We start from the raw sequence: 144,179 nt of genomic DNA on the forward strand, positions 1-144,179 counted from the left end.
GCTGCTGAGCCTGCACGTCCAGAGCCTGTGCTCTGCAATGGGAGAGGCCACAACAGTGAGAGGCCCGTGTACTGCAAAAAAAAAAAAAACAAAAAAAAAACGGAGATAAGTTCGTTCTATGCTTTTGCTTTAAAATCTTCTTTATTTTACAAAATACCTTTTTGAGGTTTCTCCCTATTTCCCTCCTATTTTACTAGTAGGTAAAATCTCAAAGTCTCAAAATTGATGAGCTGATGATATAGAGACACTGGGCTCAACACAGATATGAGTCAGTGTTCCCATGAATTTTGCCTTTGTATGGAGTTATTCCTCTGTCTAGCAGTAGAGAGAGAGAGAGGGAGGGATCTTCAGATATAACATTTTTGGGTGAGTCCTTCTCAAAAACAGTGTTTTTGTCAATGGCAAAAAGCTGAAAACCTTCCCACTAAAATCTGAAACAAGACAAGGATGCCCACTCTTACCACTTCCATGCAACATAGTATTGGAAGTCCTAGCCACAGTGATCATACAACAAAAAGAAATAAAAGGTATCTAACTTGGAAGAGGTAAAATTGTCATTATATGCAGATGACATGATACTATATATGGAAAACTCTAAAGACTCCACACAAAAACTACTAGAATTGATAAAAAAATTGAGCAAGGTAGCAGGATACAAGATTAACATACAGAAATCTGTTGCATTTCTGAAATATCAGAAAAGGAAAGTAAAAAAAAAAAATCTCTTTTAAAATCATATAAAAAATGCTGAGGAATAAATCTGATCAAGGAGGTGAAAGATATATGCTGAGAACTATAAAACATTGATAAAGGAAATTGAAGATGATTCCACTGGACCACCAGGGAACTCCCTGAAGATGATTCAGATAAATGGAAAGATATCACATGCTCTTGGATTGGAAGAATTAATATTGTTAAAATGGCCATATTACCCAAAGCAATCTACAGATTTGATCCCTATCAAGCTACCCATGACATTTTTCACAGAACTAGAAAAAATAATCATAAAATTTATATGGAAGCATAAATGACCCAGAATTGTCAAAGCAACCCTGAGGAAAAAGAACAAAGCTGGAGGTATAACCCTCCCAGACTTCAGACAATACTACAAAGCTACAGTAATCAAAACAGTATGGTAAGGAATAAAGACACAGACGTAGAGAATGGACTTGAGGACACGGGGAGGGGGAAGGGTAAGCTGGGATGAAGTGAGAGAGTGGCATGGACATATATACAGTACCAAATGTAAAATAGATAGCTAGTGGGAATCACCTGCATAGCACAGGGATATCAGCTGGATGCTTTGTGACCACCTAGCAGGGTAGGACAGGGAGGATGGAAGGGAGACTCAAGAGGGAGGAGATATGGGGATATATGTATATGTATAGCTGATTCACTTTGTTATAAAGCAGAAACTAACACACCATTGTAAAGCAATTATACTCCAATAAAGATGTTAAATAAAAACAAACAAACAAACAAAAAAACCAGTATGGTATTGGCACAAAAACAGATGTATAGATCAATGGAACAGAATAGAAAGCCAGAAGTAAACCCACACACCTATAGTCAGGAGGCAAGAATATACAATAGAGAAAGGAGAGTCTCTTCAAAGAGTGGTATTGTGAAAGCTGGACAGCTGCATGTAAATCAATGAAGTTAGAACACACCCTCATGCCATACAAAAAAATAAACTCAAAATGGCTTAAAGACTTAAATATAAGACTGGACACCATAAAACTCCTAGAAGAGAACATAGGCAAAACATAAATCATAATCTCTGACATAAATCATACCAATGTTTTCTTAGGTCAGTCTCCCAAGGCAATAGAAATAAAAGCAAAAATAAACAAATGGGACCTGATCAAAACATAAGTTTTTGCACAGCAAAGGAAACCATAAACAAAACAGAAAGACAACCTAAGGACTGGGAGAAAATATTTGCAAATGATGTGACCGACAAAGGCTTAATTCCAACATATACAAACAGCTCTTACAACTCAACAGCAAAAAAACAAACAACCCAATCAAAACATGGGCAGAAGACCTAAATAGATGTTTCTCCAAAGAAGACATAGAGAAGGCCAAAAGTCACAAGAAGAGATGCTCAACATCACTAATCATTAGAGAAATGCAAATCAAAACTACAGTGAGAAAAAAAAAAACTACAGTGAGGTGTCACCTCACACTGGTCAGAATGTCCAGCATTAAAAAGTCTACAAATAGCAAATGTTGGAAAGACTGTGGAGAAAAAAGACCACTCCTATACTGTTGGTGGGAATATAAGTTGGTGCAGCCACTATGGAGAACAGTATGGAGGTTCCTCAGAAAACTAAGAATAGAGTTGCCATATGATCCAGTAATCCCACTGCTGGGCATATATCTGGACAAAACTATAATTTAAAAAGATACATAAACCCCCTATGTTCATAGTAGCACTATTCACAATAGCCAAGACTTGAGAACACCTAAATGTCCATCGACAGATGAATGGATAAAGAAGGTGTGGTACATATACAATGGAATACTACTCATCCATAAGAAAGAATGAAATAATGCCATTTGTAGCAACATGGATGTACCTAAAGATTATCATACTAAGTGAAGTAAATCAGAAACAGAAAGACAAATACCGTATGATATCACTTATATCTGGAATCTAAAATATGACACAAATGAACTTATCTATGAAACAGTCTCACAGACATAGAGAACAGACTTGTTGTTGCCAAGGGGGGTGGGGGAGGGAGGGATTGCAGTTTGGGATTAGCAGATGAAAATTATTTTAACATAGAATGGATAAACAACAAGGTCCTACTCTATAGCACAGGGAACTATATTCAGTATCCTGTGATAACTATAACAGAAAAGAATATGAAAAAGAATATATATATATATATATATATATTTGGTTTATATATATATATAAAACGAATCACTTTGCTGTATACCAGAAACTAACACATTATAAATCATTATATACTTCAGTTTCAAAAAAGAGTGTTTTGGGGGCTTTCCTGGTGGCGCAGTGGTTAAGAATCCACCTGTGGGCTGCCAGGGCTCAGCGGGCGCTCGGGCTCCAGGTGCGCAGGATGAAGATCGAGAAGGTGAACAGCACCACCAAGACACAGCGCCTCACCTCTCACAGCCACGTGAAGGGGCTGGAGCTGGTCGAGAGAGGCCTGGCCAAGGCGGTGGCCTCAGAGCTCGCGGGCCAGGAGAACGCGCGCAAGGCACGTAGTGTGATAGTGGAATTAATCAAAAGCAAGAAAATGGCTGGAAGTGCTGTCTTGTTGGCAGGGCCTCCTGGAACTGGCAAGAGAGGTCTAGCTCTGGCTATTGCTCAGGAACTGGGTAGTAAGGTCCCTTACTGCCGGATGGTGGGGAGTGAAGTTTACTCCATGGAGATCAAGGAGACAGAAGTGCTGATGGAGAACTTCCACAGGGCTATTGGGCTGCGGCTAAAGGAGACCAAGGAGGTATATGAAGGCGAGGTCACAGAGCTCACCCCATGTGAGACGGAGAACCCCATGGAGGGCTAGGGCAAGACCATCAGCCACATAAGCATAGGGCTCAAGACAGCCAAGCGGACCAAGCAGTTGAAACTGGACCCCAGCGTTTTTGAAAGTTTGCAGAAAGAGCGAGTAAAAGCTGGAGATGTGATTTACATCGAAGCCAACAGTGGGGCCGTGAAGAGGCAGGGCAGGTGTGATACCTACGCCACAGAATTCGACCTTGAAGCTGAAGAGTACGTCCCCTTGCCCAAGGGAGATGTGCACAACAAGAAGGAAATCATCCAAGACGTGACCTTGCATGACTTGGATGTGGCCAACGCATGGCCCCAGTGGGGACACAACATCCTGTCCCTGATGGGCCAGCTCATGAAGCCAAAGAAGATGGAGATCACAGACAAACTCTGAGGGGAGATTAACAAGGTGGTGAACAAGTACATCCACCAGGGCGTGGCAGAGCTGGTTCTGGGGGTTCTGTTCGTTGATGAGGTCCACATGCTGGACATCGAGTGCTTCACCTACCTGCACCAGGCGCTGGAGTCTTCCATCGCCCCCACTGTCATCTTTGCGTCCAACCGAGGCAACCGTGTCATCAGGGGCACGGAGGACATCACCTCTCCTCACGGCGTCCCTCTCGGCCTTCTGGACCGAGTGATGATCATCCAGACCATGCTGTACACCCTGCAGGAGTTGAAACAGATCATTAAAATCTGAGCTCAGACAGAGGGAATCAACATCAGTGAGAAGGCGCTGAACCACCTGGGGGAGATTGGTACCAAGACCACTCTGAGGTACACGGTGCAGCTGCTGACCCCGGCCAACCTGCTGGCCAAGATCAACGGGAAGGACGGCACTGAGAAGGAGCACATCAAGAAGATCAGTGAGCTCTGCTACGATGCCAAGTCCTCAGCCAAAAGCCTGGCTGACCAGCAGGACAAGAACAAGAAGTGAGATGGCCGAGGTCTTCTTCAAGGAGACTCTGGGTGGGCCCGGTCCCGGTCCAGCCTGTGGGTAGGATGCTTGCCCCCAGGTTGAGCTCTGTCTTCACTCAGGCGGGTGGCAGTGTTGTCAGTTTAGCATAGAAGGGTTTCTTTTTAAATTATTGTGACTCCTCCCGTGGTTGCATTGAAGAACCCTGCCTTATCTGGTGTGTTTTCTAATAAACCCTGATCGGTTATTTTGATGATTAAAAAAAAAAAAAAAAGAATCTGCCTGCCAATGCAGGGGACATGGGTTCAAGCCCTGGTCCGGGAAGATCCCACGTGCTGCAGAGCAACTAAGCCTGTGTGCCACAACTACTGAGCCTGTGCTCTAGAGCCCACGAGCCACAACTACTGAGCCCACATGCCACAACTACTGAAGCCCGCGCACCTAGAGCCCATGCTCCACAGCAAGAGAAGCCACTGCAATGAGAAGCCCGCGTACCACAATGAAGAGTAGCCCCTGCTCGCCACAACTAGAGAAAGCCCGCGTGCAGCAATGAAGACCCAATGCAGCCAAAAATAAATAAATAAAATAAAATTTTTTTAAAAAAGTGTTTTTGAACAGCTGCCTTAGAGATGTCATTAGTGCCTATAGAACCAAAGTGAATTGCTCCCAAGAGCATGGTGTGGCCTGATTAACACTGAACTTCTACAGTCAGCAACAGGCAATAGAATTGGGAGAGAGCCATGGGACTCCCTTATCCATATGTGTCTGGCCAGTGTCACAAAGCCAAATATGACTTTGAGTCCTGTGAGTCATTGGCATTTTCTGTCTCTTTTCTCCCCTATTCATGTTAATTGCTATAGGCTCATTTCCTAATTCACTTGAGAGACATTCACTGGGGTCCATTTTTTGTCAGGTATCAGGCTGAGTAGTTTACATACATTATTATCGCATTTAATTCATTCAACAGTTCAGTGAGGCAGGCATTATTTTCATCTTCAATTTTCACAGATGAGGAAATGGGCTCAGACGCCTATGTGCTGTACAAGGGCCACTGATCAAGAGTCATCTAACAGGGTTCAAGCTCAGGTGTCTCACATTCCGAAGGTCACAGCATGGGCCATGGAAAAACAGGTCCTTCTGTATCACAGGCAGACCTATGGTGGCAACATTATAAGCAAGGACTTGGAAATATGCAGACCTCAGTTGTTGCTGATATCGTTTTTAGTTTGTTTGGAAAATTACGAAAGTAATTGTCTAACATTGATGGTTGTTGTCATGACTAAATTAAATACTGTATATAAAATCCTAGAACATAATAAGCTTTTTTGAAATGGTGACTGTCAATAATAATGTTAACCATAGTAATTGGACTTTGATGTGGGTGGTATGACACTTTGTAGGAGGTAAGAAAATATATATAACAACGTGAAGTACAGCAGGAAGTTTGGGAGTTGGGTTGCAGGCTTGAGGAATTGTAATTAGAGATACAAAGATCATTGGAGGTGGGTTCCAGTGTGGTGAGGGCATCCTTGTTGAGTCCATCCTGGCCTGGTGGGCCCCGGCAGCCTAAGAGATGGAGTACAAGTTTGTGTGTGGCCACCGAGTTCACAGAGCTTTGTTCCACTCCTGCTGGGGAGGGACATGATCAGTGAGGGATGAGGTTCATGCAGCTGAGACCTTGCAAAAGGAGTCTGTATGGATGAGAAGCTGAGCCAGGCTCCCGAGGGGAAGCCCTCCACCCTGGCTGTCTGGTTTGTATTAAGTGGAGTCAGTCTCTGATTACCTTGGCCAAAAACCCTTTCCCCAATGGCCCAGGAACTGAAAGATTAGGATCCTTCTGGCAGCTGCTGGCATGTTCTGAACCACAATGTTTGAATTTACTCCAAGGCTGGGAACCAGCTGCCCCATGGAGTGAAAGACGAGGGAATTTCACATGTGCAAGAACCTGAAAGGGGGGAACTTGCTCTGGAAGGAAATGAACTCATAGCTCTTGCAAGCACAGCATTTCCTCCAGACTGGGGGATCACAGCCATGACTTAGACAGCTTGAGAAACTAAAATCCACTATTATAATGTATATTTAGAACGGGAAAAATTTAGGGAGTGTGGCATGTTTATTTATCATTTATTTGCACACATTTTCAGTGTAGATAAGGCACATCCTTCTCCAGAGGATGACTCATTTCTCTTGGTTTTTATCTTGGGCGTCGTCTGAGAGGATTGAGGAGAAGTGTGCTTAACGTTAATAAATTTTCTTGCATTTCCTATACATTTATACATATCTCCTCAAGAAATAGCTTAGTTAATAGTTACTGAGTGTCTGCCAACTGAATTGTCATAGATAAATATATATATTTATGGCAGTGTATTTATACTGCGATAGATAGGTAGATAGGAACATACATACATGCATTTAACTTATTTTGAAATAATTATAGATCTACAGGGAGTGGCAAAGATAGTATAGAGAGGTTCCTGTGTACACTTTCCCCAGTTTTCTCCAGTGATTATATCTTACCTAACAACAGTGCTATATCAAAACCAGGAAACTAATATTGGTACAAGGTATGCATAGGTCTATGTCATTTTGTTACATTTACAGGTTTGTGTAACCACTCCCTGACTCAAGATGAAGAACTATTATATCACCACAAAGGTCTTCCCCATGCTACCTCTTTACAGCCACACCCATTCCCTTGCCTCCACCATCCCTAACCCCCGGCAACCCAGTAATTTGTTCTCCATCTCTATAATTTTGACATTATGAGAATGTTGTATAAACGGAATCACATAGGGGACCTCATAAGATTGGTTCTTCTCAGTCAATGTAATGAACTTGAGATCCACCCAAGTTGCATGTATCAATAGTTCATTACCTTTTATTGCTGAGTAGCATTCTATGGTATGGTTGTACCGTAAATTTTTTAAGCAAATTGTCCTTTTGAATGGACATTTTGGTTATTTCAGTTTTTTGAAGTTACAAACAAAACGGCTATGAACAATAATGTATGGAATTCATTTGGATATAAGTTTTCGTTGCTCTGGAGTAAACGCCCAGGAGTGTGGTTGCTAGGTTGTATGGTATGTGAATGTATAGATTTCTTTTAAGAAAGTGGCAAATTATTTTCCAAGTGACTCTACTACTCTACATTCCTACCAGCAATAGCTGAGAGATCCAGTTTCTCCACAACCTTGCCACTATTTGGTATTGTCACTATTTTTTATTATATCTGTTTTAATAGGTTTGCAGTGACATCTTACCATAGTCTTGATTTGTAGTCCCATCAGTTGCATTGCTATATTTAAACAGCCTTATTGGAATATAATTCACATACCATATAATTCACACTTTTAAAGTGTACAATTCAATGGCTGTTAATTTATTCACAGAGTACTGTATCCATCCCCACAACAATTTTAGAATATTTTTTTCACCCCCCAAAGAGACTCCTTATCCCTTAGCCATTACCTTCAAACCTTCCACCTCCCCCCAGTGCTAGGACACTACTAATCTATTTACCATCTCAATAGATTTGCCTATTCTGGACTTTTTATATAAATGGAATCATATAATATGTGGTCCTTTGTGACTGGCATCTTTCACTTAGCACAATGTTTTCAAGGTCCATCCATGTTGTAGCATATATTAGTACATCATTATTGCCAAATCATGCTCCAATGTATGGTTATGCTACGTTTTCTTTATTAATTTATCAGTTGATGGATATTTGGGTTGTTCGACTTTTGGGCCATTATTAATAATGCTGCTATGAACATTTACGCACAAGTTTTTGGTGGACATGTTATCAGTTCTCTTGGGTATACACCAAGGGGTAGAATCTCTAGATCATGTGGTAACTGTATATTTAACCATTCGAGCAACTGCAACCTGTTTTCCAAAATGGCTGCACCACTTTAATTCCCACCAGCAGTTTATAAGGGTTACAATTTCTTCCTTGCCTAAAGTGATCATTATATTTCTTTTTGATTAGTGTCATCCTACTGTGATATCTCATTGTGATTTGCATTTCCCTGAAGTCTAATGATGGTAAGCATTTTTTCATGTCTTTATTAGCCATTTGTATATTTCCTTGAGTGAACTATTTTGATACTTTGGCCACTTTTTAATTGGCTATTTGCTTTTTACTACTGAGTTTGAAGATGTGTTTATATATTTTAGACACACGTCCCTTATCAGATATAAGATTTTCTGAATTTTCTCTTACTCTGTGGGTCATCTTTTTACTTGAGACTGTTTTTTGAAGCACAAAAGTTTTTAATTTTGATCATGTCCAGTTTCACTACTTTTTCTTTTGTTGCTTATGCTTTTGGTGTCATATCTAAGAAAACATTGCCTAATCCAAGAGCATGAAGATTTACGCCTTTCTTTTAAGAGTTTTATACTTTTAGCTCTTACATTTAGGACTATGATACATTTTGAGTTAATCTTTGTATATGGTGTGAGGTAGGAATCCAAATTCATTCTTTTACATGTAGAGACCAGTTGTCCCAGCACAATTTGTTAAAAAGACTATTTCTCCTCCATTTGATTGTCTTGGCATTCTTTTTCTTTCTTTCATTTTTTTTTTTTGGCCCTGCTGCTTGTGGGATCTTAGTTCCCTGACCAGGGATCAAATCAGGGCCCTTGGCACTGAAAGCACAGAGTCCTAACCACTGGACCACCAGGGAATTCCCTGTCTTGACATTTTAATCAGAATCAACTAATCAACTGACTACATGTCACACTTTTGAGAATTTTTTTTTTTCTATCCTCAAACTCCAGTTCCTGAGAACTAAGCAATTTAGCTTCCACAGGATTAACTAATGCTTGATCTAAAGCTTCAGGAGCAAGGATTTTAAAACTGTGAAGAGTCACTTGTCCCTTATGTTAAATGAGATCCAGATACTTTTTAGAGAGTAACTTTAGATCTGGATGAGAGGAAATACCCAGTGGCTTTGGATAACTATGGGGAGAAGGGGGCCAAGAATACATGACAATCCCAAAGATCAACTTTACTTTTTCAGTTTTTTCAGCTGTACCTTTAATTAGTCTTGGGTTTTGATTGTTTGGCCTCCCTCTAGTCTCCACAGTATATTATGGCCTCACTCTGGCTAAAAATGCAAGATTTTGCATCAGATAAACATGGGATCCAATTCCAGATCCTTTGTTGCTTCCTACCTGTTGATCTCTTCAAACTTCAGTTTCTTCTTTTGCAAATTTGGGATAACAATTATGTCTACGTCAGTGGATTGTTTGAGCACGAGGTAATACAGATAAATATGTAGCACTGCCATGGCATATTAAAAATATTATCCCTTATTATTTTCTCTATCCACAATAAAACCTTATCTGTCCTGTGTTCTATTCCCTTGGATCCTGCTTTGTAAGATGGGATAATCCGCTAATATGATTTTAAAAAATCCTACTAACCTCTTAGTAGGTTTGACATATTTTTCTTTAGGGGAGTAGAGAAGATTTCAATTTTCTTGTATGCTTTAATTTCCTGAGTGTATTACAAGCTGTATTAAATTACATTTACTATTTGGGGGTTTTAAGGGTCCTAACATGATACTAAGCTTCTATTAACATGTGATAGAAAGGGAAAAAGTCCAGGAATCTGTAAAACCCCATGGCCCCTTCTACCTACTCCCTATGACTGTAGGCAAGTTGCTCACCTGCTGTGAGCCTCACTGTCACCACTTGTAAAATGGGGATAAAATACCAGCCTGGACTGTTGCACAGAGTTGCTATGACATTCAAAGGAGGTAAAAACTGTGCAGAGCTTTAAAAACTGTAAAGTTTGCTGTATCTGTAAGATGGCTTTTATTATTTCATTGAAGTACACAACCAGTGAACTCTTTGACAAAATATCAATATTAAATTTTTTTGTTATTTTTCATTAATATTGTACTACTGTATCAGTGGCCTAAAGAGATATAAAAGAGGACAGTAAGGTCAAAAGCTTTAGCTATGAAACAAAGCAGGGAGTCAAATTCAGAAGGCACAGTTGTGGTTCAAGGCTGTAAGATGTTTTGAAAGGTTAATGCTCATTGTTTTTGCATTCTTTTCTGAAACCTTAGTGGGCTGGCTCTCTCAAGGCTTTCTTTCTTAGTGGTATGATCTTTGGTAACAGGAAATAGATGAACTCAACTTATAATTTTCAGAGCCTTAATTTTAGGGCCAAAGAAATGGTCCCACAGGCTTTTGTCTGGTCACTTAAGAAACCTGACACTCCATTGTGTGTGTGTGTGTGTGTGTGTGTGTGTGTGTGTGTGTGTGCGTGTGCGTGCATGCACGCATGGTCACAGCAAACGTATTTGAAATTCACTGATTCTTACAATTTAATATCAGGTTCTTTTGTTACATTCAAATACAGTTAAATTATTTTGTATTTAAAAATAGGATCTACCATAGAACTCCATTTCCCTAAAAGTAGCCTTAACCCCTCTCCTTCCACCTGAATATTTACAAAGAAAAATGTCTAAGATGAAGGTCACCTAACGATACTGAGGATTAATTCTGTATGGTATAATTTCGGGGGAAATTTTACTGTCACCTTTATATTTTCCTATATTTTGTGAGGGTTTTCCCCCTAACTTTTTATTTTAAAATAATTGTAAACACAAAGTTAGGAAAATAGGAGTCCCATGTAGCTTCTCCCTATGGCAACAACTTATGACTATAGTACAATGGCAAAGCCAGGAAATTGACTTTGGAACAATACAAACTACGGACTTGATTCCGATTTCACCAGTTTTGACATGCACTGATTTGTGGCGACACCCCATCTTAACTCTATTTACCCCTCAGTGAGCACTGCTATTATAGTGGTAGGGTGGGGTGTAGAGCACACTACACTTTAAAGGGATAAACACAAACCTACTTTCAAAAGGCACATTATTGCTCATATGGTAACCAATTGGCAGGAAGTTACCTCATCCTTTCAAAATGACTGGTCAGGATGTGCTTGAGCTTATAACAGTCCTGAAGGCCAGTTGTTAATATTCAGGAATCTTGTCATTGGTAGCTTGAAATCAGCCGTGGTGGAAGCATTTACCTCAGAGAAATCTGCCAAGCGTATAAACCAAGGCTCGCCCTCTCTTGCTTGAGCCGCTGACCAGCACATCGCTGTTTGCCTGGCCACTGACAGCTTGTCTCGGCTGATCCAATTTCCCCATATACGTCTCCTCAACTCGGTCTCGGTAAAACCTTATTCCCCAGCAGGATGTTTCCTTATCATTCATGATGCTTTTTTCCTCAGGGCTGTAGACTAGGCAGCTAGATAGTCTAAAAAAAAAAAAAAAAGAATTTTCTGTTAATGGATTCTAATACCTTCATTACGGCCTTTCTTGGTAACTCACTTTCATTTTGCCCAGGGACTTTCTGGAATATGTATTCGTTTTTAACTCCAAGAGAATGTTTGGGTGTGTGAGAGAGAGAGGCAGTAGAAGGAGCAATGGGGTCTTGAGTGCCCTCTCCATTCCCACCAAGCAGGCAGTGTTGAGTCATCCACACTCAGGGTCAGCCCTGCCTTGACTCCCCCGGTCTTTTTCTCTGTAGGCTGCGGGAAATCAGTGGTCCCTTCTGTTGAGGCAGAGGATGGGAAATGGGAAGAGAACCTTGCTTTCCAGTTGAAAAGGGGTCAAAAGGCAAAGGGATTCTTTGCAGATCACAGTGGATTCATAAGCTTTCATATAGTGAAGGGCCGTATCCTTTCATCGTTAGTCAACAGGTGTGCTGTGTTTCCTGGTACCCTTAGTACATTACTTGTAGACAGAAAAAGAGTAGAAACAAAAACAAAACTTTGCTATTCTGTCTTCTCCCCTTGTCTAAGTATGTTGCTCACTTAACAGACTTGTGTCGACTATTATATGTATACTTCCCCAGGCACTGTGGGGAAGTATTAAATGTTCTCTCACTCAAGGACCCACTAACTGGAGACAAAAAAGCACACTGGCAGCACAGTAGAGCGGAAAGAGTACAAGCTTTCAAGTGAGAGCTGAGTTCAAATCCTAGCTCGGCCACTTACTAGCTGAATAAACTTGGGCAAGTTACCAAACTTTTATGTGTTGGTTTCCTCATTAGTAAATGCAAAGTTGTTTAAAACACAAATGGTAAGAGCTGGAACCCTACCCTGTACCATGCATTTTATGTCTGCTTTTATACTGTTCATTTTACTTTATTTAAATTTAATCCTTACCATAACCCCGCCAGGTGCGTTATATTAGTTCCATTTTATGGATGGGAAAATTGAGCCTCGGAGACATTCATTAACTTGATTAAGGTCATAGAGCAAATGGGGAACAGGACTGGGATTCAAAAGACCACTCTGGAAGCCATACAGCCTATGAAAAAAACGTATTAAAAAATTCTGACACTTGGTAGGGGCTCAGCAATTGTTATGTTGTTATTCACTTAATATATAATTAATTATATGTTAGCTATATTGATAATTATATTAATTAATTATGTATCATAATATATAGGATTATATAATGTATTATACAATGCATTAATTACATGAATTAAGTGGAAAGTTGACTAAACTTGGAGTCGGATCATCTGACCCACATTTTGACTCTGCTCTTTATTAGTTCTGCCAATAGGCAAGTCACTTACACACCAGTAATTCTCCTTCATACACAGGCATGAGTGAGACATGGTAGCTGCTTAATAAAAATTTGTTGAAAACTGAAGAAATAAACGAAGGAATCAACGAATGAGTAAATGTTTGTCTCTTCCGGGTCTTAAAAAAATGACTGTCTTTGTGATGTACACAAATGAAAAATTAAATAGTTAATGCTCAAATGAAAACTTCACTGTCAGTAGTCTGAGTCAGAGGTATCCCAGACCACAGCGGTTCCTTATAGCGACCCCTGTGGTGCCAAGGGGGTACTGCAAGGGCTATTGCATAGGCTTCCCGGTAATGCCTGATGTTGGCATTTTGCCCAGGATTTGTTTGCGCCGCCCCTTGTTTGCTCCTCCTCTGCTGCCTATTAACCCTAGCCTGAGGAGTAAGATTTTTGCTTAGTCCTCTACATAAATGCCTGCCTATTCACGTAATATTGCAATGCTCTGGCAGAATACATATTGCTTGGCTTTGTTAGAGAGTGCCAGGAGTCAGGAAGGATTGTGAAGGCAGGAATGTCTGGGGTAAGATGCATATACTATTCTTTCATAGTTTATGGTTTTATATTGATCTTCTATACTACATCCTTTTATACTTATAAGTGAACTGAAGACTTTACAAATAATTAAAATGTGACTTATGAAGCCTACAGTTGATCGAGTCCGTATATCTCAGCCACACATTAAAACTTTTGGTATTAACCCTGCTACATATCTCATTTAACTCTCACAACAGCCTAACAAGGGAAATTATCTTAGTTATCCCATTTTACAAAAAAGGAAAGGAAGGCTTCAAATGTTTCAGTAACTCAGTGACACACACCTAGTGGCAAAGCTAGGGCTGGGACCCAGTCTGTCTTCCAAACACATGTTCCCTCTCATAACAGAGTAGAAAGAAAAATAGGCCAGAAAGAGAAAAGACCAACATAATTGGGATTCTGCTTTATGTCCATCAGTAATTAAAATAAAATGGAAGTACCTGGCTTGTGTGATCTTTCCCACAGCAGCCTCTATATAACTGGGGAGATGCCAGCACTAAGAAGCAGGGATCCTTTGTCAATTACAGAGTGATGTATAAAATGTCATTTACGGTTAAGAATGGCAGACTAATAGAATAAAAGCTTATCTAGTCAATGTTTTGTATAAACAATCAGAAATTATTGCTTTTTTTCATTCTTGTGCTTCTTGGGAGGTAAATATTTTTTAAGGACGAATCACTATTTTTTCTTTAAAAATTCATTTAGGAAACATAATATGTTTTGGCAAAGATATTTAAAACATAACACTGCCATTTAAAAGAATTCAAGTACATTCACACAGAGAAACTCTAGACACAATAACATACCTTCCCTTGTCTGTTCTCTGGGAAGGACTTGCTTTGGAGGGGGAGAATTCCGGAGTGAATCTGATGAACTGCCTTGACCCTTTTTGTCTGGCATCTTAGTGAGTCTGGAATATTTTGAGGCTGTAATTGGTCTCTAAGTTTCCCTGAGCCTTTGTGTTTGCAAATGAATTTGCAGCCTGGGTAAAGACAACAACCCAGCTTCCCTGAAGTAAGGAGAGACTGAAAAAACCAAGATGGTGAAAAACCATGCCAGAAAAGTGGACAAGACAGTGTTTATATTTAGATTATTGCTTTCATATGGACGTGCGGAAGAGAAACACAAAATCAAGAGACACAAAATGCCCCATAAAATCAACTTCGGATTTTCTTTGAGCTGACACTTTTTCCTGGACTTCTAGACAAATGCTCCCCTCCTGTGGTCAGAGGGTAGAATACAGGGGAATAGAGAACTTCAACCGGAAGGATAAGGGAAGCGAGTAGGGAATGTGTTAGTCTTTTTGCCTGTTTTCTGAAGAGCTTTTGGTTTATGGACCAAAATTATTGTTCAAAATATAAAATAAGGTAACAACAGGAAGAAATAGCAAAACCCTTATATAATAACAAAACCAACCAACAAAACCCCAGAAACAACAATAAAATAAATTTCCAAACAATGACCCAGTTTACCTATTTCCACATTCATGGAGCCTTCTTTTATCATCCAAATGAAAAGTGATACTTCTCTAAAAAATAAACAAATGAATATAACAAAACAGAAACAGCCTCACAGATATGGAGAACAAGCTAGTGGTGAGAAGAGGGGAGAGGGATGGGTGAGGGGCAAGAAAGGGGAAAGGGATTAGAGGTACAAATCACTAGGTATAAAATAAATAAGATACAAGGATGTAAGTACAGCACAGGGAATATAGCCAATATTTTCTAATAACTTTAAATGGAGTATGATCTATAAAAATATTGAATAGCTCTGTTGAACACCTGAAACATATTGTAAATCAAGTCTACTTCAATAAAAATATGGAAAAAGGACTCCCTCCACAGAGACTCTGCTACGTATTAGGAAATGTATTAGTTGCTGAAGATTGAAAACTGAAAAACGCATATTCTCTGCTCTCAAATAACTCAGATTTAATTGGGGGTACAAGTGGGGATGAACAGAACAAGTAATTTTAATTACCTGGTAAATGACAAGATGAGTACACATAGAATGCTTTGGGAGAACAAAGGATATTGTGTCCAACTCTTGAGGAAGACGATGGCTAAGCTGAATATTCAAGTTTTAGAAGAGGTATCCAGGACATAAATGGCCACGCTGAGAGTCTAAGCCTTATTTCCTATAGCTGGGTTAGACAAAATAACAGGCTTGTGTTGGCTGCAGTGTCTTACCCCAGCCCCAAATCCCATGTGTAGCTCCATAAGCGTTTGAGAGTCAACCCCAGGTAGGCATGGGAAAGCAAGGAGTAATTTTAAAGATGAGAACAAGCTGCTATGATCTGCACATTAAATCAAGCTGGAAACAACAAGTAGGGTAAAAATAAAGAGGACACAAGTGGAAGCAGTTAATTTAACTAAGAAGCTGCTGCAAGGGTTCAGGCGAGAAGCTCTTAACAGAAGTGATGGAGAATAGAAGACAGGTGGGAGAAGTAAAATCAGTAGAACTTGTGAAGGACTGGATATGGAGGGTGAGGGAAAAGCAGGAGAGAACTGAGCCCATGAATCTATCCTAATTCTATCTGACAGCTCTCACTGACTTGGGGGAACTAGGAGAGGGAACAGGTCTGGATTCAAAGATTAACTCAGGATACTTAGCAGATGGTGGCTTTTAACCCTCCTGTATTAATTTCTATTTCATTGTTTTGGGGACTTAAGTGCCTTATCTTACCAGAAGTTCATTGAGAGCAAGGAACATATCTTGTCTTATATCCCTTAGAATGCCTTTTGAAAAAGCACTCTTTTCAAATTGTTAAAAATGTCATTCTCATAAAAATTAATGAGCATGTGTCCAAGTTTTATGTACTCCATTAAATAAAGAAACCAGTAGAATAACTGACCTGATTCAAGAAAGATCTGAAGAATGAGGCAAAGTACGGTGAAAGAAGGCAGTATGCTAGAAACCAAAGTGGTTAATTGGCATATAGGACAAACGCCTCATCTTTGAGTTTTTCTTTTTTTATCATGCAAAAAAAAAAAAAGTCTCACCTTATCAACTTTCTGCAAGTTAGCTTCTAGCTTTACAGGGCTGTAAAACGACGGGGTTCTCATCACTTGCTGCATTTCCCCAGAGTCAAAAGACTTTTCATTTGACATATTAGAAACCACTCTGAAATGAAATTAGAAAGACAAATACTCATTTTGCTTTACTTCCATGTTTTGAATATTTTTCTACATATTGATACTTTCCTATAGTAGCTCTAAGAATATTTAATGTGCACTTTAAAAATATTGAATTTATACCCTGTGGCTGTACAAAAATACATCTGAGGTGATGTAAATTAAAGGCAAAACTAAAGTAAATTAAAGGCAAAAGAGTGAAATCAATAAAGTAAAAAGAAAATAGAAATAATTGACAAGATTCCATAATTAAATTTTAGATTTGTTCATGCATTTCTAGGCAGTCAGGGCAAAGTAATTTACATAATAAATTATTTATTTCTTATTATAAAGGAAGAAGAATCTAGTTCTTGAAGTGGCTGTTGTTTTGTTTTCTCCTTCTCCTTCTAAATTCTAAAAAAGAGTGTCATATGGAGCTTCATGAAGATGATATAGATGTAGTGGCCCTTGTTCTCAATATTTTTACAGTAATACAGGCACAGATTCCCAATGACTCTTTGTTATAGAGCCTATTGATCAAAACCAATGTTTTCACATTTATAAGTGCATCTGCATGCAAAAATGTATTTGTTAAACACATTTTTATTTGGAGCATTTTCAGTGAGCAAAAAAGCCTTCATCATTCACTCTGACATTTCGTATGTAAATACAAAGTAGCTTAAATAAAGTGAGCATTCTTTATCAGCCACTGGACACATACTTTACCCATGGGGTAGGTAAGCACTTGACTACACATTTGCACCCCTATGAAAGCTGCTCACCTGTAGGTCAGAGGCACAGCTGTATCATGAGGCCATAGGAGGAGTCCCTTTGTGTGGGCTTTGTATGAACCTAGTGGATGTTTACTTGTCCCACTGGCACTATGGTAGGAAGTGTTCCCTGCCCCCATTAATATCTCCAAAAGACACCAGGGTACTTTGTTTTGGAGCTAGAAGAAGTCAGTTGAGCTGTTGACATGATTAGCATATTTGAGTTATATACAGAACTGGAGTTCATCAAAACTTTTCATTTATAACATTAGACAGAATCCATAACAATAACTGCCTATTTCATGGCATGCTGATATGCTTGGTACCTTTCTCATAGAGACTCAGGCAATTGTAAGTCTTCATCAAATAATGTAGTCATGATGTCTTGAGGGCTGGGGTTATGTCTTACTCTCTGTTTTAGGGATCTGACGTGACACAGGAGATGGTTCCTATAAACGGGTAACAGAACTTTAACTTGATGAGCGACACTTTTTGCTAGTTAAAGATAAGAGGTTGCAACTTAAGAACCATTCTTAGCATGGATTTTTCAAGCCCACCCCCAAAGACTAATATTATTTTTAATTGTTCTCAATAGTGACCTATAAAATTATGCCTCACATTGTGCCATATTGGTTCTTTATTTGTTTCATGTATACATGGGTCGTTTCCCACATAAACTGTAAGCTCTTTGAGGGTCGACCCATTCATACCAGGCCATAGGGATGGACACATAATGGATGGTCATGTAACAGACGCTTGTTAACTTGTTACATCTACTGGGTCTACAAGGTAGAGAAAAAAGGTAGGTGGATAAAGCAAAAGAAGTAATAGCTAGAATAAGAATGGCAAATAGCTGGCAACATTCTTCCCCAAACTATATTCAGAGCAGGCGTGCTAATGACCATAGTTCCCTCCTCATGAGTGTAAATTGTGCCTTGGACTCCTCACCATAGTGCCCCTGGCAGGTACAATAAAAAATTCAGAGTGGATAGATGAGAAGAAACCTATATACCATCTTTGATGTAGAGTTTGTTCCCCAACATTATACGGATAACCCTGATTTCCCTCACCCTGCTTTTCTAAAGTAGATTAAGAGTTAAAACAAAACAAAAACCTATGGACAATGCAAGATAAAGTTTTTAAAAATGCAGTTTGTTTTATTTTTATATAAACTAAAACACCAGAGCTCATTGATTCCTGTATTAAATACATAAATTATAAAATAACCATTCATAAAACTTTACATACAATAAGTTGATTCCAATCTCTACGGTAATAACATACAGTACATGTACATGTTTGGTGTACTTCAGAGGATCATTCTGGTGAAACTCAGTGAATTTATATTTTTCTTCCATTGATAAACAAGCACTGAAGCAATATATGGAGTCATGCTAATGAGATGGAGAGAAAGAACCCCAACTGAAGCAGTTGACTGAATGAGAACTCTGAGAAATTGACCCCCTGGCTGCATTAAAACAGTAGACATCTGGGGAATTACGTATTCCCATGCACGGGCTTTGTACTTGAGTCCCCGCAGAATTGTATCGTGGAGGTTCAAGCAGGCATAAACCCTTTACGGAATGAGATTTTTAGATGATAAAAATATGTGACTTTGGGCCAATATTAATACTGTAGATTGTGCTGGACTCTGTTGCTCTTTCCAGAAAAACCACTGGCATCACCAGAAGGCTAGTTTATGGGCTTGGGTAATTGGAAAACCAATGAGTAGTTCTTTGCCTCAGTCAAAACCAGGGAATAGTAGTAATGGACAGAAGGTAGAGGAAAGGGAGAAGAGACAGGCAAGCAGGGGTAGAGCACAGATACCAGATGCTAAACAAAAACATGAGTAACCCAGCAGCATCAGAAAACCCCTTCCCAATTCCTCAGTCCTAGGACAGAAGTACACATGTAGTAAGCGCTCACAACCATCATACTATATACAGAATGTATATGTGTATATATCTACATCACATATTTATAAAAGTGTTTGGATTTTGATCTGCCTCATTGTGGGAAGTTATTATGGTTAATGGGGGGAAATAGGCACATTTTGTGACTTATCCATCAAATATAAGTGACTGCTGTTATCAAGGGATGCTGGGGATCTGCTTTTGGGAAACTGCATCATACACACTATAGTAAGTTTGTAGAGGCTTGACTGTAGGCAAAGTTGGACTCCAAGTTGTTTATCTACAGCACTCTCACCCTACAGAACTTTGATATCACAAGGATGGAAACATAAGCATGGGTTCAGAGACCTCAATGCACAAACACAAAGATAAAAACAGGGAACTTCACCCAATCAACCACCTGTACCTCTGAGTTTCATATATTAGCTTGAATATAGCAAATTATAGTCCGTTTATTTTTGCCACATTACCCCTTGAAGTATATCTTTAGTGATTATGATTAAACATGGGTCTTGTACTCTTAACGATAGAAGATTTATTTAGAAAGAACTAAACTGCCAAACTAAAGGCTGCAAAGGAATGTGAATCTGCTCTGCCTGGTACTGAAATGGGATCACAGAGGATCAACTCCAACTTCTGTTATGTCTGAATCCTCCTGCCACAATGCCTGAGGTTCAGTCTCAGGACAATATATTATATAGACATGACAAGGCAGTTGAACAGAATGGAAGCTTTTGGCCCTCAAGACCTTTTGACCTACTCTTTTCCCTTTAGAAAGTAGAAGTCCACTTAAGGAGAGGCTTGGGTCCACCCTGGAAGCATTAACTCATGACATAAACAGTCACCTAAGATTTGCTTTGATGACTATCTCTCAAGTTATATCGAACTTTTTCAATATAGCAGATAAATATATACATACACATTCATGTATATATGTATACATATATATACTGTACCATTCTTTGACAGATCAAAAATGCAATTAAATATTTAAAGAATGTCTATGCTGCCCATCTATTTTGACGTAATATAACACATATGATCAAGTTATTTAGCATCAACACAAAACTGATGAATACTATTTTTACAGTTTCCATGAAAACCTAGGCAGGTTAAAAAGACATGCTTCATTTTAAAACAATGAACTTATGAATTACATCAAAGACATTGAACACGTGAATTATACAATGGGTTTACAGAAAAAGTTGACAATAAATAGGCAAAAAGGAACAAATTTGCCAGAGATTTATTTTAAATGGAAAACCACAAAAGTAAGTTGAAATACTGTAGCAAAAATTTGTTTGGCAAAACTTTATTTCTTCTATTACTAGTGGAAAACGTATGTCCTCATTCTACTCCAGTGATGACCCATGAGCCTTCTACATCATCTCTATCCTTTAGAAGAACCATGCCACCTACGTGAGCAGTTTTTTTAATAAATGGAAAAAAAAATCAAAGCAAAATTTATTCTTCCACCCCTAAAAACCTTGCTATTGGCAAAAATTTCATTTATATGATGTAAGTTAAAAGGGATTTGATAGTTATTTTTAGCAAATTCTAGTGTTACCTAAAACAAAACTTGGGTGGCCATTAAAAAAAGTTAGACAATTTAGTAATAGATGCTTTCTAGTTTTATAGTCAAATACAGTCTTCTATTTCTTTTTCCTTTCTCATGAAACTTTTCCTGTCCTCAATAGCCGTGCTAAATTGGGACTTTCGTTTTATCTCAAACTATTTTTTTAAATATCTTCAGTTGTTTATTTTCCAAGAGATGAAGACTTTGTTAAGAAAAATTAAGTAAAATGAACTCTGAAGAATGCTGTTCTGATTGCTGCTAACCCACTGGCCAAATATGTCAGGATAGTTAAGATGTAGAAATTAAAGCAGATATTAAAGACCCAAGTGGGGATCATTTGATCTCTGTAAGAAGTGGAGTCACAATAAACCTCTCCATTATTGAGACACTCTTTTTACGCTTGCTGAACATAGTATGCAAGGGAAGCGTTCATTTAGATATGATCCATTTCTTTGGATCCATGAGTGACTGGAACACACATGTACAATTTTGCTGATGCTTTTTCTAATTGTGGAAATGGATAACAGAGAATGTGCCTATCAAAATAGTTAGCCCTACCCCAAGATATGTTAATTTTGAGGATCATGAGTAAGGTACGGTAAAAATATCACCTTTTAGCTTAAAATCTTAGAGAAATTTGCTAATCTCTTGGATCTTAAGCTAAATCCCCCCCTTGTTTTTTTTTTGCATTTTCCGTAAACACATCTAAAGCTGCTTAGATGGCCATTCTCATGAGCATCGCTCTTGTATGATTTTGTGTGTATGTGATACAATCAGATTTATAGCAGATAAGGTACATGATTAAACTACATTATTTTAATAAATATTTCTGATTGTTCAAACCCCAGTCAGTGCTTGGATATAAAATTTAGCCTACAAGTTTCTTGGTGGGGAAAGCAAGATGAAGAGGAAGAAAGTAGGTTTGGTGGAGCAGATGGGGTATGAATTTGCTCAGATACACGCTGGAATGGCCAATGGAAAAGTCGTCTAAGATATGGGAGAGTAATTTATCCTCTTCCATATGTTCTGACTGAGATTTGAAAGTGTTGGGTCACAAACTGTAGTAGCACCCTTTTTCATATTGCCTGCACAATGCATGTACTATTCATACTTAATATTGAACCTACCCAGTTGAACAAAGAACCCAGCAGAAGGATAGTTATATTGTATATTCCCAGTAGGACATCTCACAAGACCTCCCTCTCCAAATGAAAGGGATAATTAGACTAATTATGTGATATTCTCAGTTCACTTCAAACCTTAATTTCATGGCTGGCTCTCCTATGATAAAAGTGGAGTTTTGTATTATGGCATGCATATACAGTAAGGAGAGCTAGAAAATGCTTATCATTGAAATTACACATTCTTCTAACTTGTTCAATAGCATGAGAATGATCTATTTACTATAGGTGATTAGGGATCCCGGCTCTGGATCGCTCAATCTTTATTGCTAGTAATTGATGGGAAAGCTTCAGTGCTACCGTGCTTAGATTGAACCAAACTGAAGCACTATTTTATTACACAGGGGACTCTTTCTCAACAACACAAGAAAGTCAAATATAGCAGTCATTATAATTACAAAGCACTTTGTGCTACTTTAAGCACCTCTTGTTCCAGAATTGCAAAAAAACCTCAAAAAACAAAAAAGAAAAAACAAACAAACAAAAAACCTTTATGAAAAAGCATTTTAACCTCATTTTGCAGACGAGGAAGCTGAGGCACAGAGAGGTTAAGTGACTGGGCCAAAGATACCTGGGTCAGCAGTAAATATAAGAACAAAAAGTGGGATTCCCGCATTGTAGCTTTTCTTGTACATTCTTCAGTTATTGTTCTGGCTTTGAAAATGCCAGTGCTAAAACTGAAGAATAAGATACTGAACCCACGTATGGAAGAATTTGTGTAGCATTTCACAGAGTTTCTGGTTCCCTACACACATTCTTAATGCATGGGAATGCTAGCCCTGTAAATAAAACGTTGACAATTTGAAAAATTGAGGCTGTTTTTTTATCTACAGTAAATGAGGCTAAAATTAGTTTTTCAGGAACATTTATTTGCTCTCAGAGCTGAATCCAAGACTCAGTATTACATAACCTAGGAAAGTACCAGTCTTCTAATTGTCTCTGGTAGAAAATGACCTTATCAGTAACACAATGTTACTTTTATATAAAAAAGTAGAGCTACCTTGTTGCTGTCAGATCTCTGGGGAAAAAGAAAAACGTTATCAGTCTAAATGACAAGAGGTCAGAATGCTCTAAGCATATCAGGATACTTCTAAAAATAATCATAATTTCATTTAATAGTCACATCTCTGTGGTAAATTCAACTGTTGGTAGAAGTTTACTTATCGCCTCTATTTGTATCAAATCACATAACATGTTATTTGCAGGCAATTTTAAGCAGCCATTTGAGGACCAGTATTTGGGAAATGGAAGTATTCAGAGGTGCCTCTGGCCCTATAGTCGTTGACATTCTAAACAGAACTAAGTCAGGGAGCTTGTGATTTAGAGCATCATCTTCTTAATTTTCAATATGAATGAGATCAGTTTGTTGCTCGTGGAGGACCACAGATGTGACAGAAGGCCAAGGAAGCGTCAACATGTGCTGTTATTTCGTATGTTGCATTCGCCTGGGTCTTTCACTTTGGTTGCCAGTTTAGTCGGGGTCACTGTGATCCACTTCTCCTCTGTCATGTGTGGAATGCATTCCACAAGCTCCACCGTTTGCAGAAAAACAAACCAGACACTCACTGCTTTTCTTCTCACTCAAATTGCAGATGTCTCAGTTCCTGAGTTTTAAACAATAATAAAGACAGAAAAGCAAATCCCTGTAGTAAGAAACCAGACTTTTCAAATGAAATATTTTATTGTAAATAGCTCCTCATGGGTATTCCTCGTGCTTCAATCCCCACCCACCCTTATTTTTTTGTTTGATTTTTTAAAATGATGTTTATTTCAGGACTAGTGATTCCATGGGGTGTAGTGTTACATTAAAATGACATCCCCTGCACAGCAGGGGTAGAATGTTTCTTTGTAACTTTGGTTCCATGCCCAAGACGCATCTTTGCTTGATCTGTTGAAACTGTTTCCATTGCTGAATAAGTTTTCTTCTCGCAATCTATGTTTATAGTTCTTTCCTTCTGGTTTGACCTATACATGTTTCATTAAATGCAGCATATATTGTAGATTTTCAACAGGGTCATGTAGGAACTGTCAAGTAAGAAACCTTGAACAATGGCTTTAAAATACACAGTTGTAGTCCTGGCTACATTATAGTTCTAAGCTTTTGATCTCCCTTTCACTGCTGTAAACATTTCTGCCATCTTTGAAGGTTTAGAAGTATCTGCTTTTCTGCGGTCTTATCCGTGTTTTCGGTTACTCTGTAAAACAGACGGAGAAATTCTTTAATCATCACTTCTGTCAATAGCTGAAACAGAATAAAAGCACAAACTCTTTTTTTAAAAGAAAAAACCATCTTTTATTTTTTACCACCTCTTGGAACTGCATGATCTTGTGCATGTTATATAAAGAAAATCGCTAAGCTTAATTTCTTTAATTTAAAATGAGAGAACAGAAGTATCTATTTCAAGGGTTACTGCAACGTAAGGCATGTAAAGCAATTAACAGTTCTTGTCTCATATAAGTGACCTGAAATATTAGCTGTTATCCTTATTGCCTTCTTCTCTGGGACCTTCTAAGCCAATGCCTTGAGAAGCTCAATTAAAATATTATTTTCATTTTATTGTATTTTAAAAAATTTTATTGAAGTATAGTTGATTTACAATGTTGTGCTAATTTCTTCTGTACAGCAAAGTGACTCAGATATATATATATATATATATATATATATATACATATATATATATTCTTTTTCATATTCTTTTCCATTATGGTTTGTCACAGATATTAAATACTGTTCACTGTGCTATACAGTAGGACCTTGTTGTTTATCCATCCTGTATATAATAGTATGCCTCTGATAATCCCAAACTCACATTCATTTCCTCCCTTAAACCCCTCCCCCTTGGCAAACACAAGTCTGTTCTCTATATCTGTGAGTCCGTTTTTGTTTCATAGATATGTTTAGATTCCAAGTATAAGTGATACCATATGGTATTTGTCTTTCTCTTTCTGACTTACTTTGCTTAGTATGATAATCTCTAGGTCCATCCATGTTGCTGCAAATGGCATTATTTCATTCTTCTTTGATGGCTGAGTAATATTCCATTGTGTGTGTGTGTGTGTGTATATATATATATATATATATATATATATATATATATATATATATACATACACCACATCTTCTTTATCCATTCATTTGACAATGGACATTTAGGTTGCTTCCATGTCTTGGCTATTGTAAATAGTACTGCTATGAACATAGGGATGCATTTATATTTTTGAATTTGCTGGATCATACAGCAACTCTATTTTTATTTTTTTGAGGAACTTTCATACTGTTTTCCCTAGTGGTTGTACCAATTTAAATTCCCACTAATAGTGTAAGAGGGGTCCTTTTTCTCTACACCCTTTCCAGCATTTGTTATTTGTAGACTTTTTAATGATGGCCATTCTTACTGGTGTGAGGTGACACCTCATTGTAGTTTTGATATTCATTTCTCTAATAATTAGCGATGATGAGCATATTTTCATGTGCCTATTGGCCATCTGTATGTCTTCTTTGGAGAAAGGAGAAATGTCTATTTAGGTCTTCTGCCCGTTTTTTTGATTGGGTCGCTTTGTTTTTTTGTTGTTGAGTTGTATGAGCTGTACGTATATTTTGGAAATTAACCCCTTGTCAGTAGCATAAGATATTATTTTAAAAGCCGGTCTATCTATGTTTTTCAGTGACTTACTTTTATGTCACAACAATTGTATTTAACGGCAGATGGTCTCTACCCCAAGGTCCTGACCTGAGGATTCCTTGGGAATTTTGCCACACAGATTTCCTGTTTGGTCTCAGAGTATCTCTGAAAAGGTATTTCCCTGGGCTATGCCAGTCAAGTCTCCTAGCTCTGTTCCTCTTTAAGTCCATGTGTCTGGGTTTTTGCTTGGGTAGAAGTTTAGGACATAATATGCTATTCCAATAAAAGCCAGAAAATGGCACAGAGGACATGTTACCATGTGCTGCCTAAGGACATGGCCTTTAGAATGTGAATGGCATGGATGGAGAAAATGGGATTTCCATGGAAAAGTCATTTAAATTCTCCAAGGCTTAATTTCCCTGTCTATAAGGTAAAGGTACTAATTCTGTAGCACGATTTTACTGGCACTCCAGAAATAGTGACCAAGATCCAAAGTGGTGGAAAAGGGGGCATGTAGTACCTTAAGGATGCTTCCAGTCCACCATACAGAGGCAAATTAGAGATTTGCCAAAGAAGTTCCTGCCATAGGTGCCATAGGTGCAAGTTCGAAATATTTCGAACTTGTATTTGCAGAGCCACTTTGTCTACTTCCAAAGACTAGATTAGACTGAGATGAAAGAGTGACCGAGTCACAGAAGAGAACCAGTGGGAAGGAACTGCAGTGGTTGGGATGAAAGTACACTGTGGGAGGGAGGGGAGGGTGCTAAAAGGTGGTGCTGGCACAAAGGAGACTTGCATTCTATTGCTCAAACACAGAGCAATGCTCATCTATTTCTCATCCTCCTTTGTCTATCTAGGCAGAGAACTGGAGAGGAATGGCAAGGCGAGACGGGGCAGTAACTTCCTTCCCAACAAGAAGCTGAGGCCAGTACCACCAATGATGAGATCCAGAGTCTCAGTGGAAGGGCTTGGGCCCCAGCCAGGCAGGGGATAGTGCAATGAGCTTCTAAAGAATTCACACATATGACCCTCCAAATGGCCCCATCACCTCTCATAGAAAATACAACAAGAACTGGTCAGTAATAGCCAGAAAAACAGCTTCAACCACCAGGGAGGGGGCCATAACCACTGCCCATGGGTTGAGAGGCATGGATCATTTTCCCTCTTCCTCTTCCCTGCCCTCCAGAAGAGCTGAACCTTGCAGAGGGCAGAGGAAGAGACCTCTTAGAGCCAGCTCGTGCACCTCCTTCACCATGGGGATAAGGGAAGAAATGAGATGAAGCAGAGACTGAAGCTGAATTTTTAAATTAAGCTAGACTTTCAAGAACTGGAAATGACTGGAGAAAAAAAACTGGGGAACCAACCTAAGATTTAATTAAAGGATGAGAGAGGGAAATAAGTGAAAGCCTTGTTTTGATAAAAATAGATTGCAAGGCTTCCCTGGTGGCGCAGTGGTTAAGAATCCGCCTGCCGATGCAGGGGACACGGGTTTGAGCCCTGGTCCGGGAAGATCCCACATGCCGCGGAGCAACTAAGCCCGTGTGCCACAACTACTGAGCCTGCGCTCTAGAGGGTGAGAGCCACAACTACTGAGCCCGTGTGCTGCAACTACTGAAGCCCACGAGCCTAGGGCCCGTGCTTCGCAACAAAGAGAAGCCACCGTAGTGAGAAGCCCGTGCACCGCAACGAAGAGTAGCCCCCGCTCACTGCAACTAGAGAAAGCCCACACGCAGCAACGAAGACCCAACGCAGCCAAAAATAAATAAATACATTTATTTAAAAAAAAATAGATTGCATTCAGACTTACATCCCACTGAGATGAGAGCCCCAAACAGCTCGTTACAGCTATAAGATTCCCATAATCCCTGGTAAAGAAGAGAACTAATCTGAATGTGTATAAAAGATGCTTTAAGGTGTGTGTGTGTCTGTGTGCGCGTGCACACTCTCTCTCTAAATATATATGTATATACATACACACACACACAGTGTGTTTTTATATATAAAATAAATATGTAACATAAAAGTCTTTTACTTGCAAATTTTCAATTTATATAACCTCAGAGATAAATCCTAAATTCTGTTTCAAAGCACATATGCACCATTTCTCCCCATCACAACTGAAGTAAAGCCCATCATTTGAGTAAAACCATGTTGGTTTTAAAAAACAAATGGATTTATAGGCAGTCTCCCAGAATGTTAAATTTCTGCAAATTGAGTATCTATAAAAGGAACTATGATTTCTACAGCAAAGCCAGGTTTATTCAAACAGGCATTATGAATAAGTGAAGTAGTATCCAATGCGTCACCACACATGACCCATTTTCAATGACCTAAAGGTCAGTATGCTATAACTAAAACTGTATAAAATACAAATCCATATTTGATTCAGAAGGCCCTTCTGGATATTACAAAACCTCAGGGATTCTTTTGAATGTATTGCTCTACAGCGCTGAGCTTTAGTTTCCTCCTCTGTAAAACAGTGACTGCAGTCATCCCTTCTGAGAGTTTACAACACGCCACCAGACTCTAAGTTGATGACTACAGTGATGTCATTTCTGACTTCTGACTCTAGTATCCAAGTACCTGCCGCATTGCCCGGTTCACAGAAGAAACCTAGCAAATATGTGCCGAGATCAATTGATAGGCTACTTATGTTCACAGTTCTTTAGAGTTTTCTAACTGCTAGAAGTTGGTTCAGATCCTTTATGGACCATGTACTTAGAGGCACATTGATTAACAAACTGTAGCTAATTCCTGTTCTCTGGTTATGACAAATAGCCAAAAATCATGAACAGCAATCACGCCCTATTCCTGACTTCCACATATGCTTTTCATGGTAAAGCGTACCACCATCTAACCAGTTATACTGTACCATCTGGGACCCTAAGGGCCATTCCCAATACTTTTCAATCTATCAACCCTTATATACAACTTATCGTACAGTATTCAATAAATGGTAGCTGTTATTCTTACTTCCATTTTATAGATGAGGAAACTGATATGGAAGATTGTTAGATAATTGGTCCTTGAGAATCCTAGTAAAGAAGATAAAAATATTGAATGAAACTTAACTGAAGCTAGAGGATCAAGGAAGGCTTCCCTGAGTCCGTAATTTTACAATGAGATGGGAAGGACAAATGGACATTAACTAGTTGATGGTGCTGTTGGAAATGTGGTCCAGGTAGAGGGAAGCACGTCTCAGAATGCATGATCTAAAACAGAACGCTTGGTGTGTCCTAGGAACTTGGCTTTTAATGATCCTTTCTATGGGCTAGGTACTATATTGGTTACTTTACTTATATAATATTACTTAATTCTCAGAAAAATAGTAGATGCTATTACTTGCTAATTTTTAATTAGGAAATTAATGTTTAGAGGGGTATAATAGTATCTCTTTTCCAGAACTGTTGTAAGTATTACATAAAATAATGGACATGAAATGTACTTTTTCAACTGCAAAACAGGATGCCCTCTTCCTTATTATAGTATCATTACTATCATTAAAAATGCATTTACTGATTGTCAACTATGTGCTAGACACTGTCTAGGTATTTGAGATACAAGAGTAAAGAAAACATCTATGGTCTTTGCCCTCATGAACTTTATATGCAAGGAAGGCGAGAGGCAGTAATTAAAACAAAACAAAACAAAACCCAAAACTCCAAATGCATATAACATTTGACTGGGAGTGAAATCTAGGAAGGCTTCCCTGAGGGAATCACAAGTGAGCTGAGATCTGAAGGATGAGTGAGAAGGTGTTCACTAGATAAAGCAGCACAGAAAGTATAGTTGTTCCTCCGTGTCCATGAGGGTTTGGTTCCAGGACCCACCACCAAAATCCAAGGATGCTCAAGTCCCTTATATAAAGTGGTGTGGTATTTGCATATAACCTATGCACATTCTCCCATATACTTTAAATCACCTCGAGATTACTTACAATACCTAATACAATGGAAATGCTATGTAAATAGTTGCCTGCATGCAGCAAACTCAAGTTTTGCTTTTTTGGAACTTTCTGGAATTTTTTTTCCCGAATATTTTCCATCCACAGTTGGTTTAATCCAAGAATGTGGAACCTGTGGACATAGAGAACTGACTCTACTCTGCACACAAGGGCTGAATGGGCAGACCTCTGTGGTAGGCAGAAGGGAGTATAGCTCATCAAGGGAAATCCTGGAACAACACGAGGCCTCAGTTAGTCTGTAGTTAGAGCAGACAGGGCTTTTTTGGCCACATTAAGGAACCGTGATTTGACCCTAATGGTGATGTTTTCCCAGGAAGGGGGCATGATTAGATTGGTGTTTCCTAAAACTCATTTGGGCTGCTGTATGAAGAGTGAGTTATGAGAGTGTCTGAGGAGAATCACTGACTCCAATAAGTAAGATATCACCCCTGTGGAGCTGGGGGAGAATATATTTATGTATTCTTTCCTCTGTTCACTCATTCTTTAAGTTATTCTCCAAACGACATATAAAGAACAAACTGGATAGTTATCTTGGTGTTACATTACTATGCTATCCAGGGCCCTGATCTAACAGGTCACAAATCTGCTTTCACCTTCATTTACCCAGCTAGTTATTCATTCATACATCTGCCCTTCAGTCCATCTGTCAATTTAAAATTTATTCAGCACCTAAGTATATATAAGGCACTGTTGTAGACACTGAAGATACAAAGATGAATACAGCATAGGCCCTACCCTAGGCTTTACTAACAGTCTAATGTGTGAGACAGATAGGGAAACAATTTTAATACGACTAGATAAAGGCTAATGGATATGTTTACATAAAGGAAGGGCTGATTAGCTAGCATATAATGCTGCATCAAATGGACATCTTTTACCAATATAAAAGAACAAGGAGCAAAATTCTCCGATTTTAAACAACGCATATTGTAGATATTGGTCAATTGCCATTTGTTTTCCACATGTTACCTATAGGCATTAGTGGGAAGAGGGATTGAAAAAAATGTAAATATAACAAGAAATAAACATTCGTATATTTTAATGGAGAATTTGTAACTAATCAGCTGTGGCTGTTTTTATAATACAGCATTTATTGTTAAGTTTTTTTGGGATCAGAACAACAACACAATGTTATGTGCCTTTTAACATGGTTTATGTTACTAGACAGGAAGCGAAAATACTGAGCTATCAAGTTCAAAAATTCATGGTTGACACCAGAGAAGTATCATTAAAAATGAACTAGAATATGTGGATAAAGAATCACGATCACCTGTTCTCTGTCTGGTCTTCCCAACTTCAAAATGAACAAAGCTGGTTCTGTTTTGTTCTTCACTAATCCATCCCTCCTCAGAAGAGGAGGATTTTCAATGGTCATTGTAACATGGATGTAACAACTAACCTGGTGATAGCTATTTCTGCACTCCTCTCATTTTCTTGTTTCCTTTGCCTTCCTGTGTAAGTGTCTAACATGGAAGAATTAGTGGTACACTATTTATTAGAATAAAAATACAGAATACTTGGAGGAAAGAAATACATGAAGGAGATTAAGAGGTACAAACTTCCAGTTGCAACATAAACGAGTCTTGGGTATGAAATGCACAATGTGGGGAATATAGTCAATAAGTTGTAGTATCTTTGTATGGCAGCTTGTAACTAGACTTATTGTGATGGTCATTTTGAAATGTACAGAAATATCGAATCACTATGTTGTGTAACAGGAACTAACATAATGTTATAGGTCAATTATACTTCAAAAACCAGCAAAGAAACTCATAGAAAAAGGGATCAGATTTGTGATTACTAGGGGCGAGGGGTAGGGGGAAGAGGTACTGGATGCACAATCAAAAGGTACAAACTTCCAGGTATAAGATAAATAAGTTCTAGGGATATTATGTACAACATGATAAATATAATTAATGTGATTGTGTATTATATATAAAAGTTGTTGAGAGTAAATTCTAAGAGTTCTCATCACAAGAAAAAATTTTTTTTCTATTTCTTTAATTCTGTAGATGCTCACTAAATTTACTGTGATAATCATTTCACGATGTATGTAAGTCAAATCATTATGCTGTATACCTTAAACTTATACAGTGTTGTATGTCAACAATATCACAATAAAACTGGAAGGAAAAAATGAATGCATGAGCAGATGGTATCTCCCGAAACTACGTGGGGTTCCCCTACTTAAGGTAAAAGTCCCACGATAACGCGTGAACGGAGTTATTTAGTCAGCAGCCACTGAAAGCAGTAAGGAGTTAGGAGCCTTCAGCAGCTTCTAGATCATCACTGACAAAAATGACTTAGGTAATTGCTAAAAGGAAAGAAGCATAAGTCATTTCATTTTAAGGAGGCTATCTTTATATACAGTTTAAGTTAGTCTTAGGTTTAGAGCAGAATATAAATCTTTAATAGGAAAAATATTTTTGTGGTTATTTGCAGCATACTCTTACTACCCGCCAATAAGAAAGCACTTTTCTTCCTTACTTCTTCCTACCTCTCTCTTGCCTGCTTTGGACATATAAGTAGCATTAATCACTTTCCAGTAATGTCTTATTCCCTTGTATTACTGAAATCCAGATTATTCTCGGAAAAGAAGAGATGAAAAGGTAACTACTCCTTTTGGTTTAGGTAGTAAACTGCTCGGCAGTACTTAGAGGTTTTATTTTCAAACTAGTATATTTGCAAACTCAGTAAATGTGATAGCCACCTTTTTTTCTTCTTTTTTATAATAGCTAAGAGTTGCTGATTACTGAACCATGTGCCAGTCAATGTGGCAAATCCTTTATATGTATAGTCTTATTTAATTCTTTCAACATAATGCCATGCTGGAGTTAATATGATTATAACCATTTTATGGAATAGGAAACCTAACCTTGGTCTAAACCTACCATGACATGGCTAGTATATGGCAGGATTCAAAGTTAACAGTAGAGTTAACTTCAAAGCTGTACAGTCTACTCAGCCTTTTTCCTCTACATATTTTTACTACCCAGATTCACTGCCACATTAATTTGCTATATTATTATTATTGATTATAATTGCATTTTTTCATTTGACCATTCCTAAGTGTCAATCACGCACGCCTCTGGAGGAAAAGCAAATCAAATTTTGTATATCCCTCGAGGAGTTACAAAAAATTGGAAAAGGTATGGAGATGAGCACATTGCAATTTCAAAACCCAAGAGCTATGTAGTAGTACACAGATTGTAGACAGGACCCCTCTGATTGCTGATATATATGAACATAAATAGTGCTCAAAATGTGAGAGAAAGGCCCTCTTTCATTTGTGAGGCAGAATGGGGTTAAAAGTGGACTCTGGCGTGAGCCTGTCTGGGTACAAATCCTAGTCCTGCCCGCTGTAGCTATATGGTCTTGGGAAAATCACATGCTGTAGTTTCTCCAACTTTAAAAAAAAGGAGTAAAAGCAACACCTCCTTTCTAGGGGGTTTTGTGAGGATTAACGTATCTATTGCTTAGAACAGCACCTAGCATGTAATTGTTAGTCATTATTGATATTAATGTTCAAGCCTACTCATTTTCTAGCTAGTATTTATGTATTTATGAAGTCTGATTTTTCTTCCCTACACCACCATGTAGTACTTGTGTCTCAATGAACTTTATTTGCCTCATTGATTGATTGATTGATTGACTGACTGTTATTTGGGGTATGGGAGGGCTGTTTGTTTTCTCACGCTCTGGCCATTTTGATCCTTTCCTAGAGAATCTCACCTATTTCTCTTTAGATATTCTCATTCAGTTTAAGAAACTAAGTCCTCTTCTTTATGTGCTGCAAGGTTACTACCCTTCTTGTCAGACAGAGGATAATTTTCAGTCTGAAAAGAAAATCTTTTGGAGGAAGGAATAAAGCCAGGGAGTTGGGTATATGAGGATACAACTTTCTGGGGATATCTGCTTCACTCCTTCCTTGTATCAGGTCATGTTAAAGTACTTTTGCTTTTCTGTTTCACATCCAGGTAACAGAGTTGATACCCACAGAGAGAGAAAGTGTCTCTCTTCCATTTTTCAACTTGTTATAGAAAACGTTAAGTAACGTGAGGTCCAGGGAAGATCCCTGCATAATATAACTTAATAGGATAACCAAAGTGGACACACGCCATGGTAAACAGATTTAGAATAGCAGCTAGCCCTTGTTTATTTTTAAATAATGGTGTTAAGGTTTGTGGTTTCTGTACCTGGGTAGACATCAGAATCACCTGGTATGCTTGTTAAAAATATAGATCAATCTTTACTCTCCACCTCTCTCACCCTCTGTCTCATCCCCACGTCTAGTAATCTGCTTCATTAAATCAGAGGTAAGGATTTGGAATCTGTATTTTTAATAGCATTGGGAATCACTGTCTAAGATGATTTATACTTGTATTCATAAGAAATTGACTTGATAATATAATAATAGTGAGTCTTCATTTTTTTCTAAATTGACATTGAAAACTATCTTATTTTAAAACAAGATCCAATCTCCCTAAACAGTCTTTTTTCCTGAGTCCTGATGAAGAGGGACTGGGAGAAAGGGTTAAAAAATCAGTCATTTTTAACTTGTTAGATTTACAGAAGCAGAATTTTCAACCTGGAAGAGAGACTAAAAACATACTCATATTTTTTTACTTTGCAGATACAGAAACGACTCTTTCAGTGTAATGAGGGGCTACAATGAGAAGTCACAGATCCACAGACATGATGACTTCCCAAAGCAAGACAGTTAGCTAGAAAAAAATTCTTGATTTCCGTCATGCTTCATGGTTGCTTCATTTCTTTAATAATCACCCAAATGGATTGGATCTATTTCTCATTTTATGGCATTTAAATACCCAGTGTATTGTTTTAAAAAAAACATGGGCATAGTAACTATATGCAGCATCCTTCTTATCAAATACCTCTTAGAAGCACATTTTGAGAATTAAATGGAATCTTACCTGTAAGAGGCACCTTGACATCAAGGCCATAGAATAAAGGCAAGAGAGAAGAACAAGAATAGAAACAGAAACTGCAGAAGAAAAAGAAGAAGATTATGTAAATCTGAATTTCTGTACTGCCATTCAGGTCGTACAAAACTTCAGCTTTTCCACTTTGCTCAAATCTGACCATTTCTCATATATACACCAAACACCTTTTATTTCAAAAAACCATACCTTTTATTTATCCACTGGTAAAGCAATGCAATGAATAACTGGTGTTCAACTAACATCGACTGATACATTTTAGAACTCTGAGAGGGTCTTAACAGGTCATCGGCCTAAGCTCCTAATTTTATAAGTAAGAAAAATAAGCACAGAGCAGTTAATCAATAGTCTAATTGCCTATAATCTGATGGTATAGTGAAGCCTAGAGGTTAGACCTTCCAAGTCCTACTCTATTACATGTTATTGTCTCTATTTTTAATGTGTGAGAGGGTAATTTAAATAATTAAAAATGATCAAAGTGTACACAATCACTCAGTGCTATCATTATTTGGTTAACGTGTTAGGTTTTAGGACTAAGGTATTAATCTGTAGGGTAAACATATGATCACTTATCCACAGTGGGGCGCTCCTCAGAGGGAAATGGAATTGTATTAGTAATTACATCAGGGCAACAGGTATAACCTGGGTCTGTCCTGGTTGAGTGAGGATATGTGGTCCTCCTACTGGTATGAACTATGCTTATTCATCAGAGGTAACTACACACAGTGAATGGATGCTGCCGCTCCAGACTGTCATGCTTTTGAGATAGATTTCTCCTTATTGGACTCATAGAAGTTAAATGGAGTCCGATATTTCTCTCTTCACCAAGAACCTTCACCAGAGAAGCAGATACTTGGATGGAAAACATGCTTGTGTAGCACTGGTAGAAAACCAACTGTATACTAATTATAAAATGTCATAGGTCAGATCAGTTTTTTCAAATACTGATTTCCTCGGTGATTTACAGAGTCATGAAGTCTTTTGCCTTGTTATCACACTTCAGGAGCCTTCTGTTGGTCATGACATTTTTGAATAGGGTCCTGTATGGCAGTCTCATATGGGGCATATTATTTGCATATTTCCTTTAATGCCATACTTATAAGGCTCTTGCTTCCCTGTGGCAAAATTGCATGAACAAGTTATAGACATGGTGTGAAGAGCCATGTATTAGTGACTGGTCTAGTACTATGAAAAGCAGAAACTCTGTCCTTTTTTTTTTTTCCATTCCTTGAAGATGGATAGTAATAGGATGGCACATGGAACAGGAGTGGATGGAGGAGAGGAATGGAAGGCTTCCACTATTCCCATGAGAAGGTCAGGTGTCAGAGCTACCTCTCTGGGCATGAGGGGACGCCCATCACTTGATTTACAATGAGAGTCTAAATTCCATGCTATGTGGTAGGCAGGCTGTGGCACTTAGGGTCAGATACCCGACCTCTGGTCTTGATTTGCCATAGACTGGTTATATGATTTGGGGAAAGTTGTTTAGTGTCTCTGAGCCTTTGTTTTATTATCTGTATAAAAGGGGAACATAATATCTGTGGTATGTTTCTCAGGATAATTATAATTAATAATAATAATTATTATCTATTATAATAATAATTATAATGAATGATGATAATTCATCATCAAATGAGATGATGAATGTGGAAGTGCCTTGGATGGTGAAGAGCGGCACGTGGGAAGCAATTTTGCTATGTTTCTTTTTATCACCTGATTTATACTCACTGTGTGCATGGGAATTAGGAACAAAGAAGGAATACTGTATGTACCCTGAGAAGGTGTTCAAGTACTCCAGGGGAAAGGATGAAGACTATCACTGACATAAGTGATCTTTAGCCTTTTTACTATGCTTGTGGATGAGTAGAATTGAGGTCAAGTGAATAGAAGGTACTTTATAAACCTCATCTGTCATTCTAACCTCTAATCAAAAACCAACTGGATTGTTTTTGAAGTGGCTTAGTTTAGTACTACATATGGAATATGCTGCTTTGATAGCTAAATAATCGTCATTTTCTGTTAAGTACATTAACCTAGTATCATAAATATTTAGGAAGTTCAGACCTGTAAAATGAAAAGTTCACACTTAATTTGGCTAGGGTGGTGACCTGACTAGATGTTAGAAAATTCCTTTATTTGTTTGTTTTTCCTCAGTTAAGTGGGGACTGAACTGAACGAAGTTTCTGGGGAAGAGCTGGCAGCTTCCTCCTTGAGCCACCCCAGGACTGTTTACGGATTAGCAGAGAGACTGACTAGGACCAAGGGTAGCCATTTAAATACGTGGAAAACGGAAGATAGCAGGTGTGTCCTTTGACAGCCAGGGAAACTGTGGACAACCCCTGCTTTCTATGGGTCTCTCTGCCAAACACTGGGAAATTAGATGCAGCTTTTCGTTTACTACACTCTTACCCTGAAGAACTAAATAGCACAGTTTGGAAAAGAGGAAAATTCAAATTTAAAATTTTGTATAAGATATGTAACTTTACATTTGGAAATTTAAAAAAATATACTTTAATTTGACTTATACTTTTTTAGTGTTTCCTAATTTTCATGTAAGTGGCCTCATTTTTTTCCTCATGGAACCCATGAGAGGAGGTGAGGGTGAGTGTTACCATCCCTATTGAATAGATATGGCTTAGACACAGTGGGTAAAGTCACTTACCCAAGCTCAAATAAGTACATGAAGACCGAGACTACAAAAGAATCTAGGTGGCTGATTGTTTGGCTACTGGACCCTACCAGTGGCCTTTGAGCTCACGTAAGGGCAACTATAAAAGCCATTTGGGATGAACCAAATTCTAATCACTATCTCAGAAATGGCAGGTGGTTTGCTATTTGCTTCTTGGGTGCCCATGAGATACTGCAAAACAGCCATGCTTTTTCGCAACAGAGGGATTCAGGCTGCTACTTCCAGTCAATGAGACTGGAACTCCATAGAACACCTCTTGCCATCCCTGCTGTGTTCCTTGGCAGGGCGCCCCTGGCATCGTAGGCAGGATAATTCTTTGTTATGCAAGACTGTTGAACTCACTGCAGCTAAGGAGCATCCCTGCGCTAGCCCTCTCCCTTCTCCCAGAACACACACAATTCCAAATGCCCTCTTTACCTCACCTCCACCCCTGCCAAAAGTGTTGGCTGACTTGGAAGAAGCAGTTCCTCTCTCAGACCACTGGGGAAGTGACATGAGGTCATAGTTTTCATGTGTCAATCTAAATTTCTGAATGTATTATTGAGGTGAAATTGCAGCACAAGGAGGAAAGGGCTTTTTATGAATAATGGGAAAGACTTTTTAAAAAAGGGACTAAAAAGATTTTAAAAAGGAAGAGGAACGTAGAGTAACAAAACTCAGAAGAAACTTTTGGCAAAGAAGTGAAGATGGGAAAGGGAAAACTGAGGAAAGAAAACACTGATAGAAAAGGACAGGAATCGACACAAAAGGCAAAAATGTAACTGAAGGCAGAAGCTTTGCTAGAATCCTGGTGCCTGACTACAGGCAGAGTTTACGTTTACTGTAACTATACCTGCCTACACAAGATACACAATAGCTGAGAAGAAAGAAAACACGGTGAGTGAAAACAATATTATCGTCTGATCTAACAAATAAAGATTGAAATACATATTGAACTTCACATGTACCTTTTCTTCTAAGTCCTTTATCTGTCTTTTCTGGATGTCTGTTTTATCTTCTAAGTCACGAATTCTCTGAAAAAAAAAAGGGATGGGAAAAAGAAGCTTTTCAGTCTGTTAAACAAGAAGATCATTCACCAACCTAAAACACAGAACTTTCTATAAAAACATAACATCTGGAAATGTCACATATACGTTTTTCTATACCCAGTGGGTTATTGCATGTTTCAAAAATTACCCGTACTCACAGTGAAAATCATTGTCATTGATTATATTTTAAAAATATTTGCCATCCCTTTCTCTTCTGGGTCAATCTATCCCTGAAGACCCCTTCCCTGTGAGAGAGGCATGATTCTCACCCCACTGTCCTTGGGCTTGGTCAGGAGACCTGTTTTGGCCAGTGGAACGTGAGCGGGAGTGAGATGTGGGAAAGCCACATCCTTGTAGAGACAGCTGTATGTCCCAGAACTAGAGAGCAAGAAACAAATTTTGTTGTAAACCATTTGATTAAGGTTTTTGGTTGTTTATTACCTCACTAAAAAATAGCTAAAACTGGCTCACACGAATGCAACTAGCCCATCGGTTTCTGTTCTACCTTTTTTTTTTTTCCAACCTTATATCAAATCTGTTTCAGGGTGGAACTTCCTCACGAAACAGGACTGACCAATTTTCACAAAACAAGGTAGCGATTCCACCTCAAAAAAATTGAAAAGAAGGAACTGATAAACTAGGGGAAAAAACCCCCCAAACATAACAAGAATAACACAAGTAATCCTGAAGACAAAAAAGTTCCAGAACTGTCTTTGAAATTACCTGTAAACTATAACAAAATTCCAGTAATTTAAATAGCACAGATTTGAAATTGACATTACATAGACTAATTTATAAGTGAAAAGAGTCTTCAAATTTCCTTCTGGCAATCTAAAGGCCTTGTATGTTCATGGTACAGGGTTACACAGGGCAAGCTTGTAATTTAATGCCTCTTTTGGGAATAAATTAGAAAATGGAGAACTGGAGTCTAAGGAGAAAACAATGGAAGCTAAACAACGTGATAATATAGAAGGAGAGGTTTTACAATGCAATGTGCGGAGACAAAAGGGAAGCTAGAACAAAGAACAGTTGAACTTGGAAATCATATCTTCCTCTCTCTAAAATGGTTCTCAACTGGGGGTGATTTTGCACCCCAGATGACATCTGGCAATGTCTGGACATTTAAAAAGTTAGTTAGTTAATTTATTTTAAAGTGTAATATTCAGTGGTTTTAGTATATTCACAAAGTTGTGCAACCATCACCACTATCTAATTTCTGGACAGTTTTGAATCACATGTGATCACTGGTCACAACTGGGGGAAGGGGTGCAACTAGCACCTAAGGGGTAGAGGCCAAAGATGCTGCTAAACATCCTGCAGTACACAGATCAGTCTCCACCCCCCCACCCCACCCCCATAAAGAATCATCAGGCCCAAAATGTCAGTAGTGCAGAGACTGGGAAATCCTGCTTTAAAGGAAAGAGGGTGAGGTTTGTGCAGGAGAGGAGGGTGTGTTTTGTCAGAAGGACCATGAAATTATGTGACAATGAATGCTGATGTGTGTGTCAGTGAATGATAAATGTGTGTGATGTGTCTGCTTGTATTTCCATAGTGCGGCTTATGCTCCAAAGCTACACAGTGAAAGAATAAATTTGCTAGCTATTTCTACCTTGAGTGTACAAGAACTTCCTTCTTATGTGTGCTGGATGTAGAGGCAAGCACTACACCAATACAATCATGAGATTACTATGGCATCTATGCAGCCACCAAGCCTGTGCTTGTTGGGCACCTTCTCACATGTTCAGGACTGTGCTGGATGTGATGGAGAATACAGGCAAGGCATCAATTAGTTCCTGATCTCAAAGAACTATCACATCCAGATGGGGAGAAAAAATGTAAAACACAGGGAAAAACAGATTAAGCAGAAAAGTAAACAATGGCGAAACTATGCACAACTTCATCGCCAACCTCTAACACCCAGTACAGTGTTTAGCACAAAGAAGCTGCGTATACATACTTATTCAATGAGTTAGGTAAGCTACACTGTGTGCTGCGGGCTTTATGTCTTTTTCCGTCCCATCTGCTTGCCAGCCTGCCATCCAGTCTCACAGTAAACTCTATGGAGTCCAAAATAGATCCCTTTTCTACGACTTTTTGTCTCTATTGCTACTAAGTACACCAAGTCCCCCATCATGACTGTGTGAGAGGTTACTGCCGGCTCTTCCTGCTTCTAATCTTGTGCATCCTACATCCACCTATAGTAGCCAGTGTGAACTCTTAGAATGTGAAATGATCACGGCAGTCCTTGAGTTTTAAGGGGGCGAGGAAGAGGGAGAGGGACAGTTAGCCAAGTTGCTCTCAGAATAAAACCCAAACTCCTTCAAGGCCCAGCATGACCTTGGCCTGTCTCACCTCTCCAGATTCATCTCATAACCACCTTCCCTTGGCTCCATGTGCCCCTGCCATACTGGCCTTCTCTCTGCTCCTTAAATATTCCAAACATTCCCATGATAGAGACTTAGCCCCTGCTGACCCTAACTTCTGGGACACCTCGCCAAAATCTTTGTGTGGCTGATTTCTTGGGATTTCGACATTTTCAGAGAGGCCTGCTCTGATCAGCCAGTTTAGAGTGGCTAATCCTACTCCCAAACTCACTCTCATTCTCTCCCTCTCCCTCCCTCCCTCCCTCTCTCTCTCACACACACACACACATCTTCAGAGCACTTATTGCCACTCTCTGAAATTGCCCTGGCTATTGCTCATTTGCGCTGTCGCTATTTCCCTCTTCATCGGTAGGATACATGAGAACTGTGACCTTTATGTCTTTCTCCACCATCACACTCCCAGCACCCAGCACAAGCAGGCCCTCAATAAATGGTTCTGAATGAGTGTATGAAAAGGGTATGGAATGTCGATTTTTTCAGTAGTATGTAGTTCATTGTGTTCATCAGGGAGAGCATTCTGAAGAGCTGGATCTAAACTGAAAAGTGAGAAGATTTGGATAAGTGCAGCAGACTCTGAACGACATTTTGGGGTGAGCAGTCAGGAAAACAAAGGCTTGGAGGTGGGAAATCATGGCCTAAGGGGTACGGGAAGAGTTCTGCATGAGAGGAAGGTAAGCTATGAAGATTGTCTCAAATCTGGGTTTTAGGGGAGGAGTAGCCAGCTACTGAAGGACCTGGGGATAGCATGATTAGACTCAACTGGAAATTGGGATCATGGAGACTTTTGAGGAAGAATATGACATCAGAAAAGGGGAGAAGGAGAAGGAAGACCCCAGGGTTTTCAGCTTGAGTGCTTTGACATGTGGTAGTTCTACTAACCAAGACAGGCAGATGGGGAGAGAAGGGAGAAGTAAGGATAAGAATGTGTGTTTAGGTATGTTTCATTTGAGTTCACTCTAAAACATTCAAACAGAAATGTCTAATAAGTGGTTAGTGATATGCTCTAGAATTTAGACTGCATTATAAACTTATATATGACAAATCCTGGCCAGTGCTTTCTGGAATAATTCTCTCAAATCAAAGCTACTGATTGAAAGGAAAGTAAGAAATAACTGGAAAGGCATATTCTAATGAACATCTGGTTGGGAGACAGAAAATGCCAATAAAACTCTCTGAGGCTTAGAAATATAATGTACTTAACAGTTCAGGCTGGGTAACTTAAAACAAAACAAACAGAACCATCTCTTTTGGGAGTGAAGTACCTTAGCTGACTGAAGAGACACAAAAGCATTGACAAGGCTTTAATCATAAAAAAATTTAGATAACTATTTGTCCATCTTAAAAATAAACACTTCTGCGGTTCTATGACACACCTCCTTCTTTGCTGAAATTAATTAAATGCTATTGCAGCCTGAGAAATTTATGCAGAGGACATGTTCATTCCCTTATAGAAGGAAAGAATGCCTGCATTAATGCAATGATACTGCACAGTCTATTATTGAAAGCTTTAAAACTCTCTTCAGAGTCAAAATCCAAACTTTATGATGGAATCTCAAGAACCAGTGAAACAAACATGTATGTGTTTATCATCTCTGGGACAAAATGGCTTCAGAGTTCCGTGTTAACTTGGGTAATTTGTTAGCCTGTAAAGATCCACAAAAAATAACCCCTGTTCCTTTTCTACTCACCTTGATCTCTAATGACCACATGACTCTTACCTCCCGTAGAGCCCATCTGGATTTCGTACCAGTTGCTTATTTCAGCTTATGAGTACCGAATACCCTAGCCTGGAACTTTCAATTCTGGAATTATTTCAGAATCTGCTTTTTGACCAGGACCCTAGTCTTTGCCTGGCAATCTGTGACATGAACAAATAGTTGGAATTAAGAATTTTGGCTATAAGTTAATATTGGGTGTTTATTTTGAGCCTTGCCGGTCTAGATAAATCATATAAATTATAGATGATTCAAGCTGTAGAAGACAGCATAGTGCAATGTTTATGTGCACTGGCCTTGGAGTTAGGCCGATCTGGGCTGTAATTCTGGCTCTGTTGCTTACTATCTGTCATCTTGGGCCAATCACCTAAGCACTCTTTTCTTCAGTATCGTGATCTCTTAAGCTGGGATAATAAGAATACTTACAGGAGTGGGCTATTGCCAAGAATAAATGAAACAATGGAAGTAGAGCCCTTAGTTTAGTTCCTGACCTATAGCACATGCCAGTAAGTGAGAAGCAGCTTCCATGCTTTGTTGCTGTTGCTGTTTATTCTGGGAATAAAGAGAAAGGTCCTTGTTCCCTTTTACCCTCTTCGGATTATTTGATCAGGCTAGGTTATGGACTGGGATGAGTAACAGTGGGGAAGCATTATCTGTGTCCTGGACTGAGTCCCAGAGAGTCCCTTCCCAGCATAAGGGACATAATCAGGCTCCATGAGATTCAAGGGGTGTTTCAGGACAAAGTAGTCGCAAAAACAGTAGCATGACACAGTGCTTCTGAAGTGCCAATTCTCTTCAGATTAGTTCATTATAAAACCGTGGTCCTGTTTCTGAGTGTAGGTGGAAAACAATAGCTATTTATTTTACTCTTTGAAAATAGCTTCTAGCTCCCAGGCTTCTCCATACTCATACCCAACACTATGTACTGAGCACTTGGTCCCATTTTCTTAGTACCACCCATGTAGTGACTACATCCTCACCTGATGGGCTTGCTGTAAGAGCTCCATTCTCTCCTGTAGAATCTGACAGTCGTACTCTCTGCTCTTCCTCAGCATCTGCCGCCGTAACTTTTCCACTGCTGTCCTCAGCTCCTCTTGCTGTTTTTCAGTTAACAATTCACCAAACTTGATAACAGTTTCTTGCTGCAGAGCATTGTACAAAGTCGCTTCTAGTTCCTGGATTCTCTGGCAAATAGAATTAGAAAACCTTGGAATTTAGTATCTTACGTGTGGTGTGTGAATGTACACATGTGTGTACATGTGGAGGGATGTATTATTTTAGTCTCACAGGATCCTAGCAACAAAATAAATTTCAAAGCTTATCCAGCTTAGGGACTATCCTGATGGTGCAGTGGTTAAGAATCTGTCTGTCAGTGCAGGGGACAAGGGTTTGATCCCTGGTCTGGGAAGATCCCACATGCCGAAGAGCAACTAAGCCCGTGCACCACAGCTACTGAGCCTGCGCTCTGGAGCCTGCGCACCACAACTAATGACCCCGTGCACCACAACTACTGAAGCCCGCACTCCCAGAGCCTGTGCTCCGCAACAGGAGAAGCCACTGCCATGAGAAGCCCACACACTGGGACTTCCCTGGTGGCGCAGTGGTTAAGAATCTGCCTGCCAGTGCAGGGGACATGGGTTCGAGCACTGGTCCGGGAAGGTCCCACATGCCACAGAGCAACTAAGCCCATGCGCCACATCTACTGAGCCTGTGCTCTAGAGCCCACGAGCCACAACTACTGAGCCCGTGTGCCACAACTACTGAAGCCTGCTTGCCTAGAGCCTGTGCTCCACAACAAGAGAAGCCACCGCAATGAGAAGCCCGCACACCGCAACGAAGAATAGCCCCCGCTCGCCACAACTAGAGAAAGCCCGCACGCAGCAATGTAGACCCAACACAGCCAAAAATAAGTAAATAAAATAAATAAATTTATATATAAGAAAAAGAAGCCTGTGCACCGCAACGAAGAGTAGCCCCCCACTCGCCACAACTAGAGAAAGACCGCGTGCAGCAATGAAGACCCAACTCAGCCAAAAATAAATAATTAAAAAAAAAAAAAGCTTCTCCAGCTTAAATATCCTTTTGATGATCCCCTTTATAAGATGCCATAAGGATCATCTAGCCAATACGTGAACTACTCCGATGATGGTGAGTTTGTTCTTTTTCTTGGGATCCTGTCCATGTCACATACTTTTCATTTTTAACAAGTCCTTACTTTGTTATAATAACTGTATATCCTTCTATTCTCAAATGTGGCTGAAAATAAGTTTGTTCTCTCTTTCATTTGACAGATATTAAAAGACATCTATTGTGGTGGCCATATTTTTATAAATAAGCATTGAAAAGTGGTCCAAGTTGGAGTAAAATACTTGAAATTGGAGGTATTTCACACACACAATGCCACCTCTCTTCCACATGACACACCTCTGAAGATGGCTTTATAGTCTCCATTTTTTTCTTATAAAAATAACAATTGAGAAATATAGCCTGGAGTCTTTGGAGTTGGTCTGTTTTTTAATACTCTGAGATTTATAGTTGCTCTAGCTATAAAATGCTTCCTTGAGGCTTTTCTGTTTTAGATGAAGAGTCTACTGCTTCTTATATCCCAGTTTTCTTTTCTTTCACATGCTTCAGATACAGTTACCAAAATCTATCATCTTATCCCCTGTGACTCTGACATAGGTGAAAGGACATGCCCTGGTGAGGGATGTTCTCCAAGCTCCTGTCCTGGACTAAGCAGGTCTCATCTCTTAAAAGTTAAATATATTAATAATTATCTGAATGAGTCTCCAGTCCTGGAACACACACACATGCAGTTTAATCTTACCGTGTGTAGGTAGAGAAGGCAAGGCTAAAAGGATAGGAAGGGAGGGAAAAATTACCTCCTTCTTTATTCTCTAATCAGCGGCCAATACTCATCCTCTCCTTTCCCCATCAGTCAGTGCTCAGAATCTCTTATTCATCTTGGGTGGGGAGTACTAATTCATCTTTGATATAAGCAGGGGCTAAGTGCTTCACTCTTTTCCCAAAAGTGACTCAGGCTGCTTCCAGGAAAGCATTATAAAAACCTCTACTAGCAACTCCTCGAAATGTTCCTCTTTTTCTCTTGAGTCATTACAGTGTATTATGGTGGGGGGCAGAGTGGTGTCCACATGGAGAGAAGAAGTGCAAGCTGTAGTCCAATGTTAGGAATGATGCTTTAAGAATTTGGTTCAGGGGAGTGGATCAAATGTGCTCCTCCGTCAGCACAATCTTCTGGAGGAGAGAAAAAGGCACAGCCCATTTCCCCATATATTTTTTTTTTAATTTTTAAATTTTATTTATTTTTTTATACAGCAGGTTCTTATTAGTTATCCATTTTATACATACCCATATATTCTTACTGTGGCTGGATGACGGTAGTTAAGGCCACAATGTCTGGAGTCAGATCTAAACACTACCTACTTGTGTACCAAGCTGGGCCAAGTTCTTTCTCTCTCTAAGCCTTCATTTTCTCATATGTAATATATAAATAATAATATTCCCTATACCTCTTAGGGTTGTTGTCAGAAATAAATGAATTAAAAATATGTATCACATTAAATACATCATTATTCTATCCCTAGATTAGGCTCCCCAACAATCAGATTTGATTTAATAAAATTTCTCTTTAATCTACATTGCCATCCAATCTGTTGTTCATTTAAATATTATTTAACAACACAATTCAATTTTTAAAAAAATCAAGTATAATGAAATATTAACTATTATAAGAGTATTGTAACAGCAAAGAACTAGAGATATATTTGTTCTAGAATGAGAACTGGAAACCTCTGAATAAATGAGCTGCACGTTGTGGTCTATTCAAATACATGACATGACAAATTACACAGGATGCTTTACTCCAGAGCATGTAATCGTAAACACTCGGAGTGTCTCCAATGCTTGTTGTACCTACCATATATGCTTGGTCGAGAGCTTGTTTCCTGTAGTCTAGTTCTTCTTCCAGATAGCCTTTGATTTTGCAGAATTGTTCCTAGAAAAAAGGGCGACATTAATAGATAGAGTCAGCTTAGTTAATGAGAAAGTGATATATAAATTGTATTGATTAGCGTTTTCTCTAATTCCACTGTAAGACAAATCACTAGTATTTGTAGGGTCACAGATTTTGTCTTTTAGGGAAATAGTTCAACTTTTATAGTTTCACACAGGGAATGTACAAATCAATGGAAAGAAGAAAAAATATATAACAAACAATCCACATGGAATGTCTTAAAGGATTTTTTATACCAATTTAAGAGTATGTCATTAAGGATAGATTTTTGTTTGTTGGTTGGTTGGTTGGTTTTTTGGCCTCACTGCACGACATGTGTGATCTTAGTTCCCCGACCAGGGATCGAACACATGCCCCCTGCTGTGGAAGCACGGAGTCTTAACCACTGGACCACCAGGTAAGTCCCTAAGGGTAGACTTCTGACAAGATAAATGCTATAGATGCTAATAAATATATCTGTGTAAATATACTGGGATAGTATATTTTTGTAAGAATGTTATGAAATATAATAGAGCAAAGTTGTATAATAAAAATTTATTCAAACTTATCTGTGTATCATTAGCAAACACAAAGACAGAGAGTGGGCATAAAGTTAACCACACATATTGCTCCATCCACATACCAACTAACTGACCAATTTATCCATCTGCCTGTCTCACTAAGACTTATGAAGGGGTGGTGGAGGCAGGGGGTTGGGGGTGGGCATCTGCTTTAAGAAGAGTCATGGGGGACTTCCCTGGTGGTCCAGTGGTTAGGACTCTGTGCTCTCACTGCAGGGGGCATGGGTTTGATCCCTGGTCAGGGAACTTGGACCCTGGTGTGTCCTAAATAAATAATTTAGGATGGCAAATTGCATGCTGTATGTTTTTTACCACAATTTAAACTAAATTTTATTTTAAAAAGAAAGAAAAAAATAAAAGAGAGTGGAGGCAATTCCACCCACAGTGCCACTTAATGAGTGAGTGTCTGCTCTTGCTGCAAAGCCAGAGTGAGCTGGGAAATGTAAATCTGATGTTCCCTTGCTTGTCCTCAGGTTTTGTGTGGCTCTCATATTGTAAGCATCTTGCCATTGGCATTAAAAAATGTATCTTTGTATAAAACATAGCTCCAAGCACAAGTCCATTCTTTCTCTGTATGCTTAACAAGGAACAAGGGCCTCGTCCAACACTGAAGGTAAACTTGATTGCATCAACTTTTGAGAGAGGATATGTCTGCATGCGATTTTGCTAGTGACTTTCCTAATTACCTCTGAGCTCCAGTGCCTAGAACAGTGTAACAAGCTGATTGCTTAATTAATGTTTGTGCATTTAAAGAGTTCAAGCGTATTTTGAATATAAACAGTTCTTGTTATATGTTTTGACTTTACAGACCAACCTGTTGGTAAAATACAAGTCCCGTGTAAAATATGAGCTAATGATTTGTAAGCTGTCACATGCTATGTAAATTCAACTTGTTGTTCTTACGATAGGATTCCCTAACCTGATAGGAATCACTACCTGACTTTTAGTAATAATGATAACAGTAATGACCGTACTGTTATAAAAGTCTATGTATTGCTGTAAGTTAAAAATGACCAATTCCCAGGCCTGGGGATTTAAAAAAAAAGCGAATAGTGGCAAACTACACACAAAGTAAAATTTATAATCGTAACCACTTTTAAGTAGTGTTAAGTATATTCACAGATAAGAAAGTTTCACAGAAACAAGTTTCACAGAAACTTTCTTATCTTCAGTAGTGTTAAGTATAATCAGTGTTATGAGACCAATCTCCAGAACTCTTTTCATCTTGCAAAACTGAAACTCTGTACCTGTTAAACAGTAACTCCCCATTTCCTCCTCTTAGCTCCTGAGAACCAGCATTTTGCTTTCTGTTTCTATGAATACGACTACTGTAGGTCCCTATATTAGTAGAATCACACAGTATTTGTCTTTTCGTGACTCGCTTATTTCATTTAGCATAATGTCCTCAAAGTTCATCCATGTCATAGCATGTGTCATAATGTCCTTACTCTTTAGAGACTGAATAATATTCCATAGATGGATATACCACATTTTGCTTATCCATTGACAGACACTTGGGTTGCTTCCATGTTTAAGCTATAGAGAATAATGCTGCTTTGAACACAGGTGTACAAATCTCTCTTCAAGAGTCCGCTTTCAGTTATTTTGGGTGTACTCCCAGAAGTGGTGTTGCTGTATCATATGGAAATTCTATTTTGAATTTTTTGAGCAACCACTAACCATATGGTTTTCCATAGCAGCTGCACCATTTTACATTCCCACCAACACTGCACAGCGTTCCAGTTTCTCCACATCTTCACCATCACTTGTTATTTTCTGATTTTTGTTGGGTTTTTTTTTATAGTAGCCATCTTAATGGGAGTGAGGTGGCTTGGGGATTTTTAATACCAAAGTTATACCCATCATTTCTGTCAATTTGGTGGAAAAATTATTTAGCCTAAGAAAGAAAACACCTAACTGGATTTTCTTCAACATTAGTTCTGGAAATACTACAAAATTACAACATGATATTTCTGGAGGCTATAACTTGAAATTGTGGGGTACTTCTGGGCATTCTGTCTCACAGTCTATACACAAAATAATGGCAAGGCTACAAACTTCCATCCGTGTCAGATAAAACTGCTAGAAAACAGTTGTGTTCCATTTGTCTTGTCAATTTTTCTTTTGTTTTCTGACATCTCATTTTTACTCACCATGTCACTTTCCAATTCCATCATTTTCTGATGCAGGGCAGCCTCTGCTCCTTCAATTTGCTGGATCCACTGAGGGGTAAACCAGACACAAGTGTGTGACATGATTGCTTGACATGGTGTAAATGGTGGTGCCTCCTGAGCTGCTTAGTCTCTTCCCCTTACATCTCAGGAAGCAGACTAAGAATTGGAGTGAAAACTTGGTACATTTTAACTCTTAGCTCAGAAACAAGTTTATAAATTTCCACTCATTCATTCATTCTTCATTCAACGAAAGCCTTCCTTGATATCTACCATGTGTGAGGCAATGTGCTGGGTACTAGGGCTGTGATGGTGAATAAGACCAACACATGTTTTGCCCTCATTGGAGGACACCATGGGAGGCTTTCTTGGAAATGACAATTGCACTGGGTGTAAGGAATGAGTCAGAGATGACTAAGCAAAGGTGAGGGGCAAGTTCCAGGCAGAAGGTATGTCTAATTCTCCATGGTTGGAGGGAGCATGATGAAAGAAAGAAGGCCAGGTGAGACTGGGGAAATGGCATTTATTTCAGTATATGACACTGATTACAGCTAAATGTTGAGGAATCATTTTTGTTGAGTGGAGACAAATTTTAAATCACACAGAAAGAACTTATCTTTCCTAACACTTAGAATATATCATTCTGTTAGATGGCGTTGATATTAGCACAGATCAATACCCTGAATGAATTTAGACTTTGAATAATATAGTGTGAGCCTACCACATATATGGTTTCAGAGAATAAATTGTTATAATGGGTCTCCATCAAGTTAACCATAAGCTTATCCCTCAGGGAGGCAATTGGGCAAAAAATTAAGTGTGTGGGTCCTAGAGGCCAACTACCTTGGGTCTAATCCCAATCCTAGCTTTTCATGGCTATGTGGCCTTGAAATGTTACCTGGTTTCTCTAAGCCTCAACTTTCTTATCTGTGAAATGGGATTAATAATAATGTGAAGATTAAAGGATGTAATTAACCTAAGGTCCTACTGACAGTGTACTGCACATACTAGGTAACCAATACATTCTTGGTTTTGGTTAACATTCATTTTTGTACTTCCACACTGTTAGGAATTTGCCTCACTACCAACTATTGCTTCTTAGTTTGTTTGTGATAAATTATGTAGTGTACTGAGCATTTTTCTATATACTGAAGCCTTGGTATTCACAAGGGGCCACCATATCCAACAGCCCCTCGGCTGTAAGGAACATGAGGAAAGAAAAAAGGCCGTGGAGACTGGAGAGGTGCTAATCTCTCAGCTCTTGTACATACACATGGCTTCCCTCATGAAACAAATTTCAGTCCAAAGTCATGGGTTTCTTGTAAACACCCTCATATTGCAATTGTGTACCATCAAGGTTTATTAAAATGCTTCCTCTTGCTTGCTGCCCATTTACCATTGAGAAACAAATTCTCTTGTGTACCATGTTTTTTTTTTTTTAAATATTTACTTATTTGGTTGCGCTGGGTCTTAGTTGCAGCAGGCGGGCTTCTTACTTGTGGCTCGTGGGCTCCTTAGTTGCGGCATGCGTGTGGGATCTAGTTCCCTGACCAGGGATCGAACCCTGGCCCCCTGCATTGGGAATGCGGGGTCTTAACCACCGTGCTACCAGGGAAATCCCACACTATGTTTTTAAGAGAACCGCAAAGTGAAGTAGTCCGGTCATGGGCTTTAGCTATAGATTTGTATGTTGGCTCCCGACTCTGACTACATGGATGATGCAGGATGAGGAATGAATAGCCCAGGCCACAGTTTTCTCCCAGATAAAATGAAAATAGTAGATGAATGTAGGGTGGTTGTAGGGAGCAATGAGATAATGCACAGACAGTATTTAGCATAGTCCCTGGCCCGTAACATGTCCTCACATAAGGTTACTGCTCTTATTATTTTTAATACGAAGTCACAATAGGATTTCCTTGTTGGAAATTTGTCTAGGCTCAACCTCTGGCTAAAGGTCACACTCTCAGATGGTAGAGAGATAATTCAAATGTGTGGTCTCAGGAAGTTCAAGATGATATTTATAATTACTTGGAGGTAGAAATGTTTATCTGTGAATCCCAAACATGGGGGGAGGCGGTGATTTTAGCTTATGAATTGCAAAGATTTGCACAAAAGGCGATTGCACAGACCATGAGCATTTTAAGGACAAGCTTGTGTCTTATTCAGCTGATTCCTCACTTTCAATCACAGTGCTAAGCACACAGGCATCACCCTTTGATTGTTTAATCTGAACCCCTCACACCTGTTTTGCAAAGGAGGTAAGTGGAGGCACGAGCTAATACGTCAAAGCTTTACTAGAACAGTTCCTACGTGCTATAGGGTACTTTCTGCTTTTAGTAGGAAGCTTGAGGGAAAGCTTGCAATAAAGAATCATAGCCCTTCATGACTCCAACTGGATGAGATGCTCTGGTGTGAAAAACTAGGAAAACAAAGAGTGAAAAACAGATTCCAGACTTGCCCTCGTGGAGCGTAGAGTCTAGTGAACTACAGAAAAAAAAAAAAAAAAAAGTGTGGTTGTATTACAGTTGCTAAAAGCCATGGTAGCAGAAGCACAGGTCACTGTGGGAACACAGAGTGAGAAGACCTAACTGGGCTTGGGTGAATAGGAAGGCTTCCCCATGTATGGGAGGGTCTAATTATTAAGATTTAGCCAGACAAAGGTAGAAAGGGAAGAAGAGAAAATCTAGACAAAAGGAACAGTGTAAAGGACCAAGGGATGAAAATATGTAGAGGTAGATAGAGACAGAGACAGAGATAGAGTGATAGAGAGACAGAGAGCGAGAGGAGAGAGAAGAGAGGAGAGAGGAGACTGGAGCCCCAAAAGGATTTGTGCATGGCTGGACCTTGGTTGGTGACCAAGGAAGGAAGTGGGGTGCTGGAGAAATAAGTAAGGGCCAGTTCCAAGGGGGCCCTCTTGCCAAATTCTGGATTCTAGACCTATGTTAGGGACAATGTGGTGCTATTAATTTGATCACAAGAGGAAAGGGAAAGTGATAAGGTCTGTTATTAAATTGTGAAGGGTGGAAGTTTTTAAAAGAGCAAATCCCAGATATTTCACATGAAATACTTCAGTATGTGTCCCTAACACTTAAGGTCTTTTAAGAAATAACATAACCACAAGGCCATTTCCACACTTTGCAAAATTAATATTAATTCCTTTTGTCATCTGATACCTGGTCCATATTAAAATTTCCCCAGTTGTCAGCAAAATGTCCTTGGTTTCACACTTGGTTTGCTTGAATCAGGATGCAAAAAAGGACCATTTCAATATTTCTTAAGTAACTTTTTATTTCATAGCAATTCTTCCCTCTCCCTCTGCCATTTTTTAAAATGTCATTGTTTTGTTTGAGTACTTAACTGGGTCATTTGACCAGTAGAATTCCCTCATTTCAGACTGGAGCAAGGTGAATGCTTGCTCATGGTTTCATTTAATTTACAACATGCTTTTTTATGCATTTAGAAATTAAGAAAGCATCTCAAGGAACTTATAGTACATAAGTTCTTACTTTATCCAGCCATGTACACATGACTGTCAACTATGTGATGATTCTCAAGGTGCCCTGAAAACAGCCAGTTACCAGGTTTCTTCACTTGGCTCTTTCCTTTTTTCTCTCTCTTGCATTTACCAGGTTTAGACACAAGGGGGTGAGAGAACGCGCAGTGTTGCTCTTCTGACAGTCCCCAGGTTGGGCTTTCTAAATGAAGGTGCAGGGAGCCACCACCAAGTTACAGAATCAGTTGGAATAACTGGTAGGTACACATCCAAGGAAAAGCCCACAGAAAGAGCCATGCTCCAATTTACCACTTAACAAAACCCTTCTTTATTGGTTTCCCAGCTTGGTAAGGATGGCTTAAGTAATGTAATCCAGGTTTTGCATTTTTACAGAATTATATTTTTAAGAGACTTCAAAGCAAGAATTATCCACCCACCCTAAATCAGTGTGTAGACTCTTCTTTTGTGTGTTCTCATTCTATCTGGGTTATATCACCCTGAAGAATAAAATATTTATTAGGTATTCAATAATGCAAAATCATGTGCAAAGAGATTGTCCTTCAACCCCAAGTGTTAAGCCAGACACTGAGATGATTTGAATGTTAGTATGATTTATTACCTTTTCTGCCAGGGACAGCACAGTGCTGGCCTGAATTATAGCCACTTGCTCTTCATTTCTTAAATTCTGTGGCGGGGGTTGAAGGGGTGGGGAGAAAGAAAATAAGCTGAAAACACTTTTTGACATTTATACTATCAGAAGATACTGCCTAACTTGCCTGCCACATACGCATGCATAGAACATTCACAAACGGCCTATTCTATTTAGTAATAATTCCTAACAAAGAGTTCATTCAAAACCTGTAAAAAGTACATTAAATGTGATGGTTTTATATCTCTAGTGCTGACTTGATTTTGTTTCACTGTAAGCATACTGCATGAATAGTCATAAGAAAAGCAGAAACCAAAATGAAATAAAGATAGTGGGAAGCAGCCACACAGCACAGGGAGATCAGCTGAGTGCTTTGTGACCACCTAGAGGGGTGGGATAGGGAGGGTGGGAGGGAGACGCAAGAGGGAGGAGATATGGGGATATATGTATATGTATAGCTGATTCACTTTGTTATACAGCAGAAACTAACACACCATTGTAAAGCAATTGTACTCTGATAAAGATATTAAAGAAATGAAATAAAGAGTAATCTCTTCATAGCAGTTTGATGTGATTTAATCGATTTTGTTCTCTCCTTTGGTAATTTTTCAAGGGAAATAAATACTGTGACTACTTCACCCTACATACATCATTCATCTAGTATCTCAATGAATGGTCCTCCCACTGAATTAATATGCCTTGACCCTGTCTGGAAGGGGTTTTTAGAAAGAAAAGAGATTATAGTTTCCTAGTGCATTTTTATGGGGCTGCCACCAACCCTACTGTTTAGCAGCATTTGCAACTGCATGACTGATTAATTTCACCCCCTATGCCTCCCAGCAACAGTCAGAAGGTAATTAGCTTTAACCAGCGCACACTCCATTGGCATTCAAACCTGAAACCTGCGCATGAAAAGCACCTTACCAGTTCCCACTTCTGCCACTACCTTCCAGAGATCCTTACAATCCCTTAGCTGAGTGGTTTGATAGATTGCTGATTCTTTTCCAGAAGCCGCATGCTTAAGTGAACCTGCTGTCTCACTTGCTATTATTTTTTTGTTTTTTTCTATTTATTTATTTAATTCAAGTATAGTTGATTTACAATGCTGTGTTAGTTTCAGGTGTACAGCACAGTGCTTTAGTTATACACATATATATGTATAACTACATATATACATGTATATATATGTGCATAGCTACATTTTCAGATTCTTTTCCCTTATAGGTTATTACAAAATACTGAGTATAGTTCCCTTCACTTGCTACTGTTTTACACGTAATGCATTGGCAAGTATTTCTTGCTTCTCTTTAGGCAAATGCATATCTTTACTGTACTTAATCAATTCATGACTTACCCCATTATCACCCAAGATATCAAGCTGCTTTATGAGATCAGGGATGTTCACATCCTGCAAAATCAAGGAGATTCATTCAAGTCGTGGCTTACCATTCTATCAGTGCCTGCCTGAACCTTGAGTTAGAGAGGACATTTTGAGACCTGCTCTTCCTTGGTTTGTTTTCCATCAGGCGCAGCTGGTTTTACATTTCCACTTTGCTTCCTATAAGCTGTGTGAACCTGGGAAAACTACTTAACAGTGCATTTTCAATTTTGCCAACTGCAAAATAAATACTTTCTTCATAGGCTGATTTGAGGATAAAGAGATTGTACATGAAAGCATCTAGGATGTACTAAGGACTCAGGATTTGCTCAGTAACTTTTTTTCTTATAATTGTTGAAAATTGTTTCAACTGTGGTAGATTTCAAGTATTAAGAAAAGTAACAGGAAAGAAATTTAAATAACCAACCAATTTCATTCTAATTAATGGAATTCTGACCTGGTTGAGATTTTGACTGCCACATAGAAAACTACAGAGCAGTTCTATTTTTTAGGTGTTTAGCATTAATTCCATCCTACGGAAAACAGCTGATTTTTATTATAGTCCCTGAGTCAATTTGAAGCAGCTGAACTCCATTTAAAAGAGTTCCCTTGTATATAAACTACATGCACTGATTAGGTTGTTTGTGATTTATCTAAAAACAAAACATCTAAGGAAAAGACAAAGTAAAGTGCTTCTCATTGAATTAGAGTTGAATCAAAAAATTGCTTTGGTTTACAAATTTTCAGGCAGCCCAGGAAGGCCAGAAGTTTAAACAACATGAGAGTGGTTTAAGACAGAAGTCAAAGAAGCACAATTTTCGACCTAATTTCCCCCGCATTAGTACCACTTTCTCCTTTTACTCAGGTTCAGTTAACAGTTTAGCAGATCCCTACTGCCAGATATACAGAAGTCTAGCTCAATCTCAGAGGTAGAGAGAAAGCAACTAAAGCAGGTATATTTGGCAGCTCAGAGTGGGAACAGGAAGGGCCATGCAGAAGGTAAGGAGAGGCCAGAAACAGCGGGAGGCTTCCTAGCCTTACCTCTGGAATAGTCAGTCACTATGTGATTCTGTTACATTGAAGGACAATATATTTTCCAGGAGATGGAGCCACCTCCACTCGACCTTAATATTTAAAATGTATTCCAACATCACTAAAGATGAAATTATATTTTGTCTAAGTGAGCAACATGTTATAATCCCCAAGGCCTTCCAAAAGTGAAATCCTCCCTAAAACACCCATATCAAAAAAGATGGTGGGCAAGATGATTTCAAGCTTTCTTTTAATACTGAAATTCCAAGATGATGAATTCCATAGCAATTAGAACAGCACAACAAAGGGACTCAACAAATACCTTTTTATCTGGCATCCTTGAGATATGTTTCTTAAAATACTGAATTTATTTAATATTTCTTCCAGATAATCAAGGGTAATTATCTTAATATTTTGATTCTGTATCAATCTTTAGGTTACTGTTCTAAATAATCATGGCTTCCTAGTTTTTTGTTTTTGTTTTTTTTTGCTGTTACCATTCATACATCTGTCACACATTTATTTTGTGTATGTTCTGTCGATTTTCCCATAGATGTGACTATTTTCAGTTCCTACATAGTTTGTATCAAAATGACAACCAGTGACCGAAAGACAAAACAGTCACAAACAACCTCCCCTTTTCCAATTCCCAGTTTTTCTACTGTCTACAACATACACAGGGAAACATCTGCCTACCTTGACACCTTCTTTCATACAGTAGATCTGTAGAGCACTCACACCATCTGAGAAGGGGTGAATTTGCAGATTAAATGGAGGGGATCGTCTCTCTCTTTCCTTGAAATACAGTGAAGAATATGTGGGAATTAAAAAAAAAGCAACAACTGATTAATCACTAAACCAGTTGTCTGTGGCCTCTATGCTATTTCAGCAGCTTATCAATATGCCATTTGGCAAAAAAAAAAAAAAAATCGAACTCAAGATCTTCATGCTTGAATTTAATGGAAAAGAACTGATAAGTCAACTAAGAGATGTGGGAGAAGAATTTAACATGGTGTCATCCAGTTTTGCAAATTTTTTTTTTTTTTTTTGCGATATGCGGGCCTCTCACTGCTGTGTCCTCTCCCACCGCGGAGCACAGGCTCCGGACGCGCAGGCCCAGCGGCCATGGCTCATGGGCCCAGCCACTCCGCGGCCAGTTTTGCAAATTTTTGGATCAAGGAAATGTGGGAAGTGGAGTTCCATTTTAAACTACATGAATATTTAGAGCTTTCAGGTATCACAAAGAATGTTCTTCTGACCATGAAGTTTTATGGCAGCTCATGGTCTTTTGCATATTCAATCCACTCAAGCTTTATTAGTAAGATTTGTGGGCTACCAAAGATGACTTAACTCTTCTTCACTGAAGCATACCAACTACTAACTTTATCCAAACCTAATGTAAAATAACCTCAAGAAGAAATTGTTGGTGAAATAACAAAGAAATCAAATGGGAAAGTTTCTTATCCTTTACATATCATGCACATTCAACCAGACCCTACGCCGGATTCTGCATGATACAATCAAAATCTGATTTGATTGATATGTTTTACTTAAAAACAAAGACTCTGAAACTTGGTCAAGTTAAACAAATTATTTCCTAAAACAAATTACCTTGCTTCTTAGCCTTTTGCATAATGCATTACAGAATAAAAAGTTTACTTACAGATTCAAGGGTCTACCAATAAAATATTTGTGTATATAGTACATTTTAAAATATAATTCTTGAAGTAATATTTTCCTGAGTCAGAATTCAATGAAGGATGGAAATGATTATTTAAAAGCAATGAAATATTGATAAAGTTTGAAATATATTATTCAAATTATTTTAAAATTATTCATTAGCCTTGTTCATAAAGGCAACAGTGTTGTAAAGTACAGTATCTGAACAGACAATTCTGAGTTGCATCAGTGCTTCACCACGTACTAGTCACAGGACTTGGGCAAGTTATTTAACCTCAGTTGCCTCATCTATCAAATCTTGGTTGTGGGAGGTCCAACGAGAGTATGTATCTGAAATGCATAAGCTAGTACCTCACACAAAGAATGGGTTCAGTGCATGTTAATATTTTTATTATCATTATCATCATTTCCTTACTTCTAGCTCTAGATTTCGAAACTCCAGCAGCTCATTCTGGTCTCTGGCATCCTGCAGTTCCTGTTGGAGCCGGTGATTTTCTGCCTCTTGTTTTTCTATCTGATAAAGTAAATCCTCAAGTTAGGTGGACATTGTGAAAAGCATCTACAACTTTGCAAAGCAAGCATGGACAGCATTCATTTACATGGTGAATAAATCGTCTAGACCATGAAAAAAGTCCCAAGTAGATGTGAATAAAATAAATCTTTGGTTTTCCCTCTATTTATCCTTTGGTTGAGTTTTTCGGGTCATAGAAGAAAATACTGGAGGATGCCTCCATTCATTGAGATAAAGTCTAGGGACCCTATGAATAGTGAATCTGTCCCTTGCTGTCTGGGACAGTGTCCAAGAACTAGATTTAATGGTGCAAATAATGGAGACTGACACCTCTTATTTCTGGAGTTACAAGTTGTTGAAGAAATATTTTTTTAAAACAGCTATGATCCTACACAAAAGTTTGTTGAATTCCAGTTACGTGCAAAATAAAGCTGAAGTCCTCAGTGGAATTCAAAAACCTTAAGAATCTGCTCACCAGATTTAGGTGTTATCACTGTCATGTCTACACACACACACACACACACACACACACTCACATGTGATCACATACACTTGAATCTAGAAACCCAGATCTACCCTATGTTCTGGTTATTCCAGGAGCTCTGTCTGTGCTCACCTCTGCCTGAAAAGGGCTCCCCCACTCCCTTTTCTACATGAGGAAATCCTACACTTCCTTGATGTCTCCTACCATAAGAGCCTTCCCCTGGCTCCTTAATCCAAAGTGACAACTCTCCCTTCTGTTTTCCCATAGGGCTTTCCTGTAGGACATCTAGTGTAACCTGATGAAGCATGGAGTTAAGTTAGTTGTGTACAAACCTGCCTTGCCCTGTACACAGTGCCCATGTCCACAAGGGATCAGAACATTTTCATGATTTGCAATAGGTTTGGGGCTGCCTTCGACATTAGCTGTGTGGGTGGGCCTTCTGTACAGTAACTGTTTAAAATCTTGAATTTAGAAATAAAAAATCAGGGGCTTTTTAATGTAGGGTGAATCTTACTTTCTCAAGGATAAACACTTGAAGTAGAATGTTTAGCTTTATTGTCACTTTGGTTTTCTTTTACTCTTAGAAGCCTGAGCTCAAAAAATTCCCCTTTTAGCCCAAAGAAATCAAGACCAAAGAAAATCAGAAAGAAGACATAATGGGAGTTATTTTTTAGATGATAAATAAGTGTAATAACACTTATTACTCGGTATCTCGGAGACTACTAAAATCTTTTTCTCATGGTCTCCTGATATAGAAAAATTATAGAAAAATAAAGATGGGGGAAGTGAGATACTATGTAACATTAATTTATGTAGCCAACTCAAGTTTTTTCCACTAGATTTTTGTGGTCTAGTAAACTTTTGAAAGTTTTTAGAAGTTGACTATTTCCTAGAATCTTGGATTGACATCAGAGATGGGATATTTGGGGAGATGCCTGGCTCTGGTGGTTAGCACTAGCCATAATATTAGTGGTTCATAGGTGGCTACAATTCATAGACCAGGGCTAATGTCCATAAAGTTTCTTTATAGGAACCCGTAATCTTTCTGAGAGTACCAGTCCTCAATCCTGGAACACCCATCCCCCTTCTGTACATCAGCTCTGTCTCTCATCATATAGAAAGTGAGACAGGACCAGAGGGAGGGGAGGACAAGCGTCTTCTTTACCTTTTCATGCTTACCAGGGTGTTGCAGTTAACTTTTATTACTTGTCAAGGCTAGTGAAGATTGGCAGAAACAATCCTAAAATAATTTCTATATAACTCTACATCACCCTACAGAATTATTTCCCTTTTTCAAATGGGCTTTCAAATTCTCTTTCTGTCAAGAATAATATGAGATTATTTTGTAATCGTTTCACATCATCAAAGGGAAATACCAAAGGAAAAGCCACGTTTGAACTTAAAATGATCTCTGTTGTATTTCACTGCCCCTAATCAAAAGTCTATGTTCAGCTAACCCAAATTAATTCTATCTATTGGGCCGAAACCAAGCCTTTGCATCTTGATTTGTTCCAACCTCCTGGAAATGCTCTTTTGTGCTCTGGATGCATCTTTTGAAATGTTCTTTCATAAAAAATAAACAAACAAGCAGCGAACATTAGCAAAAAATTAACAGTAAGAACACAGTCTATGCTAGGTTGCAGCATGTCCTTGCACAAAATAACAGGTCCTATTCACAGCGTGCTCTTGTAGATGGACAACCACATAGGATGTGTGCATGTGTGGGTGTGTGTATATATATATATATACGTACAGTACATATACAGTATATATATATGGGTAACAAATCAATAGGTTTCAGGGATCACATCCTTTCAAGTCGGCACAACGCCCAGCGCAGAGCCATGCACACCACGTGCCACTCAACTGATGGTGATGGCAGTGACAGAGATGCAGTTGGGCACTCAGCAGAGGGGAGCACAGCGCCAGAAAAGCCTCCCCGTCCCCTAGCCCCTGTGCCACTCCTGAGAGCACCCCCTGCTGCTCCTGGATCTCTCATCATTCTCTCCTCTGCCCCACTAGGGTGTTGCGCCCCACATACCTTTTCTAAAAGCTCCTGGTTTCTCTTAATGAAAAGTTGTTTATCTTCTACCCAGTGTGAATCCTGTTTGACAAAGAATATCGCGCAGTCAGCATTTCAGAGTGGCATGAAAGAGCATGTGTCGTCAAACCACTTTGCCAGAGCCGTCTTCTCTCCACCCGGATTGTTTGCCTGCCAACGACTGGTAAATGACACCCACCCCGGCCTGCTCCTTATTCCAAGACATTGGGGCCAAAGTTGCCGGGAAAATTTAACCCCCTTTTTATTGTCACTCACTATCCCTATCTTTTTAAGTCTGAATAATCCAGGACCAGCCTTCTGGGGACTCAGAAGTGACCACACAGGCAAAAAGTGAAAAGGGTCAGAATGCACACAGGCTAGATACATATGGATGGAAAACATTAAAATGCAGAACCATAAATGTAGCATAGAGGCAAAGAATGCAGCTTGAGGGGTGGGTCTTGGTCTTAGCAGCTCATGACCACTCTAGGCTATGCGTACAGGGCTCCTCTTCCTCTGGCATTCTCTCTCTTGCCCAGCCTCATTCACTGTTGTAGCTGGGTCCACACTCTGGCCAACCAAACACCAGGGACAGAAACAGAGAGTTGAACATTCTGACACAGTTTGAGAAAGGTCACTGTGGAGAGCCAAGCCGTGTCCTGGATGGGCCCATGCACAGGGTGATCTAGAGGAAGGTCAGTTTGAATTGTCTGCATCTGCAGAAGTGGGAGCAACCAAATGCCTACCTGCCCTTTCTGAGCCAGAGTTGCTTCCAGATCTTCAATTTTGGCTTTATACCTTAGCACCTCTGCCTGGAGTTGCTCTTGAGCCTAGTGAAATCAAAATTCCAGAACTCAGTACGTAAAATGGCAACTCAACATTTTTCTTCCCCTCATGTTCCTTGATTAGAACTCAACAATTGAGGAAAAAAAAAAAAAGAATTTTCTATCACCAAAGAATATTTTCAATCTATTTTTACAACCTAAATTCTCTGTGTACAATTTTCAGTGGCTCCCTTTACCATCAGGTTAAAATTCAAACTGTTTAGCTTAGGATTCGAGAACTTCTCTTGTATTTCCAATCTTTTCCCACCACTATCAATGCAGGGTCCATCCCTTACCTGCTGGTGATCTCCTTGTTTCCTAAATATGCCTTGTATCTCTCCGCTTCTCTCTTTATTTGAACGACCTCCCCTTCTGGAAAGCCTTCTCCCATTTTGCCTCCCCAAAATCCTTCTGATCTTTTAAAGCCAACTTTGTGCCCTATATTTAAATCTAAATCCAAATCTATGTATGTAGGTATGTATATATGTATCTATCATGTGTTTTGTGTGTGTGTGCACGCACATGTGCGCACATCAGCAGTTTGGGACGCTGATTTGTATGGAACAACCTTACTTCATTTAGTCTAGTAATTTTTTAGATTCACTTGTATTCTCTCCTAATATGATCCTGCTTTTTGTGAAAAATAGCTTTTTTTGTTTTCTGGTCATACACATATTTTTTTTCCTTGTCTTATGATCTGGATAGGTTCAACAAAGTTGAACAAAATCAGTGATGATAAGTATTCTTTTCTTATTATTCACTGTGAGGAGAATATTTCTTTGGACTGTTAAGTGTTATATTTAGTGTTAGCTTCTTTATCAGGTTAAAAAATTCCAAGCTTTGTTTGCTGAGAATTAATTTAACTTTGTTGGCGCAGTGGTTAAGAATCCACCTGCCAAAGCAGGTGACACGAGTTCGATCCCTGGTCCGGGAAGATCCCACATGCCTCGGAGCAACTAAGCCTGTGTGTCACAACTACTGAAGCCCGTGTGCCTAGAGCCCGTGCTCTGCAACTAGAAGCCACCACAAAGAGAAGCCTGTGAACCACAACGAAGACCCAACGCAGCCGGAAAAAAAAGAAAGAATTATTTTAACTTTGAATGGGTGTTGGGTATAACCTATTTTTTTGCCTTGTCTTGAAGTGATTAGGTCTTCTGTTTTCACTGATACTTTTTCATCTATACTAACTATTTTTGCATTTCTACTTTCTTTGAATGTACTCTACTACTCTTTTCCCAACATCTTGATTTGTTTTAGACTATTTTGCTCAGAATAGTTAAGTTGTCTTACTTTAATGGCCATAAACAATGCTAAACCTGTATTTTGATGGGAAAGTGAGACTAGAGAAAGAGAACTGGGTTCTATGTCGTCACCTCTCCAAAAAACAAGGCATATGCTATTATTTCAATTGACCAATCCTACGCTGCTAAGAATGGGTAGTAAATACTGATAAAGGAATCCACAACTCTTACAGTATTAGGGCACAGACATGAAAGCACACACACACACATCCCTTCCTAATGATTGCTTACGTGTCTATTCCAAATCACAGTGGGTTTTCTTTAATGTTTGCTCTCTATGTATGTGTATGTGCATGTATGTATGTATGCTACCATTTAAAAATATAGCTATAATATCTATCCTTTCCCACTAACCAACTAACAGTAGTTCCTACAACACTCCTCAGTACATTGTAGACCTTCTAATTAGGAAGTAGGATAAAATCACTGGATGGTCACACTCTTTTTTTGCCCCAAGTAGACTAACCTATAAGGAAGTTATGGCATAGTGGTTATGACTGAACTCAGAAGGACGAGGTTCATATCCTAGCTTTCATCTAAGCTACATACCCTGGTTTTAACCTAACTAAGCTACATTTAACTTCTACTAGGCTACTATTTCCTCTCCTGTAAAAAAGAGTTAATAATAGCATCTAACTCATAGAGTTGTTTTAGGATTACATGAGATAATGCATATAAAGTACTCAGTACAATGCCTAAAACACAGCAATGACTCAATAAATGTCAAGTATTAGTACTGTATGTGGCTTTTTTAAAAAACAGACTTATGAGAGGCAGTTGCAACATAATGGAAAACACAACTGACCCAGTATGATATGACTTGGAATCCCAGTTTTGCATTTATTAGCTGTGTGATCTGGGGGCAATTCAATTAACCTCTCTGAGCCTCAAATTCCTCTTTTATAAAATACCCACCTTAGGGGGCTGGCACAAGGGTTAAGTGAGATATTGTTAGTGACAATTCTCAGTAAGCTGTCAATGTAATGCTGTGCACTTATTAACTAAGAAAAAGAACTGGCTAACCATTGCTTTTGAAAGATAAAAGTTTTCTTTTTTATTAAGCAAGAAACTAAAAAACATGGATTACCAAAATTCAACATTGTTTAGCTTTGAAAATATGTTTTCAAATAGCAAAAATAAGAACTATGTACTCAACTATCTTTAAAGGAACAAAAGCATCGATCTAAGCTGGTTCTAATGTCTCTAGATCCAAGGTTTGTTGACATAAAAGATAAAGCAGTTCAAAACTGCAGTGGAGAGAAGGGTACAGAGAAAGCTACCCTATTGGTACTTTTATGTCTGCAATACTTTTATGCTATGACTGTCGCAAGCCTATTCAGGGCACTCTCCCAGATGTACACTAACCTTGGCTTCTCTTTCAGCATCAATGATGCCTCCAGTCTGCTCCTGCAAGAGGGCATAGGCTCTTTGGAGAGCCTGGTACTCTTTTGTTAATTGTCGGAATCGTAGCTCAGATTCTTCAGCTGCTAGACTCTTGAGGTTAAAAAAAAAGTCGAAAAATAATTATGTTCAGGTCCTGTGTTCAATGTGAAATATTAGCATTTGTCCATTTTTTAAAGAGAAATAAAGGTTTGTATGATATTGGATTCTATGTGATTTTATTCTTAATTTTAAAGTATGTGTATGGGCACAAATACTATGACACTTTCCAGATGCGCGTTTCAGAAATATTTAAGTATTCATTAATAAGATAAGCATTTGCTTATTTATACCTTTCTGATTATTACCCATTTGGGCTTGGATTACAGACAATTTTGGATCCAAATGAGAAAAATGTACACCCAGATTTTGATTCCAAATTTGAGGAGATGGTAATCAGAGTTTTAGTTTCAGTTCCTTTCAATACATTCATATCTAACAACTTCTTCCCCAGATAAATTATAAAAACATAGTTTTACAGTGTTAGGTCCCAAACTTCAGAGCATAATACAATCATCAAGGCGTTCTGTGAAAAATGCAGATTTGGGGGTTCCACCCTCAAGATCCTGAGTCAGGAGTTGTGTGGTCCAGGAACTTTCATGGTAATTGAACCCCCTAGATAGTTCAGATGAAGGTGGCAAACAAAGAAACTTGGCTAAACACTGTCTTAGATTTATTTAAAAGCTGTTCCTCTAAGCTTCTTCTTTGGTTCACACCTCCTCTGGATGAAGAATCTGGGAGAATAATTTTATTTTGAAAGAAGTCTTCAAGTTACAGAGCTGAACTTCAGAGAAGTTTCTACAAGGGCTACATAACATAGGTGAAGCTATTTCTAAGAGGTAACAAAGTCAAGCACAGTCTCAAAATTGGTCACTATTATGAGATTATGTGCTGTTCAGAAAGCAGATAAAAAGTGAAATGGTTTTTCTCCCCCTTCAAGGAAAGATGTGGCGACAATATCACAAAAGGAGAGAGAAGTGAAAAAGCTTACTTCATCCAAGTCATCATCAGGAGTAGCTGGCGTTCGGTCTGTTCTAAATGAGGCCATGGATGATGTTTCTGAATCCATGGAGTCCTCATCGTAGCCAATAAATGGGTCCAAAACAGGCCTCTAATGGAGGGACAGTACATATTTACCAATAAAACTAACAGTGGGGAAAGTCAACATATTATTAAAGCACTGTCAACTGGCAAACATGCAAATGAACAGAGAAGACATAGATCCTTTAATGCTTCTTTGATGAAATAAACATATTAGGCATGAACACAATAATTCCAATAAATGTTTGTCCTACATTATTTCACTTCTGATATTTCAGAGGAAGATTCATTAATATTCGGGCTCTTCATAAAAACACTGTATCCTCTTTTATGTTACATTTTATACCATGATGATTTTATGTCATTTACTCTGTCCAGTATTTAAAATATAATTAAGGAATTCTGAAAGTCCAGGCATCTATGGGAAGGGATTATCAACTCATATCATCTAATTCCACATCCAAATCAAATGATGCAATTGTTAAAAGCAAAAATGAAACACATTGACAAATTAAATAACAAAACTTTGTGGATTATAAGAGGCTATACAGATATTCATGGATTGAGAGTATCATTATCAATAATATTGCCCACGTGAATAATGAAAATATATTAATCAATTATAGGATGGGTACCAGATGCTAATATTATTCAGGGGAGACATCAAATAATAATTATCTCTTTCATGTTCTTGGAGTGTGACTCTCCAGCTTGTCAGATAACCCTTTCTATGTCAAACCTAGTGGCTTCTTCACTAAGAGGAACTCATATTAAAGCAAACCCTTTCAGGTTAAGATCCACAACGCAATCATTTTTGGACTTCTGAGAACTGTCAAGAGAAGAGGTTTTCTTCTGGCAGATAAACCCCAGGGTTTGCTGCAATTCAGGAACATGTGATTTATCACATCTTTGCAGGAAGATTCCTTGGCAAGCCTCACTTCTCTGGCCATGTGTGTGGCAAAAGCCTGATAACCTAGTTTTCTCATTACCTTAATTGGCTTGGAACTTCTTCTATGCTTTCTCCTACGAATGAGCTTTTCCCGGTCCTGGAAAATAGATTAACGACTTTTCAGATCTTGAGTTGGTACATATCTCCCCGTAGGGTTTTGGTTTTTTTTTTTCCCCAAAGACAGAGTTGTTTTTCCCCTGAGGCATTACATATTTCTATTTAAAATAAGATTATGTTTTGTAAATTCTGGCAGCTTTGGGTTTGATACTTAAGTATTTTCAAAGGAAGGATATTCTACAACCTTTCCTGATTATGTGGATCTGAGAGCCTCACAGTCAGGAAGTACACTGTGTACACTGTGTTGTTAATTGGATTTCAAGTGTGTTATACTTGAAATCAAGAACAAAATAGTCATTCATGTTCTCCCAAAGCACAATTCTTCAATTTTCTCAGATCCCAAATTATTTTAAATTTAGGTGTGGAAAAAATATTATTTTATTTTAAAGAATAAAACATTCTTTTCACTTAATCACTTGAAAAGTATAGAAAGCTATCTTTTGACTATGCTTGGATCCTTGTTCTCACCTGTAGCCTCTGAAAATGGGACAGGGTATCTGCTTGGTTGGAATCATCTAGTGTTTTCTTTTTTTGGATGGGGGGTGGTCCTCGTTAGAATGTTCTGGGAAATTCAAAGAATATCTAGAAATAACGATCGATTTCTTAATTCATTCTTTTTGTGAAAGGAGATAACCTGGGACTTTGGTGTCCACCTGCTAAATACTCCATATACTTACTGTACAAATTCAAAAGTGGATGGAGGGACTTCCCTGGTGGTCCAATGGTTAAGAATCCGCCTTCCAATGCAGGGGACACGGATTCGATCCCTCGTCTGGGAGCTAAGATCCCACATGCTGCAGGGCAATCCCGTGTGCCACAACTACAGAGCCCACGAGCCACAACTACTGAGCCTGCATGCTCTGGAGCCCGTGCACCACAACTAGAGAGAAGTCCACACGTTGCAACGACAATCCCGTGTGCCGCAACTAAGACCCGACGCAGCCAAATAAATAAATAAATAAATAAATATTTTTTTAAAAAGTGGATGGAATAAGTGACACTTATGTCTTCTTGAAAGTCTAGTGGACATGCCTCAAAATTCTGTAAGAAACTTTTAGCTTAAACTCAGGATACTCAAAGCCAAGCAAATTCCTGGACTAGTGAATCTGTGAGATTTATGAGTTATTAAGGATGTGGAAGTGAAGTGAGGGGCATAGAGCTTTGAAGCGCATGTTTAAGAAATAATCTGGTTAAGCCAGTGGTGTTAACTTTTTTGATCTTTCACCTTTATAAGTAAAAGTAATTTGATCATGCTACCTTAATATATCCAAAGCTTTTAAAATTTATACTTAGATGACCCTCCAAATGTAGCATATGCATTATAACATACACTCAACATGGAAACTTTTAAAAAGGTGAACCATAAATAATTATAAAGCAGAATTTATAATCTTTTCTTCCCTCAACGGCAGTAAATCATCTTGCTCACCCTACTCTGGAGACTACTGCTTCAAACTCCCCCATCACTAGTTCACCTCTGTAAGCCTTGGCTTGGTCCTGAAGAGTGATCACAGATGTCATTCACAGAATAAAGACAGAGGCGAAGAGGAAAACCCAAACGCGTATACAGATCTCAGCCCAAAGTTGTAGGTAACACAGGCCTCAGCCAGATGCAGATGGGAGTAACAACTGCTTTACCTACTTCAGCAGGTACTGAAGTCACAGTCAGAAGATCTGGACTGGAATTTCAGCTGTTATGTCATTATGATATTGTTGTTCATTCGACAAATATTTATTAAACTACCACTATGCGCCAGACACTGAATCAGGTGTTGGGAAACAAGAGACCTATGATCCTGTTATTGTAGGCAAAGTATTTAATCTCTGAGCCTCAGAATCTTGATACTGGAAAGGAATTATAAGATATATCACACAATCCACCTACTCACATTATAATGCATTTGGGAATTATTTTAATGTGCTTTGCAGCTATTATTTGTGTTACCAAAATTATTAACTGCTTCTAGTGTATGTTGATTTCTTGGCTACTTGTCCTTGGAAACAGCTTAGAGTTTATAGATTAATCAAGACCTACCCTTGTGAGCTCATCAATAATGTTCTGCTGTTCAATGACCTGAAGTTTTAGAAACTCTGTCTCTTGTTCTTCATTAGCTTGATCGAGGTCATTCAGAGATTTTAATTTCTTCAAGGGTGGATGAGATGTAATTTTTTCTCTCTGGGTTGAAAAAAAAAAAGAAAGTGCAAGTGGAGACTTTGAAAATCCCAAACTTTAGTGGTTAACATAAAATATCTGTAGAAACTTTATGAGGCTACAGCTAAATGTGAAAATGGCCCAGCTTCAATACACACACACACCAACTAACACCCTCAAGTACATTTTGTCTTCTGTAATAGGTGGAAATCATTGGGAATGTCTGAAGATCTCTACAGCAGGACGGGAAGTCTGTGAAGGAGTACGTTAGCACATCACCTCTATATATAATGAAAATGATGGCATCTGTTCTCAGTTACTATGCAAGATCTTAGGAGATGTGGGGTACCCACTGTACGGTTCCACAAAGTGCACGTTAGTGAAATTCCTGGAAGGAGGCTTCTATTTTTTTAATTTTATTAATTTTAAAAAAAGTTTTATTGACGTTTAGTTGATTTACAATGTTGTGTTAATTTCTGCTGTATAGCAAAGTGACTCAGTTATACATATACATATATTCTTTTCCATATTCTTTTCCATTCTGGAATATCACAGGATATTGAATCTAGTTCCCTGTGCTGCACAGTAGGACCTTGTTTATCTTGGAAGGAGGTTTCTGTGGCTGAGGAGCTAGGTTGAAACTCTGCTTCTCTATTTTGGAGCTTTTGGAGAGTGTGCAGATTCCTGGAAGTGCTCTCATCATTCTGCAAAATTTAGAAACCCCACAAAATTCAAAGCCAGCAACCTTCTCTTGATTTCTTCCTTATGTGTTCCTTGCTTACGGAAGGGAAAAATCTAAGCTTTCACAAATAGCATTGTATTTTAAAAATAAACTGGGAAAGACCAGGAAGTCAGGTTAACAGAGTAATAAAAAGAAAGAAGCTGCAGTTTTGCAGAGTCTGTGGTACACACCATTTCTGAATTTTCCTTGGTAACGGCTTTTAGTTTCTCTTCCATGCGCTGCAAAGACACCATCAGTTCATCGTTTCTCTTGGCGAGGCACTTGTTCCTTTCCAGAAGAGGTTTACATTGTTTTTCGGTTTCCCGCACGCGTTTTAACTGGGAAGACATAAGACAATGTGTCCCTTGTGTTTAGAGGCTGAAAATGACTTCATTATACCAAGAGCCACCAAAAAGAATGTAAAATGTAAGGCACAGAGCATGATATTTTAAACACAAACATCCAAAAATGACGTAAAAAATCCCTAATGCTAATAAGAAAATGAACGCACAAGAGGAAATGGGCAAAAGACAAAGGGCAAATCACACAGGATACCCAAAAGGCCAATAGATATTTGAAAAGTTACTCCACCTCATTAGTGAGAAGGGAAATAAAAATGAAAATCCTACAATAAGAATATACCTCACACCCACCAAAATGACCAATTATCTTTGCATGTTGACAAAGACATGGAGAAACTACAACTCTCATACACTGTTGGGGGAAATGTGGCTATTAAGACAACTGTGGAAAACTGGTAGCAACTGCTGAAGCTGACTGCATGCATACTCTATGATCCAGTAATTCTGTTCCTTCGTATATTCCCCCCAGACATGAGCACATTTTCTCACCAGGACATGTAGCAGCACCATTAACAGCTATAAATTGTTATGAAACAACATTAATGTCCATTAACAATAGATGAATATATATATATTTATCATACAATTGTATATACATATCATATATTGTTTATACTTTTACAATAAATATATAATTATATCGTATATAACTGAATATGATAGAAAGTGAAAATAAATGAATTCTACATGCAACACAGTGGATGACTCTCACCAATGTAACGCTGAGCAAAAAAGCCCGACACAAAGGAGTAATTATCATATGATTCCATTTACAACACATTTTGTTGTTGTTGTTGGTTGGGCTGCACGGCTTGCGGGAATCTTAGTTCCCCAACCAGAGACTGAACCCAGGCCCCAGTAGTCAAAGTGCTGAGCCCTAACCACTGGACCGCCAGGGAATTCCCTACAACACGTTTTAAAAATGGCGATAGACATCTATAGTGAGAGAATTCAGTATAGTGGTTAACTTTAGAAGGATGGTGATTGAAAGAGGTCACACAAAGGGGAAGTTCTGAGATGTTGGTAATCTTCCACTTATTCATCTGGGTAGTGGTTATATGGGTGCTTCACATTGGGCATTTTTACTGAGCCATACCTTTATTACTTGTGCACTTTTCTTTATTGTGCTATACTTCTATAACATCGTATATACTACTATAACAAAATGTTTAAAAAATAATAAAATAAAAAAAATTTGCTTAGAACTCACCAATTCATTTCGTTCATCTCCAAGCAAGGTATTCCTGTCTTCTAATTTTCTTATAGTGGCGTTCAACTCAGCTATTCTCTTTTGATTTCTTCGCAAATCCTACACGTGAAAATTAAAATTATTATATCTTCAATAATACTTTTCACAAAATTTTAGAATACTGCTCATAAAAGTAATAGGCTTGGTTCCTTTCATTTGGCTCATGAGTTGAGAGTAAAATGTTCTCTTATTCAGAGAAGAGTAAATATGTACCCTATTCCAATCCCCAATACTCTCTGCTTGGGTTTAAGATCAAGCCTGTTTGAAATTGTAAATGAATTCCATGTGGCAGATACTCCCTGGAGCCCTGGCTCCTGGCAAAGGAAGTGGTAGATGGTTGGATCAGTTTATGAGATCTGTGAGGTGTGAGACCAAGGTCACGCTGTGATTACATGAGGTTCATGGTTACATGAGGTTCACCCCTTGTGTCATGGCTGCACATTGCTTCCCAAAGCCTAGACAGATGTCCTGCTATTACTCTTAGCCAAAGAGAGGATAGAGCAGGATATAGGGATGGGATTTGCAAATTCCTGCATACCCCGGAGAAAAAGGTCAGACTCAGAAGGCTGGTGCATTACTTTCATGTATAGAAGACAGTAGGTTATAGGATAGACTTCGCTGGTAGATTCTGCCCAGATCAGCTGGCTTCCCCACTGGCATAATAGTCATGGAATCACTTCACACGCAGCAGTCATAGATTAAGTCTGTGCTCTAGAGTCCATAGGACATATATACTTGCAATTCCATTATCATCTTACATTTTGATAGTGCTGTACTGTTGGCAAAGCAGTTTCACACACACTCTGTTCCTTGATTCACAATATCCTAAAGGATTCAGCAGAACCGGTAAGATTCAGGGAGGTCGTAAGTTGTTCAAGGTCTATACTAATATGTATTGGATGCTGTGTGCCAGACACTACGTTCTATATTTACATATCTTTTCTTCTAAACCTTAGACCAGCTCTGTGGAGTACCACTATTGCCTCTATTTTACAGATGAGGAAACTCTGAGCAGTCAAAGGATCTGCCTAAGGTCACACATCAAACAGCAGATCCAGGATTTAAACTAAAGGGTATGACTCTAGAGCTCATTCTCTTGACAATTTTACTACACTGCAGCTAAGTGTCAGTGACAGAACTAAAACTTACATCTGCTGAATCCTAGTTCAGTATTCTTTCCGCCACCTACTGGGATATATGTATACATATATATATATATATATATATATATACACACATATATTCATAAATTATTTATTAGTTAGTTCTAAGTACTACTTTGGAACCTACCTCTGTTCCTAAAAAATACATTGTCATCTTTTTTAGCACTAAATAATTCGCAAGGTATAAGATATGAAAGTAAACTATATACAAGCTGATTTCTATCACTAAACTTCTGAAAATAATTTCTCATATAAAATGAGGAAACTCCAGGAAAATAAGTGTCAAACAATCAGACTTGAAGCTTTCAGATGATGATTATAAATGGTTTAGTCTTTTACACAGTTATACATTTTGACCCCTGTACATGATAACCATTTTTACCGATTTTCAACGCAATTGTCCACACAAGGGAAAATGACCAGTCTTGGCAAGAGGCAAAGTATTTTCATCTAATTTATGATTCTTATAATATGCTGATGTTTGGACAGGTATCACAGCTAGAAAAATTCTATAAAGGATTTTAAAAGATATGTAATTCTCTTGTGATCAGCTAATGCAGTACAGACCACTTTGTTGTCTATGAGTTTAGAAAACTCTGCTCCCAAGATACTTGCTTGTTTTATAGTAGGAGGTGGAACTGATTGCTCTGTAGTAAACAGGAAAAGAGCTTAAGTGAAAAGTAAAACTTAGGCGCTAAATAAAAGATGACTCCTGAGTTTTTAACTTCAACTTGAATAGACTTACAGGACTGCTGCAGTGTTCAGAGCCATCTCCTGCCCTTCCCGGAATTTCTCGTTTTGGACTGCTCATGTTACATTCGGCCTCCTTGACCAGAAAGAGCTGTTCATCCAAAGCCTCCTTCTGCAGTTGGAGTTTCTGTACATAGCCTGTTTGGGTCTCCAGTTCCTTTTCCAGGGAAAAGATGATCCTGTCCTTGGCTTTGATTTCATCCATCTGAATTAAATGACACCAATGACATTTTATTTAACAATGCTGCAAAGAAATGCATTTTTACAATGGTATGAGCTTAACTTTTGTTCTGCTGATTGATATAGGGGAAAAAATCATGAATATGACAAGTATACTGAATTCAGGAGTCAGACAAGGCAAGAATATGTAATGAACGGCCATCCTAGACTAATTAGGTGTCAAGGAGGGTAATTTTTTCTCTCTAGTATATCCTATGTAGGTGCTGTGATTCAATATATTGTTTGAAACAGTCTGGTTTGGTTGGATATGGAAAGCAAAAGTTAACTTTAAAACAGGTCATCAGTGTTAATAAGGACAGATGCTAAATATTCTACTACAATGTTTCCCAGGACAATGTGTGATGTTACCTCCTGTTTAGGGGAATGACTTTTGAGTTCAGTTTAAATAGCAGTAACAACTATCAACAGGTCATTTGTAACTGAAGAAGCTACAGTATTTCCAGTAGCCTCATCATTTCCTAAGGCCAATATGTTTGCATTCAAGTGGTGAATTTGTCCTTCCATGGTTCATGTTGTATGGTTCTTTCCATTCCTATCCATTTTTCAGAGCAGCCAGTTCTTAGCAACCATTTTACTATTGTAGTCAGAAAATCATGGTTGGGACAAGAACCGGAATAGAAAATACCTGGTAATATTAGTTACTATTTTCCCACCTATATCTGTGGGATATATTTATTGATCCCAACACTCATTTTTGTTAAGCCTGGGCATGGCCTCAGAAATACTTCTCAACTAAAGGCCAAAAGCATTTTGATACCAGTTGATCAGAGTTCCACTGGACTGAAAACTTTTTGCCATCCCTGGGTGAGGGCTAGTGAAGTTAATATCTATAAACAATCTCTGAAGAAAGCATAGCCATTAGGTAAAACCTTTCTTCTCATTTCATTATATTCCATGAGAATCTTAAAAATGGAAATAGAATAGACACATTTAATGCAAACAATATTATACTGTTCTCCTCTTTATAAAAATGTCTCCTTATATATAACAAATCACTTGGTATAAATCTTTCTTTGCTGTGTTCCTAAGACCAAAATACATATTTATATATATTTGGAACAGAAACTGTATTATACAATCACATCTTCCCACATGTAACTCTCTGTGAGCTACTGCCTCCAAGTCACAGGATAAAATTTTAGATCATTTTTGGGAGGCCATGGTGCTGTGACATCATCTGATAACTTGGCAAGTAATCCAACGCTGTCCTGTTAATTTGGGAGTAAAAGCATTGTCTTCATTTTATCTCCTTGCAGGAAACTTGAGTCCAGTGTTACTCTTATCTAAGTAGCACGTTCCTTTGTTAGATCTGTCATCTATGGTTTATTTCCAGTTTACCGTAGCTCCAGATCTGCATGCTCTTACTTGGTTCTTAAGTACCCTACATAACTGAACTGGCTGGGAAATCACCCCATTACACCCATATAATCGGCCTCGTCATTATAACTGAAATTTATTGATCTTTTTCTACATTCAAGGCATTCAGGGCCTTACATACCTTGTCTAATTTTATAACAATTCTATTATATAGGTTCTGTTATCACCATTTCACAGGTGATGACTGAGGACCCAAAGGGTTAAGAACTTGTTCATGGTCATATGGCTAATAAATGATGAAGCCTGATTTAATATACAGTCTTATGACCCTAGAGCCCATTCTATTTGGCACTATGCTATACTTATGCCAAGGTTATCCTTCCAGCATTTTCCCAAAGTGGTTTTCTGTAGACTATCCAGTACCTAGTGTCAAGCAGTCTCTATTGCATGCTGGTTATAAATATGGACTCTGGTTTCAGAATACTGAAAATCTTCCAAATTTCTAGTTAGATGGGTACATAGCAGAATTCCCTGGGAAAATTTTCTACACAGAATAGCTCCCATTTCTCTCCTTTTCAGTTCCAAAAATAAAACTGGGTGTTGCAGTAAGAACAGGATTAGAAGGAAAAAATGAAGTGCATCTGTATTAATGAAAAAGTTTCCCCTGTTTTTCTGTTTGTACCCAATTTTTGAACCAATCTTCAGACAGATTAGATTTTACATTGTTATTAAGAGGGATTTCATGTCTGCTTCTGCAATGTGCTGGTGAAAGGAAATCATGGAAGAAATTGCAGACCAACAGGTAGATATATTTGTAGATTTTACATTAAAAGCATCGACAAGCAAAAATATATAATGTAAATATAATGTAAAAAAATATTTAATGTAAAGCTTCCTTTTCATTTAAGATTTTACATTAAAAGCATCGACAAGCAAAAATATTTAATGTAAGCTTCCTTACCTACCTGCTGACTCCAGAGTTCACAGTCTTGATTCTTTCTTCATCAGCCATTGTTGTCTTAAAAACCAAAGGCAGGGCAGAGACCAATATTTCTGCACTGTGTTTGGTCTTTATTGTCAACCAATGCGATAGTATGAATTGCAGATAAAGACTTTGGAAAGTGTAGCAAAGGCAACATTTTACAGTCACACTGTATTGCAGTACAAAGAAAATCACATGTTTAGTTTTCTAAAATGTTCTACGATAACCATTTTTTACATAAAATTGAAATCCTAGAGATACTAAGATGCATAATTGGAATTCTTAGAATATAAATGCTTAGACCTGGCACACACAAGAAGGAAGGTGTAGTTTTTCCTAAGAAAATATTTTTAGAGAAGCATAAAGTACACTCGAACAGGTGATAGTTAATATATAACCAAGATATAACTAATGCTAAACATTCTGAATATAGATGCATATAAATACTTCTAAGAGAAGGCCAATCTGCAACATTATAGCTTTCACACAATAATTCTATTTGTTTTACTTTTAAGCATAGTGAGAGACTGACGTGGCTTTTGGTCATACATATTAAAAAGTAAGACTCAACTCAGTAGGGGTTGAAGGAAGTCTTGGAAATTTGTAATAGCAAATAAGCTATTTAGGAATGACATCCAATTTAAGAATTATAATGGCCCCTATTCTGAGTGGCCCCTGTTTATTCTGGGAAAGAAGATCTCTTTGTAAAATGACTAAGGGTTTTATAGCTCTATTTCTTGCTTTCAGACACGGTTCCTGGAGAGAAGACAGGTGAATCCCAGAGGATGTTCCCAGTGGCTGCCATTTTCAGACACCTTGAAAGCCAAAGAAACTTCCCTTTCCCTGGTAAAAACCCCAAAACATTTTATAAATGGGAAGCCTACAAAACATGCTGATTTTGGAAGAGTTCATAATTCAGAATATTTCCATGGACATCCAAGAAAACAGGAGTCATTAAACCCATACTCTCCATACGTGTGGGGCTGGAAGAATCCAGTTTTCATGAGAAAGGTGACTCCAAAATCTTTTACCTTTTACAATGCCAATTTTGGCCTGGGCGCATTTACTTATCTATTGACCTATCTTGTATCTTGGCCATAGCACTAGACAGAAGGAGGGTACTGTTTACAATCCTCTCATGAAAGACACCTTTCATGAAAAAGACACCTTTCATGAAAAAGCAAACCCCAAAGCACTCTGAAGCCTGGAAAGAGAATGGCTCTGCCCTGGGTTACTAACCAGCCTCCGAATATCCCGCTCCGACTCCCACTTGATCTTGGAGATGGCTTCTTGGTGGGACTGATGCTCACTCCTGAGGTCCCCAGCCTTGATTTTATCCGCTTGGATCATATTGCTTAGCGCCTCATCCACCTGCTTCTTGGCCGTTTTCAGGTCCGCAATTTCCTGTAAGAGCTTAAGGCGCTCTGCATCAAACAGTTTCCGGGCCTCCTCGCGGGCCTCGATGGTGAGCGCTGTCCTTACTTTGTCGCTGCTGCCGTCCCGGAGCGCACACAGCGCCGACTTGAGCCTCTGGATCTCCCCGTCCCGCACCTTCACCGTACGGGCCATTTCCTGCTCGTGCTGCTTGATGAGATTCTCCCGCACGGCCTGCAGCTCCTTCATCTTCTCCTCGTGGAGCTTGGCTTTGAGTTCGGTCACCAGGACCGTGTGCTTGCGCTGCTCCAGCTCACGGATCCTCTTGGCTTCTTGAGTTTTCTCCCTTTCGAGTTTAGATACCTGAAGGCAGAGAGGTGAAAGGATGAAAAGAGGTGAGCCTCATCAAACAGGTGTGCTCCTAGGCAGGACTGGCAGCTCAGGCCCCTGTGATCCCTTAATGCCTCATCTCTTTTCAAATTCCAGCCCCCTGTGGAAGGAGCGAGGGGAACCACAGGCCTTTTAATGCTGGGAATACAGTGGGAAAGGAGGAAATACCTGCGGGTGCTTACATTACTTTGTTCAGAAAAATAGTTGATGTTCTGGGGCCTTACTGTTCTGTGTGGTCTGCAGACAAGCAGCACAGCCATCACCCAGGGGCCTGTCAGAAATGCAGGGGCTCCATCCCAGACCTACGAATCAGAGCCTGCAGTGTAACAAATCCCCAGGTGACTGGTGTACATGTTAAAATTAGGAAGCGGTACTATAATAGTCTTCACCCTGGTGAGGAGTTCAAAACAGATCACCTGGAGAGCTTTCTAGACTACACATCCCTAACAAGGTCCAAACTGATAAATGTGGGTGTGGGTGTACTGGGACACCCAGGTTGGTCCATAGTTCAATATTATGATCAGGCTAATAAATTGGTGCCTAAAGTGATAGTATAAAATATTCCTCCGCCCCTTTTTTTAGAAGAGAAGCTAATTGCTGCTAAGGGGGAGGTGAGAAACGAAGACAGTTGATATGTCCTCAACCTTACCTTTCTTACTATGGCAACTTGGTTCCACCCCCAAAATTATTACAGGTACACACACACCAGCCCAAAACCCTGCAGTGCAGGGCCCTGTGCTAAAGGCGAGTTCAGTGGCTGTTGTTATTTCTGCTACATGGGTGTCTGCATCCTTCACTACCCCGTGCTTTTATCTCCCTCTCTCTCCCACCTAAGCCAACACTCCAAGGAATTTAATAAAGTATTCCTTTTCATCTTTTCATCTGTCAGGTATTCTGGTTTAAAAAATTCTCCTGTGTTTTGTACTATTTCTAATGATAATATAGGTCTCTTCATAGGTTAGCAATGGCACTACCTTAATTTGTCTGTGAGTCCATCTCTGATTCAGTAGATCAGGGTAGGGCCCCAGCATCTGTAGCTTAAAAAAGACTCACTAGGCTCTTGTTGTACTGTTCTCCTTCCCCCTCCTCATCTCTGCTGCCTGCCTTTGTTCCTCTGTCTCTGTCGTTTGCACATACACACACACACACATACACCCACACAGTAACCTGGAAAAAGGGAAGAACTGGGCAGCCCCAGGAGTAATATCTAGGTGAGTGATACTGAGTCTCTGCCATTTGTAAAATTAGAACGTTTCATAAAATAATTAAGAGCCCTTCCAGATGAAAAATGTTAAGATCCAAATTCCTTATTGAAGCCATTGTAATTATAATGTAAAGTGTCTGAGATTTCACTTACCTTAACAGTTTACCTACCTTTAGCTAGAACAGGATTTTCTAAGTCCACATGGCATTTTATGAATATTTTATTTTAAAGGCACAGCAATTATTCCCACGTAGGTTATTCTAAAAGAACTCAGGGCACAAGGAGACTTGGCAAAATATGCTGCCAGGCATTCCCAAATGACTGTCCTTGGGTCTTGCCTCCAGCCTAGGCTCAGGTCCCCTCCCGGATGCCCTTTAGTTCATATGTTCTAGAGCTGTGCTGTCCCATGCGGTGGCCACTAGCCACACTGAGCACTTGCAATATTGAAAATCTGAATTGAGCCCTGCCCTAAGTGTAAAATACATACCCGATTTTGAAGACTTAGTATGAGGTAAACATTAATATCTCATTAATAATTTTTACATTGATTACATGTTGAAACTATAATACTTTGGATAAATTAGGTAAAATAAAGTATATTATTAAAATTAATTCTGTTTAGTTTTACTTTTTAAAATTGTGGTTATAAGAAATTTTAAAATCACATATGTGGCTTGCGTTTGTGGCACATATTATATTTCTTTTGGACAGCATTGCTCCAGAGTTCTTGGAGGTTCATTTAATGAACTGAGCTTTCTTCACACTGCTGCTGACATTCTCTTAGTAAAGTCCTGTTATGATCTGATTTATGTGCCAGGACTCCTTTCTGTTGGGGAATAAAATCCCAACACTTCAGCTGCATCTTTCAGCTCTCAGAAGACTTGGTTGGACTTCCAGCTCCCATTTCCACTCCTCACTCTACCTCTCCAGGCACGGGGGATTATCCTATTTTCTGCACATGCCCTACATCGCTGTACCTGTGTGCCTACCTGAGATTCTTCTTCCTGACCTGCCCTTCCCTCAGCTCCTTTTGGGATCCTTTCATTCCTCATGACCCAACTAAATGTCACCCTCTCTGATCATGACACCCCAATCACCCAGGACCAAGCTTATTTCTCCTGCATTTGTCTTCTCAGTGCAGTTTGCTAATACCTCCTTACTGGTCTCTTCCACATTTTTCTTTATGCTGTATTTTTTTTACATACTTGTCTGTGCTCACCACCTCCTCTCCTACCTCACCTCAGACTGGAAACTCCTAGAAGGCTGCCAGTGAGCCTTGTTCATCTTTGTCTACCCATTGGTTGTCAGCACAACACATGATAAGAAGACAAAGCGTACGTGTGGAATTAAAGAATGTAAGCCAATATGTTCCCCTGGCTAGCCTCGTAACCAGAGGCAGGAATAATATATCCTGTCAACGTTTTAGAGAACGAACATAGGCTTGCACTGTTACCCAGAGCAGCCCTCATCCATCCCTTCCCTGTATAAAACAAAAGAAACCCTAACATATAATGTTTGCCTGTCCGCTGTTTGATGTTTCTCTCAGTTCTTCAGTGATGAAAACCTAAATCTAACTTTCCATTTTTCTACAATGAACTGAAGAAGTATCTTCTAGACCATGAGTGGGCAAACAACAGCTCATAGGCCAAATCTTTCCTGCCCTACCCCCAGTCTTTGTTAATAAAGTTTTATTGGAACACAACCAGGCCCATCCATTTCCATATTGCCTATGGCTGCTTTCACGCTACAATGAAGTTGAGTAGTTTCACAGAGACTGTCTGGCCCGCAAAGCCTAAAATATTTACTGTTTTGCCCTTCACAGAAAATGTTTGCTGATTCTTCTTTTAGATAATGCACTTTTTGACATGAGGGGCCTTATTTTTCACTGATTTAGAAACTCTGCAATTTACCTTCCATCTAGGAGCTTGGGGAAGTTAACTTTAGCTTGAGTGACAGGAAACGGGATCATCTTCAATTTCAGCAGGACGTATTTATGTTCCTTAGGCATTTGGACCATTAAGAGCTGATAGGTAACAAGTTACTGAGGGAATTTTAGCAACTCTTCCTAGAACAATAACACGTTCTAGTAAAAATGGATAAAGGGTAATGAATTCTGGGTTTGTATTTTGATTTCATTATCTGCTGTCTCTAAGAAGGTTGCTTTATTCTGAGGATCTTCGATTACAATTTTAAAAATACCTGTAAAAGAATTATTTTTAGGATTAAATTAGATAGTGAATGGGAAAGTAGCTTGAACTGTAAAGTACTATAAAATGTAAGGTAATGATATTACTATTGGATATAAGAGGAGATACTCTTGATCTAAAATTATTTGTCAAATTCTCTGCAGGTGCATTAGATTGTACCACTTTGTGATTCTGTAATTTCTCTCAAATTTATTTATAAACACTAATCTTTTGTGTGTAGACTGGAGAGGAAATGAATGAAAAAGAAAAAAAAAGTGAAAATACAGGTATATGGGAAATATATTCCAGCATGAAGACAAAACTAACACTGGTCTTTTTGTCTATCACATAAAAGGAATCCACAGAACTCAAAGAAAATTCAAAGGTATTGAATTACATTTGGCATTTTTTATGTCTGCTTATTTTGGTTGTCATGGAAACTGTCATTTTTGGCAGGATTTCTAGGTATGATTTTTTTAGGCTTGGGAGAAGAGTTTCACTGTGAAGGAGATACAAAGAATGTGACTGACATCTGGGAGGAAAAAAGAACCAATAGAAATTTTGTAGTAAAATCACTTTCTGAAAATTATTTGCAGCTTAGATTGCACCACTAAGGAAATAGATCTTAATATCTTAATGTAAATCATGTATACGAAAAGATGAAGAACTACCCCTGAGTAACAGTGAAAAAATGTGAAGATGATAATACTTTGAAATGGAAAAAATTATTTATTAATTGGAGAGAGAATCAATTTTGTTAGTGGAAATGTTTAAGGAGAAAATTTTCAGCTCGATCACGTAAATAGTAAGCATTTATTGAGGGTTTAACTTACTATGTATGAGTTAGGCAATTTTTTAAAGGCTTTACACCTATCAGTACATTTAACCTCCTAGGCAGCTCTATGATGTAGGTAGTATTTCTTGCACCTGAATTTCTGATGAGACAAGTGGGGAACAGGCTCTACATAAGCACAACATAAAGAAGGCTGATCAGAGTCCAGTGTGGGCCAGGAGCCAGGTCAGGTCAGATCCCAGGTCTCCTAGTTTGCTCTGAAACCTTGGGCAAGCTGGGGCCCCTGACTCAGCCTCAGTCTCATGTGTAAACTAGAATTGGTGATAACCTTCTCATATGATTGTTGCGAGGACTGACTTCCATAATGTAGCAAAAGTCCTTTGGAAAGGCTGGAACACATGGGAGGTTAATAATTATTAATACATGGTAGGTACTAGATATTAATTTTGATGAACATTATAGCATATATTAACATTATATCATGCAATGACATACTAATACCAACAACAACATAAATCTTAATACCCATATTATGGTAGTAAGACAAATGTTACTATTATTACATTATCAAGACCACAGCAACTATTTTCCTAATAGAAAGAGATGTTCAAAGATAACATTTTCCTCAAGATGTCTTGAGTTCCCTGGTGGCATCTAATCTTAACTGGGAAGACACCTGGATTATGTGTACGAAGAAGGACTGGGGGGTGGGGTGGGACAGGGCCAGGGGGTGAGCACTAAACAGAGCTTTGAATGGTACACTTCCCATATCCCTTTTACCCCAGAGGTGTTTTCCAAAAAATAAAATAAAATAAATAAAGATCATTAGGAAAATTTAATCCGGCTGGGGAAAGCTTCCACTATGACAGAAGGAAGAAAATTCATGACTAGCCCTCCCAGGCCTCACATTATAATTTCTTCTTCTGTCTTCATTCTGTTCTGGCCTTTGAAAAATGCCACTGTAAGTTCTACCAAGATAAAGAGGGTGGTGTTTGAGCTTTAATGTGACCTTAGAAATCTAGGATTAAACATTGGACAGCCTGTCGAAGATAAGGAGGATTGAGAGGTTATCAAGACAAGACAAGTTAGCAAAAGGTTCAGCTTGGATTATCTGCATCGGATGTTGCTGGAGATCTAAACTCATGGTAGGCAGGCAGGGATTTTCATGGGCACTGAGTAACTCTCCAACAGGAGATGTGAAGAGGGAAAGGCTGCCGCCACATCTCTCCCATAAGGGAGATTTTTTATACAGCCTGGGGAAGTAATAAAAGCTTCTCTCTTTCCATTTCTTGCTTTTAGCTACTTAGGCTTCCTGAAAATAAAACTAAATTTGCAGAAAGCAAGAAATACTGGATGCCCAGTGTGGTCCCTGAACCTGGAAGCTCTAGAGTACTAGCCTGAGGATAGAGAAGGTTGGCTGGTTTTCTGAGAGTGCCCTGGAGGCAACAGAGTGCGGTGGAATAAGACAGCATTACCTTGATCACCGCCTTGGAGAAGATGGGAATTCCCATTTTGGCTGCTCTACTAGTTGTGTCACTGGGAGCAAATGAGTTACATGGTTAGAACTCATTTTCTTTCTCAGTGAAGTCAGAATAGTATCGCATGCTGCCTTTGTCCCAGGCTCTCTGTGAGGACTGCTTTGTAGTCTGAAGGGCTGTCCAAGGTGGCAACTGCTGTCTGGAGCCGACTCCTCCCAGAGCCTGCATCCCAGGCCTGTTGCCCCCCTGCCCCTACCCTTGGAGCCCTGTCCTCTGCTCCTGCTTCATCCCCTCTGTGCCTGTGGGGTTCACCCTAGCTGCAGGCTGCCTCTGAGGGAGAAGACCAAACCCTGGGGAATCAGGTGGGTGGATTTCACATCTCACAGCAATCCCTGGTGTGCTTACACACCCTGATCAGCGGATCATGGTGTCCACGGAGCAGACAGACAGGGAAATACCATGGCTTAATGGCTCAGTGCTGCTCTAAGAAAAACAGACCTGGGTGGAAATACTTTCTCCACCCAGGCTTGGGGTTGCCCACCTAAATAAATACTATAATGTACTTATCCCTTGGGGTTGTTGGGAATGTTTTAAAAAGAACCATGGAAATTCATTCAACAAGTAGGACATGTCTCCTACATGCCTGGCAGCACTGCAAGCTCTGGGGATACCTTACTTAGGGGATCCCTTAAGCAGACATGGTCTCTTACCCATAGAAGCATGTATTTCATTGGGGTGGGGGCAGCAGGCAATAAACAAGCAAATAAACGAATAACATAACTTCAGACAGTACAGAGCCCTGTGATTGAAGTATTACAGGGAGATGTGATAGAGTACATGGAACTAGGGGAACAGTGTCATCTAACTCGGTGGTCAGGGAAGGGTCCCGAAGAGCTAAAGCAGTTTCCTTTCCTAACTAATCCCGACTGTTTTGCAAGGACCTTAGCTCTTTTATGTTGTCTACAATCTGCTTGTTTTATAGATGCACAAGTGCAGGCCCAGAAATGACAAGATCATCCAGCATAAAGACCTTACCCTGGGCTTCCCTGGTGGCGCAGGTGGTTAAGAATCCGCCTGCCAATGCAGGGGACACGGGTTTGAGCCCTGGTCTGGGAAGATCCCACATGCCGCGGAGCAACTAAGCCTGTGCGCCACAACTACTGAGCCTGCGTTCTAGAGCCCACGAGCCACAACTACTGAAGCCCATGTGCCTAGAGCCCATGCTCCCCAACAAGAGAAGCCACTGCAATGAGAACCCTGTGCACCGCAACAAAGAGTAGACCCCGCTCGCCACAACTAGAGAAAGCCTGTGTAAAGCAATGAAGACCCAACGCAGCCAAAAAAATAAGAAAATAATAAATAAATTAATTAACTAAAGAAAAAGACCCCGCCTTGTCTTCTTTCCTATCCACTACAGGCTCTTCACAGTTATATCCTCTTGGTCCTTATGCCTGGAGTCCAGTCAAAATGACCTACCTATCTGCATGGTTATTCCTATCAGCGATTGGCCAATCTTTTAGATAATTTCTACTCACCAGAAGTTGACTGTATCTAGTAATTTTGTTTCATTTCCCTGCAGTGGAAATGCAGGCATCTGTGGGAGAAGGATAGGCGTATGTTTCCCCTCCCTCTCCCACTTTGTTTCTCCATTTGAAATTTTGCACAATAGTGTAAAGAAAAGTTCTTACATCCTCTCTTCCTCTGCCTAAACTTTTCAGTATTTTCCAGACCTTCACATATTTTAAGCATAGGCTTTGCAAGACATGGAAACAACCTAAGAGTCCACTGATGTAAAATGGATAAAGAAAATGTGATATCACACACACACACACACACACACACACACACACACAATATTATTCAGCCATTAAAAAGGAAGGAAATTCTGTCATTTGCAACATTATGCCAAGTGAAATAAGTCAGACAGAGAAAGACAGATACTGTGTGGAATCTAAAAAAAAAAATTAATTAGAGCTCATAGATACAGGGAACGGACTGGCGGTTGTGGCCAGAGGCAGGATGTAGGAGATGGGAGAAATGGGCGAGGGGGGTCAAAAAGTACAAACTTCCAGTTATACAATAAGTAAGTTCTGAGGATGTAATGTACAGCATGGCGATGATAGTTAACAATCCTGTTAATAATATTTGAAGGTTGCAAGGAGAGTATATCTTAGAGGTTCTGATCACAAGAAAACAAAATTTTGTAACTATGTGAGGTGACCGATACTGACTAGGTTTATTGTGTAATCATTTCACAATTTATACATATATCAAATCATTATGTTGTATACCTAAAACAAATACAATGTGATATGTCAATTATATCTCAATAAAACTGGGGAAAAAACATATTTTTAAAAAGGAGCATTGGCTTGGGAGGAGAGAGAAGGGGAGTTGAAGACTCAGCTCTGTCACCGACTAGCATGTGACTCTGGGTGAATTGCTTTACCTCACCAAGCCTCGGTTTCCTTATCTGTAAAATGTGGATCACAACAATGCCCACCTCAGAGAATGGTAGTGAGGATGAAGTGAGATGACTGAATTATAACACAACATGTTTGACACTAACTCCTCAAAAAATAACACACACATACTTAGGAAGTAAACATGACTATTATCCTATATGACAGATGAGGGAAGGAAGATGCAGAGGGATTTCATAACCTGCTCAGGGTCACTCAGGCGCTAAGGGGAAGAGCTGGGGTTATGTCAGGAGGAAATGCAGTTCTTACGGTGTGTGACAGAGAGTAAACATTCAAAAAAGTCTAGCATTTGTGACTCTGCTCTACTACAATGTGTTCTGCAAATGTCAATGGGATGATTTGTCTTTCTGGAAAAATGAGTAATGCCCCATTGCTCCAAAGGTTTCTGCTCTTTAACTAGTCCATTCCCCAGTGGCTAAACTGTCATTTTATCATCATAGCCTTGGAGCCAAACTAAGAGTGTGAATTCACATGTTGGCATTGTTCATATTCTCTCTCTTAAAGCTTGGGCCTTTGGAAACACAATCGTATTTATTTTAATAAAACTGCTTTATGACTTGTTTGCCCTCTAAATTCCCTTTGCTCTTTGGGGAATGCTGCTGACAGGCAGTGAGGCTTTGCTGTGGCCCCTGTGCTGGGATTGTAATTAACTGCCGCGGAGAGGGAGACTGGGGAGGGGGCAGCAGAGGGGACAATAGGGCAGTGCTTTTATTCCAGGGTCTGGCTTCTCGTCTCTTGTCAGAGGAAAGGGAGATTACCCCTGACCTGCTGGCTTAGACACCAGGGCCAGGCCCTGGATAAACAGGCAGGATAAACAGCTCTGTCCAAGGTCAAGAGTTACTCCTTTTAAAAGGCTTGAATGAAAAAAAAAAAAAAGGCTTGAATGTGTGGAAAATGGCAGGGTGGGGTCTGTCGGGCCTCTGCCTCTTTAAAATCTCATGAGTTTGCTCTCTGTAAATCAGCGGCAGGTTATGGTTGCCGGTCTTTAGACGGATAGGTTTCTTCCCGTGAAGGTAGTTTGTCATTCTGTTGTTACTACAATTAAAGGACTCTGCCGGGCTTCCCTGGTGGCACAGTGGTTGAGAGTCCGCCTGCCGATGCAGGGGACACGGGTTCGTGCCCCGGTCCGGGAGGATCCCACATGCCGCGGAGCAGCTAGGCCCGTGAGCCATGGCCGCTTAGCCTGTGCATCCGGAGCCTGTGCTCCGCAACGGGAGAGGCCACAACAGTGAGAGGCCCACGTACCGCAAAAAAAAAAGAGTCTGCCTCCCTTGAAATGTTATGTTGCCCCAGGGAAAGTTAAAACCAATGAAATGTTTATAGGTTGTCAACCTGGAAGGAATCGTGGAGTGTTTGTCAACATGAAGGCAGAGAGCCACCTCCGTGGGGACTGTCTGGACTGTTTGCTGGAATTGCGGTCCTGAACCTTAACCCACCTACTTTATCACAATCCTTGGGTTGTGGGCCCAGGGATCTCAATTTTTAATAAGTTCCCTCAGGTTATTCTAATGCCCAGTGATGCTTGAGGGACACAGATATGGAGAAACAGATTCAGTCACTGAATTACAGATCGAAATACTGAAACACTGAAATTTGTCCCCAAGGAGAGATAAAGACAATATTCTGGTTTTCTGACTCTTACACAAAAGTTTTTGGGTTTTGTTTGTTTGTTTGTTTGTTTTCATTTTGGGACATCACAGTCCTTTTAGCTTCGTGGAAACTATAATATCCTTCAAAAACTTTACATTGGTGTCTGGTTATCCAAGGTCAAGGCTTAGCTGAGACAGGAGGCCAGGAGCTTTGGCGAATCCAAGCTTTATTATTGCTCAAACCAGGAGAAATAGATTTGGGTGAAAATAACTAATTAAAATGTAATAGCAACGTCAAGGAAGAAGAGGTAGATTAAAAGGAATAAGGATATCTGTTGGTTTGTGATCTATAGCTTGATCAAGAACATTTCCTTACTACACAAAGCGCTATCTCTTTAAGGCAACTTTACGCTGACATGGCTGTCTCTAGTTTGCAAAAATGTCTTATGCCTGTCACATATTTCAAAATGCTTTCCTGTCCGTGACCCTGTTTGATATCCATACCACTCTAGTAAGATAAGTGTTAGCATATTCATTTAAGGGATGAGATTCAGAGAAGTAAAGAGACTTTCTTAAGTCTAGTTAGCAACTGACTCAAGCATACAGCATTTTAGAAGGGATATTACCATGCATTTTTTTTTCAGAGTTTGCTATGTGCCAGGCAGCTCTCTGAGCATCTGACATGAATTTTCTCATGTACTCCTCATGACTCCTTTTTGTACTTGTCTAACTTAAACCTCATCCCAGCTCTACAGGATAACAGTGTGTGACTGATGAAGAAGCTAAGGTATAGCGAAGAAATCACCTCTTGGTCATGTCATTCATCTACTCATTTAACAAATATATGTTGAGCTTTTCAGTTCTGGACATTTATTTAGGCTCTAGGAATAGAGACGTAAGATGAGACTCTGTTGTCATAGAGATTACACTTGACTGGGGAGACAGAAGCACTGAACAAGTGAATGCATAAACATAAAAATTGCTCTGAGGCCTTAGGGAGTATGTGGGCCCAGGAAGTGCTCTGTTTTGGACACTGTGGTCAGATGCTTGTATTAGGGCTGACACCTGAAGTTGGTGAGGAAGGAGCATGCCGCTGACTGGGGAAGAACAAGGGCAAAGGCCCAAATGTGATGGGCATATGTCTCCTGGTCCAGCAAAGAGGCTGAAGCAGAGTGATCTGGGGGACAGCAGTGGGAGATGGGTCTGGGAGACAGCTGGAGGGAGAGTCCTGCAGCGGTGGGGAAAGTCCTGTGACTGAGAGGCAGGAAGCCCTTGCAGGGTTTTGAGCAGTGGAGTGACACCAGGGACACATCTGAGAAATGCCACAGGGGAAATGACTACAGAGGGCAAGGGTGGAACCTACCCAAGGCCGTATGCCTATGAAGTGTCCAGAGGTGTTGGTGGGGGCAGGTGTGGTCTCCATTTTTACATCTGGCCCCCTGGGGAGGCAGAGCTCAGCCCCACGGGCAGGTTTTTCTCATGTTCTGTGTATCCTGTGCTCAACTCCCTCCTGCCACACACAGGGAATCTCCCTCTGTCCAGGGGTTGTTGCCCTCTCTGGCAACCAGCAGACAGAGGCCCACTGAGGCAGGCCAGCGGGCAGAGCCGGGCCAGAGCCTCCCAGGCTGCAGCCTCGGGGAGCCCCACTCACCTTGGACTTCTCCTGATGCAGCTCTATCTGGATGTCTGTGAGCTTGGTCCTGAGGTCTTCGTTGGCAGCTTGAAGGGCGACAATGAGCGCCTCGGGCTTCTCGCCCTTATTTCGCCCTTTCTTGGACATTGTTCCTCTCTGAATGGAGTCTGTTGGTGTTTAATTCCTCTCAAGCAGGGGCTGCCATGTTACTGCTGCTTCTCCCGGGTGCGATGGCTCAGCAGCTACTGTGTGCTGCCCCTCGGGAAGGTCTCTTCAGCCGCTGTCCTAGAAGCCCTGGGAGACGCAGAGACAGCAGTTACCGCTGTGACCAAGACCTGGGCCACGTGCCCGTCAGGCACTCAGCCTGAGCCGCCTGCACGAGCCTCCTTCCGAGGGCTCCTGTCCACTTGGTGCATCAATTTAGGGCCGGCTTTCTAAAGGGCTTGTTTGGTCATGTCAACGCCCTGCTTAAAACCCTTCAAAGACCTATGAATACATCTATGAGTATACCTTTCACATCTCAGAGTGCTCTTTATGCCTGAACCTGCCCATTCTCCTAGCCTCACCTCCTCCACATCACCCACTTATACCCTGGCCATAAGGAATGTCTTTTTCTGATTCTTCCTCTCTTCGCATAAGAACTTTTCATTTTTCTCCATCCTCTGCCCAGCCTGCTCACATGGTCCTCCCCGTATCCTCATCCTCACACGCTGCCACACAGACAGGTTAGTCTGACTAACCTTTATGACTCCATCAGGTCTCAGCTGGCATATCAGTTCCTCCTCGAAGCCTCCCACCTTACCCCCAGGTTAATACACGCCCTTGTTATTCAAGTGCAGTCACCTCCATAATCTGTAAGCTTTGTAAGAGTAGGAATGTGTTGTTTGTATTTACAACTTGCTTCTCAGGGTCCATCACAAGACCTGGGACATACCAGGCACTTAATTAGTATTTGTGAAAGGAAGTCACCTATATGATGACCTATGGTCGCCCTACAGAGAGACCCAACTTTAAGAAAATCTGATATATAAAGATCTAGAATTATACAGTGGATAAACTGGGAGAAGTGGGGATTAATTATGCTGAGTTAATTGGGTCACTCACTTATTTAGTCAATAGGCTTGTATATGTTGTGCTAAGTACAGTATGTTGAAATTGAAATTGTTAGCTTTCTAAGGCAAAAACAGCAAACCTTTATCCCTATCTACCTACCTATCTATCTGTCTATCTATCTATCTTCATCATCATCACCATCATCTATCTGATAACTGCCTTAAAAAAATAAACACTAGTTGTTTCAAAAATATAGACAAGAACCTTTCCTTCTCAAGAGAGAAGTAAGGAGTAAGGAGGGCTCCCTGAAGACAGTGGCATTGCCTGGAACTTGAGGAGCGGGTAGGATTCTAACAGGTGGAGAAACAGGTGAACCTTGGGTGAAGGAAACAGCAGGTGCCAAGATACAGCAAAGAGAAAGCACAGTAACTATTTTGGGGGAAACGGGGGCCTGATTAGTAACAACCCAGGATATGGTTGGTGGGCATTAATGCTGGAAAGGTTGCCTGGAAATGATAGATTCTGGGAGACCTGGTATGCCATCCTTAGAATTATGGAATCTTTTATTTATTTATTTATTTTTCAGTAAGTAACAAGGAAGCTGTAGGAGCTCTTGGCAGGTAGATGCCCTGATATAGCAGTACTTTGGCGTGGTTATTCTGGTGGCAGAGTGGGGAGAGAATGAAGGCAGGGAGACCAGATAGAAGGCTATTAAACTTGCCAAGGTGAAGGGTGATGAAGGCCTAGTCAGAACAGTAGAAAGAGGAGAGAAAAAAGAGAGATGTATCTTGATTTCCAAATTCTTAAATGTGTCATAGGAACAAGGAGGTAAGGAAAATATGAATACTAAACTATTAAGAGTCAACGCAAAAAAACCATGACTAGATAAAGAAGAATTTCAGAAAATTGAGTATTGTGTACATCTAGGTGCTTCAGTCCAGAACTAAGGGGAATTCCTGCTGATGACCCATATGTTCTAGCAGCTGCTGCTCTACCAAGACCCCTGGTATTCAGCCTTGAGGACCATGCTGGGATCCTGGACTTTCTGCCATCTACCCATGAGCACTGGGGCCATGCCCTTTGGAGAGTGTCCCTAGGGAAAGGGGATAGGATAAGGTTAGGAAGTTGGATCCACCTGTCTCCAGCCATCACGGACCTGTCCACCATATTCCACCCTCGGCTAGATGCTGGAGCTGTCCTTCATGCTTGTTTTGCGAATGTTGCGAAATCATTAAAGTGTATGGCTGGGACAATTCTAAGTGGTTACCATTCTTTGCTTTTAGAATTGAAATGAATTCAACAAGCATTTATTGAAAATTTGTATGACAAACACCACTAGGCACAAAGATAAGTAAGACAGTACTTAACTCCAAGCAGGTTCTGGGTGAGTAAACTCACATGTATACAGTTAACAGGATTCTCTTCCTCTAGTTGCTCTCTAGATGTTGCTGGTCCCCAGCGCTTCGTCCAGGTTATCTCTAGTGGCCCCACCTATAGGGTTATGACTCTCAGTGCTATATCCATAGCCCTGACCATTCCCCAAACCCTAGACTCATGTATTCAACTGCTTCCTTACCAAATCCACTTGGACATCCAATTGGTATCTCAAACCTAACCTAACTGATACAGAGGTCTTTTTTACTAGCTCCTCAAAAAACCTTATCCTCCCCAAGTTTTCCCATATCAATAAACGGCACCAGCACATGCCCAGTTATTCCAGATCTAAGCTTAGAAATCATCCTTTTTTTTTTTTTTTTTTATCCCTTATTTCCCTTATCCGGTCCACTAAGAAGTCTGGTTTGTTTTACCTATAAAATATGTCTCACTTTGGTCAACTTCTCTCAAACCCCTATGGTGCTGTCACAACACAGAGGAAAGGACAGTTTGGGAAAAGCTTCCCAGTCACTTCCTGGCCATATCGTCATCTTGAACGAAGAATGGGCTTTTCTAACTGGAGATACTCAAATGGCAGAGGAAGGAACTTGAGAAAAACATGGAGCCACACAACTGATGTATGTAGAGAAGGTTGTGAACTGGGAGAAGAGAGACTGGGGTTAGATTTCACAGGCTCCTGAATAATCGATGATTAAATTTAATTCATAATGATTAGATTTCATTATGGAGAAATGGAGAAACATAGCAGTCTTTGCATATAAGTGTAATAATAATAAAAGCTTACAGTGACTGATTGCCATGAGCCTGTCATTGGATTTAGCAATTAAAATACTGCTCTCATCTAATGCTCACTAAACATAGGGGGGGAAATAAAATGATTCACAGAAAGATTAAGTAACTTGCCTAAGAGGACTGAGTGGAAAGCTGGTGAGGCCCAGATTCAAATCCAAGCAGTTTGAAACTGAGACCCAAGGTGTGTACCCTGGGCTAGCCTGCCTCATATTTGCGTTTTAGAAAGGTAGTTCCAGCAGTGTGATGGAGGATGAGTTACTAAGGAGGGAGAGACTGGAGGCAGGAAATTAGTGAGTCTGCTTCAATGGTCCAGGCGAGAAATAATGCAGTCCTGAATGGGGCCATGGCCATGGGGATGAAAAAGGAGGTGGCAGCTCTGTCACACGGAGACTTTGATGGAATCACGTCCTACTTTTAAACATTACATTCTTCTGTCCCATTGTAAATAACAAGTACCAGCTCTCTGTCATTGCTTGCAGCAAGAATGTGCAAAGCAACAGCCATATTTTACATTTTAATTTATAATCCTTTCCAAAAAATATAAAATATGTGCCTGACTTCACATATTTTTAGTCTGGGAATTATTGTGAACTTCATCCCATAAAAGCTGGGAAAAAGAACAGGATTAATAAATTAGACATGTTCAGGAGAGAAAAAAGCATCACAGGAATTTGAGGATGGAATCAATTTATAGATACCTTGAGGTAAGCAGCTGTTCATACGTATGGCCCTACATACCCCTCTGTTGGAGAGCAACTTTCCAAAGTCTTTTCCAGTTGTGACGGGTGCCTGACAATCTCATGATTCTCATATATAATTTCACTAAAATGCTTCTGTTGCTTTGTGCTGCCCCCTCCCCGTTTTGGACAGCTTTATTGAGGTATAATTCACATATCATAAAATTCATAACTCAGTTTTTTAGCATATTTACAAGGTTGCACGAACATTACCACAATCCATTTTAGAACGTTTCATCATGCCAAAGAGAAAACCCATACCTGTTAGCAGTCATTTCCCATTGCCCACCAAACTCTCCCAACCCAGGCAATCACTAATTTACTTTTTCTCTCTATAGATTTGTCTATTCTGGATATTTTGTATAAATGGAATCATATAATATGTGGATTTATTTTTAATTAACTGGCTTCTTCTACTTCAAAAGAGTCACCCATAATATAGCATGTATCAATATTTCATTTCATTTTATTGCAGAATAATATTCCATTGTATGGTTGAAACTGAATTTTATTTATCCCTTCATCAGCTGATGGGCACTTGTGCTGCCTTTCCTTAAGCAGTTTGAGGTCAGCCTTCAAGAAAGGCTGCCACATGCAGAGGGACACCACCCCTCAAAGGAGCGTGCTCCAGAGCATAAAGGAGAGCTTGAAGGGATCACTGCACACAGATGGAATGTTTCTGGGCCACCCTCAGAGCCCCTGTCGCTGATAACATCTGATGTAGCAGATGCTCTGGAGGAGAGACAGAAGCCTTGTTCAACTAAGGGCCAATCCTGGTGGGGGTGGGTGGGCAGGGGGAGATGGCTTCATAACTTAAAAAAACTTGAAGGAATTTTAAGTGATCCCTAGGTTTCCAGCTCTTAGCTACAATGATGGTAGTGCTAGCCTCAGGCAATGCGGTGAGGTACCAAAGGCGAGAATTTTAGCTTATCCTCTGGTCCTACCCTGTCCTTAATCAGACACCTCCCATAGCCACCGAGGCTGAATTTCTCTGTAACCAAGTCTCTGATAAAGATACCAGAAAATTTAGAGACAGGCTCTCAGGAGCAATTGCATTTTAAAATAAGGACCACTGCTTGAGAGCAAATCTTAATGTAGGAATATATTATCAATGGAAGAGTTATAGTCATCATTCAATTCAGTAGACATTTATTGAGGAGGAAATACAGTGTAGTGTTAATTTCTCGTTTAAGATTTTAAACTATTTCTATAGACAGCTTTGTTAGGAAAAGCAAACTCAAAGGCTCAATTTTTTTTTTTTTCTGTACACAGACCCACAAGAAAGATTCTGAGATCCATTATTTCCTCTTTGTATGGTAAGCAATCTTTGATATTCCAAAACCTTGGAGTGCTGGTCTATAATATTCTAGATCATCATAGCTTTTGTACAGATAATTATTATACTTCATCTACTTACTCACCTCATACTGTGACAGCTGAATACTACTACTACTGCTAATTATCATCATCATTATTATTATTGACCATTTACTACTGCCGGCCACTGGGCTAAGCTGTTTACATGCATTATATTTTTAATGCTCTGAGGTAGGAACACAAGTCATCTAGTCCAGTCTCAAGTGTATGACTTATGAATACTTTTTACAGCTATCCCCACTGGGAGGGATTGCCATGTAAATAATGAACTGCAAGGTTGAAGATGTAATGAGTGCTGTAACAGGGAAGCAAACCAGGCACTACTGGAGCACAGAGGAGGAGACCCAATTCCCTGGGGGGGACTAGGGCTGCTTCTAACAGAAGGGATGGCTGAGCAGAGTCTTGAACGATGAGAGATGATTTGTCACGTGGTTGAGGAAATAAGGAAGAAGTGAATAAATGTTATATGAGAAGATTTTGTAAGAATTATGTATATACCAAGACTATTGATTAACTCGAGTTAGGGGGAGGATGGAGGAGGGAGAAGAGAGAATTTGGAAAGGGATCATTTTTATATCTGATACTAAGCGCATCTCTATTCTTACACCTCATGTAAAACATTAAATTTGGGGGAGGAGGGTTCCACATGCTGAGCTGTAGACTAAAAAATTGTTTAATAATAGTGCTATTGAAATCTTTCTATATGTCAAACACAGTATTTACCGTTGCACATATAGTCTCTCTCTAAAACATGTTCTTGATGTAGATATCATTTTCCCATTATGCAAGAGAAGACATTAAAAATTCTAAATCTGCCCAACTTTACACAGCTTGTATGTCTATGAGCCATTCATTGATTCAGTTGTTTCTTGACAGCCTATGATATGTCTGTCAAAATTTAAAATCAGGTCAGCCTGATTCGAAAACATTCATTTTAACCACTACATAGCGCTTGTCTCTCCTTTAGGATCAGAAAGGGAATATCTTTTTTTTCCTTTTTTTTCTATCTATTATTAGCTTTAAAATTCTCAGATGAATCAAAAATAAGTCCTGCTCTATAGAAATCAAAGCATAAGGCTGCAAACACATTTCTTGTCCAGGGTGTTTCAAAGATTTAACACAAGGTTGCGTATCATTATTGCAGCAATGCGCTGAGCCCTGATTGAAGTAGTCACTTAGGGCATTTCAGTGATAAATCCCATTCTTCAGGGCACTTATAACCTAGCAGTTAACATTTTTCCTGTGTGAAATAGGGTAAGACAAGGGAGTACTTTACTCCTGCAAAACAGTGCACACAAAATAGCTATTAAGTCTTAAATGATCACATGAGACAGGTAATTAAATAAGATGGGATTGGAAGCCTGCATCTAGGGCTGTGGTTGAAAAACTTCTTATAGTGTCGACCTGGTTCCTTCAGACAGTCTGACAAAATACAACCAATAGTAGTAAACAGTAATTAGTAATATTTCCCGTGTATTCATTCAGATGGGGTAACAGAGACTTAGTGAAGATTAATGATTGACCTTCATTCAGCCCTGAGCTGGTAAGTACTGACTGGGGAAGATTTAATCCAAGCCGTTTGACTGTAGAGCCCATGTCTTCACTCTATCACTCAGTGCCTCTTTTGGAGGGTGGTGATGAAAATTCCATGGACTAAGGCAGGTGAAGGGTTTAGCACGGTATGTATCAAATAAGAGGTCTTTTTAAAAATGCCTCTTTGAACACTTAATAGCTGCCAATCACTGGTCTTGGCACTGAGTAAATAAATGAAGACAGACATAATCCCCAGCTCATGGAGGTAACATGTTAGTTGGGAGGGGCACACAATAAGCATGATAAATAAATAAGTACTCTGCTAGATTATGACAAAGTTCTATGGGGAAAAATAAAAGCATGGAAGGTGATGGGAAGTGTCCAGGTAGGTCGCGATTTTAGATAATGGAAAGCCTAACCAAGCAGGTGTTAGTTGGCTAAAGACTGGAAAGGGTGAGCCATGCAGATGCCCGGGCGGAAGCATTCCAAGAGTACAGGGCAAGGATAAGAGCTCAGCAGTGGGCACAGACATCCAAGTTCCAGGAGCTGAAGGAAGCCAGCCAGGCTGGAGAGAGTGAGCAAGCTAGGACAGCAGCCAAGTTGAAAGCAGGCATTAATGGGAAGGCAGCATGTGCAGACCATGCTGTGCTTCTTAGGCCATTTCACATCGACATGGGTTTTTACTCAGAGTGAGGTCCCATTAGAGGGTTTGACAGGAGAGGTGCCCTGATCTGACTTGGGTTTTAGCATCTCACTGACTGCAAAGGTAAAAGTAGAAGAATTTTCTTAAGAGTGGAAGTAAGGAGACTGGCTTGGAAGCCACTGCAAAAATCCAGCTTAGAGATGGTGGTGGCTTAGGTCAGGGTGAGAGCTGTAGAGGTGGTAAGAGGCACCAGATATAAGCTGCTGTTAATCCTTTCTAAATTGGTGTTTGGCCACAATTACAATGAATCAGTTGTTAAGCTGAGATGCAAAGTCACATAGGGCTGCATGAAGTATTAAACAGTACGCTAGAGTGTTTCTCTCTGAAATTTATTAAGCTCCCACTCTAAGAAAGGCATTATGCCAGGCACTGCAGATGAAAGAGATGAGGGTGACTATCCCCGCTCCTTTGAGAGCTTAACTCTAGTAAAATGACAATATACCAGAGCTATATGTGGAGGCAGAATGTGGCCGTATGCATTCTTCCAATGAATATCTGCTAGATGCGGTTTTAGGTGCTGAAGATCAATAGATAGAAGGTAGATAGAAGACACAAAAATCCCTGCTCTCATGGAGTTTATATTCTAGGAGAGCGAGACAAAAAACGAGCAAGAGAAATATATAAATTATATAGCATGTTAAAAGGTAACAATGAAGGACTTCATAAAGGTCAAACCCATACCTACACAACACTGTAATAGGGAAAAATTAGGAACATTGTAACATCCATGTGAAAGGAACTGGCTTAATAAAGTGGTAATGTCCAGTCTATAAACTAGTATACAATAGTTATAAGATACATAAGTAGATATAGGGAACCAATGAGACTAGCTGCACTTCAAGATATATCACTGAATCAAAAGAGCGATATGATGAACAAAACACAAAGTGTAATTTTTAATATACACACACACATATACCACCATGTGCATATATATATGTATAAGAAGTCACAATACATTTTGGAAAGACACGGATGAAGGGATCAAAAAAGCTTCCCACATGCTTCACATCATTTGCTCCCAGGCCTCCAACTCCTCCCTTCTCAACTGTGGGTCAGTCTGCAGGTCATTCTCCAGAGCTGTGTGGCAGTGTGGCCACTGCAAGATACACTGTGTCATCCTCTGTGTGATAAGCCCCACCTTCATGACAGCTCTGACAGTGACATACTTTGATCTGTCTCTGGGAAAGCTGAGACCCTTAGAGTGGACAGGTCAGTCCTGGGCAAAAAAAAAATCTCTTCTGTTTCTTTCCTCTCTCCCAGGATCTTCCTGGGGGTGTGGAGGTGACTGGAGCCTCATTCTGGCCTCTTTCTCTCCCACCTTTGTCACCATCTTCTGGCCCAGTGCCTCACTCCACTCAGCCTTCCCAAGCTCAGTAAACATGATAAGCCACTCCTGCCAACATGCTAGCAGATAAGGTTTGTGTTTACAGACTCTCCCATCCCCCTGACATGTGAGTTTTATTTTAGAAAGGGGTTTAGGAGACACAGGCATTGCATGAGATTTTATATGAGAAAATTAGTGTTAACCATAAACCACGGTACATAAACTCAGTTATGAAAATGATTAATACTAACTCTCCTGGACTTCCTTGGTGGCACAGTGGTTAAGAATCTGCCTGCCAATGCAGGGGACACGGGTTCGATCCCTGGTCTGGGAAGATCTCACATGCCGCGGAGCAACTAAGCCCATGTGCCCTGACTACTGAGCCTGCGCTCTAGAGCCTGCGAGCCACAACTACTGAGCCCGTGCATCACAACTACTGAAGCCCGCGTGCCTAGAGCCCGTGCTCTGCAACGAGAGAAGCCACTGCAATGAGAAGCCTGCATGCAGCAATGAACACCCAACACAGACAAAAACAAATAAATAAATAAATAAATTTATAAAACAAAACAAAAAACTCTCCCACCTTTCCCACTGTACACAGATTAAATGTTATTGTTATTATTAACCTTCTCACCTCCTCCACAGTAGACAGATTGGGAAATGATATTAATAAATCTCCCCATCCCCCAGCCCTGCTTTTTCTGTCACTGGGAAGATATTTGCATGAACTGCGCTGGGCTTAAAAGGCCAAAGATTTTTAATCTTCCCTGGTCCTAGTACTGCCTAGCATTCTTTCTCCTTTTTTTCCTTTTTTTTTTTTTTACAAGTTTATAAATTTACGAAGTGCTCGAACATGCTTTATCTTATTTAACATTCACAATGAGACTCTGAGACATACTATGATCCCCACTTTACGGATGACAAAACTGGCCCTCAAAAGCATGAAGTCACTTACCCAAGTTGTTACAAAGCTGGGATATAACCTAACTTGTCTTCTTCCAAGCACTGTGTTCATGTAACACAACCCAAGCTTGGCCAAACAGACTTTCTGTCCTACAGCCTCACCCGGAAGAGGGGAGTGTTTTTCCCTCTTTCTGCTCAAGGACACAGGAGGTGCTGTTGATTATTGGGATGCAGAGGAAGGAGCACTGGAACTACAGTGGAGGTGGCCAGGCTTGTGACTGTCCACAGCTGTGTGAGGGGACACCGAGTGGGAGCCTATGTGCTGCACCTGTGCCTCTTGAGTCTGCACGTCCTTGAGTTTGCACATTCTTGAGTCTTCATTCCTGTGTTTCCCTATGCATGCAACTGTTTCTGTGTCCTTCTTCTAAGTCATCAAATAGAATGCCCCTTCCTGCCTCAGGACCTTTACACATCCCACTCCCTCTGCAGGGTCTTCTTTTCCTTCAGAGTCTAATGATCTCAGCTCAAATGTAACTGACTCAGGGAAGTTGTTGTAGGTTGAATTGTGCTCCCTGATAAAGACATGGTCAAGTCCAAACACCCGGTACCATGAATGTGACATTATTTAGGAAACAGGGTCATTTCAGATGTAATCACGTTAAGACGAGGTCATACTGGATTAGGGCCCTAATCCAAGGACTGGTGTCCTTTTAAGAAAAGGAAAAATTTACACACAAATGCACAAACACAAAGGAGAGAAGGCCTGGACAATGGAAGCTGAGATTGGTGTGACACATCTACAAGCTAAGGAACACCAGGGATTGGCAGCAACCACCAGAAGCTAGGAGAGGAGGCATGAAGAGGTCTCCTCAGAGCCTCCAGAAAGAGCCAACTCTACTAATAACCGGATTTCAGATTTCTGGCCTCCAGAACTATAAGACGATACATTTCTGTCATTTTGCCACCGAGTTTGTGGTCATCACGTTAGCCCTAGGAAACTACAACAGAAGTCATCCAGCTTTTCCAGAATAGGCCAGGTTCATCTAGTGCATGTTTTCATAGCATCAGCTACTTTTTCCTAAATAGCATTGTATCACAGCTTCTTATGGTTATATATTTGCTTTTTTTTTTTGATCAATATTTATCCCCCCACTAAAATGGAAGCCCTATGAAAATGGATAGTGCTGGGTTTTGATCGCTATAATGAGGTAAAGAGAAAAACCCCAACAGTGACTAGCATAAAAACAGCACGGTATGCAATGAACATTTTTAAATGAAAGAAAGAGTAAATGAATGAATAGATTGATGATTGGCAAGAAGAGAGAATGGCACTTGTAATTTTGGCCTGGGAGTATGGGAAAAGCATCTGAAACCAAAACAAAGATCTCTGTTTCTCTCTCAAACTCTGTGTCTCTTATCTCTCCCTCAATCTCTGTCTCTCTGATTTCTTGCTTTTGTCAAGTTAGATTAGAACATTTGTCTTTTCAAAAGTCTGTGGGGACTGATAAGATTGACAAAGCAGTTCATGGTAACAGGGAAAACTGTCAACACCAATGCTGATGATAAATACTGTAAAACTGTGAGAAAATGAAAACAAATGATTTCTTTCTGTAAGTTAGAGAAAGTGGATTTTTTTTCACTGTCTTATCAAACAGTACAATGATAATTATTTGTACCATCAATTTTGTATACAACTAAAAATGGTAGATAATTTTTATTTAATGAAAACAGCAGAAGTCATATATATTTTTCCTATCTTTATGTTAGCTATTTACAAACATCATCACATACTCATATATCTTAAAAAGTACAGGAAAATGATGTTGCATAATGGTTAAGGGCAAGAGCTCTGGAATCAGACCCCAGGCTTAAAGATCAGCCCTAACCACTTAGGGTGTGACCTGGGACACATTACTTAACTCCTCTCTGCCCAGCTTTTAATTTCTGTCTCATAGGGTTGTTGTATGGATGAAATAAGCTAATACATGCAAATACATACAAGAGTAATTGGCACTTAGTAAAACTCAATACATTTTAGCATTATTATTACTATTAGACATCTGACAGTTGATGAGACCATGGTAGTAGTCACTGAGATAATCTCAATACATTTTAGCATTATTATTACTATTAGACATCTGACAGTTGATGAGACCATGGTAAGTAGTCACTGAGATAATCTCACCTATTTATGTCATAAGTTACAAATTACAAATCATTTTCCGTGTTCATCTTCCAGAATTAAAAAGCAATGAACAAAATAGACTGGTGGATGATGCGTGGGGTTAGGGATGACAAAGAGATTTTGCAAACACATTTCTTTGTAATAAGAAGTACTGAAAGCTTAATTAATCTTTTATTTCTGGCAAGGTGGTAGGGGGAGTAAAATGTCAAAAAATGGAATTAAAAATTAAGATGCCCTATTTCCATTCTTTTGAAGCAACTAATTTATTTTTATGGTAATTTTTAAGTTCAAATTTTTGCACTTTAGTCTTAGTCCTGTCAAGTCAAAACTTCAAAGGATTGTTAAAAACTCAGGTTAACAGAATGATTTAAATGGTTTAAAGACTCAGAATTATAATTAATTTGGGGGTTGAACTTCTGATCACACAAATCAGATTTCAGTAGAAAATCAAATCCATTAAGCATATCTGTGGTGTTCGCTCCTTCTCAAATAAATACTTACTTCTAACAACATTTCCATTAACTGGTTTATTAAAGAATTTTATGGCAAATTAATTAATATATTTAAACTGATGATCAGAATAGCCACACTGGAACTTAGCTCTTCTCTTGGTGTCAAAGAAGATCACTCTCATTCCATCTTAGATTTAATGGAGTTGTCTGCTGACAGTTGTTACCACTTATACTGGAAAAATACTGAGGTTTAAAAAATTCCTTTAGTGGTCTATTTTGGCTAGAGAAGATAAAGTTCATTTGAGAGGGATGCCAGCAGCTTGTTATCTTTTAGGGTGTTTCCTGTCTTGCCTTCGTGGCTAATTTTGGGATCACATTTCGATTATGGCAGCTAAAATAGAAACAGGACTCCTCAGCGGGCTGTCTACATCACAAGTAGTCATTACCCCAGGCCAGAACTTCCTGAGAGATGGAGAGGCCATGCAGGAAAATGAGCCACCCCAACAAGATTCCTACAGATCCTATCATTGTCTGGAAAATGGATAGGCTATGCTTGTCAAAGCCACTGTTTTTCATTCTCTCCCACTCCCTCTTTGCGGCTGGTGATTTCCAGCTGCAGCTTTTGCAGTCTGGTGTGTAATTTGGCCTCTCCTGACTCCCTGAATGTGCCTTCATGTTACATCTTCTTTTGAGACTGCATCTTTCTCAAAGTTTTCTTATCTCTTAGTATTGTTCAGATTCATTCTTCTTTGTTGTTGAGAGTCAGAGTTCAACTTTGAAAAAAATACAGTAAAGATGGAAACAAAATGAAAGAAAATAAAACATAGAGAACTAAACTGTTTTGACAGGAATAGAAGTTAAGTTTTATGTCCTCTTGGCCTTTTGACAAAAGTAATGCATATATATGTGGCTCAGAGCTTATCAAATTGTGACAGATGTTGTGTTTGTTTAAGGTTCTACAATGGAGGCCGAGTAACTTGAAGGCATAGAATAAAATAGAAGTACATGCAAGTAAGCCAATTTGTTTTACTGTATGACCACTCCTAGATACAGGACCAGAAGGATTTTCTCGCCTTTCTCAAATTTAGACAGGATGAGTATTCATGATCAAATCAGAATCATACCAAACTGAAGACATAAATATTAACACCCAGAGCTTTTTTTAATTAAAGTATAGTTGATTTACAAAATTATATTAGTTTCAGGTGTACAACATAGTGATTCAATATTTTTACAGATTCTACTTCATTTAAAGTTATTATAAAATAATGGCTAATATACAATATATTATTTATGTTGTACATAGTAGTTTATACCTCGTAAACCCCTACCCCTATTTTGCCCCTCCCCCCTGCCTCTCTCTACTAGTAACCACTAGTTTTTCTCTTTATCTGTAACTCTGTTTCTATTTTGTAAATAAATTCATTTCTATTATTTTTTAGATTCCACATATAAGTGATATCGTATGATAGTTATCTTTCTCTGGCTTACTTCCCTTAGTATGATAATCTCTAGGTCCATCCACGTTGCTGCAAATGGCATTGTTTCACTCTTTTTTACAGCTGCGTAGTATTCCATTGTGTGTGTATTTATATATATACATGTGTGTGTGTGTGTGTGTGTGTGTGTGTGAGTATATATATCACATCTTTTTTATCCATTCATCTGTTGATGGACACTTAGTTTATTTCCATATCTTGACTATTGTAAATAATGCTGCTATGAACATTGGGGTGCATGTATCTTTTCAAATTATAGTTTTGCCTGGGTATATGCCCAGGAGTGGGATTGCAGGATCATAGGGTAACTCTATTTTTAGTTTGTTAAGGAAACTCCATACTGTTCTCCATAGTGGCTGCACCAATTCACATTCCCACCAACAGCGTAGGAGGGTTCCCTTTTTTCCACATCAGCACTCAGGACTCTTATGGAGTAATTTTTGTACTAAATTTGGCAGTTTATAGATAGCTACCAATCCAGTTAAATTAATGGATCTTTAACACCAGCTTAAACAAAGAAAAGCCTCTATATTGGTTGAGAAGAGAAAAGCGAACTGGCACCAACTGCCAGGTTTCCTTCCACACCCGTGGAAATGAGCAGAACCCTGCAGGGCCCCCTCCAAGTACAAAACAGAGCAGTTAATGATTAGGACAATCGAGTCATAGACTCAGTGTCTGCTGCACACTCCTGAGTTGTTTTACAGATACTATCACTGCCACCAGAGGCAAAAGCTAACTGCATGATGACCAGACTATAGCTATGACATAAGCTGCTCCGTCTTCAGAGCAGTACTGAATCTATGGCTAGCACTATACCAAGAACTGGCCTCAAGAGAATGGGATTAACATTATTGTTCACAATAATCTATATCTTTGTGGGCATCAAAATAATTGTAGCTTGCTCTACCCGTATATGTAAGTGGGCAATTAAAATTGTCAGCAAAGAGATGTGACAGACCCATGTCAACATCTTCCACTCTGAGAATATGGCACCCTATGTCAGCATGAAGAAGTTACAGAAGACAGATGTTTGGCCATAATCCCATAGAAATGGAATGATGTTCTGACAAGTGGGGATTTGTAAGCAGCTCTTTGCAGGAAACCGCCTTCAGCAGGAAGCCTCTTTCCCTGTCACTTTAGCAAAGCTATATTGTAACTTTTAACCAGGCACCCCGGGACTCTACTCATCTCTGGCTCAAGCCCATCTTTCAAATCTTTTAATCACACAAGACATTGCCTAACTTGTCGGTTCTTTCCATAGATTGAAGAACTAGAAATGAAGAATAAGTAATTAACAGATGACCAGATCTCTTCCTTAGCTTCCCCTTCAGTAATCTCCTGAACAAACTGTGTGAACAAACTGTGTGAACAAGATAACATCTACAGGAAGATCATGAGGACAGGACAAGCCTGCACACAAGCCTGCACTCAGCGGGGGATGGCAACAACTCTGACCCCCTATCTCAGTGATTAACTGAGATTACTTCCCTGTTTCCTTTTAAAAGTTTCATGGCTGAGCAGAATCTTCAGAGGGGGTTTTTGGGGGACACTGATTCCACCATCTCCCCAGACTACCGGCATTCCGATTAAAGTTTCCTTTCTACCGACATTTGTAAGTATGTAGTTGATTTTGTAAGTGGCAAGCAGTGGGACCCCCATTCGATAACACTCCACAGGGTAGAAGACTCTCAAGGATGCAGGCTTTTTTTCCTTAGATTTGAGGCAGGTGAAATTTATGATGGCTTCTCTTAGTCTGCAGTTTGGCTACACAGGTTCCCGTATTTCTTTAGAGAGAGCTAGATGCACTGGATTCCTTCCTATGGCATTATCTAATGGAAACAGCACTTTCCAACTGCAGCAGCCCTAGCCTGTGCCCAGACATGTATGCGCCTCCCTAGCTTCTGACCTGCAAAGCAAGGCTTGTTTCTTTCTTCTCCTATGTTACAGAAGTGGAGGGTCTATCTTTGTGGGGGCAGGGGGAGTGGAAGGGGAAGGGGAGAGAGAGAGTGAGAGAGAGAGAAAGCTCAGGGACTTTTTCTTCATTTATACTCATTTAATGCATACTGATTTATAGGAATTGAGGACTTACTTGACTTAGACATAAATTATATAAAATCAAAACATTTTTTCTGAAAAAGTTATGCAGAATAATACATAGTTCTATTATATTATATATTTTAAAGCCACAATGGATCCAGTATCTAAAATCTGAATATAATATTATGCTAATTTGCTTCCATTTTAAAGGAGAGACAAAAACAAAACAAGATTCTATGGAGATCTTCCCAATATACAGACTGCTACCTGTCTTAACTTTTCTTGTCCCAACAAAGGTTAGGTAATTACAAAAAGGATGTTAAGACAAATCCCTATGGAGGATGGACAAAATTTACTAAGCAGATAATGAATGCCAGCCATGCTTAAGACTGTTTTCTATATGAAATGAGGGTTATTGAGACTGACACGTTACACAGCTTCAGGGCATGTCACTCGTGCATGCTCCCTAGTGCTGTGCAAAGTGGTGATATAAAAATATATATAATATGGTCTTTCATTGGTGCACTGTGGTCCCCAGAATAATGACATTTCAGCATTAAAAGCTCTTTGCTATCTGGCCCAAACTTCATTTATCACAATCTGTGTAATCTAAGATTTGGCTGTAAAGGATCTATTCGCTACCCACCTTTTGCTGTAATTATCCTATACTCTTCTACCCCTCCTGCCTTTGCTCATGCTGTGACCCCCATCTAATAGAGCAGAGAGTATATACACACCCAAGTATTACATAGGGTATGAAAAACACTAAGGCACACCAAGTTTGTGCTCTTGGTGAAGGAAACTGAAAGAAAATAGAGCTGGAAAGGTAATTTAGGCCAGTTAAAGGCCTTATTTAGTAGGTCACAGGGTTTGCTAATGGTTTGAATAGGTGCATGATAGGAGCAGAGTTGTATATTAGTAAGACAAATGGATTTGGTAAGAAAAGTATTGCAATTGTTAAACAAGACAGAATCAGGATCTAGCCACATTGGATATGGATAAGGATAGATGTAGTGACATTTCCAGGGTAAGAAAAGATAATTGACAGACACATTCTGGGAAGTTGTCTACAGTGGTAAAAAAACAATTAGAGAAGGAGTCTTTTAAGAATAAAACCATGACTAAAGAGAGTGGGTAGAAAGACAAGTGAGGTGGGAATAGGGCTGAGGGGCTTGGGTAATAAAGAGGAATTAAGGAGAATTTCATTTCCATGCATACAGTGAACTAGTTTTCTTAACATTTTACCCACTTAAAAATTACCTAAAATTTATAGATTAACAACAATAGCAGCATCCAGTAACATAATAAAAATAGGATGCCAGAAATGTAAACAAATACCACAGATGGCTTTATCCTAGGAACATCTGCCAAAATGTGATGACTCTTGAGCACTGGGGACAGGAAGTAAACCCTAGTGTTTGCCACGAGTAAGGCCTTACTTTTTATGAAGGAGCCTGTGTAAGATTTCCAAAGAGAACTAAAAATCAACCTGCTCTACCAGAAGAACACTAAGACAAAATGCCTATTTCAAACTTGTTGATGTGTGAAGAAGGGAGAAAACAATTTCATGAGATGGAACCACAAGTCATCCTTCATGGGGATGTGTGGCCTGAACGTATACTACCTGTTTTTAACTACTTGTGTTAGGTAAAAACACGTTGGTTGAAAAACCAGTGCTCTAAGTGAGCAGAGAGAAGCAAACTCGAAACCACTTTGTGAAACATACCTTTAACACAGACCTCAAAGAATTACCCCAAATAATGTTCCAAGGTAGAAAGTTTACTGAGGAGGAGCAGACAACAAAATCAGACTAACAAAGATTCAAATACTGAAATTATCAGGCATACTACATAAATTATGTATGTTAAAAATACTTTAAAATAAAATAAGGGATTAAAAATATAAGTGCTAGTTATAAAAATAGAAAAATTTTTATAAAATAACCATATAAATATGATTTATAAAATAACCAAAATTGAATTTTTATAAATAAAAATAACTCAAAACTTTAGGTAGAAAACAATATAGTTAAAAATTAAATTGGTGGTGAACATCAGGTTAAATACAGATGAAGAAATACTGAGTGAATTGGAAGACAGAGCTGAAGAAAGTTTTCAACAGCATGAACAAAAAGACAGAGATTAACAAAAAACATATACAAGAGGTTAAGACAAATGGAAACCAGAATAAGAAAGTCTAATATGTATCTCATGATATCTCCAGGAGGAGAAAGTAGGCAAACCTGGGGAGAAGTAACATTTGAAGACGTAATGGCAGCTTTAGAATTTAGCAAGTGTCTTGTGAGGGAAATTCAGCTATGTGTTTGTTCCTCACTGTGTCACTGCTAAAAGCTCTGATCAGGACCAAGCCCAGGGTCTTAGCCTGTAGCCAAAACCAAGAATTAGCAACTCTCCAAGGGAAGACAGCAACTGCAGATCTTCAGATCACCTCCGAAAGTTTCTCACCTCTGTGGAATTTTAGTCCCTCTAGTCTTCCTTGCTTCTGCAGCTCTCTAATGCCTTTAAAGTGTTACTTGTGGGAGTATGAACCTGTCATGAATTACTTCATTCTAGCAGGAAGGAAAATTTAGGGAGGCTTCTTTGATATTTAAGCATATTCAACTGGTTAGAGCATTTATGAAGGGCCCATTGTGGCTAAAGTGATAGAGGAAAAAGTTGATAGCCGGGAGTGAGAATATGTAAAGCCTTGTAGGCTATAGTAAGGATTCAGTTTTACAAGAACAAAATATGGAAGGAACAAAATGTGGTAAGGACCAATGTAATGAATGAAAAAATCTCTAAGGATAGGGACAAGATATAAAGAAGGAATATGATTCTGGGTGGAGGGAGAGGGTATCCTGGGATTAGATTGAAGAAGAAAGCTTGGATCCAAAGACAGAGGAATAAGTTAATTCATTTTGCCATCAGACACTGGTTTGTGGTTGAGTGGTAAAGGCAGAGTATTTTAAAGATAAAGAGAATGCTAATTCTTTATCCTCATCCTCATAATTGGTGCAAGAAAGATTATAAGCAGTCTACTGGAAAAGTAAGGAGAGAATCTTCTTGTTAGCAAAAGTTAGGCTTCAATGATTCTAAAACCTACTGCTCACTCATTTTGCTTGCTCATCATCTCTGCATTCTTCTGGTAATTCCTTCAGGGAAACTCCTTCAGGGAAACATCCCTCTTCCATTCCCAGTTCATATGATTTCAGTAGAGTCAACTGCTTTCCCCCTCTACCTCTCTCCTACTTGCCTGCCAAAAGGTTGGTACATGATCCAGAACTGACCACAGCAACCGATCCTAGGATGAACACAATTTTGTGATTCTAGGATGAACACAATTTTGTGTAGCAAAACTCAATTCCAGGACTTTCGATGGAATTATTTTGCTTGAATTGATGGAATGTTTGTCTGGATCAGGTAGTGGCTACCTTGCCAACACAAGAGTTAACACAGAGAGTGCAGTAGAACTCAAGAGGGAGGAAGACTGAGAGTCAGCAAGATGGAACACTGAGAGAGAAAATAGCACTAACATGTCTGAGTATATCTCTCTCTCCAGACTCTCCATTTACATGACATAATAAATTATCTTTACTGCTTACATCACTTTGAGTTGTGTTTCTGTTGCTTGCAAAAGAATAACTTCTGACAAATGCATTTGGCAAAATTTGAAATGGGTGGAATTTACTTGCAGTAAAATAGAAGCTTCACAAGGCATAAAAAAGCCAATCCTAGAATTTCAAAGTAGTATAAAACCCCAGAGATAAAGATGATACCCAGGGAAATGTTTTCACTTGCTCTAAGTTCTGTAGTCAGTTCACGATAGATCTACTACTAAAATCCAGGTCTCCCATATTTTCTTCTCTTAAAAAGAGATGGAGTTGTACTTACCCTTTCTCTCCTTGCCTCCCCCTACTTGGGCTTTTGGTGCTAGAGAGGACAAGAGGAAGAGTCTCCAACATTAGAGGTGGAACAAAGTAAGAGGAAAGGCAAGCAGGGAGGAGGGATTTACTCTTTCTGGGGACTAAATTATCCATTAATAATCAATCAGCTTCTCCATGGAAAATCAACTGGATTCTCTGTGATAACTAACATGGTCATTTCTCAATAGAGAAGCCTGGCTGAGATTTTCCCTCCTTAACTTCTAAACATCTTTGGCTGTCAATAATCATTTGTATTAATACTTGATACTGCTGACAATCCTGACTCTGAAGAAAGGCTCTGGGGTGGAGTTAAGAAGCTCCTCTGAAGAAACAGCCCTGCAGTGTGACAGTGTGTGCAGGCAGTCAGAGGCCTGCTGGAGCTGTGTTTGTTCACTTCTCCAAAAAATGCAGCATTTATTGGATAGAACCAGAGAGAGAAAACAGCACTAACAACACAGCAGAGTACGAATAGCAGGTACAGGCCAACAACCCAACACACGCAAATCAGCTGGGATAATTCTATCTCATCGTCTGCTACACCCGAGATGCGTGAATGGAAATCTCTTTGAAATCTGCTCATTGGTGCTGTAAGAGAGAACATGCTTTGCCCTAAAGGATAATTGTCCTCTGATTTCTTGATTATTTGGAATTTCTTTTGCATCAGTTAAGCCCATTGTGAATGTACAGAAAAACGTGTCTTGCTCAAGCTGTGTTTGAACCTCAGAGTTCTTTATGTGAGTTCACTAAAAGATGTCACTTTATGTGACGTCTTTTCTGCACCTTAAGCAGTGGATTACTGGAGATAGAAGGGAATTCAAAGACTACTTAACTCAGAGACAGTAAATGGTCACTTGGCAAGTAAAGAATATGTTTGAGGAACTGCGTGACATTGGCAAAACCCTCTTCACTTTGGGCCTCAACTCTCAGATCTGCAAAGTGAGGGTGTTGGACTAAGGGAAACCTACAGTCAACTCCAGGGCAGAAATGCTCTGACTCTAACCTCAGGATAAAGTGTGTGGTTGGGAGGTTGGTCATTCAGTTTGACACAAAACATCGAAAGAGAGCAAAAGTTCAACCTTATGTGTGATGAAGGACTTGCAATTTAAAATTCCACTTTTTACCTATCAGAAGAAAACATTTTTTAAATGCACTGTTTGGGCATGAATGTGGGGAAACACTTTTATATCGCAGTGGGGGTGTAAGCCAGCACCTTTCTGCAGAGCAATATGACAACATATTTAATAACTGAAAGTGCACACACCACTTGATTTAGACATTCTATTTCTAGGAATTTATGCTATACATATACTTACACGTGTGAAATTACCTTTGTATAAGGATAGTCATTATAGCATTGTTTGTAATAGAAGCAAAACAGTAGCAACAACCTAAATATCAATGAGAAAAATTCTACCGTGAAATATCATGCAGCTTTTACAAATAAAAGGTAGCCCTGGCCGAAAAAGCTTAAAATACGTTAATAAGGAAAGACTTGCAAAAGTGAATTACCTTAGCTAACTGATTTAAAGAAAAGCTCAAAAGTGATGCTAGCTCTTTTTTATCTTTCTTAAGACTTGAGTATCCAGAATGGGTCTAAGGCCAGCAAATACATTCCAATAAAGAACTGACCAGCAACTCTTTTCAGTCAGCACTGGCAAGGATGGGATCTTGGAACTTTGGCTGAGGTATCCATTCATGGTATCTTCCCTTGCCTTATTCCTCTTCTTACGGTTGGTCTCTTACCAATGATGCTTGTGTGTTACTATTTTCTATCAGAAATACTCACAAACTCGGGACTTCCCTGGTGGTGTGGTAGTTGAGAATCCGCCCGCCAATGCAGGGGACACGGGTTCAAGCCCTGGTCCAGGAAGATCCCACATGCCCCGGAGCATCTAAGCCCATGCACCACAACTACTGAGCCAGTGCTCTAGAGCCTGCAAGCCACAACTATTGAGCCCGCACGCCACAACTACTGAGCCCGTGTGCCACAACTACTGAAACCTGTGCGCCTAGAGCTCGTGCTCCGCAACAAGAGAAGCCACCTCAATGAGAAGACCATGCACGTCACTGAAGAGTAGCCCCCGACTCTCCTCAACTAGAGAAAGCCCGCATGCAGCAACGAAGACCCAAAGCAGCCAAAAATATATTAATTAATTAATTTAAAAAAATAATTGAAAAATAAGAAATACAAACTTTTTCTTAACACATTATAGTCACCTGATAAAATGAACACCTCTTAAAAAAACATAACAATTACAATATTGAGTACCTACAATGTGCCACACAGTATGTCTAGAAATTTATATAGATCTTGCCATTTATCAAAAAAACTATGATCTACCTAAATATTATCTCCATTTGTCAGATGAGAAAACTTAGCCTCCAAGTGGTTTAATAATTTACTCAGAGAATGACAGCTAGTGAGGGCTTGAAGTTAGTGCTTCATTCTTTCTGCTATGAAAGCTTAAGAGTGTTTACCTGTGCATTGTACTCCTAGGCCTTCTTTGAGGGCAACTGTATATTTTTCATACAGGAAGTTAAACAGTTTATACAAGGCATTGTGATTTAATTCATATTAATCCTATGTCCCATGCACAATGCTAAGTCCCTGGCAAGTACAGTCCAGCATTAGAAAGGCCAGAAAGGCCAGAAATGGACATGTGCTCTCAGTGATACTGGCTGCCCATGTTCCATGTATAATCAGTACTGTTAAATGCAGTGCCTCCCAAACGTCAGGCATTTTCATTCTTCCCTCACGATTTTCACTATATCTACACACCAACTATAATATTATTTCTTTATTTTTTCTTTAAATCAATTCATTATTTTCCCTTAAAGTCTACCGACTTTAGCCTCCGTCCAAGTAAAACCAAAGTTGTGGTATGCTAGTAACATTTTCTAGTACACGCTACAATAAATACATTGCTACGGGGAAAAAGAAAACAGTCAGTGTCCCATCTAATGATACACTTTGGGAAATCCTGGATTAATGCCAGATTGAGGCAGAGCAACAATGCCCCCCTATGCCCCGTGAGATTCTCTCACTCAGTTTTATGATGCTGTTGCTACCACAGTTCAGTGAGCATTGGTGCATCCTCCCTGGTGACATATCCCACTCCAAAATGGACAGATATATACATGTTTCATCATGCATTCTCCCTTAAATGTTTGACTCAGACTACTGATGTGGTATGTAACAGCGGGTTTGTGATACTGAATCTGTGATGAGTCAATGTTTGATATGTAAATCAGGTCACAAATAGTAAGTAAAGAGTCTTCTTTAGAAAAATGGAATCGGAACAAGATGTTGTTGGCAAGGAGCCATAATCTGAACCGAATGCTTCCACAGAACAGAACTTGGGCTGTTCTGATGTAGAGGCTACATTGACTAGTCTGAGGAAAGTCAGAAAAAAGCTCAAGCTGAGGATGATTTCCCAGCAAGGTTCCCTAAGACTGTAAGTCAGAGAGAAGGGAGTTTTAAATGGATACTACATACATATCAACAAAGATTTCCTTAGGAGACATTCTTGGAAGTGTGTGATTACTGAGTCAAAAAGTATGAAAATATTTTTCACATTTAATACACGTGGTGAAACGTGTATCTAGCATGTGGACCCTAGCCACAAACGAGGATTCAAGTGACAAAGGAAGAAGACTGTCAGCTTGAAAAGAATAAACTAAAAACAAAATAAATAAGAGAAGGAATGTGGACCAAAGAAAGATTCACATTTCCCTCAACACTGGGTTTCAGACATTGATTCTCAAACCTTGAAGAGAATTAGTATCACCTGGGGTGGGGGGTTGGGAGGCAGTTGTTAAATATACCCAGTTAGGCTCCACCCCCTACAAATTCTGAATCCAGAGCTCTCGGGTGAGAATGGGGAATCTCATCTTCAGCGAGCTCCCAGGTGATTCTGATGCACCCCACATTTCAAAACTCTGACTTAATTGACAGCTAGTCATAGGGGAGGTGGAACAAGCTGGAATTGTGATTGCGGACACTTAGTTTAATTATGATTAGCTTAGTAATCAATCTGCAAAATAAATAGCTCTTAAAACTTATTATTTTTCATTCATAGTTTTAACTCCTGTTCCTTCCATTCTAATATGAACTCCCCCTTCCCTCACAATACAATGTTCCTGAAACTGAGATGCTTCTTACAATCGACATTTTTTTTTCATGAAAAGATGTTCGCAAATCAATGTTACATAATACAGTGAACTGTGTCTTAATCAAAGAAATACAACATTTGCAGTGACCTCAAAGGTCCATGCCAGGAGGCCATGTGTAATGTTGTGGATTCCTGGGTTTGAATCATGAGTACCCTGAAAGCAGTGTGAAGCTGAGGTGATTGGTGAGGGAACCCGGGTGATTGCCCAAGGTCCCAGGCAGCCCTGCTCCTTAGCAATGCAGTGACTCTCCTGAAGCAGTGAAGCCCATCAACACCTCAACAACAGCACATTTTGTTTCCTTGTGAGAATCAGCCCTCAAATACTGCCAATGGTTGGTATGGGTGATGGGTGTAGAAGGCCTAAGAATGATCTTTTAATCTAAAAAGAGGTATTTTGAAAAACTTGAGGAGCTGAGCTGTGGTGGCAAATAAGACCTATCAAATGAACGATATAAATAGTTTAGATCCATGGAGTTGTCCAATGTTTAAATGATATGTTAAGACTGTGTAATGAAAACTTAATTACATTAGGAGAGTTGAGACGATCTCACTTTTTTTCTGAGAATGTTAAGGATCTACATTACGAAACTGTAATATATACTTGCATGTATGTATTTGTGTATAAAAATACACACACACAAGAGACAGAGAAAGGTAAATACTGTATGATCTTACTTATTTGTGGAATCTATAAAATCCAAACTGACAGAAACAGAGATCAGAATGGTGGTTGCCAGAGGTGGGGGTGGAGGATGGAGGGTGGGCAAAATGGGTGAAGGTGGTCAAAAGGTACAAACTTCCAGGTATAAGATATACAGCATGGTGACTATGGTTAACAAGACTGTATTGTATATTTGGAAGCTTCCAAGAGAATAGATCTTAAAAGTTCTTATCACAAGGGGAAAAAATTGTAGCTATGTGAGGTGATGGAATTTGACTAAACTTAACTGTGACAATCATTTTGCAATATATGCACCTATCAAATCACATTGTTCACCTTAAACTTATACAATGTTACATGTCAATTACATCTCAGTAAAACTGGGAAAAAAATTTAAATTGTACACAGAAGAAAAAAAGAAAATATACATACAAACAACCCCCCAAATGTTTAGGTACACATCTATAATTATTTATATAAATACACATAGGCATATATATATATAAATATATGCCTACAATTACACATATATAAATATTTCTATACATATGCACATGGATCTATATATGTATCTCTATATAGATATGTACATATATACTGATGTATATAGTATGCATTACAAGATATTTTAAAAATGCAATTAAATATTTTCTGTGGTCTATTGTAACTGAGCAAGTCACGTATTAATGACTTACTCCAAAGTCAATATAAAGTAAATTGGGGACTTCCCTGGTGGTCCAGTGGGTTAGACTCCGCACTCCCAGTGCAGGGGGCCCAGGTTTGATCCCTGGTCAGGGAACTAAATCCCGCATGGATGCCGCAACTAAGAGTCTGCATGCCACAACTAAGAAGTCCGCATGCCACAAGGAAGATCCCGCGTGCTGCAACTAAGACACAGTGCAGCCAAAATAAATAATAAATAAATATTTTTTTTAAAAAAAAATGGGAGGTGAAAATATTACTCTAGTCTTTCTTTCCTTGTTCTCCTGCTTGTACTTTTTTCTTAAGGTCACATCATACTCTGCTTTGTACTTCATTTATCACTGTGCCTGCCTCAGCTCTCCGTTGGACTACAAATTATCTAAAAGCAATGATACTCTACTAGTCTTCGAATCCTTCAGTGCCTAACACAGTGATCTGCATATAACAGAGGCTTAATGAAATCTGAAGGAGTACTAAATGAATAGATGAGTCAGGAAACACAAGCTCCATTCTGAGCTCTTTTATTAATTACCTTCTTAAACTTAAGCAAGTCATTTAATTTCCTTGGAATCCAATTTACTCCCCCTTACAATTACAGAATTGGTTTAGTTAGCCTCCAAGGGATCTTGGAGATTTTTTTTGTTTCACATATTTTAAAAATTTCAAAAAATATTATAAGTGCTCCATAACACTATGGAGATTATATAGATTCTGCTGTGACACACAACTTTATCATTTCTTCCATTAAATATATTAGCTATCAACAAAAGAAAATTCAAATAAAATATCTAAAACCAACAGGTATGCACTATATATACAGTGAAGTGTCAAGGAAAAGTAAAAAATACAATTTGTGTTCTTTTGTGAGTAGCTTATTTCACTTAAACATCAGAAATCCTAGAATCCAGCCTGAGTTTTGCCATTTACTAGCTGGGTGACCTTCAGAAACAAGTCAATTGAATTCTAAGGCTCCATTTCCTGGTCTGTAAAATAAAGATTATGATACTGGCTTTATCTCATTCTTAGGGTTGTTGTGAGGTCCATTAAGATAATATATGTGAAAGCAGTTTATATAGTGCTGTACGAATGAAGGCTGTAATTTTATACCTCAATACCAATGTTTTACTAGTATTCAGCTATATATTATTATGGCACAATGAATTCGAAATGCACCAAGGCTCTGCTAAAAAGAAACATAAAAAAACTAAAATGATAGATGTGACAGGAAGCAGCTCTGAAAACTTAATTACATTATGCAAATGTAAGGTAATGTTATTATTTTATATCTTGATACAGGTTTCTGAACCAGTTACAGGGACACATTCCAAGTAGTAAACGGCTAGGTAAAAAATTAATGTATTTGAACAGAGAGGAATAGAAAACTTTATACTATTTCTTAAAAAGTCTCAATTAGGCTCTTCAATCTTTCTGAAAATTATTCACTAATGTCGAAAAGATAACATGTTAAATGACAACATTCTGTGACAGTAGAGACATAAATGGATCTACCTTTAAAAATAACTTTTTTTCCTTCTGCAACTTACTTTTTTATTGAAGTATAGTTAATTTACAATGTTGTGTTAATTTCTGCTGTGCAGCAGTGATTCAATTATACATATATATATATTCTTTTTCATATTCTTTTCCATTATGTATTATCACAGGATATTGAATATAGTTCCCCGTGTTATACAGTAGGACCTTGTTGTTTACCTATTCTATATATAATACTTAGCATCTGCTAATCCCAAACTCGGAATCCATCCCTCCCCTACTCCCTATCTGCCTTGGCAACCACAAGTCTGTTCTCTATGTCTGTGAGTCTGTTTGGTAGATAAATTCATGTGTCATATTTTAGATTTCACATATAAGTAATATATGGTATTTGTCATTCTCTTTCTGACTTACTTCACTTAGTATGATAATCTCTAAGTCCATCTATGTTGCTGTAAATGGCATTATTTCATTCTTTTTTATGGCTGAGTAGTATTCCATTGTATATATGTATCAATACCACATCTTCTTTATCCATTCATCTGTCAATGGACATTTAAGTTGTTTCCATGTCTTGGCTATTGAAAAATAACTTTTCTTATTTTTATTTTCAGAGGGACTTTGAGAACATGGGCTTGATGGCAAAACAGAATATGACTATTACTGCCAAGAAATAGATGTCTGTGCCTAATGCAAGGGGAACAAACACAGAGCCTGCAATTTCCTAGAGTCATAATGAGGTAGTTCCCAGTCCACAGAAGTAATGATAAAATGGTATATACTCTATTCATTTACTCATTTATTAGTTCACTCAACAATATTTATTTTGCTATGGATACTGTGATTGGAAGTGGGGACTCAGTAGTGAATAAAAAGGATGGGGTTCTTTCCTTCCCAGACTTTTCAATCAGGCAGAGAAAACAAATGTTTAAAGAACATGGACCAGGGTAGTATGTCTCTAAGAAGGCAAAGAGCTTAAAGAGACAGATACTTATGGGAATTGGGGGCAACCTAATTTTATTAAGCTTCAGTTTCCTCATGGATAAAAATGGAACAGTGTTATCACCAATGTCACGAGTATTTTGGAAGATTAAATGAAACAATTGGGTGTAAATCATAGTGTGCGATACATAGTAAATTCTTACTAAATGTTAGACTTTAAGGTGTCGATAAAGATATCTTTACCAGCTATACAACTCTGAACAGTTTGAATAGACTTTATTTATGCCATGTTAGAACATTCTACAAGGAACCTTACCTTATTCATAATTCAGATCTCTAAAATGTATGACATGTTGCACTTGGAACTTGGTTTTCTTTCTTTTTTTTTTTAGACGTATTGGATTAGCTTTTTTTTTTAAACATCTTTCTTGGAGTATAATTGCTTTACAATGGTGTGCTAGTTTCTGCTTTATAACAAAGTGAATCAGCTATACATATACATATATCCCCATAACTCCTCGCTCTTGCGTCTACCTCCCACCCTCCCTATCCCACCCCTCTAGGTGGTCACAAAGCACCGAGCTGATCTCCCTGTGCTATGCAGCTGCTTCCCAGTAGCTTTCTATTTTACATTTCGTAGTGTATATATGTCCATGCCACTCTCTCACTTCATCCCAGCTTACCTTTCCCCCCACCATGTCCTCAAGTTCATTTTCTACGTCTGCATCTTTATTCCTGTCCTGCCCCTAGGTTCTTCAGAACCTTTTCCTTTTTTTTTAGATTCCATACATACATGTTAGCATACGGTATTTGTTTTTCTCTTTCTGACTTACTTTACTCTGTATGACAGACTCTAGGTCCATCCACCTCACTATAAATAACTCAATTTCGTTTCTTTTCATGGCTGAGTAATATCCCATTGTATATATGTGCCACATCTTCTTTATCCGTTCATCTGTCAATGGACACTTAGGTTGGTTCCATGTCCTGGCTATCGTAAATAGTGCTGCAATGAACATTGTGGTAAATGACTCCTTTTGAATTATGGTTTCCCGGGGTATATGCCCAGTAGTGGGATTGCTGGGTCGTATGGTAGTTCTATTTTAAGTTTTTTAAGGAACCTCCATACTGTTCTTCATAGTGGCTATAGTAATTTACATTCTCACCAACAGTCCAAGAATGTTCCTTTGCTGTGCAAAAGCTTTTAAGTTTCATTAGGTCTCATTTGTTTATTTTTATTTCCATTACTCTAGGAGGAGGGTCAAAAAGAATCTTGCTGTGATTTAAGTCATAGAGTGTTCTGCCTATGTTTTCCTCTAAGAGTTTGAGAGTGTCTGGCCTTACATTTAGGTCTTTAATCCATTTTGAGTTTACTTTTGTGTATGGTGTTAGGGAGTGTTCTAATTTCATTCTTTTACATGTAGCTGTCCAGTTTCCCCAGCATGACTTATTGAAGAGGCTGTCCCTTCTCCATTGTATATTCTTGCCTACTTTATCAAAGATAAGGTGACTATAGGTGTGTGGGTTTCTCTCTGGGTTTTCCATCCTGTTCCATTGATCTATATTTCTGTTTCTGTGCAACTACCATACTGTCTTGATTACTGTAGCTTTGTAGTATAGTCTGAAGTCCAGGAGCCTGATTCCTCCAGCTCCGATTTTCTTTCTCAGGATTGCTTTGGCTATTCGGGGTCTTTGGTGTTTCCATACAAATTGTGAAAATTTTTTTTCTAGTTCTCTGAAAAATGCCATTGGTAGTTTGACAGGGATTGCATTGAATCTGTAGATTGCTTTGGGTAGTACAGTCATTTTCACAATGTTGATTCTTCCAATCCAAGAACATGGTATATCTCTCCATCTGTTGGTATCATCTTTAATTTCTTTCATCAGTGTCTTATAGTTTTCTGCATACAGGTCTTTTGTCTCCTTTCCTAGGTATTTTATTCTTTTTTTTTTTTTTTTGCGGTGCATGGCCCCTCACTGTTGTGGCCTCTCCCGTTGCGGAGCACAGGCTCCGGACATGCAGGCCCAGCAGCCATGGCTCACGGGCACAGCCGCTCCGTGGCTTGTGGGATCTTCCCGGACCGGGGCGCGAACCCATGTCCCCTGCATTGGCAGGCGGACTGTCAACCACTGCGCCACCAGGGAAGCCCTATTCTTTTTATTGCAATGGTAAATGGGAGTGTTTCCTTAATTTCTCTTTCAGATTTTTCATCATTAGTGTATAGGAATGCAAGAGATTTCTGTGTATTAATTTTGTATCCTGCTACTTTACCAAATCCATTGATTAGCTCTAGCAGTTTTCTAGGAGCATCTTTAGGATTCTCTATGCAGAGTGTCATGTCATCTGCAAACAGTGACAGTTTTACTTCTTTTTTTCTGATTTGGATTCCTTTTATTTCTTTTTCTTCTCTGATTGCTGTGGCTAAAACTTCCAAAACTATGTTGGATACTAGTGGTGAGAGTGGGCAACCTTGTCTTGTTCCTGATCTTAGTGGAAATGGTTTCAGTTCTTCACCATTGAGAATGATGTTGGCTGTGGGTTTGTCATATATGGCCTTTATTATGTTGAGAGAAGTTCCCTCTATGCCCACTTTCTGGGGAGTTTTTATCATAAATGGGTGTTGAATTTTGTCAAAAGCTTTTTCTGCATCTATTGAGATGATGATATGGTTTTTCTCCTTCAATTTGTTAATATGGTGTATCACATCGATTGATTTGCATATACTGAAGAATCCTTGCATTCCTGGGGTAAACCCCACTTGATCATGGTGTATGATCCTCTTAATATGTGGTTGGATTCTGTTTGATAGTATTTTGTTGAGGATTTTTGCATCTATGTTCATCAGTGATATTGGCCTGTAGTTTTCTTTCTTTGTGACATCTTTGTCTGGTTTTGGTATCAGGGTGATGGTGGTCCTGTAGAATGAGTTTGGGTGTGTTCCTCCCTCTGCTATATTTTGGAAGAGTTTGAGAAGGACAGGTGTTAGCTCTTCTCTAAATGTTTGATAGAATTCGCCTGTGAAGCCATCAGGTCCTGGGTTTTTGTTTGTTGAAGGATTTTTAATCACAGTTTCAGTTTCAGTGCTTGTGATTGGTCTGTTTATATTTTCTATTTCTTCCTGGTTCAGTCTTGGAAGGTTGTGGTTTTCTAGGAATTTGTCCATTTCTTCCAGTTTGTCCATTTTATTGGCATGTAGTTGCCTGTAGTAATCTCTCACGATCCTTTGTATTTCTGCAATATCAGCTGTTACTTCTCCTCTTTCATTTCTAATTCTATTGATCCGAGTCTTCTCCCTTTTTTTCTTGATGAGTCTGGCTTATGGTTTATCAATTTTGTTTATCTTCTCAAATAACCAGCTTTTAGTTTTATTGATCGTTGGTATTGTTTCCTCCATTTCTTTTTCATTTATTTCTGCTCTGATCTTTATGATTTCTTTCCTTCTGCTAACTTGGGTTTTTTTTAAATTCTTCTTCTCTAATTGTTTTAGGTGTAAGGTTAGGTTGTTTGTTTGAGATTTTTCTTATTTCTTAAGGTAGCATTGTATTGCTGTAAACTTCCTTCTTCAAATGGCTTTTGCTGCATCCCATTGGTTTTGGGTCACGGTGTTTCTAGGTATTTTTTGATTTCCTCTTTGATTTGTTCAGTGATCTCTTGGTTATTTAGTACTGTATTGTTTAGCCTCCATGTGTTGTATGTTTTACAGACTTTTTTTCCTGCAACTGATATCTAGTCTCATAGCACTGTGGTCAGAAAGATACTTGATATGATTTCAATTTTCTTAAATTTACCAAGGCTTGATTTGTGACCCAAGATATGATCTATCCTGGAGAATGTTCCATGAGCACTTGAGAAGAAACTGTATTCTGTTGTTTTTGGTTGGAATGTCCTATAAATATCAATTAAGTCCATCTGGTTTAATGTATCATTTAAAGCTTGTCTTTCCTTATTTATTTTTTAGGATGATCTGTCCATTGGTGAAAGTGGGGTATTAAAGTCCCCTACTATTATTGTGTTACTGTCGATTTCCCCTTTTATGGCTGTTAGCATTTGCCTTAGGTATTGAGGTGCTCCTATGTTGGGTGCATAAATATTTACAATTGTTATATCTTCATCTTGGATGGATTCCTTGATCATTATTTAGTGTCCTTCCTTGTCTCTTCTAATAGTCTTTATTTTAAAGACTATTTTGTCTGATATGAGTATTGCTACTACAGCTTTCTTTTGATTTCCATTTGTGTGGAATATCTTTTTCCATCCCCTCACTTTCAGTCTGTATGTGTCCCTAGGTCTGAAGTGGGTCTCTTGTAGACAGCATATATATGAGTCTTGCTTTTGTATCCATTCAGCCAGTCTATGTCTTTTGGTGGGAGCATTTAATCCATTTACATTTAAGGTAGTTATCAATATGTATGTTCCTATTACCATTTTCTAAATTGTTTTCAGTTTGTTATTGTAGGTCTTTTCCTTCTCTTGTATTTCCTGCATAGAGAAGTTCCTTTAGCATTTGTTGTAAAGCTGGTTAGGTGGTGCCGAATTCTCTTAGCTTTTGCTTGTCTGTAAAGGTTGTAATTTCTCCATTGAATCTGCTGTGTAGATCTATAGATCCTTGCTGTGGAGAATAATCTTGGTTGTAGGTTTTTCCCTTTCATCACTTTAAATATGTCCTGCCACACCCTTATGGCTTGCAGAGTTTCTGGTGACAAATCAGCTGTTAACCTTATGGGAATTCCCTTGTGTGTTATTTGTTGTGTTTCCCTTGCTGCTTTTAATATGTTTTCTTTGTATTTAATTTTTAATTGTTTGATTAATATGTGTCTTGGTGTGTTTCTCCTTGGATTTATCCTCCATGGAACTCTCTGTGCTTCCTGGACTTGATTAACTATTTCCTTTCCCATATTAGGGAAGTTTTCAACTATAATCTCTTCAAATATTTTCTCAGTCCCTTTCTTTTTCTCTTCTTCTTCTGGGACCCCTATAATTCGAATGTTCGTGTGTTTAATGTCCCAGAGGTCTCTGAGACTGTCCTCAATTCTTTTCATTCTTTTTTCTTTATTCTGCTCTGCAGTAGTTACTTCCACTATTTTATCTTACAGGTCACTCTGTTCTTCTGCCTCAGTTATTATGCTATTGATTCCACTTAGAGAATTTTAAATTTCATTTATCGTATTGTTCATCATTGTTTGTTTGCTCTTTACTTGTTCTAGGTCCTTGTTAAACGTTTCTTATATTTTCTCCATTCTATTTCCAAGATTTTGGATCATCTTTACTATCATTACTCTGAATTCTTTTCCAGGTAAATTGCCTACTTCCTCTTCATTTTTTTGGTCTGGTGGGTTTTTACTTTGCTCCTTCATCTGCTGCATATTTCTCTGTCTTCTCATTTTGCTTAATTTACTGTGTTTGGGGTCTCCTTTTCGCAGGCTGCAGGTTCGTAGTTCCCGTTGTTTTTGGTGTCTGCCCCCAGTGGCTAAGGTTGGTTCAGTGGGTTGTGTAGGCTTCCTGGTGGAGGGGACGTGTGCCTGTGTTCTGGTGGATGAGGCTTGATCTTTTCTTTTTGTTGGCAGGATCACGTCCGACGGTGTGTTTTGAGGTGTCTGTGAACTTATGATTTTAGGCATCCTGTCTGCTAGTGGGTGGGGTTGTGTTCCTGTCTTGCTAGCTGTTTGGCATGGGGTGTCCAGCACTGGAGCTTGCCGATCATTGAGTAGAGCTGGGTCTTAGCATTGAGATGGAGATTTCTGGGAGAGTTTTCGCCATTTGATATTATGTGGGGCCGGGTGGTCTCTGGTGGACCAGTGTCCTGAGCTCAGCTCTTCCACCTAAGAGGCTCAGGCCTGACACCTGGCCAGAGCACCAAGACCCTGTAAGCCACACAGCTCAGAAGAAAAGGGAGAAAAGAAAAGAACAAAAGGAAAAAAAATCAATAAAATAAAATGAAGTTATTTAAAAAATTATAAAAAATAAAAAAATAATAATTAAAAAAAAGAAAGACGAGAGCAACCAAACCAATAAACAAATCCACCAATGATAGCAAGTGCTAAAAACTATACCAAAAAAAAAAACAGAAAAAAGAAAATGGACAGACAGAACCCTACGACAAATGGTAAAAGCAAAGCTATACAGACAAAATCACACAAAGAAGCAGACACGTACACACTCACAAAAAGAGAAATAGGAAAAAATATATAAAAATATATTTTAAAAAAAAGGAAGAGAGCAACCAAATCAATAAACAAATCTACCAGTGATAATAAGCTCTAAATACTAAAGTAAGGTAAACATAAAATCAGAAACAAATTAGATGCAGAAAGCAAACCCCAAGTCTACAGTTGCTCCCAGAGTCCACTGCCTCAATTTTGGGATGATTCATTGTCTATTCAGGTATTCCACAAATGCAGGGTACATCATTGTCTATTCAGGTATTCCACAAATGCAGGGTACATCAAGGAGATTTAATTCACTGCTCCTGAGGCTGCTGGGAGAGATTTCCCTTTCTCTTCTTTGTTCTCAGAGCTCCAGGGGTTCAGTTTTGGATTTGGCCCCGGCTCTGCATGTAGGTCGCCTGAGGGCATCTGTTCCCCCCACTCCAGACAGGATGGGGTTAAAGTAGCAGCTGATTCGGGGGCTCTGGCTCACTCAGGCCAGGGGGAGGGAGGGGTATGGAATGCGGGGTGAGCCTGCAGCGGCAGAGGCCGGCGTAACTTACAACAGCCTGATGCATGCCGTGTGTTCTCCTGGGGAAGTTGTCCCTGGATCATGGGACCCTGGCAGTGGCAGACTGCACAGGCTCTAGGGAGGGTAGGTGTGGATAGTGACCTGTGCTTGCACACAGGCTTCTTGGTGGCTGTAGCAGCAGCCTTAGTGTATCATGCCCATCTCTGGGGTCCGCGCTGATAGCCGCAGCTTGCGCACGTCTCTGGAGCTTGTTTAGGCGGTGCTCTGAATCCCCTCTCCTCGCGCACCCCGAAACAATGGTCTCTTGCCTCTTAGCCAGTTCCAGACTTTTTTCCGGACTCCCTTCTGACTAGCTGTGGCGCACTAGCCCTCTTCAGGCTGTGTTTACGCCGCCAACCCCAGTCCTCTTCCTGGGATCTGACCTCCAAAGCCCAAGCCTCAGCTCCCAGCCCCCACCTGTCCCGGCGGCTGAACAGACAATCCTCTCGGGCTGGTGAGTGCTGGTCGGCAGCGATCCTCTGTGCGGGAATCTCTCTGCTTTGCTCTCTGCACCCCTGTTGCTGCACTCTCATCCATGGCTCCGAAGCTTCCACCCTGCCTATCCCCCGTCTCTGCCAGTAAAGGGGCTTCCTAGTGTGTGGAAACTTTTCCTCCTTCACAGCAGGTGAAGGTCCCATTCCTATTCTTTGTCTCTGCTTCTTCTTTTGCCCTACCCAGGTACGTAGGGAGTTTCTTGCCTTTTGGGAAGTCTGAGGTCTTCTGCCAGCATTCAGTAGGTGTTCTGTAGGAGTTGTTCCACATGTAGATTTTTTTTTTTTTGGTGGTACGCGGGCCTCTTACTGTTGTGGCCTCTCCCGTTGCGGAGCACAGGCTCCGGATGCGCAGGCTCAGCGGCCATGGCTCACAGGCCCAGCCACTCCGTGGCATGTGGGATCTTCCCGGACCGGGGCACGAACCCGTGTCCCCTGCATTGGCAAGTGGACTCTCAACCACTGCGCCACCAGGGAAGCCCTGTAGATGTATTTTTGATGTATTTGTGGGGAGGAAGTTGATCTCCACATCTTACTCCTCTGCCATCTTGAAGCTCTCTGGAACTTGGTTTTCTGATCCAATCTTCTGAGTTCTGACCTTTGGCTTTGTCTCAGGTCTCTAACTTCATACCTACCATCAGATCTATGTCTGAAACGGCCTCTCCTGTTCTGGCCTTCCCCTCTTGGCTACAATCCACACTCATCTGCGGAAGCTATGTTTCCTACCTACTCCAGATAATAACTGCCTGGACTCTTAGGATCAAGATTCCCACCTGGTCTGCCCCATCCTGAGGAAGGTATTTAGCGAATTTTATTTGTAATAAAGCAAATTATGCTCCGTAAGGTCTCATTTTTTGCATGCTTTTAAATGACAAGATTTGATTAGATAATGCCTTTGTATCCATCGTTTTATAAATTCCTGTTTCTCTTTTTTATTTTGGTGTGAAAATGATCATATTTTGCATAGAGTCCTTTGTAAAATCCCATGAAATCTGCTGAAACAGTAGGAACACACAAGCCAGGGAGCAAATTTTGGAGTTTTTCCACTAATAATACTTACACAGGGCTTTATTCTCCTCTCTTTGTGTGTCTTTCTCACATTATAAAATTGCTCTGCCAATATCAGTTAGTGGAGGGGGGAGAAAATATTTTAAAGCTAGGAATTGGATGTTTCACTCAGTTGCTCCCTCATCCATCTTAATTTAGACACCATGACCACACAGCACCTAGCACCCACCCCTTCCACTCTGATGGCAATAATGGTCATGCCTATGAATGTTTACAAGCAACAATGGAAGGGCACACATTCCAGCTTCAAACACAGACACTTCCCATTCTCCTTCTCAAGGCAAAGCTTAAACAATAACCCTAGCTAAGGATTGAAATAAATATTCTTTGTTATGCTGAGTTCATAAACTCAAGTAATTCTAGTTAGGCAGATTCCTTTAAGAAATATGGCTAACAATTTAGATATGTGAACAAGAAGGGGAGGAAAGTGAGAGTAAAGGAAACTGTCAAAACTGGCAATCTCCAAAAATAAACACATCCTGAATATTAATAATGCATTGTATAAATTTAATTTGTTACACTTTACATCTAAGATATTTCTAGCCAGGAATGATATAATGCTGCTGACTTCAAATTTCTTTGCACTTCAAAGATTGTAAGTTGTAAAATTAGTATATCTTTATTATACTAATAAAAATTGATTAACATTTGTTTAACTTTTTGACAGTTGACTATGTCTTTTTGCAAATGTGAGCCTTCCTTAACATCAAGTTTCCATTTTTTACATGAGATATTTTTAACAAATAGCAATAATGTTAGGAAAAACAATATAAGCTAAACTTTATTGAATGTTCACTAATTACCATATACTATTCTTGGGGCATTACACGCATCAATTCACTTAAATCAGTATAAAGAAGCAGGTAATTCCTTTTTTATTTATAAGGAAATTAATAGTAGGAAAAATGGTAAATTTTTAAGTACACTGAGGATTCAATTTAATTAATAGCAGACTGGATAATTCTGACCAACTCTTAACCAGTAAAGACCATTTAAAAGGCTGGGGAGAAAAATCCCAAATTTTAAAAAGCATTAAAACCAACTAAGATTATAAAGAATTACCAGTCAGATTTGGGGATAAATAGAAACCCAGAGCCAAGAACACAAAGCACCCTGAGGCTTTTGGTCTGACCATATTTGCTGATTCAGGAGAGAATGGCTAAGAGGCTGAACTGAGCTGTTGATAGACCAATAGGTCTAGAGGAAAAAAGGTGGAATCCAATTAAACTGTCCTTGCTTTGGGTTGAGAACTCAGAGTACTGCATACTAAAAGAAAAGATGAAATACAAGCAAACGAATCTTCATAAAAACTCCAGGCTGGCTGTGAGACATCTGGATGACCCAGAAAATCTCAAACCCCAAATATAGATTAAGGTAAACCCAAATTGCTGTTACCCTCAGGAGTCTGGGAAAGGCAAAAGGAAATTGACTTGGAGAACTCAAATAATTTCTATTAACAATTATTGAAATACCATGCTCAGCATACAATCACAGGTGACCAAATAAATGAGGAGACAAGATAGCATGTGTAAGAACCAGCAGAACCAAGATACAACAGAAACACACGAAGACTTCAAATATTGTAATATCATTAGAAAGGGCCTGTAAAACAACTATGCATACTTAATTCAAGGAGATAAAAATCAAGCTTAAAAATGTTGAAAGGCAACCTGAAAGTATAAAAAGTGATATAGGAGATTTGGGAAAGAACAAAATAGAAAGTATTAAGCTGAAAAATCAAATAGCAACAAAAATTAAGAAATCAGTAGATGAGTCCATTGACATTTTAGGTACAACAGAAGAGAGACTCAGGGGCTTCCCTGGTGGCACGTGTTTGAGAGTCCGCCTGCTGATGCAGGGGACACAGGTTCGTGCCCCGGTCTGGGAAGATCCCACATGCCGCGGAGCGGCTGGGCCTGTGAGCCATGGCCGCTGAGTCTGCACGTCCGGAGCCTGTGCTCCGCAATGGGAGAGGCCACAACAGTGAGAGGCCCGCGTACCGCAAAAAAAAAAAAAAAAAAAAAAGAGACTCAGTAAATGAAAGAGAGTTCAAAAGCATGGAGAGATCAAAAGATGAAAAATGACTCAAGAGACAAGAGAAGACACAGGATTTTGAGTAAAAGTTTGGCACACGTTCCACAGAGCCATGGAAGGATCCAAAAGACAGAATGGGGCAGAGGCAACGTTTAAAGAGATAATGGCTAAATTTTTTCCAGAATTGTTGAAACATACCAATCCATAGACTCAATAAGTCCAATAATTCCCAGCAAAAATCAAAGATAAAAAGGAAACCTTAAAAGCTGTCAGAAAGGGCTTCCCTGGTGGCGCAGTGGTTAAGAATCCACCTGCCAATGCAGGGGACACGGGTTCGAGCCCTGGCCCAGGAAGATCCCACATGCCGCGGAGCAGCTAAGCTCACAGCCACCACAATGAGAAGGCTGCACACAGCAATGAAGAGTAGCCCCCGCCCTCCGCAGCCAGAGAAAGCCCACGCGCAGCAACGAAGACCCAGTGCAGCCAAAAATAAATAAATAAATAAAAGATGTGTAAAAATATAGTCAGCTTGCTTGAAAGTATTAATTAAAAAAAGAAGAAAAAAAGGCTGTCAGAGAAAAAGAGAGATGGCTGGCATACAAAAGAACATTTATACTGACAGCTAACTTCTCAATAGCAGCATGAAAAGCAGAAGACAGTGGAATGATATTTTCAATAAGTTGAAAGAAAGTAACTGCCAAATAAGAACCCTGTGTCTACTGAAAATATCCTTTAAGAAAAAAGGTAAAATAAAGACATTTTTGATGCATACTAAAGAAAGTCCTAAAGGGTATTCCACAGGCAGAAGGAAAATGATACAGGAAGGGAAAAGGAGCAGAAAAAGTGATAAAAATCTAAGCAAATTCTAAATGAACATATTTCTTGCAATGTATCTATATAATTATAATTCACAAAAATAAAAGCATATAATTCTGTAATTCAAGAAGAGTAAGTATAGCTTTAAGGATGAGAAGAAAGACAGGCATGTAGATTAAAGTTAGACTTTGATAAGTCAAGCATATGTTATAATTACTAGGGTTAGCACTAAAAGAATAAACAATCTATAACTTCTACATTAAAAAAAAGAAGAAATTCAATGATAACAAAATTACCTATCAATCCAAAAGTAGTTAAGGAAGGAGAAGGAAAAAACCGATATAGAACTCCTGGGGCAAACAGAAAACATTTAATGAAGTAGTAGATGTAAAGCCAAATATCAGTAATCACATTAAATTTGGATGAATAAAATACACCAGTTAAAAAGATAAAATTGGCACACTGGGAAAAACAAACAAAAAAAGCCAAAATCATAGCCTAATTTAAAGAGTCCTATCTATAACATAAGGATATAAAATAGTCTTAAAAATATGTATATTTATATGAATTTATTTTATGTAACATAAAAACAAAATAGAAAGTTGTGGTGGTTACATTAATACCAGAAAAATAAATTTTACTAGAGATGAGTAGGGTAACTTTTTAATGATAAAATTCATATGCCACAGGAAGATTTAACAGCTCTAAATTTGTGTGTAACTATCCACATAGCCTAAAAAAAAAAGAGCAAAAGCTGACTGAACTATAAAGAGAAAGGGAAAGCTCCATAAATAGAGAGAGGCTTTTTTTTTAAACACTCCTCTCTAAGTAAAAGATAGCCCCTTCAAGACGTCTCGTGATATTTTTAGCTTTATTATTCTTATTTATTTATTTTTGGCTCAGTAGTTGTGGCATGTGGGCTTAGTCCCTCCACAGCTTAAAATTTATTATTCTTATTTATTTATTTTTGGCTCAGTAGTTGATTTAGCTTTAAATCATATTTCTTCCATGCTAAAGTATGGGAGGAAATGGATGTCAACTTCCTTATTTTTTTCCCATGGCTGGGACCTCTTAGGAAGGACTTCCCCTAGAGATAATAAGTATTTCAAAAACCATTATGGAATACCATACTCCACCATACTTTCAACAGGTCCTATTTATCCTAGGTATTCATAAATAGTTTGCAATACAAAAGTATTTGAAGGTGGAACATTTTTTTTTAATTTAGAATCTGGATTTATTTGAATATGCAAATCTACAAAATCAGAGTTAGAATGATCATAGATTGCCAAGCTTCTCAAAGCTACTTTTTCTTTTTTACAGTTCTTTCTTTTCTTAATTTAAGTATAATTGACATACATTATACTTAAAGGTCCAACATTTTAAAGCCAATGAACTCAATGATTTCTAAAGGGTCCTCCACAGCTTAACATTTTAATTGCTAATTGCTATTTGTACTGTCTACCCAACTTTGCCGGAAATGACTAATCTTAGTATTTTACTGCTTGTTGTAATTATCACATGGATGCTTTTATAAGTACCTGTGCAATCTTTTAAGGATGCTGTTGTAACTTGCTATCACATATTTAAGGGTTGTCTCCTTGCTCTTTTTAGTTATTCCTCTCTCCTTTTTCCTTTCCTTCCCTCCCTTTCTTCTCTTTTCTCTCCTTTCTACTCCCTCCTCTCCCCCCTTTATTTTTTCTTTGTTTTTGATTATGTGCTGTGCACATGGGAGGTTCTTTGTGTAAGGAGTGGCGGTTTCCTGAACATTCCTCTCCATGATTTCCCAAATTTCTAAATCCTTGAGGATTTGCACCAGAGAGCTCCAGAATACCACAGATGGAAATTTCTTTATTTCTCTTCTATCTTATAGAGTGAAGAGAAGTTGACCTGAGATTTTTTTTTAAAGTATGTGACCACCAGCCCAAGCAAAGTATAGCTAATGAAAGGATAACATGGGACTATGTTAGTAATAGGAGAATGGTGACAATATTTTGGTTATATTAGAAGTGAAATAAATAAAAAACTAAACCATCTGATTCTGAAGATGTCAAGTTTGTTGTTTTATCTGATAAAGCAAATCTATCTGTAATTTACTGTTCTTTCACTGCCACAATAACGAATTTTCTCAAAGAATTACCTACTTTGAAAAATTAAAAGCAGAAAATATAGTTCCTTTCCATTTGTAACCTTTTTCTTTTCTTCTCCCTGCAACCTCATTTCATATTGTTATTGCAGGGGAGAATGCATTACCTTTACAATGCTAGCATAGTTAGTTCACAGCATCAGCAAAGCATTTCTGGGAGAGGAAAAATAAGAATATTATGGGATTAATTACATTTTGAATTTTGAAAAATTTAACCATGCATCATTAGCATGGTATTGAATCTAAGGGAAATAGCAGAGACTTTAGAATATAATCCATACATTTTACATTTCAATAGGGTTGACTTTTCTAAATACTGGCGCTTTATACCTTGTTACTCCCATTTCATTTTATTTTTTTTACTGAAGTAGTTGATTTACAATGTTGTGCTAATTTCTGGTGTACAGCAAAGTGATTCATATATGTATATATATATTCTTTTCCATTATGGTTTATTACAAGATACTGAGCATAGTTCCCTGTGCTATACAGTAGGACACTGTTGTTTATCTTATTATTTTTTTTTTTTTTGCGGTGCACGGGCCTCTCACCACCATGGCCTCTCCTGTTGCGGAGCACAGGCTCCAGACGCGCAGGCTCAGCGACCACGGCCCACAGGCCCAGCCGCTCCGCGGCACATGGGATCCCCCCGGACCCAGGCACGAACCCGCATCCCCTGCATCAGCAGGCAGACTCCTAACCACTGCGCCACCAGGGAAGCCCAGTTTATCTATTTTATACATAGTAGTTTGTATATGCTAATCCCCAAATCCTAATTTATCCCTCCCCACTCCTTACTTCTTTGGTAACTGTAAGTTTGTTTTCTATGTCTGTGAGTCTGTTTCTGTTTTGTAAATAAGTTCATTTGTATCATATTTTAGATTCCACATATAAGCGACATCCTATGATATTTGTTTTTCTCTGACTGGCTCCACTTAGCATGATAATCTCTAGGTCCATCCATGTTGCTGCAAATGGTATTATTTCATTCCTGTTTCTGGTGGAGTAGTATTCCAATGTATATATATATACCACAACTTCTTTATCCATTCATCTGTCAATGGACATTTAGGTTGCTTCCATGTCTTGACTGTTGTAAGTATTGCTGCAGTGGACATTGGGGTGCATATATCTTTTTGAATTAGTTTTCTCCATATATATGCCCAGGAGTGGGATTGCTGGATCATATGACAGCTCTACTTTTAGTTTTTTAAGGAACCTCCATACTGTTTTCCATAGTGGCTGCACCAATTTACATTCCCACCAACAGTATAGGAGGGTTCCGTTTTCTCCACACCCTCTCCAGCATTTATTATGTTACTCCCATTTTAATATCAGACATAGAGAAAAACAATATCATACATCCCACATAATCAGATACACAAAATCCAGAAATATATGTATTTTGTATGTTGAATTATATGACACTGAGTATCTTAACTAAACATTTTATAAACCAGAATATAATACTGTGATTCTAATACCCACTTTCTAGTTTACATAAATCTTTAAGAAACAGAACAGTTCCATTTCTGCACATAATCTGTGAGAGAAGATTTCATCTTTTGAGAATAAGATACAATTAAACTCAACAAATCAGCAGCCTCCCACATATGTTAACTGGAATATGGAGACCAAGTAAAGTAACTCTTCCAACAATAGGAAACGTTAGTGTGCTCTTTTAAAAAAATTATTCAAACAGGGTAGGGGAAGAGTTAAACACAATGACTTTGTACATTCCAGGTGGTATGTTCTCTTACAATTGCCCCTTCGGGTTATTAATGTTAATTTTGGACAATGCCATGGGGCGAAGTTTGGTCACTGTTTTCAAAAAAAAAACCTTTTTGCTGTCAATGCTGGGTGTTCAATCATACGGAATTTTTTAAAACAGGTAATCATTGATCCAAATATAGTAAAAAGTTGATACTCAATATTCACAAGATGATTCTCTGTTACTCTTTTATGCCTTTTGCCGTAGTTATTTTTAGCAATTACAGCTCTGCCTGTGCTCATTCATTATGCAGTCTGTATAAACCATCATTAGACATTACAGGAAAGAAGAGCACATAGCTTAAAAAGCGCTCATTCTATCTTATTCACCAGCTATGGCTATACAGTTGTCTCTTCACGGTAGCCTGGGGATAACAATCTCGAACACATTAGCTTTTTAAAAAATATAATAAATTGTCTAAAACCCCAAAGAGGAGATGCATAACATATCTGGGACATATGGTGTTAAAATGATCTTGTACTTTCCCACCACCTGTGAGAAGGCATTTTCACCTCTCCAAAGGGGCTTCAATCAAATTCAATCCAATATCAAGAAGATGCTATTTATTATAAAGAAGAACAATCCACTTTACCAGATACTGAATTAAAACCTTATTTTGTGGCAGGCACACTGTAAGATGACAGGGTTAAAAAGACAAATAAGAAGTTAATTAAACAAATTATTCCTTTGTTCATAATTCTACATTTTTAAAAAAACACTGCCAAGCATTGAGCTAAGTCCCAAGGATACAAGACACTTGACCTCAATTTGGTTTTTTTATTCTAGAATACTTATAATGCAAAGCAGTTTTCTTTTACCATCTAATGTACCATATGCTCATAAATGAAGACCCCATGTAAACATGCCAAATGTAATTTTCTAGCGCTATTATTTTTGTCATTTTCCTCTTATTTGTTACTACACCTGCCACTTGAGATAATGAGACAAGGTGTTGTAGAGAAGTATCTTTTAATGTCTTTCTTGCTCTTCAATAACAACAATAAAAAGAAAACCCATCTAATGTGCTGTGTCCTGTGTGCCTGGCATTGCGCTATGTGTTTTATAGGCATCCATTTTAAACCCAACTGAAAAACTCCATCAGGTAAGAACTACCATCATTTTAATTTAATGTGAAGAAATGAGATTCAGAGTGATTTACTAAATCCCTTGAGTTAACCAGGCTAATAAGAAGCTCCGCTCAAACTCAAACTCAAGTTTGCTGCATGGAATGGTGATACAGAAGGAAGATTTTCTGGTACCCACTCCATCTTCACGATGTCTTCACAAGTTGGGGCAGTTTAAACTGATTTGCAAAAGAGTTGGATCAGTAGTTTTCTTTTCCTTTTTAATCACTGTCTAGATAGATAGATGGATAGATAGATAGGTAAACAGACAGACAGATAGATAGAACTCCTTATATGATAAGGGTATCCCTGAATTAAGAGTTGGCCAACATCAGTTTTAGTTACAGATGCACGACCTTGACAACATATTTAACAGTTCCATGTTTGCTTTCTCATCTATAAAGTCTTAATTCCATCCTTGCCTAGTTTGCCTCCTTACTTTCAGGAGGACAAAATGAGAGGATATTTGAGACAGCACTTTGGAAACCTAAAGAATATGCTCAAGTGTCATCAATAAAAACTAGGGGGAGAGGAGAAAATAAAGGACAGAAAAATCACCAAGCTTTACCCCTCCAAAGTGCTATAATTTCAAAAGGCTAAGGCACGGTTGGATGCTGTCACATAAAAAGCTTTGTTCTCTGAAATATTTATTCCCTGAAAAACTTTCCCTGCAGAGAGAGAAACACAAGAGTTTGTCCTTAATGGGGAAGCAGCAAATTCAGGGGTTGGGAAGGGGAATTTGAGGTCAGCTGTACGTGGTTTGAAATGGGCTTGGCCATTTCATCATCTACAAGACCGAAGAAGTTGTTTAACTTCCCTAAGCCTCACTTTCCGGTCTACAAAATAGACTTAATAATATAATAGCTATCTGAAAATATGGTTGCAAAAGTTAAATATAAGAAATGTATGCAAAGTGCACAGCATTGTGTTTGGCCCTGAGCCTGGCACATAGAAAATGCTCAAGCTCTGCAGAGTGGTACCTTGAGTGATTTTCTACCAATGCACTTGTGTTTGTTTTTTTAACTGTGGGCCAAGCCTGAGTGATTTCAGGCCATTTTAAGTTAATAGAGAATGCAAGCAAATAGAGGTGCTAGGAAGAATCGAGGCACGTTTGTTAGACTGGAAAAAAGTGAATGAGCAGGGAAGGATGGTGAGGGTTTCAGGCCAGAGGCACAGGACAATGTGATGCAGAAACGAGAATCGTATATCAGTTCCATTTTGAATGGTCTAGGGGAGAGAGATCAATAAAGCCACGAATATCTAGTTTGGCAATAAAGGGCACTGCTTGGAATTTTTAGGGGGAAAGAAATCATTAAAGATGAAAAAAGTCCTTTGGGGATGTGGGATAAGCAATGGTAATATTCCAGTTCACTCAGGACAGACTTGCTCCGCAGCTGCTCTCTGGTGTAACGATTAACAGTGCTCTAGAAGTATCTAGGTCTTGGGACTTCCCTGGTGGTGCAGTGGATAAGACTCTGCACTCCTAATGCAGCAGGCCTGGGTTCAATCCCTGGTCAGGGAACTAGATCCCATGTGCATGCCACAACTAAGAGTTTACATGCCACAACTAAGGAGCCCAGGAGCTGCAGCTAAGGAGCCTGCTTGCCACAACTAACACCTGGTACAACCAAATAAATATTTAAAAAAATAAAAAAATATAAGTATCCAGGTCTGGACTAGGAATTATACACAGTTGCCCCTACTTCTGAGGCCTGACAATATCAGGGGATTATTTGGAGGGATTCTGGATAAGGTTTTTACAGGAATTGTGAAAGCAGCAGATCCTCGAATAACATGCTGTATGTTATTTAGAGGTTTTGCATCATCTCTTAAATTCATGGTCATGTTTACTCGGGAAAAAGAGCCTCAGATTTAGAGTCCCAGAGAACACAGCAATGCTCTCCTCTTCCTTTTATCTAGACTATTTTGCTCCAAGATAATCACAACAATAGTTTTGAAAAATAGGTCACCTAGATTTCAAAACTATTTTGTTTCGAGCCATCTGGGGCTGAGGATGGTTTTGAAATGAGCCGTTCTTAGTATCACGGCTGAAACCTGACATAACACATTTATTTGCCCATCTGCCAGTGTTGCAGCATTGTTCTGGGTATTTGATATTCAGAAGATGTATCAAGAATTTGAACCTCGGAGAAACAAACTACTCAGCATTTCAATGAGGATCAGTGTGTTGTGCATACAAAGCATCACTACAGAAAATCTTGGAACATGTTGGAATACGTGGGTCTTAAAAAGTAAATACTGCCGAACAGTTGCAAGTTAGATTATATTCTGCATGGGCAATCTCTTTCCCTGTCCCTGAGCTGTTCTTCTGAGAAAGGTGATTAATACAGACTCCTGATTTGCATCTCCAAATTCCAACCACCTTAGCTTTCCAGTCCATGTTTAGTAAGTTATTTTCGGCACATTTAATTGACTCTGTATAAAGCTCTGATTAAATGGCAGCTAAGAGAACAGGTCATGTGACTCCATGTATTTCCCATAACACCCAACATAACTATAAAAAAGATTAGTGGCTTCATTTGGAATCATTGCCATTTTTATGCCCTTCCCCCATCTTGCTGGAGTAATTCTTAACGTCCTTCTCTTTTACCATGTATTTGTGTGGCTTCCAGAGTTCTATTCATGGCTGCTATCATCATCACAGAAAAAAGAGATGCCTCCACCTCTTGTAAAAAGTGGAGTGTGTTATCATTTAAATACGGCCATTTCTCCCTATCTGCCTCAATGGTGGATATAGGAGAAAACATAGGGCTTATTGTTATCTTTCAGATAATAATAATAATGACTGATACTACTAGTAATAATAACAAATGTGTATTGAATATTTACTAGGTGCTAAAGATCTTACCTGCATCATGTCATTAATCTTCACAAAAAACTGAAGACGTAAGTACTATCACTCCTATTGTTCAAGTAAGGAAACTAAGGCTTAGAGAGGTTAAGTGGCTTGCCAATGTCACACAGCTGGTACTTTTTCATGAGCTGGGGGTTTAAGCTCAGATCTGTCCGGCTTTAGAATTTGCTCTTAATCTCATGCTATGATATTTCTCTTTTATAATATGAATTTCTGACATACCTAACACCACCCTGCCGTTTGATCCTACAATGTTATATTCGAATTCTTCTCTCTTCCCAGCACCTTCAAGGAAATATCTAAAGTAAAAATCTTTATGATGCTTATAGAATTTAAAATTGATAACACATTGCCTGTGCAAAACTGTCACTCGTAATTAAATTATGGTTCAGGTGAGGATTTTTTAAATCCATTAAACTCTGAGGTTCTTAATGGGAGAGATGCTGTCAATCATTTCATCCCCACTGATGAGCACGATAGTTGACAGGTGGTTGTCACTAGGTAATGCTTATTGAATAAATGTGAATTAAAAAGAAAAAACTTTACTCATGATAATATCACTCACTTTGGTTGTGAGAGAGGCTCTGTATTGAGAAACTGAAATGGGCAATTTCAGTCCATGCTGGGCTCTGTGTCTGACAAAGGAGGGAAGGAACAAAGGAAAAGGTCTGTCTTCATGTTTATGCTGTTACTGCACTACCTGATTCTTGCCTTTCCTAATTATTATCCTTTTGGGTTGGTATTTTCCATTTTGCTCCCTATGCCCTTTTGTTTTCTTATTTATTCTTGATATACCTTCTGTCCTTCCATTTGCTGTTGCTGTTTCAGCATCTTTGTAAATAAGGTTATTGACAAAACAGACTGCTTTCCAAGAAGAACAACAGAAATTGATTTGGGGGTAAGACTTACAAACTACATGCAGATCATAACAAACTGCTAATAAACTGCATTCTGTGTCTAATGAGCATGAACAGAGTCTGATTTATCCTCTGTGTAAAAGGAGGAGGTGTAGGAGGGTCCTTGCAGACATCTGTGTGAGAAGAAAATGCTCTATTGCAAGAAACAGCAAACAGCCTTCTCCCAGGCAGACTGCCTACCAGTTTTGCAAGGTTCAATGCAGAGGGTCAGAGGGGAATCCCCAGAAAATGGACTCTTGTGGATCTGCATAAGCTGGGGTCAGCACCCAGGAGATCCTTGCTATTCTGGTGTCTCTATTTCAATATGTTTCTCACCTGCTAGACCTCAGTTTGAATGCTAGCTCTGCCAACAATGTCACCATGGTCAAATTACCAAAACTGTCTTAGTTCCATTGTTTGAAAAAAAATGCATGGCATGACACTCAAATCAGCAACTTATAGAATATGAAAGTGATTTTCAAACAGTAAAGCTTACTTCAAGTGTTTCTTGTTATTATTACAGGAATTATCTTCCAAGTATTTCCACCAGCTGAATTCTCATATTTGTTAACGATTAGCCTTAACTGGCCATCTCAAAATTCCATTTGTTAGGCATGTACTAAATGTTTCTACTGTACTTTCTAGCACACGTTGCTGTTGGTAACTCAGTTAGGTAGAATGAGCACTGGTTGAGAAGTCAGGAGTCTGATGGTTCTGGTTTCAGTTTTCAGTCCAACTTATTACCACTCTGGGCAACTCATTCTCCTCTCTGAGCGTCAGGGCAGATTAAATGAGGCAATTCCTATAAACTAATGCTGTTTCCTGCCTCCTATTCCTTATCCTCGCTTAAGAAAGAAACACAGTAAACTGCTTCTCATCTACCACTCTCAAGAGATGGGGTTTTCTAGTTCGTGTAATTTCCTAATTAAGATTAAAATTCTGTTTCAATTACTACCAAGAACATTTCAGGAAGATTAATCCATTTGATTTAAAGAATGAACATTAGCTACTAAGGGGTATCTTAAAGTTCATTTCATCAAAACCCCATATTTTAAAGGTTTCTGATGTTGAGTATTTACATGGATCTTTTACACAGATTTTATGTAAGCCCCGTATTGTTTCAACGTTAAAATTTTGAAGATATTCTGGTAACTGGTAGCAACTTAAAGACTTTAAGGGCGATTCTTCATACACACCTGCTGTGTATTACTATTGCCCAGCTGAGTTCCCAAGGGAAGACAGAAGTTTACTAGAAGAGGCAGAAGAGACACTGAGCCTGATAGAGATTTGATGTGTCCATAGTTACTATTATCACATGATATAGTGAATGAAAAATATTGCCTGCCATATCAGTAAACAAAGGATGTTGCAGCCATCAAGCCATCACATTAGCGTCACCCTAGCAGTGAGCCCTGAGAGAACTGAGGATAGAAACAGGCTGCCTGCCATCAAGTCATCAGCCACTGCAGCCACCCCTCAACGATGCGCCCTGAGGGAACTCGAGATGAGAAGCCACAGGACACTGGCCCCAGATAGCTGAGGTGCACATCAAAGGAATGATTTCAGTGAGTCCAGACTCTTGCATCTTCCCATACATAGAAAAGCACTAAATTCCTTAACTTGAAGTATCTGGCTTTCTTTAGTTAACAATAATCTTTTGATGTTTTGACTACCTGGTCTTCGTTGCAAAAACTCCTATATATCCTGGCTCTCCTCTTGTCTCTTTGGAGCAGTCCCTCAGAGTTATCTGAGATGCTGTGACCTGGGCTTAAGTCCAGCTTTGTCTCAACTTTTAGGTTGTGCATTTCTTTTTCAAGTGACAAGACACATGATTTCTAAGACCTTATACGTGTTCATTTACCTCTCTTACTACTGGGATGGGCGTTTGTCCTTTTAGGTAAGATATTTGTTGACTAGCTGATGTCAGGCCCAGTAATCTCCACTAAAGAACACAGATTTAGAGAAGAAGCCAGAATATTTCCAGAAATATTTATCATAATAATAGACATTTGGAATGCTGTGTTTAATTTTAATTTCTTAGCTTTAGTATTGCCTGATTTTGCACAATGAAAATACTTCTCACTTAATGTCAAAACATCTCCTAATAAAATGAATTATAAAGCTGAAAGCATATGATTCTCACTATGTCTTTTCTTTGTGCCCTGTTCTAGCCTTGCTGTAACTCTGCTCTTTTGGTGTTATAAATCAGGACTATAAATAAAGAAGGTTATAACTTTTTATCTTTTTGGTTTTAGATCAAGACATTCAAGTATTTTTTTTTCCTGGAGACAGGGAGAAATAAAGAAGAAAGTACTCACTAATAAACAGCACTGAGATTTTAATTTCCCTTAGCGGAGATGGTAATGATACGAATTTAGACGTGAAGCCATCAAAGTTTGGAGATGTCACTCTGAACCGGCTCTTCCCACAATTCTCCGACCTTTATAATCTTTAAGGTATACATTCTTTTCTTGTCGTTATTAATTCATTTATTTTTGGCTGCGTTGTGTCTTTGTTGCTGCGTGCAGGCTTTCTCTAGTTGCATAGAGCGGGGGCTACTCTTTGTTGCGGTGCACGGGCTTCTCGTTGTGGTGGCTTCTCTTGTTGTAGACCATGAGCTCTAGGCGCGCGGGCTTCGGTACTTGTGGCTTGTGGGCTCTAGGAGCACAGGCTCAGTAGTTGTGGCAATGGGCTTAGTTGCTCCGCAGCATGTGGGATCTTCCCGGACCAGGGCTCGAACCCGTGTCCCCTGCACTGGCAGGCAGATTCTTAACCACTGCACCACCAGGAAGTCCCTAAGGTACACATTCTGACCAAGAATGCATTTAAACTGTGATAGATCTCTAGTTTAGGCTACCTAAAAAGTATACAGGAATTGATTCCAACAGCTGCTGATTGATTTTAAGATTCTGCTCATGAAACATGCTATTGGAAAATGACATTCTCATTAAAGGTAGTCAGGATTCTCCTTGATTAAGCTGAGTGACTTAAATGTCTCAGTCAACACAAGTGTCTGATGGAATATATATATACACACACACACACACTTATTTTCAGAATGTTAATATGATGGGTTTAAGCAGCAATGCCTTGAAGACGAGAATTTCAGGTTGTGTGTTTTATAAGAAAATTCATTGTATGGAAATTCAATGTATAGGTCAGGTGATTACTTAGTACTGAACACTATTTTAGCACTTCCTTTACAGAACTGTTAGATTTATCATGTGTGTTAATAAATATGAAGTTGATGATTAACAGCTTGGCTTTGCAGTGAGAAAAACTTAGGATCAATTACTGGTTATGCCACTTACCAGGTGTGTGACCTTGAGTTACTTTTCTAAGTTTTAATCTTTTACATCGGAAAAAAAGTGATAAGAACATCAGCCACCTCACATGACTGTTACTGGGATTTAATAACATCATGAGATGATCATAAGGTGATGAACACTAATGTTAACGAAGGCTGAAGATATAACAGGTGTTGCAAGGCAAAGAGAGATACCAGATCAAAATACAGTACATTTTCAGCATACGTCCTGAGAACCAGTTTCATGACCCTTGGGTCTTCACCCAAGGATCTTAAAAGAAGATGTAGGATATAAAATGTTGGAGCATGGAAAAGAGGAGGGCTTTGTTTAGCTGATTTTGGAAAAGAGGCTTTAGAGGATGGTACGTCACAGCTGCTCCTTAAACCTCACCAAAGGGAAGGCATGGGGGTACCCATTCTCACCACTGAAGCCTAGTGAGGGACTTTAATGCGCCCACTGGAAGAGTTGATACGGCTCTCCCAGATCCTTAAAGGGAATGGATTCGAGTCTGACTCCCACCAGGGAAATCTGGAAGGCAGCAGAGAGGCTGGTAAGCTGCTTTACTGGGACAGTAGAAGAGAGTTCCTCCTGCAACTGTATTCCCTCTAACAACAAATCAAAGAATATGTGAGTTTACCCTCAAATTTAAGCCACATAAGAGAAGAAGCTGGCCTTGGGGTGTTTCACTTATGCCCAAGAGTGCTACCTGGAAGAGGCAATGGGATTTCATCCATGAGAGTCCATTTGGAGTGTCCCTCTAGAAAACTGGCAGTGGAGTGAGCAGGTGGCCAGCCAGAGGGGCGACACTGCCTGACTCATGAGGGTAACAGCTCCAGGGCCCATACGATAGCCTCTGAAGAACTCTCAAAAATGTCCACAAGGTAAAAGAGTCAGCTTTGAGCTCTTTCCTCTTGTGGAGAAAAAGCAAAAAGGCCACAGGGAAGAGAACACGAAGCTATCTTGAAACAGTACCAGTTCAAGTAAAAAGAACTCCCACATGCTACTTTGCCCTTCCCTTTCTCAATGCTCCAACCGTCGTGGAGGGTAAGAAAAAGATAAGGACACCCGCCCCCCCCCCACACGCACACACGCACGCACACTGCAAGACGTCAGCTTCCAATATTGGTCAGAGAAAATCTAACATCATATCAAGTTCAGAGTTGTGATCACCCTCTGGGACTAGACAGTCTAGTTTCTAAAATAAGACTATGTGTCATTTAAAGAGATCACAGGACTTTCTATTACCTAAGACTGACCAGAAAAGTGACAGCCCTGCCCATTTTCCACTCATGGTCATGGAAAGACTGTGCCTAGAATCTAAGTTTTAAAGGGAACAATGGAAAATAAAAATATAGTGTTTTAATGTGTTCCATGAGCCATGCTTGCTCAAAGTACAGCTGATTATGGGTATAACTAGTTTTCTCACTCTTTTTAACAACTAGAAAACCTTATTTCCTGGACACCAGACCCATTGAGTCACACTCCTAACCGGCTATACTGGCTTTGGCCAGAGGCCACCATGGAGAAGGCATTCTTGTTACACATACTCCTGCACAAGGTCATGTAAGGGTAAATAAAATGTAAGGTAGGAATGTAGGTATCACTAAGATCTAATGCCTAATTATAGAATCAGAATGGAGGACACACATTAATTACTCAGATATAGAGAAGAAATGGAAGACTGATTGCCATGGCATATGTAAATATATATTGTCAGCGTACTCTGAAGCCAGATTGTACCTTGCTGAGGCTTATAGAGCTAACTGTGGCAGCTGGGACAAGTAAGTCTGGGCATAGTCTTGTTTCTAAAGGATAAGCCACTCCCTGTTGACCGAGAGCCTTTCCCAGGCTAGAACCTAGGGGTTGTCCCCATGACACTTCCCTTCAATGCCATCTCTCTCCCCACTGATGCTCAGCATATGTGCATTGCCAAAAATTTTCAGACAACTTAGAAGTAGTATGGGATGGTCACAATAATCCTGAAATCTTGTCTTGCAGGTTCTTCTCTCATCTTTCAGGAATCATGTGGCATAATGAACGGACTAGAGTCAAAGCTCTGGTATCAGGCTTTGTCTTCACAACCAGGGCTTAGCACAGCAACTGACACTTGGGATGTGCTTGATAAATGACAGCTGGAAAATAAAGTGCTTGTTATCATGACTGCAACCCATCTTGAAGAGCAAACCTCACATATAGGGTTGGTGAAGAGGAACACTGTCTCTAAAATGGCCTGTGAGTTCCTTTTATATGGGGAAGCACTGGAATAAAATCAAAAATTGCTAGAGCTGGAAGGCCTAGTGAGATGCTTTATTGCAGCCCTTCATGGCATCTTACACAACTAACTCTTCATAAGGGCCTGCCTTCTTAGGATGATGGAGTTGATGAGTTCAGAACACTGTCCATTCAGGCCTGGAAGTACATTACAGACAGAGCCTGCTGTAAAAAACCTAATTAACTAAAACACAAACTTGTTAAGCTAAATTGTTAGGCTACCATATGAAAAACTTACCTAAATATTAAAATAATTTCAGCACTTCTCCAAATATAAATTAAAAACACTTACGGTATATTTAAAATAACTTTGATGATAACTGCCTCGCAAAAAACTTATCAGATAATCTACTTTTCAACAAATATACCTTTTCCAGCTTCAGAATGTGACCGCCAAAATGCTACTTCTTAGGGAGTATAATTGTTTGTTTGTTTGTTTTTGGCTGTACGCGGGCCTCTCACTGCTGTGGTCTCTCCCGTTGCGGAGCACAGGCTCCCAGACGCACAGGCTCAGTGGCCATGGCTCATGGGCCCAGCCGCTCCGCGGCATGTGGGATCCTCCCGGACCGGGGCACGAACCCATGTCCCCTGCATCAGCAGGCGGACTCTCAACCACTGCGCCACCAGGGAAGCCCAGAGAATATAATTGTGAGCAGCATTTATTGTGTGTCTAGTCCTTTGAATTTTATTACTTTGTTTTCTAATTTTCTAAAATGAACACATATAGTTTGCTCAATATATAAGAAAGCAAAGGTTATAAATATAAGTATGTACCTTTTTCCAAGAGGCAAGGAATTTTGCTCGCTTCGTTGATTAATTCACCAGAAAATTAAGAAATCTATGTTTTACTTTGTAATTGTCTATAGAGTTTGATAATATATGTGTTACTCCATGAAAGAAAATACTTATCCAGAAGACTGATAGAGGTGGGCAGCACTTATTCTAGATTTTAACTACAGGAAAGTAATTTCCTTTCAGCAATGCACAAGAAAGTGTTTTCTTCCTAGCTTCAGGGAAAGCCTGTGAGCTGTAATTAAGTATTGAATTAATGCTACTGGTGTAGAATCAATGGTCAGTACAATCAATACCTGAGCCTGACTGAAACGTGAGTATAGGTGTCAGCAAAACTGCCAAAAAAGAAACAGCATTCGAGATGAACTCCTGCTGCTGTTCCAGGTCACCTAACCTTAACAATCAAGGTGACAACACCATTAATGTTGACCCAATTATAAAAGACCCAGCTCAAGGTTTCATTTGAATGCACACAGGCACACAATATTCAAAGACAACAGTTCTGCCACTATCAAACCACACTGCCAAACAGTGTACTGTGACTTTGATATCGCCTTACCTGTGACGGTCTCTCTCGGCGCCCCACAAACCAAGGGGATCATACATATTTTTACACTACTGTATTTTTTTTAATTTTTATTTTTTTGTGGTACGTGGGCCTCTCACTGTTGTGGCCTCTCCCGTTGCAGAGCACAGGCTCTGGACGCACAGGCTCAACGGCCATGGCTCATGGGCCTAGCTGCTCCGCGGCATGTGGGATCTTCCCGGAGCGGGGCACCAACCCGTGTCCCCTGCATCGGCAGGCGGACTCTCAACCACTGTGCCACCAGGGAAGCCCTACACTACTGTATTTTTTAGTGGATTTTTTGTAGCACCCTGGTGGGATTGCAACACGTTGCTTAAGATAATTAGAGACACTTTAAACTGTCACAAAGGCAGGGCTAGTCGCTGCTGCACTACTGGCTCGGTGGTGTGTGTCATACCCTGCTGCTTGCTTATTTGATGCAACTAGGGTACAGAGCAGCCCCCTCTGAACCCCAGCCTCCCGGGCAGGCTCATTCCCTCTGAGATCTTGCTCTCTTCATAAATCAACTCATTCTTGAGCTCTTCTGCGGGGAGCAGCAAGTTTGTTTTTTCATTCATTCGTTCCTTCATTTATTCAAGAAATACTGATTGAGCATTTACTCTGTGCCAGGGGGAGAGGAAACTACCAGTGAAGTTTGATTCTCATGGAACTTACAGTTTTGTGAAGGAAGGCAGACAATAACAAAACAAAAATAAGTACGCAGTATGGCAGGTGATGATAAGTGCTAAGAAGACAAAGTAAAGCAGGTAAGGGAGGGAGAGGTGGAGGTTTATTCATGCAGCATGGTCAAGAAAGGGCTCCCAGGGAAGCCCTGTCATATTTTTTTGATGATACTATGTCTATGACAAGGAGCCACCAGGTTCCAACTTGACCTTTTCTATGACATTATTAAGAACACGCTAAGACTCTTAAAAATGCACTGGAGAGGGCTTCCCTGGTGGCACAGTGGTTGAGAGTCCGCCTGCCAATGCAGGGGACACGGGTTCGAGCCCTGGTCCGGGAGGATCCCACATGCCGCGGAGCAATTGGGCCCGTGCGCCACAACTACTGAGCCTGCGCTCTAGAGCCCACGAGCCACAACGACTGAGCCCACATGCCACAACT

At 39.3% G+C, this 144,179-nt stretch overlaps 1 protein-coding gene and 1 pseudogene across 1 annotated transcript; one reads left to right on the plus strand and one right to left on the minus strand.

The window, feature by feature from the left end:
* Positions 1–2,970: 2,970 nt before the first annotated feature.
* LOC111183173 (ruvB-like 1) lies at positions 2,971–4,853 on the plus strand (annotated as a pseudogene).
* A 32,688-nt stretch (positions 4,854–37,541) lies between these two features.
* JAKMIP2 (janus kinase and microtubule interacting protein 2) lies at positions 37,542–89,250 on the minus strand. Its single transcript, XM_089909470.1, is given in 21 exon segments — positions 37,542–37,566; positions 37,568–37,713; positions 38,347–38,412; positions 43,507–43,710; positions 46,464–46,541; positions 49,273–49,341; positions 53,403–53,468; positions 54,787–54,840; positions 56,539–56,637; positions 57,938–58,036; positions 60,559–60,621; positions 61,305–61,388; positions 64,049–64,177; positions 65,115–65,234; positions 66,154–66,210; positions 68,266–68,406; positions 69,295–69,441; positions 70,676–70,774; positions 72,623–72,832; positions 76,406–76,903; positions 88,315–89,250. Coding segments are annotated over 21 exon segments (2,583 nt in total). The 5' UTR covers positions 88,444–89,250.
* Positions 89,251–144,179: the final 54,929 nt, after the last annotated feature.

Source organism: Delphinapterus leucas, chromosome 3, assembly GCF_059928025.1.
Source record: "Delphinapterus leucas isolate spDelLeu-1000000601 "Yukka" chromosome 3, BTC_Dleu_Yukka2, whole genome shotgun sequence".
NCBI lineage: Eukaryota > Metazoa > Chordata > Mammalia > Artiodactyla > Monodontidae > Delphinapterus > Delphinapterus leucas.